The sequence below is a fragment of the Psittacula echo genome, assembly GCF_963264785.1.
Source record: "Psittacula echo genome assembly, chromosome: 5".
Taxonomy (NCBI): domain Eukaryota; kingdom Metazoa; phylum Chordata; class Aves; order Psittaciformes; family Psittacidae; genus Psittacula; species Psittacula echo.
In genome coordinates, this window is record NC_137739.1 from 40,127,331 (window position 1) to 40,257,696 (window position 130,366).

The 130,366-nt window shown below is 45.3% G+C and overlaps 2 protein-coding genes across 11 annotated transcripts; one reads left to right on the forward strand and one right to left on the reverse strand.

Moving 5' to 3' along the window:
- Positions 1-13,212: 13,212 nt before the first annotated feature.
- On the reverse strand, positions 13,213-99,990 carry SUSD6 (sushi domain containing 6). Of its 10 annotated transcripts, XM_080618963.1 has the most exons (10): positions 99,410-99,778; positions 99,256-99,327; positions 99,001-99,159; positions 92,619-92,704; positions 60,364-60,551; positions 55,130-55,159; positions 25,755-25,952; positions 22,590-22,728; positions 20,969-21,390; positions 13,213-19,188 (listed from the first exon to the last, which is right to left on the reverse strand). In XM_080618963.1, the coding sequence occupies exons 5-10, from the start codon at positions 60,482-60,484 to the stop codon at positions 19,163-19,165; spliced, it is 936 nt and encodes a 311-aa protein (XP_080475089.1). In that variant the 5' UTR covers positions 60,485-60,551; positions 92,619-92,704; positions 99,001-99,159; positions 99,256-99,327; positions 99,410-99,778; the 3' UTR covers positions 13,213-19,162. The 10 variants fall into 10 exon arrangements, with proteins under 10 accessions (XP_080475089.1, XP_080475090.1, XP_080475093.1 ...); XM_080618964.1 differs by lacking the exons at positions 99,256-99,327; positions 99,410-99,778 and adding an exon at positions 99,809-99,990; XM_080618967.1 differs by lacking the exon at positions 99,001-99,159.
- A 14,178-nt stretch (positions 99,991-114,168) lies between these two features.
- CCDC177 (coiled-coil domain containing 177) lies at positions 114,169-116,076 on the forward strand (the record flags this gene model as incomplete). The annotated part of the gene is made up of 1 exon (XM_080618428.1): positions 114,169-116,076. The coding sequence occupies one exon, from the start codon at positions 114,169-114,171 to the stop codon at positions 116,074-116,076; it is 1,908 nt and encodes a 635-aa protein (XP_080474554.1).
- Between the last annotated feature and the right edge of the window lie 14,290 nt (positions 116,077-130,366).

The window sequence follows — 130,366 nt, forward strand, 5'->3', positions numbered from 1 at the left end:
GCAAAAAGGGCATGAGGCAGCAGAAGACTAAATGAAAGCTGGCATAAATTCCCAGCAAGCCACCATTATTATTTCATACTGCTTGTGGAAAATAGTTGATAGGGATTAACTCTTCACTGTCTCTTCCAAATATAAAAATTAGATGTCATCAAATGAAACTAACAAAGTCCAAGTTCAAAACATGCAAAAGGAGGTGCTACTTCACCAACTGGTAGTAGACCTCTGGCATAACTTGCTGGAGAATGCTCTGGATACAGGAATTTTATATGGGGTTGCCATACGGACAGCTTTAAACCAGGAAGGAGGAGGGAATGGGAATAAAAAGGAGCAGCGAGAGAGAGGAATAAAGAGAAGCTGCAATTCAGAGACTCTATACCTTCCATTGCTGAAGACCCTCTGCAAAAAACACTGCCCATCAGATCCAGGGTAAGCTGCTTATGTAAGCCATATAGCCAAAGACTCAGCATTTTACCAGTTCTGCAGCAGTTCTATGAATGCAAACAAATGTAACTAGCATCTTCTTTTGCTGCTGGTGAATATATTTATTACTTTCACTGTGGTTCTCCATGCTAAGCTCCTCTACCTTTCTTTACATTCTCCTTTTCTGTACACTGATTTACCTGTGCATTTTCTGTCCTTTTCTCTAAGGATCTGTGAACTAACATATTTCTGTTACTGTTAGATTAAGTGTAGCTCTCCTAAAGGCAGCAGCAATGAGTGCTGATGAGCTAGTTTGCAGAAGTCTCAAGGAGATGGCAAAAACTAAATAGATAATTTAGTATTTGAGCACCAATTGCTTTACGCCAAAGCATTTGGAGAAAGAAAATTGAAATTTACCTAGAAATAATACAATAACAGACATTCAGAAATAACTTTGTCACACACATTCAGCCCTGCCTGAAAGAAAATGAAATAAAATAAGAACTGAAAAAGACTTTTTTTTCTTGTTGGGTTAATATTTGAATCATCAGAACAAGTTTGCAGCAGCTCAGTGTATTCAGTTATAGATGCTGAATATGAACTGGTGAGGAGATCTTACAATGCTGAAAGCAAGTTGTAGACTGATACAAAAGCATTTTACTGGGTCAAAGCTATTTATTAGCCTTCAGAGGCAGAATCATGTGGGCTTCCACAGCTGGACCTTTCCTGAAAGATCCCGAGCCCCTTTCTGTTTTAACTCAATGTTGCATGTACCCCCAAATGCAACTGCTGCACTCGTGGCTATGGTCTGCCGCTACATTTCCAAGCAGCTCAGATACCACATCTTTGTTTTGAGAATCCATCTTCTTTGTTTACATAGACCCAGGGACTAACATTGGCAGAGATTTTATTTTCAGCAGACAGCAGATTGCAGACACTGAGCATGTTGTGTCATCTTCACCTTTTGCTTAATTGAGACTCAGTGTTCATCTTAAAAAGAGCATGAAGAACATTGGAGGGGAAGAATAGGATGAAGTTCACGTATTCTCAAGCAGCCAGCATTTTAATCCTTAAGAAACTCCCTGTACTTCAGGGATTACTAAGGAACCATCCCTGAGGAATCTCTAGCACCATCCCCAATGCCTAACATCCTGGCAGTGCAGTGATTTTTCAGCTAGAAGGCTTAACTTCAAAGGTCAGAAAGTTATTCAAACAAAAGATTAAATCATCAATTTATAAGCACTTTCATTCAGTAAACTGGTAAGGTGCTCATGCCAACAAGGCAGGCAATCAAGAACAAGCTGTTTTAAATGAATCCAATACTCCTTATTGGAATAACTAAGCTAGTGGGCAAGGGGGGAAAATAGAGATGTGTTAAACCTGACTATAATAAAGGTTTTAGTCTATTTTTCATAAGCAAACAGGAAAATGCCAAGGTAAAATCCATTGTAAGCTGTAAGCACACTTTTTCAGAGTTTGCATTCAAAATAGCTCTTTGACAAACTTGGGGAAAGTTCCTCTGGGGAATCAGGGATCTCTTCTTAGTACAGGACCATTCAACGTCTGCATTAATAATTTGTTAAGCAGATTAGAGCATGCAGATGAATCAGCCTGGGAAGAGTTTTAAACACTCTGAAGACAAGAACAAAAAATGAAAATGAGTCTCAGAAACCAAAAGAATGATTCAACCGTATCCTGGGCTGCATCAAAAGGAGCATGACCAGCAGGTCGAAGGAGGTGATCCTGCCCCTCTACTCTGCTCTCGTGAGACCTCACTTGGAGTATTGTGTGCAGTTCTGGTGTCCTCAATATAAAAAGGACATGGAACTGTTGGAACAAGTCCAGAGGAGGGCCACGAGGATGATCAGGGGACTGGAGCACCTCCCCTATGAAGAGAGGCTGAGAAAGTTGGGGCTGTTCAGCCTGGAGAAGAGAAGGCTGCATGGAGACCTCCTAGCAGCCTTCCAGTATCTGAAGGGGGCCTACAAGGATGCTGGGGAGGGACTCTTCACTAGGGACTGTAGTGGTAGGACAAGGGGTAAAGGGTTCAAACTTAAACAGGGGAAGTTTAGATTGGATATAAGGAAGAAATTCTTTACTGAGAGGGTGGTGAGGCACTGGAATGGGTTGCCCAGGGAGGTTGTGAATGCTCCATCCTTGGCGGTGTTCAAGGCCAGGTTGGATGAGGCCTTGGGTGACATGGTTTAGTGTGAGGTGTCCCTGCCCATGGCAGGGGGGTTGGAACTAGATGATCTTAAGGTCCTTTCCAACCCTAACTATTCTATGATTCAACAAGATGCGATTCTGCAAGAATAAGGGAAGGCTATGTTTAGGAAGTATCCACCAGTACAAAATCAGAAATGCCTATTCAGGAAGTAGCAACATCTATAAAGGCTTGAGCTAAAGTGGATCACAGTCTGAAAATAACTCAAAATACATTGGCATTGCAGAAACAGGTTGTCGTGGTTTAAGCCCCGGCTGTAAATTAGAACCACGCAGTCTACTTCCCCCCCCACACTCCCCAGAGGGATGGGGAGGAGAATCGAAAGAATGTAACTCCCACGGGTTGAGATAAGAACAGTCCAGTAACTAAGGTATAACACAAATCACTACTGCTGCCACCAATAATAATAATGATAAGAGAAATAACAAGGGAAGAAAATATGATACCGCTCGCCGGAAAAGAGCTTGACCGAAAAGAGGACGTGCCCTTCCGGGGACTCTCAGTTCTACATCCTCGGCATGACGTGCTATGGTATGGAATACCTCTTTGGCTAGTTTGGGTCAGGTGTCCTGTCCCTGCTTCCTCCTGGCTTCTCCTCCTCCCTGGCAGAGCATGAGACTCACAAAGTCCTTGCTCAGGGTAAACATTCTGACCAGCAACTGAAAACATCAGCTTTATCAGTATTATTCCCAGGCCGAAAGTCAAAACACAGCACTGCACCAGTAGAAAAACTGACTGCTACTGCTAAACCAGGACACAGGTAAAACTTATTCTGGGATGTGACAACAGAGGGCGTGATATTTATGGGCCGAGTGATAATGTACTTAATTGACAGTAAAGTAAGATTTAAGAATTACCTCTGTTTCCTTACAACACAGTAATACTCCAACAGGCATATGGCTGCCACACAGCTCATGAAGAGCAGCATATATCACTCTGTGATATCTCCACGTAGAGGTCAAACCCTTGTGGAAGCCTGGAGTGTTATCAATGCTGTAAGTGTCTTGTCATGTTTATATCACCTACCTCTCACATGCTTTTCAAGTCTGGAGAGGATGGTATATGTCCCATCACCACTGGGTTTATTCTTATTTTTAGGCAACCGTTATACTAAGCAAAACCAACATTAAAACAATATACCACATAGTTGCACAACCCAGGGAAACTCATTAAGCTGTAATCACAAGAGACTGTTTAAACTATTTGGCATGTTACACTAGTGAAAACACAGTGTAGAAAGGACTAAGCTTATGTATGTATCGGACATCTATATGGCATCCAATCTGCTGATAAATACTGCTGGAAACCAAGCTGTATTGTCACCAACTGTTTAACCATCCAGGAACTATGCCTAGCTTGCACAGAATTTTCATGCCAGTACAGTTTCTTTGAAAAGGTATATTTAGCATTATAAGCCTTTGAAAGTGCTCATACCAATACAGAGGGCTTTCTTTCCATATTGTGTAAAGATACAGGATTACACAGTCTTCCTATATATATATATGCTTTGATGCTACAGCCAATTCAGTGTTAGACTTGGTTCAGGAGGTTTCTGCTCTCAGCTTCTCCCCCTTGATGTTATCTCTTCTTCAGTTTTACTGACTCAACTTTCAGGGCTACTGTAATACAACTGTTTCGGTTTTTGAATCAGAACTATCATCTTCCTTGAGAGGGTTCTGCTGTCAGAGATCCACATCTCACCATATCCACACCAAAGAATTTACCCCTGAAGTGCTCTTTCCCTGCTGGGCACCATGCCACCACATGACATCAGGCCCTTGAGCTTTAAACCGTCTTGTGATGGATGGCGACCTATGTGATGGGCATAACAGCACAGACCTACAATGATTATGGAGGACACTGGAATTCACCCTTCCCTTAGCCCATAAAGCTAGCCATGCAAGCCCTCAAAAAGACAATTCATTCTCTGAACATTTCCCTTGCTGCCACAAATGCTGGAAAGGTTGTTTAAATGAAAGATAAGATTCAGCAGATTTTGGCTCGTATTATCCTCAGACATGGGCTCTTTCTGCAAGAAGCACTGCACCAGCACAGAGCGGAGACTGGTGCTACAAAGCACTCTCATCTGGAGGCATTAAGAAGTGATTTACACCAGCAAATATAGAGGTTGAGGTGGGACAGTCCCCAGCCTGCAACACCTGGAAGGCTCAGGGGAAGATTTCCCATGTATCTCTTAGTAATGCAGCAAGCAGCTTCAACTGAATGGTACTACTCTGTACTGACTTGAAAGTCCTATGTTAGGGGATGAGGGTCAGCTCGTATCAAGTTTAACCTCAGAGCCCTGACATCAGTGAGCTGCTGTGCAAGCAAGGCTGCAAAGCACCAGTAACCCAAGGTCCAGCATTGTCTCCCCTTCTCAGCCACCTCAGTGGGCCTCCAGCTGGGGCCAGGGAAGCGCAATCAGCACATGGAGCTGGTCAGCATTATCAAACCTCTGCCTCCTTCAGCAGTTTTCTAACATGGTGGGTTAGATTTGTCAGTAAGTTTCTAGGTTCCCATGGAGCAGCTTGGTATCTGAGCCTGGTTCCTGAACAATCATCCATCTGGGTCTGGTGCTTTAGGTTATTTATCTGCCATCCTGCTTACCTGGTGCCAGAATTTAATTAAACTTTCAGCCTCAGGGAGTTCCTCTGGCTGAAAGTTCGGGCACGGGGACCATCATGAGGCAACGGCAGAGCTGCTGCTCAACTTGCCCACTCCAGAGAAGGCTCCATTTCCAGACCTTTCACCATCAGCACCTGCACTGCCAGCATTGTGTTTTGGGCCTTCTGCAGCATGGTTTCTCCTTGCAGAGCCAGAGAGGAGCAGAGCTTTCCTGCACCAGCTCAGAAAACAAACGCAGTCAGGCACCCTGAGGCTGTCAGGACATTGCAGAGAATTAGGTCAAGAGCACTGGTGTCTGGCTCCTGCCAGTGCATCATTATCTGTTTGCATTAGCTTTGCTCCTTCTCCAGTTCCTGCTCCAAAATGCCTGCTCACTTTTCACAGGAATTGGTATCATCTCCCATAAAGAAATGTCAGCAGCGCAGCTGCCTTCCCAAATTCTGCACTCAGATGAGTGACTCTGCTGCTTTGTCAGCATTGAGCTGAGTATGTCCCTTTAGTTGAAAATAAATTCTTTGTTCAGATAGTTTTTGGGCTTTGCTCATGAACAGAATAGCCAGAAAGGCTACTGGTTAAATCACATTTTAAATTATTTTAGAAAGATGAAATGCTTTAAGAAATATGCGCATTCTCTATTTGTTCTTTCCCTTCCCTGACCATTCAGAAGCACATATTGCACCTATCGCTCTAGGATTAGGCATTTGGCCATCACAGTGCCCCGACCATGTGTCTGCCAGCAACAAAATACATGATTATGCACATCTCTTCTATTTGGCACCATTTCTGTGGCACTGAAACAGCCAGGGCATCTCTCATGCAGTCCCTGAGCTGCACAGTGCATTAAATAAAGGCGCATCAGCTTTTCCAGGGTCTGATTCTTCTATACAGCCCTCCAATAACCCCCACCCCCGCTGCTAATTCACAGCACATACACTGGCAGAAGAGTTTTCTTTTGTTATTATTGCCAAATTCAAGCATTGGATGGCACATAGGATAAGCAACAGGCACAGGCCATTATTTTGGGCAGGCAGAAAGATGGAAGCCAAAGAGCCTGAGAGGCCAGCCCCTCACTCAGTACTTGCCTTGTCTCCTCGCCACCACCTCCTGCCTTTCCTAAAGCACAGGAAAGTCCATTCCCTACCAGCATACAGGCAGGTTGAGAGCCTGGGCTTCCACTGCTCCCTGTGGGAAATCACTTCTAACAAACAACATCATGAGCGACCTTTTTTTTCTGTTTAACCCATATTTGCCTTTCAAAATTCCTCCTGTCACACTGAGTTACAAGCCCTTGAAGTAGGCTAAAGACTTTTCCTCCCTGGGGACTGTTCCCTTTGGATGGTAACACTCAGCTGTCCCTGAAATACACATTTGTACCTTTTAATCTTTTCTTGTAAGTCCTTCCAGCCTCTGATCGTTTCATCACTCTTGCGTGACCTTTCCTTTGTCTTCCTGTGCTTTAGGCTTGACTGCAATACAGCTGATTAAAATGAGAAATATCATCATGCTTGCATATGTGGCTGCTCCCCCAGGGCACCTCCTCCCACCCCTCCTTCCCATCTGTTGCTGGCAAACCAGGAAGCAGGGCTGAATTTGTGTGACAAAGCTGGGCTGATCAACCTCTGCTGCTCTGGGCTGCGCTGCTGAGGGAGGAAGGAAAATGGACCCCCTGTCTGGTGATGAAAGCTCTCTTTGACCCCAGCTCCACCATCAGACTGAGACGGAGGTATGGGCATAAGGCACTGGCTCTGGCTGGCAGCTTCATGGTGGAGGAGAATAATCACCCAGGGAAAATACTGCTGGTCTCTCCACTTGGTGTGCAACATGCTGCTCACCCTTTGGTCACAGGAACTCGAAGCATCCCTGACAACTGCACCTGGCAACTTCATTTGGTCCTATTTGGGGTTTGGGTTCCAAAGCTAGAAAAAAAGAAGAAGAAAAAAAGAAAATGAACCCAGACTTTTTAAATTTCACTCCCTATTTAAAGAAAAGACAATTTTTAAGCTTTTCCAGTTTACCTAATTATTTTCACATTCAAGGAAAAACAGGGTGACTTTGTGGTTAAACTGTCAGGTGCCCCTGATTGCAAAGGTAAAAATAGCCATGGCTATGTAATAGCAAATGCTTCGTGACCTAGGCTTCATGCTCTAGTAGATAGGCAGGTAAACAGATGCAAGACAAAATCTGGTGACTGAAGCATCAGCCACAAGAAAATGTCACGCAAGCTTCTGAAAGAAGGAATAAAGACCCTTGCAAAATGGTTACGCTCATTTTTGTTATGCGTGCTTTTAACTTCAACAGCTAAATGACACACTGGCTTACAGCTGCTTTATTTAAAGTTTCATTGATCTTGCTCTCTTGGGAGCTTATAATGAATACCAGACCCATATCCCTAATATTTTCCATGGAGACAGGCAGAAAGGAAATACTTAGAACAAGGCAAGCTTTCTTTGCGAAGCAGGGGAGGGAATCCTCCTCAAGCATTAATATCTCCTTGCTCCCCAACCAGACTAAAAAGAAGACACATAAAAGTTTTAAATAACTTTTTTTTTTTCTTTTTTTTTTTTTATGGTTATGGAACCCTGCAAAATAAGAAAAATATTTTGGACTTAAAAAAAAAAAATAAAAAAAAAAAATTTTGTGGGTTTTGGATAATTCAGAGGAAGCTGCAACAACTGCCCAGAAGGGCATCATGTCTGGATGATTTGTTTCCTCGCATGTAAGAAAATGACTGCCCGTTGCTCTGGCAAAGCAAGCAGCGAGCTCTGCTAACTGCAGGGAGCAGATGATGACCCTGAGCAGCCACAGAGATTTGTTTTCCCATTAGGTGGCCATTAGGTCCCATACGCAAATTCCATACCCTAGCTCTGAAGGAATCAGCAGGGTTTTGTCTGACAAAGCAAGAAAAGCACCCACATTCCACCACCTAGGCTTCTGCCGAGGAGTTTCTGGCCCAAGCCAGGTTTAGGATGGCTTGTGACCCTCTGCAGATGGAAGTACTGGGTTAGAGTCCATGGAGAGGAGGATGTCATCCTCAGAGTGCCCAGGTGCTGATGGCACTACTGCCATGCCATGCACAGCCTCAGTGCAGGGCATGGTGCCTGAAAACAAAGCCAGCATCACCTCAGATTTTGTCCTCTTGAGAGGCTGTTGTGGCTAGATGTCCTGGAGTTGCATTTACCTGCCCCTTTCCAACTTGATCACTATAATGGATCGGTTCTCAACTCACAGGGACCAGGACCAGCCCAACAACTGATAAACCAACCAGAACAGCAACACACTTTGTTCCCTATTGCACCAGTAAGCAAGAAAACTTAAGTTCAGTGCCTTGGAGGTATTTCAGCACCATGTGTCCCTGCATGCAGATCCCTTCCTTGCTCCATTCAGTTGCATTTTTACTGCCTTGTTCTGAATCTCTAATTTTGCTGCCAAAATGCAGCAAAGAATAAAGCTAAACTTCTTGCATGACTGTTCCAGAGTCCCCACTGATCTGTCTGAGACAGGAGCAGCAGGGCCTCTGTTTGATTCCCCGGGGCATGGCCCTGACTGGTTTATTTCAAACTCATTAGCCACAAGGCAGAATAAGAAGAGAGTGATTATGTAGCAGGTGTTGCCCTTGGCACTACGCTTCCACGATGCTGAGAATCAGTATCTCTGAATTACCGTTTCACTCACTCCCTTTGGACACAGCCTGCGTTGGAATAAAGGGGCCATTCCTCTGGGTGGCGACAGGATCACCGTATGCCGAAGAAACAGGAGCTCACAGTTAAAGCAGAGGTCTGGAAGGAGACATGCTGAAGATGTCATTAAGAGTGTTTGTTTTGCAGCCTCTGGTATGACCTGGGGAAGGTTACTTCAATCTGTGCTTTGCTTTTTCCCCTCCCCATCAACACGGACAGCGTGGGCCTTCCCACACACCAACATGCCACAAAGATAAATGCCCAGTTATTCGTCAGGCTGTTGAAAAAGCACCAGAGAAGCATCAGAGAAATGCTGAATGGTTTCAGTAACAAATCAACCATTTTTAAGCTTCCCAGAGGAAACAGTTATTGGAGCCAGGTTACGCGTATAAGGGGAAACACAGACTGTAGAATGGTAATGACTTTGTCTGCAGAGCTGAACCCAGGATCATAAATCTCTTGGAAGCAGCCGTTACAGGGAAGTCTCTGCTGTCCTGCAGAGGTGGCTCATAGAGATAGAGGAAAGGAATTTCTGCAGAGCTACTGCCCTGCCCCAGCTGCTGGGAGCCCCATGCTGCCCTGCAGCACCCGGGGATGGGAGCACAAGGTGCAAAACCCAGTGCTGTTGCACTCTGAGTGACAGGCTTTTGCTCCTGGCTCCCAGGAGACTTGTCCGAGAGGGCTTTTTGCTACTTGAGTTTTCCTCCGCAGGAAAACGCTGCTACTCCCAAACCTGGCCCCAGGTCTCCTCAGCGTGAGGAGACCTTAAACTTGGGTTTGAAGAAGAACATTTTATATTTTCTAAACATGGGTAGCACATTAGCCCCTTCTTAAGGGATGGCCTGCTGATGGGCACAGCCAGTGCAGAAGCAAATCCAGCTGTGTGCCAGCTGCAGCTCTGCCCAGCCCAGCCCCAGCCTTGCAAGCAGCAACCCCAGCTGCTATTGACCTGTAATGAGAGATGTGCCCTGCCACCACCAGCTCTCCAACCTGTCCTTCTTCTACCCCAGCTGCCTCTGAACCACGGGGAGGTGGCAGGAACACACACACCTTGTCAGGCCACAGTGGTAAAGGGAGGGACACCTACCTGCTGCCAGAGCCCCCTTGCTGCTCTTGGCCATGCAGAGTATGCTGCAGCACATTATGGTTCCCTCCTCTTTCTCTGAGAGTATCAGCCCTGCAGTGCACTATTGCCCCTGCTGCAGGCTGCTCCAGGGCTGCTGGGTGCCATGGTCTGGTATGCTGTAGGGACAGGGAGAGCATGTCTGCCCTGTGAAGTGGGTCCCCTGACCTCATTTGTGGTCCACGGGCCTGGAAATCAAACCCTGCTTGCCAGGCAGGGATGCCAAACAGTGTGGTCTCAAATGCCACCCCATAAAACAGCTACAAGGAGATGCAGACGGCACTGTAGAAGCAGACATGGAGACAAGGGTGTTTGTGTCCTGAATGCCAGCATGTGGCACCACTCTGTGCCCTCTTGCCCCCAGATCTGGGCTTTCATCATGGATGTAGCACAAAAACCTTGAGCTGAGTCCCACGGACTCACCATGAGCTCAGCGCAGGCCAGATGACAGAGCTGCCAAAGGGCAGCCACCTTATGCCAAGGTCTCACTGAGGGTTAAGGTGTGGAGTTTGCTGCTAAACATGATCCTCCTGCAAAAGGGAACAGAATCAGCCCACTGTGTGTGCTTCTTCATCCCTCCCCTGCATGCCAGGATGCCGGCTTGGTGCTGGGAGAGACCATTGCAGCTTTGCCAAGTACTGCAGCCAATGAGTCCTGGGGGCTGGTGGCCTGTCCTGGCCAGACCCTGCTCTCTTCCCTAGTGGCAGCACACACAAGGGACCCGCTGCATGGCCCAGGCAAGTGAGGAGGGTTGTGCAAACACTTGGTTTGCAAAGCACAGGGTTTGTTGGCACATAGCCTGCCAGCATTCTTCTGCTTTTGGGGAGGGGAAACCTGCATTTGGTGACACCCTAATTAAAAACAGGCCAGAGGCAGGGCAGGATTCCAGCAGAGGCAAAGCTAAAGCAACATCAACAGATGATCTGATAATGCAAACCCACCATGAAGCTTTCCTCTGGTGGCGATGTGGCATGCAGCAGCCAGGGGTGGTGAGGAAATGCTCCAGATGTTCTGGGTCCTGTGAAAGAGTTGAAGCACGCGGTTGTAACAGGGCTGGGAAATCCAGTTGTACGGAACGTCCCATCTGGGAGTCAGGCAGCGCAGTGCTCTGGCTGACAGGATGCCTGGTGAGGGCAGGAGCCCATCTATCCCCTTTCTCAAAGCAGCTTTGTGGCGGGGTCAGATTGTCATTGTGGGGAGGCTGCTCTTCCGGTGTCCCTGCTGCCCCAGCCTTTCCGCCCTTCTGCTCAGGAGGGTTTCCCAGACCACCCACCTCAGGCTGGCTTCCCTCAGGTGTTCCTCACTGCAGGCACAAACCAGAGGTGACAAATTATTCCTGATGTGTCTAATAGATAAAAGCAGCAGAACAACAAGAAGGGCACATTCCCAGCTCCAGAACTGCTGCAGCAGGAAAGCAGTAAATTATTACTGTGAAAAGCGGTAATCAAAGTAATTCCTGGAGGTCACTGACTTCCCACGTGCCAACTGTCTGCACAGGCCACCGAGCTCCAGTTTCACAGTGACAAAACCATGGCAAGATCAGCTTACTAAGTGGGAATAAATCAGGGAATAAATGGAAATAGAAGGAAGATAGATATCACCCCTTCCCTTAACTTGTCCTTTCCTCCACAGATGACGAGAATCACATGTATAAGTATACAAAAATCTCATAACATCTCTAAGGACTTTGCTTTGACCAGGTTGGCCGAAAGGATCCCCACTCTCCTTCGCTTTTACAGTGCCAACAGATCTCCTTAAAAGAAAGGAGCGCTCAATAGCATGCTTGCCTCAGAGGGCAATGTTACCTTAGGTCTTCGAAGCAGAGCAAACACTAATAACAATAATAAAAAGGACCCATTATGGCACTAACAGAACAGCGGGTGTCTGCTCCTCGGCCGTTTCTGCTCCTGCAGCATCCCAATGCAGCACAACTCAGCTACCTAGAAGAGGGAAGTGCAGAGCCCACACCGAGCCAAACCTCTGCACCTCAGCCTACACTGTCTACCATCCATAGATTTGAAAGATCTCCCCAATGTCTCCTGTGCTGTCCTGCTGCCCACTTGTGATTAGTATTTCCGCAGTGAGAGCTATCTTCCCTCTAAAAATATCATCCTCTTCCTACATATACTGTACTCCTTATCTCATCTCCACGATAAATTACACATTATGTTCACCCCTCCTTCCTCCCCAAAGTCCTCTCATGCCATACCATACATCATCTTTTTAAACCTTTTTCCCCTCTCCTTTCCCATTGTTAACAACTTGGCTGGTCTCTCCTGACTCACTGTTCCCGAGGGCCCCACCATCGGATGGAGACACTGCAGCAGCCATCAGCTCTCGCTGCCGCAGTCATCAGTGTGGGTTCCAAGCCCAGCAAGCAGGGGACTGTAAGAGAACCACGCCGTAGTTGCTTCAAACACTCCCTGAAATGCATCTTCTCTCCTTACATCAAATCTGTGTTCTTGGAAATGACCCTTGTAAGGCTGACCAACCCTGTACCTGACCTGCAGTGCTGCACTTGGCTCTGGGGAGCCAGCACATGAGGGATGGGGAGCTGTGGGAATGAGTGCAGGTAAGGGCCACAAAGATGGTCGGAAGGCTGGAGCACCTCTCCTTGAAGACAGGCTGAGAGAGCTGGGGTTGTTCTGCCTGGAGAAGGCTCCAGGGAGACATTAGAGTAGCCTTCCAGTGCCTAAAGGGGGCCTACAGGAAAGCTGGAGAGAGAGTTTTTACAAGGGCATGTAATGATAGGATAGGGGAAAATGGCTTTAAACTGATTATGTGAAATACAAGGAAGAAGCTCCTTACAGTAAGGGTGGTGAGGCACTGGCACAGCTTGCCCAGAGAAGCTGTGGCTGCTCCATCCCTGGCAGTGTTGAAGGCCAGGTTGGAAGGGGCTTGGAGCAGCCTGGTCTAGTGGTGTCCCTGCCCATGGCAGGGGGATTGAAACTGGTGAGCTTTAAAGTCCCTTCGAATCCAAACCATTCTGTGATTCCACAAGCTGTGCGAACATACCCAGCTTAGCTTCATCCCCATCTTCACAAGGAAGGCACTGCACTACTGCAACTTACTCACTGATGGTCTGCCACATTTCCAGTCTACAAGGCCCAAGTGGTCAAAAGAAACACACAAGAGATTACAGCTTCACTTCAAAAGATTTTTTTAATTTAGAAATGCAGTTATATACATAGAACAATTAAATTAAACTTTGTACAAATATTAAAATACTATCTTCACACCCACTGCAATGTACAGGATATCAGAAAATATATATAAAATAAAGCAAAATAAAACCAATTGAGTGACATCCTGCACAGCATCAATTATGGTTTTGTTTTTAAATCCCACATATATATGGAGTACCATTCTGCAAATAATTCCATAGTGGTGCAATTCAGATAAAAAGAAAACACATACAGGAAAGAAGATGAATGCACAAAGGCAACTGATATCCCCTTCCATTTGCATCACTAACCACCAGCACCCTACCCACCTCATCTCAGACATCTGCTTCACGGCCAACCTCACTTGGTTTTTTTGGAAGGAAGCATATTGGAGATTCAGAAACACTTTCCAGCACAGCTCAGTCGCCTCCATCCTTGCTCACACGAGGACAGAGACAGCAGCAGAGCTCATGGGAAGCATACGCAGACATCAGCAGAACCTGCTCTGGTGGGTACATGTAGCTGCACACCCCTGGGAAGCAGTGCTGCACACAGGGCCCTGCGCAGAGGTGTGGGAAGCAGCTGCTCTGTCTTGGTGCGCAAGGGCAGGAGGAGGGGATGAAGGATTGGAAAAAGGCTTATTTCCTGTATAAAAATACAGCCTTAAAATGAAGCCTGCTCTAGGAAACCTCTGCGCTTCCAATGTGTATCAGAGAATAAAGGTTTTCTAAGCTCTTCTGCAAACAAAAGGTTTTCACAAAGAGCAAGTTTGATCTGCAGCTCCCTGGTAAGGACTGAAGGATGAGGACAGGGTGAGGCAGGACATGCGAAACAGATGGGGTTTATTGCATTTATATACAGAAACCAGAAAGTGACACTGATTTCATTAGTTATCTGGAAAGAGTAATAAGGCAGGTTTGTTTTTTTTTTTTTTTCCCTTAAACAACTGCTATCGGAACAGTAATGCCAGGTTTCACAAATGTGTTCTGAAAAGGTCAGTGAGGAAATCTCAGTGGGTCCAACCAGTTACAAATCGATTTTTTTATACAGCAAGCCTGCTGGTATCTGCTAAATCACCTAAATGAAGCATGAGCTTCCTTACAGCCCAGTCATGAATGCATTAGCTCATGAGCCTGCAGCATACCTCTGTGCAGTTACAGCTCTTTCTTACCCCCCTCCTTGGGTTCCCTTTTCTGCGCCACAAGTGACTTGGCCACCCCAGATGACTTCCAAGGGCTGAACCTGTTGCTCTCTCAGCCCTACTCTTTAGTACCAACCCAAGTCATCCACCATCTTAGGATGTTTACTCCCAGAACACGTGGAATGTATTTCTTCCTGACACACCTGACTTCTCCATGTGCTGAAAAGCCAAATAAAGGCTTCAGGTGCATTAAACAGTTCACCACACCGGAGCTGAAAGGCCAAGCAGAAACCTCAGGGGAGATGTCCCAGGGATCAACAATCAGCATGTTTGCTGAGTAAGCATCCTTCTACACAGCAAGTTCCCTAGTGGCTAAGAAAAGGGATAGCAATGCATTAAGCTCTTCTCCTTCCCAAACTCCTTAAGTTTTAACTTGGCAATAACTCCACAGGCTGACATGCTACAGCACATCTCTCCTCCTGGCTTCGTTTTTCACCTCTTATGCAGTACTGCTGGGGAGATGCAAGCTATTTAAAGCAAAACCACACAAACCCATCTCTTCCACCGGTGCTGCTGACTATCCCCCCGCAGGGCAGCCTCTCGCCCAATTCAAGTTGGCTCACCCTCTGAGCTGAGCTCCAGCACGCAGATCCTGACTGGAGACTATGTCAGCTTCACTTCCTGGTTCTCTCAGGCTGGTCCAGTTCTGCCACACTTGGGCTGTAAACACTGAAGTAGCTTCAATTGTCTTCATTTTTTTAAACTATGCAACTGAAAGGGAGCAAGGAGGTTTTTCTATTGCACTTTAATAGTCTCAATTTCTGAAATGCCCCTTTTTAACATATCGGACTCCAAAAATAACTGAAACCTTCAAAATAAGTGCTACTTTTTTTTTCCCAGTGTAACTGAAGTGTTTTGATGTTCTTGAATATCCAAGGATCCAGCATGTAGGAGCATGAGATGATTATGTCAGGAGTGTTAAATGGGAAGAAATACCTCCCTTTGAATTCTTCTGCCAAACACAGGTTGGGAGGGGGGGTTGAGGGAAGCGGCTGTGGCCCCATGAGAAAAAAAATACAAATTAAAAACCCCAATAATGTGCTGTGTTACACCCTGCAAGGCTGAGCCCTTGTGATCCGAACCAAGATCCACGCTGCACCTACCCACGGCAACAGCCACAGAGGCCCCTCGTTGCTCAGAGGTAATGCATGCTCCCAAGACAGAGCGGAGCTCACCACTGAAAGATCTTTAAGCCTCAGCCCTTGCTCACATGAGACAGGACCGTGCAATTTAGGTCTTTTGTTGTGTTTTCTGTTTGTCTGGGAGGGTTTTTTTGGGGGGTGGGGTTAATTTTTTTTTTGTTGTTCTTTTTTTTTTTTTTTAATCTCAGCCCCAAAGCCTTCCCAATCCTTCCCAACTACAGAATGAAGACAAACACAAATGCGTAGCAATTGCTTGATAATCAGGAAAGTTAGGCCTTGCCCCCACCTCCCTCAAAAAAACCTCCTCAAGCAGACATCTCTCAGGTTCCTCCCCAGCCATTCTACCTCACTTCATATCAAAATAAACACTAAAGCTGAGAATGTGGGCAAGAGGGATGTGATGCCTGCAAACCACTTTTCACGTTCTGGGTTGCATGGGTGCCTGGGGCCTGTTCCCACAAGCGTTGCTGCAGGGGACAGGCTCTTGGGCAGGAGCTGGAAGTGTGAGCTTGGGTTACCAGCCAGCACAGCAGAGACCAGCCTGGGAGCTGCTGGCTTACCCTCAGCAAGCCAACAGAAGCTGCGTGTTTATGGTGATCACAAGATCTATGCTTGCGTATCTCCCTCCACCTCTGCACTTCCCGCTCCTTAGTAAAGCCATTTCCCACAATTTCTATAAATGAAACAAAACTAAAGCACTCCCTCATCTGTGCAGCTTGCTTCCTTCTCTTCCCCACCCACATTGTGTTTTTCTCTCCCACACTGGCAGCTGCTCGCTTTACAATAGCAAAGAGAGGCAGGGCCACGCGGTATGTGCTTTCTACTGGTGGAACAGGCGCCTGTCCAGGGGGAGGTCAGGCCTTGGGATCAGCTTCCAGATTCATTGTGGGATTCTCCCACCAACCTGATGGAGATACTAAGTTACAGCACTGTCCCTTGCAGGAAAACAAGATGTACCCAGGTTCTACACCTTGACTGCTGAGTGTCAGTTTGAGTAGACAGGACCTTAAGTGCACAAAGAGCAACTCCTCCTGCTCCAACTTGGTTAGGTAGCAGGAAAGAAGTCAAAGTCTCGTACTCTTCCCTCCATACTCCCTTCCTTACCACTGCACTCACTCGATCCCTCTGTTTGTCCTGATAAATCAGTGAATGAGACAATTTGCCCAAGCTCAGACAATCTCCAAGGTAGAAGGTACAGATTAAATACAAGCTTTCCCATGCTTATCTTCTCAAGTTCCAATAGCAGACATGTAAACAACGTTTGCCCCCTACAATACCTGAAGCTGAGACACTGCAGCCCATTGTAAAGTGACATGGGATTTTCACCATCCAAACTGAACAAAAAAATACCCAAACCACCCAAACGGAATTTATCAAATCCCTGTGTTAATGCAAGGTAAAATGAGCAAGGAAGAAGTTTAAAATACTGTATTTTTAAATTAATAACATCCCTCTAAAACAAGGACAGGGAAAATATGATTTTTCCATTCGCAGGCACATGCTGTCCCAGGTGTCCTGGGATTTAACAGCTAATCAGGAACAGGAGCAGTGGGTACAATGGGTGGATACTGTGGCTGATCCCCATTTCCAGGAACTGGAGCTAAGCCACAGTAATTTTATATATAAAGGTGTTGCATCACTTTTACCAAGTACTGTGACGGTACGTTCCTGTAGCAACAAGGGTGAGGATGGTGAAGATCATATAAACCAAAAGCAAAGCAGTAAAGACAGCATCCTTATTTACCTGTACATTACCACATGATGTGTAAGGCCATGACATTTTGCTCCTTCAACTCAAAAATTTAGCAGCTTCTCACAGGGCAAACACTTCCCTGGTTGCTTCAAGACAGTTATGGCAAGGTACATGCATCTAAGAAGCCAACTCTTCTTGCTAAAACCAATCCCAACATCCGGACCTTCCTGGTGAAGAACCTTACAACCACCACAATGCCTTTGTGACTGGATCACCTACCCCAAATGAATGTGGCTTCCTGCAAAATGAGAGCGCTGTTAACAGCAACCAGGATGTTCTGACCTGCTGTAGATAATGGTGGGGGCAGAGGTATATGTATTTTTGGATTTTCTTTTCCCTGTCACTAGAAATTCAAATAATCTTCAAAACTTAGGTTCAAGAATAAGCTATGGTGTCCTCTGGCACTGCTGTCAATGTAGCCAGCCTTCCTTCGCAGCAACAGGCAACTGTGCTGTGTTGAGAAGCCTTTATAAATGCTGTTTACTCCCAGCCACAAGGAAGGAGCCCTTCTTTGTGGGCCTGCTGAAGCCCATTAGGATACAACAGCAGACTCTTGCTGTATGAAGCTAGGAAGACAAAGTAATCTCTGAGATGGCAGCTAACCAGGATTCAAGTACCAAGGTACCTAGTGTGGCTGGAAAGGTAACCTGGGATTGCACCAATGACTCTAGGCATTTACTACCTATGGCATTTTTAATCTTGACATTTTCAAATACCTGAACCACTTCCAGATTAGATCTCAAAGTAGAGATCTAACCTAAGTAACCTAGGCTTTAGTGCAGAACCACCTTAACTGAAAAAGCTTTGAGAAACACAGCTTATTCAGAAGAGCAGGGCCACAAATTTGGTACCAGTTCTGATGTCTCAAGTAAATGGGGCTAACTCATAGTTAACACAGGGCTGGTTAACTGAAAGTCCCTTCCTTCAAGCTTTCTGGACTCTGCTAACCACTGCCCATTCTCCAAGGCTCTTCTACAACCTAACACCAGCAGCTGTTCTGGCACCAGAACAAAGCTGAAAGGGTTGTTTTGGTGGTGGTACAGTCCCAGCTTCTAGAAACATGGCATGATCAAGTGGGCTGCACAGATAGAGAAGGAAGAAGGAGACACAAGTGATCTTCAGGAATGGACTCCTGTGGAGATGGTTTTGAAAAGGGGGCAGAGGGCATTCCCACACGTTGGACTTCTCAGCCTTCAGCGCTCTAGCAATTCTCAATGAACCGTTATTGCACAGCTAAGTTGTCACACAGCCCATCTCGTATGAGGCGCTTCTGGACATCACAAGCTGCCCCTTAACTGGGATCCCTCCCAAGCCCAGCTTCAGTCCCAGTGAGGCGTTCTGTCCTGCCCTACCACAAAGAGGATGCCGGAAGAAGAGCCTATATAACATGTATGTATATATAAACTGTCTGCACCCAGTGAGCAAGCGGCTTTAGCCACTGGTCTCTGGGCAGCGGAAGGGCTAGAGAGGCTGATAAGCTGCAACAAGCCGGTGTGAGGAGGAGAAAGGCACGAGAGAAGAGCAGCTCTTCAGAGACTGCTGTCAAACATCTGGCTGGGGAAGAGGAGAGGAGAGCTCAAATCCACTCTGTTCCTTGAGCCCCTGATGCTGATGGAACGGGGAAGCCAGCACTGCACCAACTCCACTGGTGCATCCAGGAGGCAACCTGGCAACATCCTTTGGATCTTCAGCTGAGGGCGTCTCTGGTGGGAGGTATCCAGGGCACAGCTTGCGAGGATGGGGAAGGCTGCACAGAGTGCTTCTGTCCTGAAGGCAGGGGGAAGGGAAGAGGAAGAAATCCAAGAGGAGAAGGCTCTACAAACACAGCAGGCCTCATGCTTCCTTCAATAAGGGAATATCTGAATGGTGAGGAGAGAAAAAAGAAAAAGTAGTCAAACTTCTGCAGTTCAATGACAACAGAAAAACTACTGTTAAAAGCAAGACAGGCTCATGATAATGCAGTCTTCCTATCATCATACCATAGCAGAAGGGACCTCTGGAGGACTGCCTCAACCTGCCCATGCCAGCTCCAGCCTTGAAAAATCTCAAAGGACAGCAAACTCCATCATGTCTCTGGGTGCCCATCTGGGTCCTGCACTATCCTCCTAGCACAAAATGTTTTCCTAAAGCCCAACTGAATCTGTCAAACTACAGCTTGTGGCCACTGTCCCATGTTACATCAACTGGCTGAGAAGTTTGGCTCCACAGTCTTTTCACCTCCCTGTAAAGTAACTGTTGGCTTGGCCCTTAGCTGATTCTTCACCAGAGCGAAGGAGCCCAGCTCCTTCAGTTACTCCTCACAAGCCCCTATCTATCTTGGCAGGCCTCCAACAAAGCCTGCACAGTTTCTCCACATCTCTCTTGAACTGGAGGTCCCACAGCAATATGCAGTATTCCCAGTAAAGCCTCACCAGTGTTGTTTAGAGGAAGGTAATAATTTCCCTTGGGAATGACAGTTTCTTTCTTTCCCATAACCTCAAAAATCTTTCCAGTTCCTCAAAATGTCCAAGGCATGTTTCTTACTGTGACAGCGATGGTTGGAAATACAAGAATCACACTTGCCGTTATCTAACTTGAAAAAAATGCAACCTCATCCAGTAGCTGCATCTTCTTCATCCTTGAGCAATAAGCACAAGCTTTACAGTCTCCTGCTGCAAGAGGCAATCCACTGCTCTACAACAAGCCTTAGACGCAATACATGTTTTCAGGCAGTGATAAAAATGACACAGTGCAGAGGCAACATCCTCTAATTCCTACACTATGGACTTGTTTTGTTAAGCTTCAGTCTGAGATTTCTGCTGTTTAAGCACTTGAGGTTTAATGCCTGGCTCAGGACACACTGCTATTTCCAACCTTTAACAGAAATCCCCTTTAACTGTTTTTACTGCAAGGGTTCTGTATGGCATTACTATGGCTGTAGGGCTTGACACTATGGAAAGGAGAAGCTCTGCCCTGAGCTACCTACAAGCCAGTTACACTTCTTGCCTAAGGCAAGCAGTCTCTGTAGAAGCAACCTTAAGCTGCAGCTTCACGTCAGCTCTGGCATTGTAAGGCCACTCCTTTAGGGCAGAACAGAAGTGGAGAATGCAAGATGCACTGGCTGTTTAACAGTCTTGCCCCTCTGCCCTTACAGCACGTTCAAACACATCCCTTTTGGATCTTCCCGCATGCCATGGCTGCAGCACTGTATGCACCATGACAGCAAGCTGTTTACTTAAACAGTATAAAAATGAAGAAGCCCAAACATCACAAAGGGTTTGTATTCCAAGCATAATCTCCTACTCCCACCAACTTGTTTTGCACAAACACAGCTATTTTACTGCATTTGCACTGTGATGTTGGCATTTCTCTGCAAATCCTTTGCTAAGGCAACAAGAGTGAATAGAAGAACCCCAACAGTCTTTCCAGGCTGCCTGGGCTTCCACTCTGAGTGCCACATGCTTCAGAAGAAGGTATCAAACACTCCTTGCATGTATAAGTTGTGAAACATCCCATGGAGACTGGGACATCTCTTTTCAAAAGCTCCTCCTTTGCCTGACATACATAGGGGCATTCCTTGCCATTTTCATTCTAGGTAGTCAACTGCAGGACCTACTCTTACAAGGGTCTCATTCAGTGCTCACTGCCCAAGTTACATACCATCTGTGTATTCCTCAGAGGAAGTGAGTGATAAAAGGCTCTGTATGTCACTGCTTTCTGAATCTTGGACCTCTTTGCGTACAGGTCTACTGCTAGCCATGCCAGCTACCCAGGAAGAGGTAGCAGCCTGATGCACAAGAACAGTTTCAGAGCGCTGAGAGCCACTGGCTTCACACAGTCCAGAATGTCCAGGGGCTTCATCTTCTCTTTCAAAGCTATTGCGAGCCCCTTGGTCCTGCTGTTGCATTTCTCTGGCTTCATTCTGACCAGCTCCCTCCGAGAGCACAATCTGCACTCGGGAGTCCGAGGGTGGAATGCAGTTCCCTGTGCTGCCATACACCGCTTCTTCATAGGATGGCAAGGCCACTTGGACACCATCCACCATGATGGAGACCTGATCTCCAGACACACCTTGGTCTCGCCTTAAAAAAAGAAACAAAAAGGGGGAGGAGGAGGAGAAGAAATCAAGTTGAGTATTTATATTTTAATATGTTACCATGAACTCCAGGAACCTCCCACAGCAGAACTCTAACGCTCACCACTGACTTATTTACGGGAGGATAGAAACATGAATGGTGGTTTAACAAAGTCAAGCAAGCATAGCCTTGCAGCCCTACTGTGAATTGCCATAAACATGAACAGGGGCTGTAATTCACAGTGGCTGATGCCAGAGCAAGAGCTGAAAAAGGTTACAATGCTTCCCACCTCACCTGCCTCCAGCTAAATCTGACAAAGATCATGATTCAGAGCCCTCTGCTGTCAGAGATAAAAAACAAGCTCTGACCGCTGCTGATTTCAGCTTGTTACACTGATATACTCTGCAACACCCAGCACTGCCTTTTCTGCCACATTTGCTGCTAGCGACACAACCTCTGGTGGGGCAGCTCTTAAACTGGCACAGTGTGAACAACCTCGGCTCACAAATAACGTAGGCCAGAGTCCTGAGACTGAATTTTTCTTTTCCAGTGGTTTGGACTTCCTCAGAAGAGGACAGGCTCCACCTCTCAACCTCCCCACTGCTGGACAGCCACGTCTGCTCTTCTTTAAGGAGCACTAGTAGCTGGTTCAGAACAGAGAGTCCACAGTGGTTTTGCTGACCTCAGCCGGCAGCAGTGTTAGGGCTGGGTGCCTCCTCCCACCCACAAACCCAGGGCAGGAAGTTTCTCCTCCCACAGTGGGGACAATGGCAGACTTGCATGCTAATCAGCAGTACTGTCTGCATTCATGTCCATAGGATCTCACAAAGAGACTGGGGGAGATGCATATATATATACCCAGACACATACTTCGGTAGCTATCCAAGGCTACAAGGAACAGGAGATAGACTACTAGCCAGGCTAGTAGGGATCATAATTTTTCACATTCAGAGCCAAGGAAAAAAAGCAAAGAAACCACTCATCAGATGCATGTTTGAATGGGGCCTGCAGCTGGGTATCACAGATCACCATTTCAGACTACTGCTGGGCCATGGGGCAGAGGTGCCACTGAGGTGAATGAAACAGGAGAGAGAAGTGAGAAGGTACGTTGCTCCAAAACGAGTATCTAAGCCAAGACCTTAACGGGTTTCTGTTACAAAGAAACAGGATGCCTCTGAGCCCCTCCAAACCCCAGCTACACTTACCTGCTATGATGGAACGACTTCAGCTTTGGCTGCAGCAAAACAAACAGCACAACCAAGAGCAGAATCAGGGCGACGGAGCTTGCTGTGGAGGCGACTATGGACAGCGTGGGTACTCCAATTGTTGGAGGAGAGTCCTTTTCTACAAAACCAAGAGGAACACAAGGTAAAATGATCCACTCCTTTAAATCACAGTCATAAAAAAGAAAAAACATCCACATTGCCTGGTCTCAGGAGTTACATTTGGGCACATATGTGAGGAAATCAAGTTTCCCATACAGTCAAGGCACACCAGCTCTCTCATACAGGACAGTTCAGAGCCCAAGCTGACATCTCTACAACAGCTGTACAGGGAATCTAAAATAGAACATGCACATACAAGGGTCCTTTGGAAAAAACACAAGGCAAACAGAAAAGCAGTGCAAGCAGGCCATGGGAACTGATAGATGGTGGTAAAAGTCACGTTACATATAGATCTGGCTGAGCAAAAGCTAAAAAATGCTCTATGTCACCAGCAAGGCCAATAATTGTCTAGTACAATAAGCAGGATATTTTAGGCCAAACAATAGAAAAAGTTCCACATAATGGGTTTTCTTGGCTAAAGGAACAGCCTCCCAAAGGAAGGGGTGGAAGTCACCTGGGTGGGTACGTTTAGGACACAGCAAGTATTCAGTTCCTCTCTCACACAAACATATGCCAGGAACAGATTGGGAAGACAGCTGTTGCTTCAGGATGCAGAGTTTTCAGTGTTAGATACATGTGCCCTGTTCACATTACTCCTAACTTTCCTTAGCTGAGCCCTGGGACTGTACGGGAACCAATCTGGCTTTTAAAGGGCCCTTGCAAGACAGGAATAAATTGGGTGTGGAGAGAGAAAGGCCTGCAGCTGGTATTGCTGAACACTGCATATCACGCCTAGAACGCAACACTAGTTCTTTCATCTCCCTAGAGCAAATAGCTGCCTGTATATGTGTTGCCTCTGTTGCTAATTTACATCTTTGGTAGAGATCTGAAAAACCTTACCTCTCCATTGGCAAATATTATTGTGTATTTCATGTTGGAGATATTCCCATGTATGCAATTCCTTTTTGCTACATTCAACACATTCTTCAGGAGCACAGGTCTCAAACTGCACGGGGATGCAGGACACACATGCGGGTAGGGATGAGGGAAAGAGCAGCATGCAAACAGAAGAAAAAGGCTGGAAGACCACTGGTTTTAAGCCTCCAGCCTGAAATCTATGCCCAAAAAAGGCATGTAAGCTGGAGGTCAAGCCTACTGGTTATTTTGAACTTGTGTTCCTGAAATATTTCAGAAGTAGCTTGATCTCTTTGCAGGTTAAAAATCCAAACCAAACCAACCACAACAAAACCACAAACAAAACCACACAAAGCAAAACAAACCAAACCAACCCAAAACCAAAAACCCCAGTATCTGGTACATTTTTCTCTATGGCAAATAGGTTTGAGTAAGGATCTCCATTTTCAGCATTACTAAGGGCTCTCCGAGTATGCTGACAGGAAAGAGGGTGGGCAAAAAAGAATGCTCCATTTTCAGCATCAGTACATGCTGCTGTAAAACTGCTCACTATCCAGGGTACACTCCAACACATTCACCATCTCACATTCCAACAGGATGCTAACTCGTACAATAAACTGTCAAAAGGCTACAGGGCTGACAGGCTCAGAGCTACACAAAACATCTGGTAACTGCTAGGAACTTCATTTACTCTACAAAGAGCAGGTGGGATCTTACCCATTACCAACCATGTCTTTCTCACTACTGTCTCCTAATCTCATCCTTCTTCTAGCCCTGTGAAAGAGACCAGCTAGTTAAACATCAGCTGACAGCTGTTCAAAGCCTGTGCTGTGAAAGCAATGGCTTTTTCCCTGGGTCAGACTTCTGAGGCTCCGTATGTTTGATAAGGGCACTGACCCTTCAGAATGCTAAAGAAATCTGAAGGATTTCTGCTCATCACAACACAATTCCTTCAGCTTTGATGTAGACCAAGTGCCACCAGGCAGGAATGCCACCCAGGGAACACTACCTGCAATAGCAGAGCTTTGCTCTCCAGCCTGGGTGTAGCAAGAGGAAAGGAAGCACTGTGGAAAGGAAGCTTATGCTGATTTGAAAAACCTCTTCAGGATCTGGTCGCTGCCAGGTAAACTCCCAGTTCCCTTCCTTATACATCATAAGAAGGAGCTATGGGAGTGGCTGTGATGGGAGACACTGAGAAGACAGTGTCTTTGAGACAGGGCAGGATGTTCCACAGATTGTAGGTATGCCGTGAGCTCCATAAAGAGCTTGAAAAAGGTACTTTCCTGGTTTCTTCTGATTAAACTAACACATTTTGCTTTATGGATTACTGGACTTCATTCTGGAGTGCACACTTTGCTGATTCAGGATGACTGATCAGTAACACTCCATCAACAAGCCAAACTTGAAGAGGGAAGGCAGTTCTCTCTTTATGCAGTATGCATGCTTTTAAAACCAGAAAAGCTGTAGACAAACTAAGAGCTGTATGATGAGCATTTTCCTGCAAACCTTTTTACATTCCTGCTTTGATGGAGGAACTCCTTTTCAGCTGGGAGACACCCACAAAACAAAGCTGTCCACTTCCATTTGGAGAGAAGCAGAAACCATGTCAGCAGTGTCCTTTCCTGCCAGTACAGTGAAAAGCAGCACCATCGAGCTCTTTACCAAACTAGGCCAACAGCTACTTAACCTATCTGCATGGAAAATTGGCTCTACATACTCACACATGCACTTGCACACATGTGGGCATACAGGTATGCCACAGAGGGAAATGTGCTGTCATCAGAAGCAAAAGCAGACAGCAGGGACAATGCTTCAGTTCGGGCCTCTGCCACTTCTGGGATGTCAAAATAAGAGGCTCCACCTAACTAACAAGTTGCCTCCTTTACACTCCTTTCCATGGGTTATTTCCTTGTGTTAGGAACTCTTGAGCCTGCATCTCATGGGCTCTTACAGAAGAGATGTTTTTAATTAAGAGCTGTTATTATGAGCCCCATTTATACAATTGCTGGAGTAATGAGAGGCAGCTGTATGGACTTCCTCAGCATCACACTGACACAGTGTTTAAGGGTAATCTGAAAAGCCAATACAAGGGCAATTCTAACTGTTCCACTGGAGTCAGGGAGCACTCACCTGGGCTGAGCCTGCAGCTGACTTCCATGGCCGGGTTCCACTCTCCATTCTTGCAGGTCAAGTATTTATAATCTCCTTTCAGAATGTAGCCTTCGACGCAAAGATACTCAATGACACTGCCTGATGTCAGAGTGTTGTTGCAGGGGCTAGGGTGGCACTTATAGCCTCCATTCTCAGGCTGTGGTGGCTGGGGACAATCTAGAGAAAAGAGAAAGCATCATGCAGGTATCTCAGAGAAAGACATCTGTTGCACAACAGATAAGGCACGTAGGCAGACTTCCACCTACGAATACCCACTAAATCAAGAAACTACCAAAACCAAGAGGAAGGACTATTACACAATGGCATAGAACACTGCTGAGTTTCACCTCTGACATCTTCTGTGATTGCTAAATACTGCTTGTTATCCCAGTAGTACAATCTAGTTGGCAGTCATCAAACTGGTGATATTGTTGAATAGTGACACAATAGAGATTCCACATGAAAGAGGTGCAGAAAATTTTTGGCAGGATCTTTTCCCCACAACTCAGGAGAAACTCAACCCACAACAATCAGGCTTTCCTATTAGCCTGACATGGAAAAAAGTGTGAGACCTCTTACTGAAACAAGTGAAGAAAGCAAACATTCCATTATACTATGGGTATAATATCAAGGTACAGACATTGCCATAAGGCACCCTGGAAGCCACACGGATTTCATCTATTTTACATAGATATACCACCAACAGTATGGGAAACAAAGCTCTGCTGCAGTAGGAATAAATATTCTAGTTGATTTTAAAAAGGAACTAGTTATACAACAAAGGCATTTCTAAAAGCCCCTCTGTTTACCTATGTGAAGTTTGGAATGCTGAAGGCACTTGACATTTCTCCTTGCATCTCCCCTATGCTGGCTAATGGTACAGACATAGCACATGCCAGAAATTTTCCTGTAGAATTTTTGATAGCCATTCGAATAAAAACAACAAACCACAACTGAGGAAACTGCACTAAACCCAGGATATTTGTATTGCGTAGAATTTCTTCTCCTCTGGCAGGTCACAGTGACCCTGCAGAACAGCCCCAACACTGTATCTGTTGGGGCTGAATGAGGGAGAAATCCAGGTTTTTCCCTTTAAATCCACATCAGCTTCCCAAACTTCACAAAAGAAAATACTGCAAAGACCTCTCTTGAAAGATCTTGCAGCACAGAAAACCAGCTAACCCACCCACCCTATCCCATCACAGCATGGTGATTCAGGCCTGCCTGTAAACCCTAGAGTACGTATTCCCACCTTCTGCCTCTAAGTGTCCCACTTACTGTGGGGCAAACAGTGAGAAACAGCTGGGCGAAGTTCAAGTAACCGGATTTTGGATAAGATCTGAGCTTCATTCCACTGTGGAAAATTTCGCTATACTGCTGCAGTGGAGGTGACCCTTGCACCTAATCACATGTGTGAATGCATCATAGGTACTGCCTTGTAAATGCCAGTAAATCCCGAGTTGAAGTGCTGACCAAAGCCAAAAACCCTCTGGTATGAGGTCTGCCAGCTTTATAACAGCAATTCAATTTACTTCTTGAGAGAAGAGGTTAACAGGGGTCTAAGCACCAGTGCTTCAAGACGACTTTGTTCTTGAGGAGATTTATTCTTCAATAAGCTTCAGAGAAGCCACTGTTCCATGCCTCCTGAGTATTAACTGTTGCCTCTTCTGTTTCTTTATTTTTCCTTTCTGCAGTAATTTCCCATTTTGTAACCAGTATTTTAACCCTTTGCCTTATGAAGCTAAAACTTGCTTTCACTTTAAGCCTGTCCAACACTTAGGGTCAGCTGGGATCAGTGGAAGAGACAGATTCTATGGCACATTTCACTTTCAGGCACATAGACAAATACCCTGCTTCATCTGCAGTCCAGGAGAAGTGTTTCTGGCTAAATAGCAAAGAGCCACTTGACCACCAGAAATCTTCTCAGCAATGTAATGTGTACCTGTCTAGGCAATGGTGGACAGCCTTGGGGAAAAGCTATTCCTGCCACAGCAGCGGACAAATCTCAGGTGTGGAGAAGACAACCTCCTTATACCTTTTTATGCCAAAGGAGATGCCTGGAATTGCTTGTGAGCCACACACAGCATCTTTCTAACTGACTGCAACAAACGGAGCTTGTTCCTGCTGTTCCCCCTTCTCCTGACCGTGACCATTGTGCCAGGAGCTCTTTCGGACCAGGCAGCAGCTCACTGTTTGGTTCCTCTTCTGTTGTAAAGTGCCACCTACACTAATGAGTTATAAATACCACATCAGTCACCTACAGAACCCTGGCTTGGCCTCTTCACTCAAGGGCTTGCAGCTATGCAGCTGCAGACTGGTTTTCTCCTCAGCTGCACTTGGCACACAAAAGGAGAGAAGCAGCTGATAAGTGTGTTCAGTCAGTTGTCCCTGATTCATCCTCTTCACAGGGAACAGACTGCAGAATTAGTCACTGCCCCGTTCCTCCCCCCCCCCCCCCCCCCCCCTTTTTAGCTCATTTGTCTTCACAGCATCCAAGAAGAGTCACAAGTATTTTAAAACATCACCTTCACTGTGATGGAAGAACACTGTTTATGTGCTGAGGGAAAGATCTGGATCAGGGAGCCAGAACACCAACACCCTCCACCCTCAATCTGACTGAACATCTCTGGGTGACCCCAGCTTCCTTGGAAGACCATGTGAACTGTCCTTTGCAAGGCACCCTAAGGGGAACAGAGCATCTCAGAGCCTGCAGCTTTGGAGAGGGCTATTAGACAGTGCTGATGGCTTTAAAGATCGTTGGAGGTGGCCCAGGCAAGGGCAATTAGGTAGGTAAGATGAACTGGTGGTGCCAGAAAACCTGAGGAAGTCAAATACCTCTGCTTGCTGCTGGACCAAGCTCCCCTTCCCTGGTATCTCTGACAGAGCTCAGCACCTCTGCAAATCAAATCCCATCTCACTGTAACACAGGCACCCAGGAAGCTCAGAACAGACAATGCAGCATTCCACAGCAGTGACCGGTTCCTAAGTTTTCAGCACCCTCAGCTTTCACATACTCCATAATGAGTTTCTTCAATTGCCTCCCTACATATGCTCTAAAATGGGGCTAACAGAAGAAAAGGTAGTCCGATTCTGCACTCCCATTTATCTCATAAAACACCAGCAAACCTTAAGCCCCAAGTTTGCAGCTTGGGGCATAAATTTTGCTGGTGTTTCATGAGATTGTAACAATCAACCCCCTTCCAAATAGCCTCAGCCCAGACTCACAATGGCATTGGGTTATATTTGAAATACAAAGAAACACGCAGGAATTTCATAAGCTCCCTCCCTGAAACACATGTTCTTGGAAGCATCCCAGAGCTTATGAGACATCTTAAAACAAATGTTCACATCAGGTAGGGAAGAGAAAGACAGCCAAGTTATGGAAGTTATCAGCTTCCTAGGGGGTTACCAACATCCTACACTTGCATTTTGAATCATTATGCTTTGAGGACGCACCAAAACAGTGGTTTTGAACACTGCAGCGCTGTGCACAACAGGAGAAAAACTCTACTCCTGAAGGCCCCATTTCTAAGGTACTGATGTTCATGACTGCTCCTGAGAGAGCTGGTTCTCTGCCAGCATATACTGCTGGAAAACAGGAAGGAGACAACAACTGATGAGAAGTCCAAACATTTTGAACTCTGTTCAGAGGTAAGGAAACTGTCATTTCCAGACTGACAGGCAGAAATAAAGTTATGCACTGGGGTTTCTGCAAGTGTCATTCTAAAATACTAGGTATTTAATATATAGACTGTTTTTATACACAAATGAGAAACTTTTAAGCCAGTATATACCTAGTTTCCCATCAAATCATCTGTAAGTATCATATCATTCTGTATCTATGTCACATAAGAAAACACTGTCCACTTGCTTTCTCTTCTACCAGATTCACAGACAGCTGTGAGAGGGGTTGGAACATGGCTTCTTTTAGAGACAGAAAGAGATGTCAGTTGGCCAAACTGATTAACCTAATCACCAAAGAATGAAATGGACGTTCCATGTGCTGGCTGAGCTGTGGTCCTGAACACTGACCTGATAAAGAGCTACAAAATGTTTTTGTCATAATGTAAAAATGACAGAAACCCAAGCCATGGTCACAGATAATACCACAGATGGAAGCATGTGGTATATTGTGTGCTGACATAAAAGCGAGGGGGTTATATACTCAGAACACAAACCACAGGAGCACAGCTGAACCTTGATCTCCAAGAGTGAAATTCCCAGACAAGCAGATGATTTCCAAAGCCCAAGCAGGATGTACCTGTTGTGACAAGGACCAAGTACAACACACTTCACTTACACATACAATGTAAGATTAAAACAGTCTGACTGGATAATGGCTACAGAAGTATAAAAACTTCCTAGTAGTGACCTATGCATGGGCACAACACCCTACAAGAAGTGACTGACACGCACCTCTCTACAGTCTTGTTTTGCTTGGTATTGTGTTTCTTTTTTCAACTAGTAAGACTTCCAGATCCTAACAGTGGCCTCACACCCCTTCTTCCTGCACCAAGCACCTGACCTGTGTTTCACTCACCTCTTTTGCTGGTTAGTCTGACCACACAGAAATGAAAACCAAATCCTCCTTAACTGAATGCATTCTTATAAGGCCAAAAAAACTCAAAAGGCAACAAAAAAAAAACCAAACCGAGAACAAGACAACAAGAAGAGACAAGATCATCATTGCTAGAGTGAGCAACTCTAGGTTTGTAACTGGGGAGCACAAACCATTGCATTGCTCACCTCTAGTGGGCAGACAGATTGGTACAATATTGCTTAACAAAGGGATGTTTTGCACTTATCGTCCAGAACCGTTTCTTCTACTTCTCCACAGCAAGGTACAAAGGTCACTACAGCTAGGATGAGAAGAGTTCTGACAAATCAGAGTTGCTGTTTATATGAGTCAGGCTCAAATCCCAGCAACTACAAGAGGAAGCTGGATCGAGCCTCAGGTAAATTCCTCACTGACTATACAAGTGCTCTAGCGTGTTTGACCATCCTCAGAGCAGTGTCAGAGGAATCCTGCTTGTCAGTGCTGAAGCATTCTGAAGGCAATCCTGGTAAACAATGTCTGCTCCACTGGATCCCCCAAACACGTGCCCTGTTTGGATATGTTAACATCCCCTGACTTTTTAGACAACTGCAACTTTTGTGGGATGTGAAGACTGGAAATGGAAGATACTAAGCTCAGTACTTCTCTTTTCTCATCTACAAGATGCAGTCCATGTAACTGATGTTATCGAGGCTCACAGAGGAAAAACATCCTACAAACAAAACCCATGCTCCTGATCTAACAAGGCAAACATTCCCCTGGCTAGTCTAGTTAAACCTGTCATAATTGTCTCATGCCAGCATGTCCTGCCTGGTAAGCCAACATCTTTGTGAACACAAAGCAACCGGTTAAATTGTCCTAGGACTAGAGGCCATACTATTTCCTTCATGGAAAATAGTAAGCAACTGAATGAAGTTTGCTAGCAAGAGCTCTGGCCACCCTTGCTAAGAGAAGAAGAGACATGGTTTTGTCTCTTTGAAGAGTTTCAATTCTTGCCACCAGGGCACTACCCAACCTCTCCACTAACCTGGTCATTTAATAAACCAATAAGGAAGCGATTTACCCCTCCCTTGGCCCAGTTCTTGGCTCCCTTCTATTTATTGAATATACTCCCAACCTCTGTCACCGGCAGGCAGAGAGGCATGAATGTGACCCAATCAGATAATGGTGCCACTACCGTCCCTAGCCACATCATCAGGGTAACCAGCCAAAGTTCCCAAGCTGACTTAGCAGCTTCTTGAGCAACAACAAAGACAACACATCAGGCTCCCAGTGCTGCAGACAGACCACAGTGCCTCAGCTTACACCTAAAAGAACACACTGTCCAAGTTTCTATGCAAGTAATGTCTCGGGGGGCAGTTTTAAACATACCTTTTTCTCCTAGAGAAATGGTCATCACAACCCCCATCACATTTGCTAGGGAAGGACAAATCCCTACCTAGCATATGATGAACTTAAAACCCCACTATATACCTACTGCAAGAAAAAAAAAACCAGAAAAGCAGCACTGAAACTAAAGGCATGCATACAACTGGCACACACACCATTTCCAACAGCAAGAACTTGTTTTATAGACCCTTCCCAACTAACAGACAGGAAATTCACTGTCCAAGTTAGCCACTTTTCTGCGGGGACATCCTGACTGCAGAACAAAAACAATGCCACAAGCTCCTGTTTGGGTCAGCATTTTTTCCACTTAAACCAGGGTCTTGAGTCACACACAACATTTCCTTTTGCCTGAGGCAGAACTGGCATTTGGCTCCAGGCATCTGCTGCAAAGCAGGAGATGACTGGGGGGGAGAAGACTAGGTAGCTTCACTTTCAGTGTGAAACCTAGACAGGCAATATCCTTGCTTCTCCTCTCTTCCCTCATGCACGCAAGCCAGCCTATATCCAGCAAAAGCCACTTTTGGAACCCCCTCTCCCAGCAGCAGTTTGGTTTTAGTAAGAAGCAAGTCTGTTACCATTTCATGCCCTTTTTAGACTAGATACGTCAACTAAACTCCATCTTTTACCAAAGTAAAAATCACCTCCCAGACAGCTGGTCTGCACACAGAAAGAACCAGATAGGTTCTGATCAACAGTACTGCCTCTTCCTCACCCACACCTTCCTTCATCCCTGTTGACGAAGCAATGACAAGAGGATGCACTCTAGTGATAGAATCACAGAGTGGTAAATGCAAAAGCAGTCACCTTCATCCACATGCTCCAACTAGTAAGAATGCCAGCTTCATTTCTGAGTGCTAAATACCTTCAGGTTTCCAACCAGTGATGTTTGCCTGGATGAACTCAACAGCTTTCAGCACAGCAGCTTCCCACTATGCACCCTCTGCTTCTGCATTGTTCTCCCCAGCCAAGCATTTGGATTAATTCCAGTGTCAGGCTAGGAAATGGCTCATCAAGTATTCCACAGATAAATGTCACTGTGTGTAACAGCAGGTCTGTGCTGAACACTAAGAGCCACATGCTTTAGACTGGGGTTTCTCTTGGCAGGCCGGCTCTGAAAAGCACAGTAATGGTCTGCTCTGGGAATTATATTTGAGATTCCACCCTCTCTCAGCACCCTTAGGGACATCTGGGGGACATTTTTTAGCTCACATAACTAAATTCCAACGTCTCCCACAGACATTATAAAGCCTCCTCCCTAGAAGGTAGGTAGATCTTTCCCAATGGAGGCGAAGCATGCTCTGCTTCCTTTCCAGATAGGTCGAGGTGTTAGTGGGGTTTTGCCTATTGCCTACAAGTGTGCTAACCCATGTGTTTTAACTACGCAAATAAGAGTAGCTGTAGATACAACATCTGAAAAGGGACCCATACTGAAGCTATCCTCTGCCAGCTGGAAGGAGTTGAGAATTCAGTGTGTTTCTAGCCAGAGACAGCATTCACACCATAGAAGACAGATTACCGGATGCCTAGGTTTTCCACTGGTCTGTAATTTCTGGGGTGGATATGGGGACTGGAACCAGGGAACAGATTTTGAACCTTCTCCTTTACAGCACTCTAGCTTTCTCTAGCCCATGAGCAGATGGGTGATTTCCCACAGGGACAACCCAAGACGGCAGCTGCTGCCGGGGCCCAGGCACAACAGCTGACGCTAAAGGACCTCTTTATATTTTACTTACAGGAGGCAGAAGTCAACAAAAGGCCTCCATTGTGAGCACACACACTTCTCACCGACCCTGCCCCTAAAATATTTTAAGCCTTCCTGAAAAACACACTGCAAAACATAACCCTCTTTTGGGTTCTGTGTATTAACCGGGGCCCAAAGTCCACCGAAAAATAAGCTCTCTGTCTTTACTGGCTCCAGATGCTGCCTACTCTGAAGTCACTGACAGAAGAAAAAACTGAGCAGGACTGGAGCCTTTATGAGGAAATTACAGTTCCCCTACCAAGGGCATACCCTGAAGAGGAGGCTTATTTTTCTTTATGCCATAATGTGGGTAAATGAGAAGAAACCAAAGCAGAGAGATTTGTATACGTAATCATATAGCAGTGCATTTATATAATTAGACACAAGCACACTGTGTACAGTAAAGTAACAGGCACCCCTCACACAGCCATCCCCTACTCACCAAAGCTGCTTCGTTTTTTTTTTCCTTAAGGGCAGGGTAAGAAAAAGCAAGAAAGAAAAGACTCTAATTGCAGCCTTCCACCAGTGCAGTCACCATCTGGTAACTCAAGAGACACATGGAGCCGAATTATCTTAATTAACATGTTACAACAGTATTTAAAAAAACTCTATGCTTATTAACACTCAGCTGTGATTAGCCAACCATGGAGGAAGCCTGCTAGTGCAACAGTAATTACGGGTCTTGTCTATCTTTCTATTAGAAATATGCTTTTTTCCCCCCCAGTGGCTTATCTCCTAAAAAGAAAACCATTAGCATCAAAGCCTGCTCTAAAATGCAAATTTTATTTACATTCTACAACAGTCAAAATGTTTAGGCTATATGAAGCTGCCAGGGGTGCTTCTAGAGCACTACAGACTGTCTCAATATCAAATGTCTTTCTCTCGATTTGCCCCTTGGAAAGCTTTGCTTCAGTTGGACAACTCCCTCTCTCACTGAAATTTTACAAAAAAACCCACAACATTTCATGCCTTTCAAGGTCCTTTCCGCCTCCAAAACAGGAGCACAGAATGCTGCGTGCTAGGCAGGGAAAACCAAGACACAGGGCTAACAAAAACCCATGTCAGTGACAGGAAGATTTCTGCAATGGAAAGCAGCAACCAAAACACAACTGCACTCCAGCAGCAGATTTGCCTCCCTAGAAAAGTGCTACTCACTATGACAACTGTGTTATTTTCCCTGCAATAGGCCTACCTGTAATGCGCTCCCCTCAGATACATTCCCAAATGATTCAGCCTGACAAACTCCAAGACTAACACTGCCAAATTTCTCAGACTTGGCTCTGCATTATGTTTGCACAGGGCTGGCTGCGGCGGGGCTCTCATCCGCACCGGGCATTCTGGACATCAGGATAACACCAGATCATAAGACAAAAACCTGGTGCTTTTAAACAAAGCCAGGATGGATGAATTAATTCCGGAAACATTTACGAGGAGGGGGAAACAAACCGGGAATAACTGCAGAAGTGTTTTTAAGATCTTCTGATAAAGCAATCTTATTGTTGCACACACGCACATACACACACAAATCAGTAAGAATCACTGCTGGTGATGTGTGTGGAAGCCCATGCAGCTTGCTCAGGTCCAGTAAGGACAAAAACCAGCTGACCAGTTTAATACAGAAACCTGCTCTCCCCGCGGGCACAGCACAGCTTTCCAAGTGGCACATGTTTCATTTGCTTTTGTTTCCAAAGGCTGCTTCTGGCCTCTCCGTGCCTTCTTCCAACCACGCCATAATTACTTCCACGTGCTTGGAAAAGGAAATTAAGCAAGTGTGTAACAACACTTTGTATAATCAGCAGGGTCCTGGATTCTGGTTTCGAAACCCAAACCCACAGTCATAAATGGCATCCAGACAGTTCTGTGGGTTCTCCCTCCCAGAAACAAATATTAAGAGGGTTCCCCTAAGGAAGTTGCATATGGGTTTTAGTTTGAAATTCTGATTAAGAAATGTAAAGAGTCCAAATCTCCCTTTATATTGCAACGAGGAGATTATTTAAAAAGGTAACAAGAACTTGTCAAAATAATTCAATATTCTTATCAAAAAAAAGAAAAAAAAAAAAAAAAAAGAGGCATCTGCACAGAAACTTACAGCACCCACTGTGTAGAGGCAGGTTAGTAAAAAAGTTATTAACGTGGTGTTTGAATTCAAATTTAACATCCACTGTCCTCAATTACCGCTGCTAATTTTAAACTTCAACTTCACTCTTCACACAGCTTTGACTGCTCATCTTGTCCCTACCCGCCTCTTTCCAGAAACCTACAAAACTAAAACCTAGTCTCAATTCAGAGGTAACCTGCACATTTACCCTGCTGTTTCCACCCTAGGTGGGTTTTCAATTTGGATATGGGTAATCCCCCAAGGCTGTCATTTAGGGTAAAAGCCTGACACACACTCTGGGTTCTGGTCTTAGGAAAACCATCTGGCTGTTCAACAAAACCAGTAAGACACAATAGGAAAAAGCATAAGTATCAGATGCTCATGCAGATTTTGGACATGAGGTTTTGATAGGACAGAGATGACCGATTTGTGCTGACTGGTCTGTAAGTCCCGACTGAAATAAATACAGTCCCTCTGCAGACACTAGGTGAGGACACAGGGGAAATACACCTTCAGGATATGGCAGAGCAAAACTCATCTCTACCAGCAAGTGACAAGAAGCCTGCAATTTAGAAGTGCCTCAGATTTACAGATAACTACAAAACATTTCCACTTCCTAAACTTCATCTTAGTACAGTAATCAGGGTCCTTTTCCGGTAAGGCCTTACAAGTTCTTCTTATGGCAGTTTCCCAAATTACATCTCTGTTGCAGGCTCCAGCACAGCCACTCAAGCTCTGGTAACGCTAGCAGCAGTAGGAGTCCATTGCTCTCCTTCTACTGTGAGGTGGAACTCTGACAGACACCACAAACCTACACAAACAACTGGCTCCCCCTTACCTAAGAGGCCAGCTTGTGCCTACCTTCTAACCCCATTTCTGCCATGGTTTATTCTGAGACTTGACACAAATTATTGCAGAGTCATGTATCTACTCAAGAGGCAGGGGGTAGGGATGGGACATGGGCATCTCCAAAGTAAGAATTTTAGAGTTTAGAAAGGAGCCCTATCTTCTTAGCTGTGCACGGTGACTGAAGTGACTAGTCAAGTCACTTTAAAGCTCTGCCCTGGTAGGCCTCCTTCATTTGCTAATGAGCCTCTTGCAGCTGATTAATTTTTCATCCTTTCAGCAGCAGCAGCTGTTGCCTCTGACTCAGCCTATCCAAAAAGTACTAATTTGGAAGTTTGGCCAAGGCTGATCTAGTAATGGCATGCACACAGGAGCTGGCTTTGTGCTAAACGTTGTTCCACTTTCATCTACGTGGAAATTGAGAGAGGAAGCTCATAGGCCTAGATTACTGAAGTTTCCCTCTGCAGTACGTCTACAGACAGCTTTGCTAAGGAAAGGTGGGTAAGGACAGCAATCCTGAAACCTTAATCTGCTACATCAACATGCACTGGAAAACACTTTTTCATTGTGTAATGACATTTTTCTTCTGACCTTTGGCTCTGTTTAGGGCCACTGAATATATCTAATATCTGGGCAGATTTGTTTATCCTTTAAGAATGACTCATCTCTGTCATGGGACTTGTTAGAACAAGCACTCAAATAATTTACCATTCGCTGGGCAGAACTGCAGAGTTATTAGTCCTGTCTTGCTGGAAAGCCTCTCAAGCACTCTTCATATTTTCACTCCAGATGTAGTTAGGTTAGCCATAAATATTAAGTCATCTTTTCTACTGGCTTTACAGGATCTCACCATCACAAACAACTTCTCTGCAAAGTCTGGCAGGAAAACAAAAATAGCCCCACTTGAACACTCCTCAAGTCATCCTATTCAAAGTGGGAGGCTCCTTACACCACAAAGTGACAGAAGTACTCCACATGGCAAGCCTAGCTTTTCCAGAGATCACAAAGTCTTAAGAGACTCCTAGTTATGCTGCAAGTTCAGCTATTCTCAGCTACATCGTCTTGAACTGATTAGTTGATACAGACTCAATCCAGACTCCAATAATTTAAAAGCTCCAAGATACACAGAATGAAGTTGAAGAACTAAGCTTCAAAGTGAAGTAAGAAGTTTCTTGTACTGAGAAGAGCTAGCTATGAGATACACTTTTCTAACACGCCTAACACTTCAACAGCGTTAGGTAATTTAAGATCTAGTGAGGCAGTAGTAGGAAAGGTGGTGTCTAAGGTGGACCCTGCATAACCTGCACTGAAACTTAACAGCTACACAGTATGTGGTCTTCTCTACCTACCGGCAATGCAACTGGGAGAGTTTTTTAGAAAGAGGGGAGGTAAGCCGGTGAAGCTATCAGTAAGCTTGCTTCGTGACTAGCAAGAGGCATCAAGTTCTGGTGGGATGTTGCTGCAACCTTGATTTACCAGTTACAGAAGACAACATCAGTTCTGGCAGAACAGGCTGAGTCCCACACATTCCCACCCACTCAGATTCTGCTGCAGATCAAATGGCACAGGGGAAGGAAATGGCAACTTAGTATAATCTTTACAAATACAGTGTACAAAAGAATTCAGATTTTTAGCCCCCTTCTTTGAGGAGATTGTCTTGCTATACAGATGTAATAGCTTCAAAGTATTTGTTTTATTCTTCCATTTTCCCACTACCTACCAACAGCTCTAAGCAACTCAATGGATGTGAAGTAGCAAATTGTCAAAAGCATACTTAGCAGCAAACATGAAATTTTCCTTTCTTTCTAGCTGCTCATCCCAAACACCCACAGGGAAAACAAAGCTGAACTGCAACAAACCAGGATTGGGAAAAACTGTTCAAAAACAAGCTCCCTCCACAGCTGGCAAGAAACTGTTCAGAAAAGATGTGTAGAAGGAGTTCTTGCCCTTTGAAATACTACTTGCCCTTTGATGATTTCACTATAGTCACTGGAATCAAAGCACAGGCAAGTCAAAATATCCAGCTGAAAAAGCATGTATTACAAAAAGGTTAGAGGTAGCAACTGCCCCGACAGCACCCATTTGTAGCCCTAGATACATGACAAAAACTTACGAGGAGATGAAATGCCATTCTTTGCATTCAACGTAAAAAGAGATGATAAAACATATAACCCATAACCTCACAGTGTAACTACTTCAAACCAAAACTCTTAGGAAAGAAACCATATCTCCTCTAGGACTGCGAATCTTCAGTCCTGCTTATCTGCACTTTGCCGCTTTTCAGCAACAAGAAATACAAGACTACATATTCTTTGCTTCTTATTTATATTCCTTGGTAACCTAGACACGCTCTTTGTTCTGTAATGATTAATACACCAAGTTAAGGCTTAAGAAAAAACAAAGAAAGCAAACGTTCTCATAATACTTTATTATGGAGCTGCTTTAGCTCCTTTCCTGGTGTTTCTGGAGCACAGCTGGCTTGACAGATGTTCAAGAGCCTTGGAGACACACAACTCCAGCTCTTACGTACTGTCACAGAGCCAAGCCAAAAAGTATCCCATCACCAACTTGGAGGTTATGGATCCTTACACCAGAGGATGAAATTTTGAAGTGGGAGACACTGTAGCTTACTGGCTGGAATTAAGGCCTAGGCACAAGGGACCCAGGCCTAAAGACATGCTCCACTGCTAAACAGCTAACCTGAGGTTTTGCTTCCCTGCCTCAGCTTCCATCTTTAGGGAGCTTCCCTGCCTACCTTTGGGCTCTCCACACCTGAAACTATATATTCACTATGATTAAATATGATGATTTAAGAGTTCTTGTCACCAGTGTAATTAATTTCAGTGACAAAGATTTACGGATTAATTTGTCTGCTTTAATATTTGTGTATCCTTTTTCTAGACAAAAAAAGCCAATTCAGATGCAGGATTTCACAGCTCTGTAGATCCTCTATGCAGCTATCTCCGGCCAGGAATTTACTTCAACCTTTATTGTCATAAACAGGACTAGACACAGCTAGGGACACACATGCAATATTGCCATCTTGCAGTGTTACTGTCTGATTTTAACTCAACAAGCCTCCTTTTGTGCCAGCTGGGGGGTTTTTATATTATTTATAACATTTCCTTAAGTTTCATTTATTGTTTTGAGGCACTTACTTGCTCAGCTACCTCAAGTGGCTTCCTTCAGCTACATCTTATCTACACCGTATCATCAGTCATGTCAGAGCAGTTCTTGCTAAACCAGCAAGTGTATTTCTGTCCTGGCTTCAGTAGTAGCAGTCATTTTTTCTCCTTGTTAGTAGCTGGTGCGGTGCTGTGTTTTTGACTTTTGGCCTGGGAACAGAGCTGATAACACCGCTGTTTTTAGTTGCTGGTCAGAATGTTTAGTCTGACCAAGGACTTTGTGAGTCTCATGTTCTGCCAGGGAGGAGGAGAAGCCGGGAGGAAGCAGAGACAGGACACCTGACCCAAACTAGCCAAAGAGGTATTCCATACCACAGCGCATTGTGCCCAGGATGTAACTGAGAGTTACCCAGAAGGGGCTGATTCACTGCTGGGTGAGGGAGAGGTATCGGTCGACGGGTCATGAGGTGTTGTATCCTCTTCCCTTGTTATTTCCTTTATCATTATTATTATTATTGGTGGTAGCAGCAGTGATTTGTGTTACACCTTGGTTACTGGACTGTTCTTATCTCAACCTGTGTGGGAGTTACATTCTTTTGATTCTCCTCCCCATCTCTCCGGGAGTGGGGGGAGGAAGCGGGGGAGTGAGTGAACGAACCGCGTGGCTGGGTTTAAACCACGACAATTTCTCAGGGCAACATACACTTAACAGGATAACAACAGTGTGAAAATGCTTCACTGAGTTTTGGTTGCATAAAGTACCCAGAATCACACCTTGATGATAGCATTTTACCTGGATCACTCTTGGCTTTGACAGGCCAAGCCTGAATAATAATAATATAGTTTCCTGCCAGCCAGAACTTGGGGTCCAGGATACCACCTTATTGAGAAGAGGAGACTGTTGCAGGCCAGGTTCTTCCTTTCAACTCTGCTGATTTGCAGATGCTGTTTCAAAACCCTGTTTTGATTCTTACGGTATTCAAAGAAACAACATGAAACCATTTTCATTGCTTGTTGTTCTATGCACTTTCCAGCCAGCATTTACAGCATCAAGTTGGAGATATTTCAAGTCACTCTTCAGCTTCTTATAGTTTTGCCTCCTCCTTCCTAAAGTCCTGCTGGTCCTCCTCACAGCTATCTTCCATCAAACATGCATGAGAAAACTCCTGCTCAGCTCCAGTATTCCTTCACATCCGACAACAATTTTCAACTACCTAGCTCCATAAAAGAGATGGTGTGGTTAGCTGGGGTTTTGTTGTTGTTTTTGTCCTTTGGTGGGTTTGTTCGCTTGGGTTTACCTGCAAGGACAGTTTTCACACATTTCAGTGATATTTAAGTAAAACCAGCAGTAGATAACAACAGTATCCACTACATCAGCACTTGCTCCTTTTTGTCTAAATTGTTGTCCAGCAAGACAACTTTTTAAATTTGATCTCAACTGCTGCAGAACCTTCTTGTCTTCACTGCGAGAGACAGAAGACCACATAAGAATGAAATGCTAACTTTACATTATAAAACATGGTTATAATAGCTCAGTTCTATGAAATTCTGACAAACAGGATGAGGTGGGAGGGCCAGATTATTCCAAAAGACAAGTAACTGTTTAAAGGACTGATCGATTTATGTATAGTTCACAATTCCCTAGAACATTAAAATCCTTTCCACTACTCTGGTCAACACAGAATACGTATCTGTAGACATTGATTTCACAGCCACCTTCTTCTGACTCAGGCTTTGGAAGGGAAACATTAAGCAAGAGCAACCAAGACAGCAGGAGAAGTTATAGACCATCAGCTAAAAACAACAATGTAATCTTTTCCCAAACCATGCAAGAACAAAGCAGTTTCAAGAAGTTCCTTACATGGAGAAAGAGCATTTCAGAAGCTCCTGAGGGAAGAATGCTGCAAAGGAAGCTGTAGCAGCATGCCTGAATGCCACATGAAGTGCTCCACTGAGCACAAACGGAGGAAAATTCATGAGTATTCCCAACTTCTGCAGAGCTGGAGCCAGAGCTCAGAGGAATGCTGAGAAGACCCTGGGGAGCCCTCACGCCAGCACAGCTGGACCCAGATCTGCCTCCCACATCATCACATGGATGCATGAGGTAGGAAGCAAGTATTCAAATCCCAGGCTCTTCCCCAGTATCAGTGCTCCCATCTAATACTGCCCTAACCCAGCAAAAAAACCCAAACAAAAAACAAACAAACAAAAAAAACCTAACCAAACAAAAATGCCCTTTAAAAAGCATCTGGGTTTTTTTTCCCCAGTAAGAGTGCTTACACTATCAAAAGCCTAAACCAGAGAAGGGCAGAGGTTATGCTATTCTTTTCCTCTATGTTCTCTCAGGAGAGGCCTCAGTGTTACTGCCGCTGCTGAGGTAAAGTTTCTGCAGCTAGATTTCCCTTCCTGTACAGATCCAACTGCTGAACCTGCCTTACACACACCTTTGTAGGCCTCACTACGCTTCTGCCAATCTAGCCTGGCTTCAAGTAGTCATCTACAGGGCCTGGACACTGATTCAGCAAGCAACGTGTCTGTGAAGAGGCAGATCACAAACAGGTCATCTGGCCCTTTCAAGAAAAAAGATTCCCCAACATGCAGGATACCCCATATTCTAAAAGCTGACCCCATGCATGTTCCCAAGTCACTTTTTCACAGAGCTGAAGAAACACCTCTTGCATGGGGCTCTCCAGACAGAGGGGTCAACCAGGAATGCTCAGTTAGTTCCGAGGCACTAGACATCCACATAAGGCTGGTAGGTATGGCACAAAGCCTTCAAGCACCCTGTGCCCTTCCAGAAAGGCAGTTGAAGGTCAAGCCAGATGCGCAGGCCACTGACTACAGCCCACTCTCAGTCACTGTGTCTACCTCTGAACACTTCCTATGCTAATTCAACATCCCACTGCTAGACGCTCACCCTTACCTCCATGTCCCCTATAGAATTCAGGGTCTCTCTATGCTCCATGAATTCCCTGAACTGCAAAGTCTCCCTCCTCATTTAAATAGATGATTCATAAGTTAATGCATTTTTATCTCTCTGCAGCAGATGTTCAGATTTCTCCCACTGCACCCTCTGGGTTGTAGTTCAAGTAGAGAGGCAATAAACCACCAAGTGTTATGGCTAGATGGCATTTATCAGTTAACACAAATGAAGACCCCAGACGCAGTGAAAATGAACAGTACACAGGTAGTGTCCCTTCACCAACCATTTCCAAGATGTAGTAATTCTATGCTAGGCTAAATCATGATGTCTCTTCAGCTACTCAGGGGAGTCCAGCCTACCAGAGGCCTTGGTAAAAATGCCCAACAGCACTTACTGGTTTCCCGGTAGTGGAGTGAAAGCTTCCCATTTATCTTCGAGATCCATTTACAGTATGGTTCAACCTCCTGCCCGTTCGTGAAGTTTCTCACACAAAGGAAATGGAAAACCCAAAGAAATCATGCTAAAAGTAGCAGAAATGCTGCCCCCCAGGGAGACACACTTGGGAACTCTCTCAGCTGTGTATGCAGATTCCTGAAATAACAGATATGGATGTCTTACTCCTGAGAACTAGTGGGGAAAAACAGCATGGAAGGAAGTTAGTTTGGTGCTGATAAATTAGTGTCCAAACCATAAAACAGAGCTCCAGAGGAAAACCAGGAGTCCATTTACTAAAGCTATCAGTTACTGTTCTGTAACCAGTCTCTTCTTCACACCAATATGGAGAATTTCATATAACAGCACACACATTTAATTAGGAAGAACAAGCATTACAGGGGTAACAACATAAACAGAAATCGGAGAGCTCCAAACCAAGACTTGATCACTTCAGTCAAGTTTGCAAGGAATACATGGTGTCTTGAACATATACTGTTTAGGAAGCCTACAGATCTACAGCAGGTATTACAAAGACATTCTGATACTAAACACAGAAACATTATATCCTTCACCCAGAGCTTTCCTGGCTTTGTTAGCATGTTTTCCCCTCTCCTTTATATGACTGGGGAAAATTGGATTTGAAGTCTTTTAGGGGAAGGGAATAACAGAAAAAACACTATCTTAGTGGTAAGGCAACAGACACTGCAGAGCTACGTTTAGCAGGCAGCAGGGAGCTACCAGGACAAGAGGCAGTAAAACAATTCCCCAAATCCTTCTTTGAAACTTTTGGTAGTTTTCCATTCTTCCAATCTTTTCCACCCCCATACAGTTTGCTCAGCATACAGCAGTTACTCCCTCTCACCAGATACATTCCATCAAGTGCAGACACCATCAGAACTTTCTTCCCATTGCCAACACAATTATAGTCAAAGACTGTCCAAAGGTGGTTGCTGCATTCAGTTTCACAGTGTTGATCATGTCAGCCTGCAGTGCCATCCTTTATTCTGCCCCTTATCCACCCCTGTCTTTTCTATTCCCTTTTTAGAAAAAACTACTTTACCCACACTAAGTATCTAGGATACTACTCATAAGAATAGCTACATTCAGTCAGCCTCAGTGGAAAGTAGCTCAAGTTTGGGAAAGAATGAAGTATCTACTTCCAGCTGAACTTCCTCATAGTAATTTGTATCTTTCATCAGGGTATTAATGAAATACTGAACAGCACAATCTAAACTAATCATTCCTCTGTGTTCCCTCCTCCCAGATCTCTTCTCACTGGTCAGAGCACTCAGCTGGAGTCTGACCACACATCCTCCAGCTAACACCACATTCCCTCTGTGCATGCAAGCAAGAGCCTTCTAAAATCTCGCAAGAGGATCTTATGCGAGGATCAAAGCACAAAAAGCGCTTTCCTGAAATCTCTGGATCTTGTCACCACGTACCCAGGGATTTCAAAGTTAGTCTTTCAAAAATTCATGTTCAAGACCTGCCAAGAAATAGATTTTTATTCTCCCAAAGGGTTACCCAGCAACAAACCTTAAAATAGGTTCTCAGTTCTTAAATTGATGCTACAATTTTGCAAAAGGCCATTCTGTGGCTAAACACCATTATACCGTGTCAACTCCCACCAGACATAAAGGTGACTTCCCAAGAAGCAGAAATGGAATTTAGTGTTTAGAAAACTAGGATGTTCATAAAAAAACAGAACAGTCCCACTGCTCGTTTCTGTTCTTTTTTTCTTCATATCCTGCCTGAGGACAAAGAGGGCAAAGGCCTCCCAAGCACTGGAAGAAGTCACCTGGACTATAAAAGTGGACTTCTTCCTCCCCATTTTCTTCCCAGTTGGTATAGCTTCATTAATAATGTGCGTGGAGGTGTCTGTCATATTAAATGCCATGATCTACTTTCATAGCCCTGCCCCCACAAGCATCAGAACCTAAAGCCATGAATGCAAATCACAGCAACATAGTTACTGCACATCAAAGCTGTCGCTATCACTCTTATTCTCAGGGTGGAAGAGACAATCAGGCAGTTGACAGTTACACTTTAGCTCACAGGGTAAACAGAAACCAAGTCACAATATCTCTTCTGCTGCTCTGGAAGGATGCTGAACCCACACTATCCTGCAACAACCACAGTGGCAGGCCTAGTGTCCCTTCTGCAGTACCATGGCAGGGAAGAGCAAGCTACACAACTGCACCTGTGTTTTCTTCTCAATAGCTGTACTTTCTGAAGTTATCCCTTCCCACTCCTCTTCAGCTCCACACTGGCAAGGAATATCACCCCAGTGTGTAGAATGTACTCCAACAAGAGCATTCCTCCATAGTAGAACCTGTTTGTATCATATAACTTCTTATTCAGCGGCACACACCTTTGACAATTATGGAAACTGCTTGCACTGGAAAGCAAAAACACATTTAAAGCTCCTTTTTTGCACAATTAAAGCAGGCTGAAAGTAAGAAGCTGTCATCATGTTGCAGGCAGAACTACCTGCATTATTATTACACGTTCTGAAGACTACTGCTTTGAAACTTCTAATCCCACCCTAACCCATTTACTTGCAACAGATTTCCAGCCTAGACTCTGCAAAAAATTCCCAGATAAGTAGTTTTTCTGTAATGCTCCACTCTGAGAGGAGGTCATGCAAATATAGGTACAAAATTAGGGATCTGGCACTCCTCAGAAAAACGGTTAAAACATTTAAAAACAAGGTTCACACCACCGGGAACATGGAAATCCTCTTGAGCAATCACAGCCTACTAGGCTGAAGTGAGCTGTCTGGAAGCGCAAAAATCCTGTAAAGACAGAGCTATGTTGTAGTCGAGATCTCCGGGGCTGCAGGACCCCACATAACAGGAAGGATGGTTTTGCAGGAGGTGCTTCAAGGACAAGAATAAACAGCTACTTCTGTCTTATACCATCTCTATTGGCTCCAGTCAGGGGACATGCTTGTTCCATATTTGAGCACCTGAGGAGACTGACCAAAACACAGCATGCAGCTTTCGAACACTTCGTTTGATGACTTGACAAAAAATATCTCCAAGAAAACCACAATAAACAAAAATGTCTCACCATTGCTGCATAAAATTGCTTTATTCAGCATACTAGTTTCTAATAAGCTACGCCCTGGGGAGTCCTCACATTAGGGCTCATACCAATGCTGAAGGTAACAGAAAAGCCTGTTGCTACTGGGCAAACTGGGAACACAGAAGCATCTTTTCAGGTAGAATTGCATCTGGAGAATTAAGCTTCCCTCCATCAGTATTCAGGGCCCAGACATCTCTGACAATGTGTCTGTCCTCATCACAGAACTGGACAAGCTGGAAATATGAAGCTCTTTTGTGCTGCTGGTAGACTTTTTATTACAGATAATTACTACTGTCTGGGGGTACATAGCCACCAAGAGGAAATGAAAAGGCATATGGCTCTATCCTGCCTTCCTGAAGCAACTCTGTTCATCGATTTCCAGATGTTATTCAGTTGCTCTGTCACTCAGAGTAGTCTTGGATTACTCAAGTCATCACTGGAATTTTGCAGCTCTCCTTCAGTACTGCATTGCGTGCAAATTTAAGCAGCAGGATACTAAATCCCTCTTTCAGATTGTTAAAACACACTGGGCAAAATTTTCAGCAGTGCTCGCATGACTTGAGACATTCTCTCCCAAACAGCTAGTACCAGTAGGACACAAGCACTTTGGAAAATTTCATTTGATGGTAAATATATCCGACACCAGAGCCATCCCACCAGGTATCTTCTCTAATTTAAAGAAGATGCAACACAATTTTTCTTTGCTATTTACTTGCTTAGCCACCGTATCACTTTATAAAGACCAGTTTAAGCTGACAAAAGAGCAAACAATTTAATGGAAACTAAACTATACCATCAAGAAGGGAGGAATTTCTGACACAAGCTTTTTTTATACAAAATTCCTTTTTTGGCATTCTGCCCTATCTCCTTTCTCTCACCTCATGCACTCTTGCTGCTTGTTACACAGAATCCCATTACTCTGCTCAGCCATTTCCTTGCCATATTTGTCTCTATTTCATGCTGACAGGAACAAAAGAACGAACAACTTTATTATAAGGATCTATTTGAAAGTCGGTATCTCACTTGCTTCCCTGCATTTAGAATTGTGTCTTCTTGCCCTGGTTTCTTCCCTCCCAGTACATCAGAGGCATATTAATTCAGTTCTCTTAACATCTACTGACACAAAGCACTTGCAATGGGGGATACAGCAGTTAAGTTCTTATGTCTTCAATTATTTTTACTGAATTGCCTCTCCTTCTTTTAAAATTTGCTGTCTTGTTAAAAGCACATTTGGAAAAGCCCACCAGTTTGCTACTAGCTATTTCCAAGTAATTAAATTCATTAAACCAAACAAGGAGCAAGGGAAATAAAACTACTTTCTCCTTCATGCTTTTTTCCCCTCTTCCTGCTCCATAATTATAAATGGTCTTATACCACTAAACATTATGACCGGCACTTATTAATTCTAATTTTTGCAGCCCTTATCTTTCTCTTGCAAGCCTTGAAACAGTAATTGCCATGAGACTGGAGAGAATGACAGAAGGTGTCCCCCCACCAAGTAAACCCAAATTTTGATCAGCCCCTCAGAATCAAGGCTGTTTGTTGTTTTGTGCATTCTTTAGTTCTCAGGTTTTCCATTCACAACGTTTAGATTTACAGTTTTCTCTCCAGCCTGCTTCCACCATAATTCTGAATATTTAATTCCTAACATCACTGCCAGAAAAGGTGCTTTGAAAAGAGGAAGCAGAAACTCACACATCCCAAAACCGGCCACACAAAGATGCACAGCAGCTTAGTTTAAATGCAAATTCAAAAGCCTGTGCAAATACAGTTGGTTGCACAGCGACTCAGTGACTAACTTCCCAAGGAGACAGCTGGCAGATTTGCATAGCTGTGTCTGCTGGTGCATCTGCAGAGCCTGAAAAAGGGCCAGGACAAGACAGTGACCACAGAGACTTGCGTCTCTGCTGCTTTGTGCTTCCTGTCCAGCACATCTGAGGCACAGGGCACCCAAAAGCTCCACCGTCCTTGCTGACATCTTATTGTGTAGACACAGACTCCACCCTCGTTGAAGCTTATGGACAGATGCGTGCTCTACCAACATACACAGCTCAGAACAGGCCTGGAAACTGGCAGAGTTAGAAATACGCTGAATAAACACACACGTCAGCAGCCACCACACTCCTGGAAGGCCTTCCATAGTTCCTCTTTTCACATGGAAAAGTCAAATATCTCCCTTCCTCAGCACACCAAGTACCCCACACTGTGTTTACAGAGAAAACTGTACTTCTGCTCCTCCCTGATGCCTTGAGAGACAGCTTATCTATGGCCCAGGCCTGCCACCTCTCAAAGAGCTATGCAGCTCTTCCAGCTGACCTCTGGCTGTTTGTTTCTGCACAGGAGCCAGGACTCACTTCGGGAGTCCCAGCTCAAGGCTGCTCCCAGCAGCACCCAGAGCAAGGGAAGGCCCTGACTCAAACCAGCATTGCTTTGCAAAACCACTTAATAAGCTATGCCCTACATGACCATGCAAGTCCTTATCGGCACACGCAAAGACTAAGGCGTATGAAGACTTCAACTTAAGCATCTAGTAACATCTCTTCAAAACACACCTCTCCCTTCTTATTCAGCACTTCAATACACACAGTATTAGCAATACTACTCAGGTCAAGGCTCCAGGCAGCCACCAACATTTTCTGCTACATGCCCTCCAACCACGCACACACAATCAAGCCAAGGAGCTCCTAATTTGGATACTATGGGTCAGCTACTAATTTTAGGACCCACACATGGTTGAAAAGGTTGCACAAAGTACTCTTGCCTATCTCTGGTACGCAAACAAGACAACGTCCTTTGTTCTCTTCCCCCAGGGACTAGATGACCAACCTGCCTGGCCTGACCCATCATTTCTACAGCTAATGGAACTGGAGAGGAGATAGCAGCTCTGGGGATTTTCCACTAGGGCCCTAGTTTAAATAGGGCCTTAATGCAAATTTCCAGCACAAGCAACATCATAAAGAGAAAGTGAACTCACTGAAAAATGAAGAGCAGGTGAACATTGATCTGAGGTGACAGTAATGCACTGGAGTTGCAAGCGTCAGGAGTTTAGTTTCACTAGAGGAATTTTTGTTTTTTAAGGCCACCTTATAAAAACACCATCATTTTCCCAAGGAACCATCGTAAAACCATATGCCTGAGCAGAGAAAGCGCTTTTTTGGTATCACAAGAGGTGTGACAGGCAGGCAATGAATAGGACTTGTGCTGCCCATTTCCTCTGGTTGAAATGCACGAGACAAACTACCTTAACTTCTTCCTATAAGCATGACTTCAGGATACTTCATCATACAGTTGCAACCCCAACACAGGCCGTTTAATTTAACTTTTCCATTAGGAAATTCTCAAGACAGTTTCTCCAAATCTGCAAGAAAGTGACAACTTCACATCTACCAGCCCACACTTAGGCCAACAAACAGCAGCAACAATCCACTATTAACATGGTGCAACCACCTTCACCAACCCTTCAGGATCTACATGCAAGAAAAACAAAAGGAGAGATAGCCAGAAAGCAGCTTTTCAAATAACAGCCAAAATATCCTCCCCTCAGAACCAGAGGGCTGTGGTAATCCCCTTTTTTAAATGCTAATGTCATTACAACCATAGCACCAGAAGACAAGCGGTGAGGCCTGGGCGACAGAGCCTCTGCTGTGCCCTTACACAGATGATTTAAGCTGGGTCTTTTGTAACTCTCCTCCCTAAAGCTCCCTGCCCGGCATCACGCCTGACAGGAGCTGCAGCTGCCATTCGACCCACCTGAGGAGCCAGGGTGGAAAGATCAAGCTGATGAATTGATGCGTGCGGGGCAGGGGCCCGGGGCACAGCAGACGTACACCATGGCCTTGTGCTCTCCAAACACACCGGAACAAAGACAGGCTCGGGGAAGACTTGAAAAAAGGCAAAGCAGAAGGTCCCCAACTGCGCTCTTGCTACTGCTGAACAACTGTACAGGAGTAAAAATTGCTACAGCTGGTCATTAAACTGGGCACAACAGATACTGGGACAGGGGAGCTCAAAGAAACTAATCAACATACATACATCTATCCTCACAACCCCCTGAACCAGCTTAGCCTTGGCGAAGAATCCCTCCCATGAAGAAAGCTACCCCATAGGGATGGACAGCCATCAACTTCCCTGCAAAAGCAACTCGAACTACTTGCTGCGGGGAGGTCAGAGATCGGATCAGGCACCACAGATTTCATCCTGCCACCACATGATATATAACAACTGACAGAGAGACCACCACCACAATGGGCGAGAAGTAAATAAGCTAAGTTTTACATTAGGTGAAATACAGCTTAACTGGAAAATCAAGCTTAAGACTGAAACAGCATTTGCCTTCCACTAACACTGCTGCATTTACAGTGATTCCCACCTTACTATGAGAGTGGATGAAGCTTTAACACCACAGAAATAATACATGAGAGCCCAAATACTTCTGCTGGAAAAGAAACAGGAACTTCTTGTCACCTTAGAAGTTCAGTCATCCCACTGCTGCTCAGGTGTTTGAACTTCTACCTATAGAGAAGTACTGCATTTAATGAAGAGGTCAACCTCTATTCCCACAGAAAGAAGAAAGGTGACAGACTGCTCCAGAAAGGGAGATGTGTTTGGTGTTGTCTGTGCAAGGTGCACACAGGCAGGCAGCTTTGAAATGCTGCCACCAAATCCAAATAATTTTTAAATTAAAGTTACAAAAGCTTCAGTTCTGCAGGCACCTTCCCTTGGTGCTAGTAACCAACCAATGTCAGGAGAAGAATGTTCTCCAAGAAACTAATTAAGAGTTCAACGAATGGAAGCAGACTTAGCAACAGATGCTTCCCTGCTGGGAGAGGATGCAGAACAGGCATTCATTTTCATCCTCTCAACTCTCTCCACAGCACCTGACACAGCCAAGCGTGAAATACTCCTGACCTGCCTCAAACAAGTGGGAGGTGGCCAGAGGTATGCAGTAGTCAAACCTTTGCTCACCTGACTGCAGTCAAGAGAATTAATCTCCTCACAACACCCCTAATTAGCAGCTTCTACCAGTCTCTCTTGGTTTTACTGACAGCAAGAATCAAGGATGCTAAGAGCAGCCCCACCTGCATACCAGCTGGCAGGCTGCAACATCCCCTTTCACTCATGCCATTCCCCCCACTACCCATCCAAACTCAACTCTTACATGGAATCAGCTTATGACTGGAAAGAGCTGGTTAAAGTGGGACCAAACATGACCAAAGCAACACTGATAGCTCAGCTCTCCCAGCACTGTACATCTCTCCAAACTACTGCAAAAGTGGAGTCTAGCTTACTAAATGCCATGGAGGAAACAGCCACCACCAAAGTGCAAACCATCAACTTAAAGCTGACATTCAAGTATTTGAGAAGTAAATACAAATAAAGAAATTCAAACCAGAAAGGCACGAACGTTAAAGTTACAGTAGCTCAAGGACATCATACTTCTACATTGCAGCAAGACTAACTTCTGCTTTGGGCTGCTGACCACAACATTTGCAACAAAACTAGCTTGTTGGGAAAGACAAATAAATGGTAGACTAAAAGTATACAACTGGAAAAACAAACTTGCCATTTTAATGAATTTCATTAAGAGTTGCAGTCAGAGGCAAACTCATTGCAACTTGCGGCTATCCTCAGGCTTTTCAGCTTACATATAAAACAATGAATAATTTTCCCAGTTGAGATAAAAGTCACAGTTGAACCTAACTACTCAAATCACAAAACCTTTATATTTTCTTAGTATCATACAACCTAAGTTAATTGTGCCTAAAAAAGTGTTTACAATGAAACCTGAAGGCTGATCCCCAGGAGGATTCAAAAGTTACTTTTTCTAAGGAAAGAAAACCACCAGCAGAAGGGAAGTGCTAGCTTTAGTATAATACAGATCATTACAGTTATGATTCTTTGCCTGTGCTAAAGAGAAGTAAAGATGTGCTTCAGCATAACATGTGGCTCAGCTCAACTCTGACAGTACTGGCTCTTCACAAGAAGCACGTCAGCAGGTCTAAACCTTGAACTACTGGAGACTGGTTACTCAGCAGGTACATCCCCAGGACTCTGAGTTTCAAAGTTAGCTGGTCTGAAGATAGGAGTGCAATGGGCCAGAGGAAACAACGTTTAAAAACCACTTCTCTTCCAGCAAGGATAAACCAACAGCTGTGAGTTTTATGTGACACACTAGAAGCATACTCCTAAAGGTCTCCACAGCATCAGGTAAGTCTCCTGGATATCAATTTCCAGGATGCTAGAAGTCCAGAAGAGAAGCATCACCAGAAGTTCCTAACCTACTCTGATATAACTTCATTCCATGCATAGGGTGACTCACAGGACCCAGCAGGAAAACATCACATGAGTAGGGACCAATAAATACCTTGGTGCTGACAAGGATCCAGGGTCTAGCAGCTTTAACAGGTTTATCTTGTTTACAAGGAAGGGTTCCTCTACAGTGGGTATAGCAGCCAAATAAATGCAGGATGACGGGGGAGAGCAAAGCAGCTTTTAACTCTTTAGTTTGAACACAAACTAAGAAAAGCAGAACTTTCTGAGAAAGTCACAGATATTTCTCTAAACATGGCAGCAACCTCCACTTGAAATTCCTCCCTATGCCTTGTTTCACATACGGTTGCTATATGGTCTTTTGCAGTTTCTCTCCCCACCAGATCCCCAGCCATGATGTGAAAGTACTTGTATTCAGACACAGCCAGTGCTCCAGTAACCAGCATCTTCACTTTCCTCTGCTTCTGCCTTGAGGAGATTCATGCCTTGAAGCTTCAGTCCCTGGAGGGCACACATACTTCCTAACCCTCAAATTCTTAAACTCTCTGTCAGTGTCTCTTTAGCCAGTACTGCTGCATATGGAAAAGCCTCGAAAGCCCGATATTGTGAAGGCATATCCTGCATCCTGATGTATTAAGAAAAAAAAAAAAAAAAAAAAAAACAAAAAACCAACCAAAACCAAAAATGAAAAACCAAACATACCCATATACACTTCTACTAGAGTTCTTCCTCCCAAGGCCATACTCTTCTCAACCATTCTAAATTGCTTGCATAGCAAAACCACTACCTTCTTTCAGGACTTACACTACACTTAGCCATCAAACAACTAATTGTTTTTTTAAACCACCAAGATCTTTTTCACAACTCCACCTGTGGAAGCCTTCACCTCCCTGTTTTGCTGCACTGCTCTGTTCCCTTCTTCTCCTTCCTAGGATCTTATTCCCCCCTGATCCTCATTCACCTGCAGTCTATTCTACCACCTTGCTAAAAATCTCCACTCACTTGTTTTCTATGCCTTAATAGTCTCCAGGTACCTCCATTTCCTTCAAAATGTTCTAGTTCTACCTAAACCAGAAGAACGTCACCTGTTGTCTCAGCAGCTGATATCTCTGCTGAAAAAGAAGCAAAAGAGAACGCAAAGTTGCCTGAACAACAAAATTGGTAGGATGACAAAACAGTTTTATTCTCTGATGGACAATTTTAGGGACACCTAAGGGTATGTCTGACACAAAACTCATTATACACTGTGTTGAGCTTTTTCTCAGGACATAGAAAATGTTCCTTCAAGCCAGAAAAGCAGCAGTAGCCTCTGGCTTACAAGTTATGGCTCTGCATGCATCAGGCCTACCATGCTTGTTCCCTACCTGTGAGCTGAAAATTCAAGAAGTTCACCCACCAGAAATGCTTATCTCTACAGTATTTTTCAAATTAGACATGCTTCTCCCTTTACTGACAAAGATATATCTCAAAAGCATGAGTCACGTTTCTTTCTGACCTCAAACAAGAAAAATTTTACGCATAGAATTAAGATGACTGGGTAGATCTAAAATGCTGAGCCTGTAGGATATAAAGATGCCCTTTTGGTACCCTACAGTTCAATTCTTTGGCTTCTGCTTCTCCTGAAATGCTTCCTTTAACACCAAGTAGATAAATGCACTTATCCTTGCATTCACAACATTGGCCCTATACAGAAGGAACACAGGAGGCACCTCCAGCAAGCACCAGCCAGGCCAAGGTACGCAGCAGTGTGAGAGCATGCCCACCACCTCTTGAGATCTGGCAGTCTTCTCAGCACAGGAACTCCAGAAGTTCTCCTCCCCCTTCTGTAATAAAAGGATCACTGTACTAGGTTGAGCCAAAAAGCTAATTTTATTCTTCAACAAGCCCAATCCACCTAGCACATCCTGTAACTCACCTAAGCAGCACCATACCTAAGGAGTTACTTCAAATCCCTTCCACTGCATCTGGAACCAAGCAATTCACTAGTCCTCCAACTCCAGTATAACACTTCATAAAAGCAGAGCCCCAAGGGAATTTCTGCTTGCAGAGGAAGATGAACACTCCCCAGAGGCTTCAGTTCATTAGAAAGAAAATGGATTTTAGATGCAGATCAGTGCACACAGATAAGCAGGTACAACCTCTTCAGACAATGCCATGCTCCTGTCACTGAGTTTCAATTACTCTCACAAAGGTACAAGCACTTTTGAGCTTGCTACAAGTGCCTTCAGCTCCCTACAATCACTCTTTGACTATCCGCAGCTTGTTACAAGCTGCATCTTTCTCATTCTAGCTCAAGCTGCAGCTTATTTTCCTCCTAGAACAGATACAGAAGCCAAATACGCTTCCCAATTCTTCCCACATTTACATATATCGACAACTGGAAAGACTTTAGACTTTTTCCAAGCACAAGAAATAAAAAACAGGAAGCAGGAGTATCTGATGGAATATATCCAGAGTCATGCTCTGTGATAAGATGTTCATCTTTCTTGATTAAAGGAAACAAAATGGGTTTTGCCTCAGTTTGCCCTCTCTGTCCTCTCAATCCTCTCTGGCAGCCTCTCAAAACTCTCACAAGCAGCATCTCTCTGTGTGCTTTAATGAAATACATATTCTATTTGTGTTTTCTTAAGTAATTTGAAGTTAAATGCTATAGAAGGCACAGGAATCCCTTCAAGCACAGTGAAACATACAAACTTGACCTTCCTCTCTCAAACTGAGGGCAGTCATCTTTCCCAAATACAATGGACAACAATGAAAACAGAGATAGACCTTAGCCTATCCAACACAACAGAAGTGTGATGGGAATCCTAGCTCATAGCCAGTTACATTAACCAGTACATCACACTCATTTCTCATATTACAGCAGTGAATAAAAGTCTACTCACATGCAGGTCCTTTGGATTTGCTGAGCCAACCTAGGACAGACAAAGGGAAAATTCAGGATTACTATTATGCTGCTGTGGTTTAATCCAGCAGGTAGGTAAACACCACACAGCTTTAATTCATACTTCAACCATTAGAACTGGTTAAAAATAAACAAGTGGTGTGGCTTCTTGAAATCCCTATTAATCTGTTCAAATCAGTTGCTTAAATATCACTGCCTGGATCAGTGTAGTAACAGTAAGAATATTACTATCTGAATACTGTAGTTTTGGGCCTGTCTGCAACCACTTCTCAGCCACCTTTGCAGCCTGGCCATTATTCCACAGTTCTTCACCATGCTCTTCTGTACCACTCTGCCCTTACTGAAGTCTCCAAAGGGACTGAGACGAGGAATTGCACCTGAAACTGCTTCCTCTTCTCTCCATAGAATCATAGAATAGTTAAGGCTGGAAGGGACCTTAAAATCACCTAGTTCCAACCCCCCTGCCATGGGCAGGGACACCTCACACTAAACCATGTCACCCAAGGCCTCATCCAACCTGGCCTTGAACACTGCCAGGGATGGAGCATTCACAACCTCCCTGGGCAACCCATTCCAGTGCCTCACCACCCTCTCAGTAAAGAATTTCTTCCTTAGATCCAATCTAAACTCCCTCTGTTTAAGTTTGAACCCGTTACCCCTTGTCCTATCACTACAGTCCCTAAATCAAGAGCCTCTACCCAGCATCCTTATAAGCCCCCTTCAGATACTGGAAGGCTGCTAGGAGGTCTCCATGCAGCCTTCTCTTCTCCAGGCTGAACAGCCCCAACTTTCTCAGCCTGTCTCCATGCGGGAGGTGCTCCAGTCCCCTGATCATCCTCGTGGCCCTCCTCTGGACTTGTTTCAACAGTTCCGTGTCCTTCTTATGTTGAGGACACCAGAACTGCACACAATACTCCAAGTGAGGTCTCACGAGAGCAGAGTAGAGGGGCAGGATCACCTCCTTCGACCTGCTGGTCACGCTCCTCTTGATGCAGCCTAGGATACAGCTGGCTTTCTGAGGTGCTTGTGCACGCTGCCCGCTCATGTTCATTTTCTCATCGACCAACACCCCCAAGTCCTTCTCCACAGGGCTGCTCTGAATTTCTTCTCTGCCCATGTAGCCCTTCCATGCAGAGCTACACACTCTTTTGAGTTGACCCTGTAATTTCTCCAAACCAACACTCAAATGAAGCTTGGAAGTTAGAATCAAGATCCAATCCTCTGTTCATGCATGACACCTCCCCACATTTCTGTCTGGCCATCCAATGTTATAATGTCCTTGTTTGCATGACCACTGAATTCATCCATAGCTGCACGAATGCCTTCCTTACAGCTGCATAATCAGAAACAAAGGAAACCTCTGCTTTGCACAGATTCCTAAAGAGTAGGAACAAGTCTGAACATGCTCAGTGACTGGAGTGTGCTCTAACAAGCTGTTCTGTGCAATGCAAACAAATACCAGCAGTATCAAAGAGCTGTGCAGAATAACCTTGGCACTGAAAAGACCTTAGAACAGCAAGTGGCAAATCGGCTGCATCTGCGTCAGAGACAACACACAGGAATGAAGTCATTTCAGTTTATTCAAGCTCAATTTATCACTTTAATGGCAATCCCAAAAATTAAAGAGCTAGCTTTATAGCATTTCACATGTGATCAGCCAACAAATCAGGCTGCAGCTAAACCTAAGCAGACTTAGATTCACTCAGCCTGCATTAATAATAATTTTCAAAGGTTAATATTTAAACTCCTTCCTTTATGGGTATCAATATTTGCTTAATTTGGGAGGTTCAATACTTCTATCAACACCCTTACTTGCATTTCCAAGAACCAGGTGACACTATTATCAATAATGAAAGGCCCAACCTATTTTTTGATAGGTTTCTGACAGAGCTGGTTATGAATCCAACACCATTTGGAACACAAATGATAGGAAGCCTTCAGAGTATTTTAGAGACTACATGTTAAAATTTAATGAACAACTTATTCTGATCCATTGTTACCCTTCCAAAAATAGGCTGCCAGATAGGAGGACTATTGTGAATGAGATATAAACACAACGCCTCCGAGAGCTTGGCAATAACCTTAAGGGCCAGAGACTGGAGGAAGACAGCAAGAAAGAAAGAATGGAGAAGCGTTATCTGTAGAAAAGTAAAATGGCTGTTATTGCTTCTCTCCAACATGTCAAAAATTCCCCACCTCTATCCACTAAGCATCCCGGCTCTTTCACGAGGGTACATCCCAAATGAACCCTCAAAAGAAAACAGAAGACACAGTGAAGAACTAAGCATCAGTATTTTAGGTCCCTGCTTTCCAAGCCTCTTTGCCTTCTTATTCCTTCATTACTTCCCCCAACTAATCCTGGAGAACTTCCCAGACAGGGGAAGGCAAAACAGCAATAAAGGCTCAAAATACATTTCTGAACAGCACTGAAGTTTCCATATATCCTCCTCTTCTGACACAGCTTCATTGCTTGCCCATCACCAAACGCTGCATTTGTTTTGTGTTAAAATATGTGCAGCGGTTATTTTTGGATTCATGGATATCTTCCTGTGAATAAGGAGCAGTTTCTCCAAATTCTACAGTGTTTAGTGACTAAGCAACTTACCATACTCATCTCATGGCATTCCAGGATATTTGGATAGATTGCCTGAGACAACACACTGAAGATTCTTCTTTAAAATCCATGCATAAATAAAAATCAATTTATTACCAGAGGACAGACCAGATGCTTGCTGACTGGAAATGAGTCTGCCCTCTGCACTAAACAAGTGGCAAAGAGAACACAGTCCTGCGCACAAAATGAATATATCTAAGCCTCCTGGAACTCAAGCAATACAATTTCTAAACAGCAAAATTACTGCAATACAAGATACATCATATGGCTTTAAACATATGAATCATAGGCTCTGCTTTCTCACTGAGAGCTGAGCCAGTCATTGTCTCCATGCTTGTCTGTCTTTTTATGAGAACATTCTTCAGTTTTTGTAGCAATCATGAGCGTGTCACATTGGCCCCTTATTCAAGATAAGCATTACCACCAAGAGATTTAATACAATCTGTTGGTTCATGTTAACGTTGCGTTGCTTTGCTCTGCCTGCTCTGAAAGATTTTGCTGTGTAAAGTAATGAAGTGAAGATGTTGGGGGACAAAGATGAGGGAAAGATGATTTTCCAAGTGCCTCACTAGTGTTCTTTGTTTCTCCATCTGGCTCTCTGCTCCACGGCTGACTTGCTCATTAGCATTACTCACGGCTGGCGTGCTGCTGCAGGTGCAGCTCTCCAGGCCCATGACACATCGCTGAGCACCCCCATCCCTCCCAGCAACTAGCAGCTGGCTTGATACCTCCCACTCTCACAAAACCTGTGCATGGAAGCTCTCCTCAGCAAGCCATTCCCTGGGATGTTTTCCCCCTTCATGACTTGCCCTCTGCTATGATCTTGAGCTCCTCTCGACATGCACTCACTTTCTCACTTCTCCTTCAGGAAATGGTTCATGCCCAGCCACTATAATGCTATTTAGCTCATGATCTGCCTTGATCAGTTTTCCACAGCTGGTTTCAGGTCCTGAAGCAAAAGTAACACAGAAAGGGAAACAATGCAGAAAAGAGTCTTGGGTCTTCTGACATGCTTCACTACTGCTTTTGTTAATTTGATCTGATGCCTCAAAAATGATAGTAAGAAGGCTTGCCAGTCTTGTGGCTGCCTTTCCCCATGCAGCAGCCCCATGCAGCACAAGGCATTTGCATACTGATTACAGACTCAACTGAAGGTGCTACAGAATGTCATCGGTGTTTCAGATAGGGATGGTGCACTCCAGCCCCAGGGCTGGAAGGCATATCTGATAGACTTGTATCTGAAATGAAGCAGTGACGTTATCACCAGTAACAGCAGGACTTGAAAAAACCAAGGATAGACCAGATCCAAAAAGATCTTGTCCCATTCTCACTACGTGTTCTTGACAGTTTGTCACTCTCGTGTGTACTCCCCACTTTTCATTACCGATGAAGCCAAAATCAGGCCAGAAAGACATACAAGTCTGGGATACTGATTTCAGCAGCCTCTCCCTTCCAACTCGAAGAGCCAGAAATACTAAAAGGAGATCAACTCCTCCTCCTGTTTTCAGCACCAGCAGACTTTTCCATATAGGATCACCTTGGCTTTGAGTGCATGTGGCAACTAGCATTTATTCTGCTCTACCACACAGGCCAATTCAAGCTTCACTGGTGCTGAGGAGTGTTGGTCACAGGACATTTTCAGGTGCCGTGATATGTCAAATAAATAAGACTTTTTAGAGTATGTCAAGAACTCAAGTTTCATTTTCAAAGGCAAGCTAAAGGTCTGCATTGCAACAGATGCTGAAGTCAAATATACATGCCTTTTCAGAACTAATCTCCTTCAAAGTTCTGTGCAAGGGAACACAAAGTTATTTCTTCCACCCCATGCCACTTATGATTAGGCATCTCTTTACAGACAAAAGCTACAGCAAGGCTGGTCTGAGAGAAAACACACTTCAGCGTATACTGGGTAAACAAGCACATACTTTACATCATGACCTACCTTGTGAGCATTCAGTATACTTTTTTCTTCCTTTCATTTCTAAAAGGCAGATCCCCTCATCTCTGCTGACATTTACATATCATCCCATCACACTGCTATTTACATTATTCACAACACTTGCCCACTAGATAAATATCAAAAAGTTAGAAAGGGGAGAGGGGAAAAACTGAAACTGCAAAGGAGGATCTAACAGAGGGGTGCAGTTAGCAGGTGCTGAGGCGTCAGAAGATAGCACACAAGGGAACACTGAACAGATTCATCAGCTCTGGAAAGAGCTGAAGACAGTGCTTTCAAAATTATTTCACATGAACAGTTGCTAGAGGGCATACAGGTAAGATTGTCTACATGAAAATCTCACTCAGCTAAAACGTGGTCCTTGCTCTTGAGATGGTCCAAGTGCTCCCAACTGCAGTGAAATGATAAAAGTGGAGGGGAAAAAAATCACAGAGTAAAGGACAACCACTTACTTACTAATATATAAAACTTTCAGTTCAAACACTGCCATCTGCTTAACAAGCAGCAATGGAATTTTTCCTGCAAGTACCAAAAGATGGGTACAAATGCATTAACCATCACCAGCTTCCCCATAAAAATATAAGGCCACCTCCATACTTATATATCTCCTCCTCCCTGCAGTGTATGCAAAGGTTTCACTTACCTGTGGCCTGTGCTTCCAAGATAAAGGTACCAAAGACAACTAGCAGAAGACATAACCCATGGCTAGTCAAGGCAAGAGACGATCCTGTGTTGCTCTTTGGTGCTACCATTCCATGGCACATCTTTTACCCACAAAAGTCTCTGTTTTGAAAATTCCTGAAAGATCTGGTTGATCAGGAGCACCTCAGTCTACAAAAAGAAAAACAAAAAACAGTAAGCGTTGAGCCAAACACCTACAACATCTGGGGAGGGGAAGAAAAAGGGAAATTCAGAAACAAACAAGAGCGACCTTTTGCATATTCTGTCATTAAGGAATCTACCAAGTATTCACAGTTCACAAGCTAACAGGAGCAGAAAAGGCAATCTTCTACATAGGAAATACTAAAAGGTGTTGCATTCTAGAGAAATCATTACTTTTCACTCACCCTCTAATATTTCAGGTGTGAAGCCTGCCTAGCTTACAATTAATTTTAGCTTTTCCTTTCAAGACAACCCCAGAGGATATAGCATCCGGAGAATTTGTTTCAAAATAACTTCAGGAGCGCCAGCCTTCCTACACCCCCACCACCTTTCAGAAGGTCTCCAAGACGCAGCAGGCTGTACTAAACAGCTAGGATAAATAAATCAAATGCTTCTTCAGCCACCTGGAGAGGCACAGCAATCCTGACAGCCAGCCAGCACGCAGGCAAACACATGCTCATGAGGAGGAATGTAAACCAGCTCCCAAACCTCAGGTATATAATGTTCTGACAGTACAGAGCATAGCAATTAAAACTGCAGGATGTGACACTGCTCATACCTGAGGACTGAGGGATTCAGTCACAGCCTATCAGGCACTGTCACAACAAAACTAGACTCATACACATACAAAGCACAGCTGGGAAATCAAGAAAGCACAAAGATAAACTCCAACCCTTAATGAAGGAAAAAGACTCAGCAGAACACGTCCCAAAAGCTAGTACGGTTTTAGTTTGCAAGACCTCCAATAGTAATTTTGAACCTGGATCAGTAACTGACATGTGTAACTCCAATGCCCACAAATGAAAGTTGGCACTAAAAACCTGTGTGCACTGGTTTTACAAAGAAGGAAGGAGAAAAGTGAGACAAAAAGAACTGGGCGAATGATTGGAGTAAAAAAACCAAAAAACAAATAACCAAAACAAACAGAAAAAAACCCACCAAACAACAAAAAAAACCAAAACCAACCCCCCCCCAAAAAAAAATTCAAACCAGACCCACCCCCCAAAACCACATGGAGACACATTTCAACACTTCTATTACGCTATTCCTTACACAAAGATCTAAAGCTCTCAGGGGACGAAAACAAAACAAAACCAACCAACAATGCAGAAATTAATGGGTTTTTTTACACATGACCAAGGGAATACTTTTAATTGAGGAAAATCCCATTCAGATACAGCTTCTTCAGTTAAACGTGTATCTATATTGTAGATTTGGTTTTTCGGTTGGGTTTTTTTTCAACCAACTTTCCCATAGAAATTCAGAACTGCTGGATATCGCCAAACAAATTTGAGCAGTGCAGAGGTGGGTATTATACCCTTTCCTACCTGTGAGAACAGACTGGAGACCTGCGCTAACACTCCTACTGCTAGGTAAAGCTGTATGACTTTCAGATCCTTACGTATTTCTGAGATGAACTCAACACACCAGCAATGACCAGAGAAACACACAACTCAAAACACCTACGACTCACATTTCCAATTACTCAGGAGAAAGAAAGAAGCTACATTATGGGAGGGAATATGTAATTTGTCATTAAACCTGGAAGTCATGCTAGTGACAAGAGGGTTTCCTTAGATCAGTGTCACTACTGTGCTCATACTCACTTCACAAAAGGGCTATCTTTAAAATTTGGATCTTTCAAGTCAATTAGTCTCTACCAAAGAAGAATTAGTTGTCTGCATACACCCCTGCCTTGAATTATCATTTCAAGATGACATTCAAACTGCCATGTGGCAAGTCTGGAGCTGATGCTACAATAAACTCTGTGTCCGCTTCCTTTTGTTTCTTGCTTCATTTGGAGGGGGAAAGGAAGAAGTGAAGCTACCCCACTACGCCTGTAGCACATCTTATAGATTTATCATACCTTTCACAGACAAGGAGCCAAGGCTCTGTACACCAAACTCCTACCATGCAGAAAGGGGTGAGAATGCTGCCACTCACCTGCTGGAATTCCTTCAGCAATAATTAGAATTAAAGAATCATAGAATAGTTAGGGTTGGAAAGGACCTTAACATCATCTAGTGCCAACCCCCCTGCCATGGGCAGGGACACTCCACACTAAACCATGGCACCCAAGGCCTCATCCAACCTGGCCTTGAACACCGCCAAGGATGGAGCATTCACAACTTCCCTGGGCAACCCATTCCAGTGCCTCACCACCCCCTCAGTAAAGAATTTCTTCCTTAGATCCAATCTAAACTTCTCCTGTTTAAGTTGTAACCCGTTACCCCTTGTCCTGTCACTACAGTCCCTGATAAATAGTCCCTCCCCGGCATCCTTGTAGGCCCCCTTCAGATACTGGAAAGCTGCTATGAGGTCTCCATGCAGCCTTCTCTTCTCCAGGCTGAACAGCCCCAAGTTTCTCAGCCTGTCTCCATACGGGAGGTGCTCCAGTCCCCTGATCATCCTCGTGGCCCTCCTCTGGACTTGTTCCAACAGTTCCATGTCCTTTTTATGATGAGGACACCAGAACTGCACACAATACTCCAAGTGAGGTCTCACAAGAGCAGAGTAGAGGGGCAGGATCACCTCCTTTGACCTGCTGGTCATGCTCCTCTTGATGCAGCCCAGGATACGGTTGGCTTTCTGGGCTGTGAGCGCACACTGACGCCGGCTCATGTTAATTTTTTCATTGACCAACACCCCCAAGTCCTTCTCTGCAGGGCTGCTCTGAATCTCTTCTCTGCCCAACCTGTAGCAGTGCCTGGGATTGCTCCGACCCAGGTGTAGGACCTTGCACTTGGCATGGTTAAACTTCATAAGGTTGGCATCAGCCCACCTCACAAGCCTGTCGAGGTCCCTCTGGATGGCATTCCTTCCCTCCAGTGTATCAACCGAACCACACAGCTTGGTGTCATCAGCAAACTTGCTGAGGGCGCACTCAATCCCACTGTCCCTGTCACCGACAGAGATGTTGAACAAGACCGGTCCCAACACCAATCCCTGAGGGACACCACTCGTTACCGGTCTCCAGCCGGACATCGAGCCATTGACCACAACTCTTTGGGTGAGGCCATCCAGCCAGTTCTTTAACCCTCGAGTGGTCCACCCATCAAATTGATGTCTCTCCAATTTAGAGACAAGGATGTTGTGTGGGACAGTGTCAAAGGCTTTGCACAAGTCCAGATAGATGACGTCAACTGCTCTGCCCCTGTCCATCAGTTTCGTAGCCCCATCACAGAAGGCCACCAAATTGGTCAGGCAGGATTTCCCCTTAGTGAAGCCATGCTGGCTGTCACCAACCACCTCCTTGTTTTTCATGTGCCTTAGCATGTCTTCCAGGAGAATCTGCTCCAAGATTTTGCCAGGCACAGAGGTGAGACTGACTGGTCTGTAATTCCCCGGGTCATCCATTTTCCCCTTCTTGAAAATGGGGGTTATATTTCCCTTTTTCCAGTCATCAGGAACTTCACCTGACTGCCATGATTTTTCGAATATGATGGCCAGAGGCTTAGCAACTTCATTCGCCAGCTCCTTCAGGACCCATGGATGGATTCCGTCAGGTCCCATGGACTTGTGCATGTTTAGGTTTTTAAGATGGTCTCGAACCAGATCCTCTCCTACAGTGGGCCTAGGGTCTTCATTCTCACAGTCCCTGTGTTCACCTTCCAAGACTTGGGTGGTGCGGTCAGGAACTTTGCCAGTGAAGACCGAGGCAAAGAAGTCATTAAGAACCTCAGCCTTCTCCAAATCCAGGGTAGCCAGTTCTCCCAATATCTTCCAGAGGGGGCCTACGTTGTCCCTAGTCTGTCTTTTACTCACTACGTACCTACAGAATCCCTTCCTATTATCCTTAACATCCCTAGCCAAGTTCAATTCTAGCTGGGCCTTAGCCTTCCTCACCTGGTCCCTAGCTTCCTGGCCATAATTAGACCATGGAAAAAAAAAAAAGTCCTTTGTAAAGAAAGCCAAGTCTGTATATCTGCCCCCTTCTCTCAAAATCAGATCTCCCACATGGATCTAAAGTTCATATTCAATGGAAAGAGGCCAGCATCTAACCTATACTCCAGGCCAACAGCTGGCTGCTTTCTTCTAAGAGCCTGCTGCTCACCACTGAATTACAGCTCTGACAAAACAGTACATCATCTTCAACAAATGGCCCTTCTGATTAGATCAAGACAGGTCTGTCTTCCCCATTTCAATTTAATTAAGCCTCATTAGTATAACAAACTTTGCAAGTCTTACCAAGGTATCTTTTAAAGGTGGCCTTCCCTGCCCTTGCTGAGTGACACAGCTGCAGGCAGGAAGGTATGGAAGAGGGCATGCAATCATCACAGAATTTGCTGAGCCGTCTGAGGCGTGATACCTTGCCCCAGAGACGTTTTCCTCTCCCAAAGGTTGCACCTAGAAACCAACAGTCCAGTTCTGGTCTCTGGACAAGAAGCTAGAGATACCTAAACCAATAACATCTTTGGAGGGGAGGGGATATCAATTATTGCTTGTCTTCAGTTCACTAATAGATTGCTCCAAAGCACAGCACTGTTTCTCTCCTGTCTTCTAAAGTCAGGCGCAGTTTCTCATCTCTTTCCAGCTACCAAGTCACTCAAGTCGCATGTTATTAGGTGTTTTTCAGAGACGCAGGGCTGCCTTATAAGGAATGCTGTAAATTGCTGTTGTTATGCCTACACTAGCATCTTACTAAGCTGAAAGAGTTCAGTGTGGGATGTGAAGGAGACACAAAGGTAGCAAAACCATTCAGGGAAAGATAGCATCGATAACCCCCTCAGAATTGTTAGGATACAATGGGCACAGGTATCACCTGCGAGGTGAGGATCCTCCCTCAGGCTTCAGCCAAGTTACAAAACTTGTTCCCAGCCTTGACTTTTCCGTAGCAAAATTAGAAGATAAAAGAGATTCTGGCTAGATAAGAAGATATTCTTTCTTCCCAGAGGGGAGTTGGTGGTTGGGAAGCTATTTAGACAGACATTCAGTTCTCTGAAAGCTGACTCTTGTTTTAGCACATTCCTTATACCTACAGCTCAGGGGGAAGCAGCTTTCATAACAACTCTTCAGGCCTCCACCTCCAAAAGTTAACTGGAGTGCATTGCAGAACACATACATTTGTCAGAGACATACTCTCAGGGAGATAGCTTAACAATTCACGGGTTCATGTTAATCAAAGTGACTCCCCCTCTTTAGACACAGCATTAAAGAATGAGCTGGTTTCTTTAATGGGTCCTAGAAACAAGGAGGCAGAAGCCACCAGTAGCACAAGCATACGGAGTGAGGACACTTCAGATCCATTTTCACATGCCACAGCCTAGTCTGAAGGGTTATGGGAGGATTAAATTTAAACAGAGATGTTTTCAAAGATAATATTTATTATAGCCAGTAGTTCCCACAAATATGGTAAGTAGGGGAGAAGATATTCTTCTCTGTTAACAGTACATCTGTCAACAGGAGTTAGGGTTTTTTTGTTTTCTTTTTAATGTGCCCTTTGAAAAAACACCTACAAATACTGATAAAAAAATAAACTGTCCTCTATGGCCACAAAGTCAACAGCCACACACCCTCTTAGGGAATGCTATGAACAAAGGAAAAAGGACTTATTGTTCCCAGGTTACAGCCATTCCCGACTCTCTTTCTTGAAGACTTCTCATCCAGGAGCATTCCCAGCAATACTTCAGCATGAGTTCCCCTCACTGCACACGGACAGCCCTGCTCGCGCCAGTAGTAGTTCACTTCTACATGAGCTTCCCAAAGCAGACATCAGCTTCCACTGAAACCATGCAGGCCAGACTCCCTACTCACTCTTAAACCACAATCAGCTGTCTCCAAAGATTATGCATTCGCACATGGCAGGACTTTTTCCTAAGCTCTTTGGGGAATCTCTGCCCGTTTATTTACTAGACCTTCAGAAGCTGCCAACTTACATCACTTGATCCAAGTTCCCTTTGAAAGCATGCATACATTTTCCAAGGATTATGATTCATTTTCTGATTTTCCCCTGCTTTGTGACAGCAGGACTCCTAGGTCCCCATGGAAAAGTCATTTTTGGAAGGTCATATGCTCAAGACATGAAAGAAAACCAGATTCAAGTAGTTCTGGTGCACCAAGGATATGAGATGTCAGGGGCAGACAGTCTGAGGCTCTCCAGTTGCTCAAGATGCTTAGCACGGTTATGTCATGTGTCACCCTTGCAGGAAACCAGGTCTTCAACCTAGATACTTCACAGTTTATTTAGGGAAGTGTTCAATATGTTTGGAATGCTTCTGGCTTGCTTCTAAACACCACACTTGACAGTTGCCAAAACGATATTCTGGCAATCCTCATGTATGTCAGAAGCCTTTGTTTTATCCATATAGTTCCCCCTTCACAGAATACTACTTATAAATTGTTTGCTCTCTCCTGAATGCACAGAGCCAAGATCTTGGCAGCGGGATGAGTGATGGGTGTGCACAGCATTCCTTCTGAAGGTGAAGCACAAGTATTGTTTTTGCCTCATGGTCACGCTGCAGGTGGGACCTAATGTGAGCAGTGTGGTTCAGAGGATTTAACCTTCACCCTTCATTGCTGGTTTTGCTTATCCTTGTTTTGTCTACTTTCAATGAGCAGTCAACCTTTAAAACAAGTCATCCTCTTGGCAGCTTGATAAGAAAAATTACAGAAAGATCAAGTCTAGGTGCCAGCAAAGGAAAGAAGCCCCGAATTCTACTTACTTTTACTAGCTAGACCAGTTGCATTGAAAGCTTTTAGAAACAGAATTCTATTTTTAACATGTTGGGATAACTTCACAGTTCAATTAAACTGCTCAGTTAAACTGGCCACAAAGTTAAAAGCAAACCAAAATACATTCAAAGTTATCTGCAAGCAGCTTAGAAAAATCTTATTCATCTGACTTTTCAGCACAGCCAACTCAACTGTCCAGGATAATTAGAAAAGGTGGAAAAGGAAGAGAGGAAAGTCAAACAACCCATGTAACACTCTGCCCTCTCCCCCAATAACCAGATGATTTAGAACATCTGTGTTTGGTAGCTTCACTTCATACTTTCATCTTTGAATTCTGAAGAGGTAGATTACCGCACAGGCACAGCATAAAGCAGAGGGCTGAACTGCACATAGCCCCTGCTACAGGGAGGAATCACTAGGGAAGACCAAGCTGCTAATTCCAGAAACTGGAATCAGCACTTATCTTCCTGCAAACCAAGACCCAATTGCAATCAGTGGGACCTGAGGTTTTGGGTTTCCTTTCTCATTCCTCAATTGCGCCATTGGGTTTGGCCTGTGAATTGAAAATTCAGCTGCTACTTTCACATAAATATCGCGGTTTAGCTTTCACCTCCTCTCTCCCATGAAGTTTTCTAACACCAATGCAATTGTTGTTGATGCAGAAATCCCATTTTCAAAAGGGAACATTAGAGTTTGCTCAGACAGAAGCTTGGTGGGCAGGCTAAATTCTGAAACACATTTTAACCTCTGATAAACAGTATGTGCTTAACTCTCTTCAGCCCTACTAAGACACACTTAAGCTTTAAGCCAGGAAACTGGATTTTTAACTACTGGATAACCAGTCCCTTACAACTGGGAAAGTCATACCAACATTCCTACCCCAAGTAAATAAACCTGCAAGATTCACCCATTTGCATAGCTTATTCTCCAACCTCATCTTCTCTATCCTTCCTATTAGTCTGAAATCCTGTTCACATCCAGATCATGCTTTCTCATCACTCCCTTGCTTGCCTCCTTATTATCCTACTTGATGTTCCTCAAGAAGTCATCCTGAGGTTAGCTGAGCATATTTCGCTGTGGGCTAAAAGCAAGGACTGCTTCCTTTCTCCATGTATTTCCCTTCCATGCTAGCAGTTGGGTGCAAGCCTTTGCATATGAGCTGCTTCCCTTCTGCAGCCCAAAGAGAAATGTACAGCAGGCTCAAAAGGTATTCACACGACTGCAATGCATGGCAGATTTCCGTGCTATTACAAAAATACTTACAGCAGTGGGATAATGTCTCCAGTGAATGAAGAGAAACCAATTATTACAAAAATAAGTGCTGGACCTGCTGGGTTTTAATTGGTTTGTTTTGGTTTTTTGAAGCATACTGGCATATATGCAATTTATGGGAAAAAGCAGAGACTGGGGGATAGTGGAGAATACATCTCACAGTCTTTCTCAGTTTGGTTGTTGGTTTATTTTGGGACAGGTTTTTGTTGGGTTTGGTGTTCTTTTTCCTTTCCAGGAAGTATTGTTTCAGCATTTTCCCCCTGCCGCACTGCATCAGAAAGGCTAGGTTTCATACTTTCAGCTTTAATCAGTGCAACAGCACATTTACAGAGGACCATATGCACAAAATGTTCCAGAACGCTTTCCAAAAATAATAAGTCCTAAAAAAAGAAAACTCACAGTAAACTGAAATGGCTTCAGGGAAGGAGAATAAAGAAAAGCTGTGCAAAGGCAAAACCTCTTGAAACCACATACAAGCTGGAAATGTTACTTTCAGTAGGAACAGGGTTCTTAAAGCAGCACTGGCTTGGTAAGGTCGCTTGTATACCCAGGATGCTTTTCTGATTTATGCAGCTGTGTTAAGCTGTATCAGGGAATTCACCACAAGGCCCATGTACAGTAACGGCTTATTTTATAATCTCCCACTACTAGAATGTGCTTCTCCCCATCCTTACCACTTGTGCTTTCATTTCAACTGATGTGGCTAAGAGCAGCAGTCTGCTATACACACAGCTGCAGTACCACCAGGCAGCACAAGTATTGAGGACACCCATATGGGAAATCTTTCTCCTGTCAAATCCCTCCCCTCTATAAACTTCAGTGAACCAGTATAACATCTAAATAAGGAACGATACTAGAAGACAGAGGCACTCTAACATTTATTCCTAAAGCACAGCTGTGAGACACCACTGAAGTTTAGAATGACAAAGTTTCCCAGATATGAAAACATCCACTCACCCCCTTCCAAGGGATGATGACAATTGCTGTGCAGTACTTGCTATGTGAATCACAGTTTATAGAGAAAGTTCTCCACAACAGACAGGTTGCAATATCGGAACCTTCCAGGCTAACAAATCCTTGACGCTTGGATGACTGTCAGCACAAAGGTCTTTTCAAAGATAAACACACGCAGACACACAAAAACTCTGAGAAACAGGACTGCCCCTTAAGTCCTCTGAAAACTTCCATTTTTCAACAGCCTAGCATCATTGACCAAACTGAGAAAGTAAAAAGCACAGTTTCTGTCTTTAAGACTGGTTCTGACTTTAAGACTGCTTTTGGGACTTTAACACAGCTGAAAATGACTTAAGGATGGGGGGGAAAAAGCAGACTCTCAGAAGGCCTCAGAACCATGGCTCTAGTTTTGTATCTGCTAGCTCACTATTTCCCTTTACTCTTCATTTTTAGCAGCAGCAAAGTCGTTAGAAGTTTCCTGTTGCTCTTCCTATTCAGGCTGCACTATGCTAATGCATCAGATGCACATGTATTGCTGCAAACCCCACTGTGGCCAAGATCGATCACAGTGGCATAGGCACATCTCACTCCACAGAGCCCAGCCATAGCGCTCTTGCCAGCGTACCACTGAAAAAGGACACGCCGGATTTTGCATCACCATTCAAACCCCTTGCAACTAAAGCTGTAGGATGACTAGCATAGGGCCAGCACACAGAGCCGCTCTCCTGTGAGGCCACAGCCAAGGGCAGCTTCAGAAGGTGGGCCGGGCAGGCTCCCCAGCTGGGCACCCTCACCAGCAGCAGGCACACCAACATTCACCTCAATACTCAACCTGAGGCTTTTGGACTCTAGGCAAGGAGTCAACAATTAATCTCAAAAGTCAATACTCAAAGGCTGAGAGAAGGAAATCAGAGTCCTAACAGCTTCCTTCCTTTTCAATCGCTCTCACAAATACCAGCTCCCAGAGAGCACACATCACTATGCACAAGACCCTCACAGCCTTTTCTCTCTCGCTGGCATCCCTCAACAGGCCGTACTTAATTTGATTTTCTAACAAGGGATCAGCTGTAATTATATTCCAATTTGAGCAGCACAAGCTAGAGAGGCACTCTGAGAAGGATTGCTGCTCATAACACGTCACAAGGGGTCATACACACACACACACCATGAGGATATGAAGTGCTCAAAGCAGAATCCTCAGGACAGGTCCCTTTCTAACAGAGTGGCAAACTGACTTCCTCAGACCTACAAGCATTTAAAGGATTTCCACCATCAAATCTGGATGGGAAAGAAGCACGGCAGAAACCAGAAAAGTAAGAGTCCACAGAATAAAACCTGTTATACATAAAATCTGTGCTGCATCTCAATACAATGTCAATTTGAAGCTTCAACTTCTTCCCCACTTGACCTAGTGACATTGAGACTTTATAAAGCTGTTAGTGAAAAAAGTACTTTAAACAAACCTATATGGACACTGCTGGAACCAGAACAGGTCAGAGGTGGGACCCTGGATGCTCTGACACCCACAGCCTCCTGCACCCATCCCACAGCACCCACCCTGCAAGTGTTGCAGGGGTTACCATTCCTCGGCTCCCCAAGGAATACTAGTAGTGGCCTAGCCACTACCAAACAGAAACCCAAAGAAAACATTACGCAAAGGGCCTTGAGGCCACCAAGATCCACTGCCTGGTACTAACTGTTCATTCAGCAGCTCTCAACACCATGTTTATATAGCAGCAATGATTCCTCAGCCTTTACTGCCCCGTAGTCTATGGTGCCCTTTTACATCAGTGCTGCCCCTCCTCAAAGCCGGCTGGGGTTGAGTCCCTCCACAGCCCAAGCACTTGCAGGCTTGCACTGAAGGAGTCATCCTTCAGCCAAGGTAGCTTGGCTGAAGGGTGACTCCCTGCTCCTGATGACTAGACACCTCCATACTGCTGCTCCCACACCCACTGACCAGCTAACCATCCCCTCCACAATGCTGATGCAACTTTCAGGAGCTTGTTGAGGGAAACTGGGTCCTTGCACCCGCACAGCTCTGAGGCCAGTTGAAGCAGCTAAGGAGAGGCAAGAAACTCCCACCTCAGCTTTGCTGCAGAAGTCTATAGTGTGTGGAAGCAGTCTTTGACTTAAGCAAACAGCCTGTACGGCATGGTGGGCCAAGTAATTGCACAGGCTTCTTGCTCCTAAAACTAGCTCCATTTTCAAACCACATTAAAGCGTGGCAGAAATAATTTACTACGCATAAAGATGCTCCAGATTTAAACCTTCCCCCTGAATCAGGGCTCCAAGTATCCTGGTTTCCATGCAGATTAAAAGCCAGAAAGCTGGGTGAGAATGCTCCCTGATAGCCAAAGGCAACACAGGCCTGCCTAGTTAGAGGAAGCCAAATGAAACTGAAGCTGAAAGAGGGGAAAAAGTTGTACAAAGAGGACAGCAAGCATCAGCAACTTGCTTTGGCAGTAAATATTACAGGGTTTTTTGCAATAGTGAGAAAGACTATCAAGTGCTGCTGCACACAGGCAAGAATCACACACATGCCAATGCTAGGTCAGGAGGAGATACACCCAGAAATCAGAGGATGCAGGCTATTTAACCTCCTGCCTCACACCTTGACTTTTTCACTAGACCACCCAGGACCAGAAAAGCACAGCTAGGCTTTGTCCAGTCTGTCTCAAAACTCCAAGGAAAACCCTCCCAAAGATCAGATTCCATCCTGATACTTACATGTGCAAAGACAAACCCTGCAGACAATGCCTTTTACCCACTGGGACTAGAAGCTAGAGAAGCATCCTGCCATGACCTGGGCTGTTGCCTCCCTAAAAGCAACACATACTGCCTGCTGTGCCTCAGCAAGGCACACTGCTCCCAGGTGCTGCCTTCCTTCTGACACTAGCCACAGTCCTCCATTCCCTGAATGGGTCAGCTATCAAGCAAGCATCCATGAAATGCAAGGAAGAAGAGAGTATAGCGTCTTCACTGGATTTTCAAATTTTGTTACTTCTTCAGCATGCTATATTCAAATGGCAACAGGCTGAACACATGAGAACACCTCACAAGGATACCTCCCATACTGCCCCAGACCCCTCTTCCCCACACAGGTGAGAAGTGGAAGATCCTTCCCCATTCCCCTGAAAAAAAGCATTTTAGAGCAGGCATATTTAACTCTTTTCTATCTGCAGGGTACGAAGCAACTCTGTCAAGCCACCAGCAGCTAAATGAATAGTACATCCACTCAGGAAATAGGCTGCCCTGCTTTGCTTGGGGTTTCAATACATCTCCATGCATTTCCAGGCATCTCCTGTGTGAGAATACTCAAGTCAAACTATTTGACAAGAAAAAAAAACAAACATTCTAGCACAGAATTCAGTGACCTCCACTCAGCCTCATGGGAAAAGCACAGCAACTCCAGCTTCAACTGCCTTTAAAGGAAGACCAATATACATCACCCCACCACCCCCTCCGACATTTCTCAGATAAATATGAAGGTCCTGCCACAGCCAGTAATCCTCAAACAATTTCCTGTCTCTGGAAACAAGCCTCCCTTAGAGTGAATTGATTAAATAAAGGTTATTAGAATTGGTATACAGGTCATCCTTTTCATGTTTTTACCTATAACATAGTGCTCCAAGCAGCAGCACAAAGATCAGGTACAAGAGTTTAAAGGCCAGAGAAATTATGCAAACCTACCAAACTGCAAGATGAAGATTTAAAAATACTTTCAACAGCAGAGGACTACAATGTTTCTATAATCTATTTTTAAGTGAGTTTCTCCAAGGGAATACAGCTAGTCCCTTTCTTACTTTACTCTTAAGATGAAATTTGTTTTCCCCTTTTTGTCAATCTGACATGCAATTTAGTCTTTTGAGAGTCAGCAGTTGTCCTCACCAAAGCTGTTATTTTACCTTTGCAGTCTAAGACTTTGCTGAAAAACAACAGGCTAAAGCCATTGGCTCCAACTTCAGTGTCACCAATTTCCTTTTCCTCTAAGGCCAATCATTTAAAATAAAAACCATACTGAGACAAGTGTTAGTTCCTACAAATGCTGCACGTGTGTGGAAACAGACAGCCTAACATCAGTATCTGAAACTTGATTAACAATTCCGTAATATCTCTTTGAACAGAAAACAGGAAGCAACAATAAAGTAACAGCACTAGAGCAGCAGCTTAAAAGAAACAGAGCAACCACTTAAACTAAGGCATGCTTTACAAATAAGAAAACCTGCATCTTGCAGAAAGGTCTCAACAGCAATGGTCTGGCAACTGTCTCATATGCACAGGTTAACTGAGCTTCTCATTCTTATCCATAAGAAAAGAATACATCGTGCACAGTTTCCAGAAAGGGCCCACACACAGGAACAGAAACTTTTTTAAAGCTAACTTCACTTCTCTGCATGCAGAGAAACAACCAGTGGGGGGATGGGGATGGGAGGAACAGGACACCAGAAAAGAAACAAACCCAACACAACAAAAAACACGGATGTCTTCTGTAGCTCCACCTATAAAGTTCAAGGAAAGATTTCATTGTTAATGTCCTGTACAGCAGCAGCACCCAGAGGACTGTGGTCTGTCATTTGCAATTGTCTCGGCTTCCATCACCCACTTACAAGCTTCCCTCAATGAAAAGGCTAGCCTTCATCCACTTGTACACACATTCTAGCTCACCTAAAACTGCTTTTCTGGAAGAGCTGAACATGACATTTAACAGATGTAAGCAACAGCTGGCTTTGGACAGCAAACTGTCTTCTTTGTCTCCCTTTGCTCTTCAAGATCTACTGTCCTCATGAAGCAGAGTCACTGTTTCAAATGCAAAGGGAAGCAGGGGGCGGACTGACAGAGACACAAAGAGAAGCCTGCATCGTGGAAAATAAATAGCTCCATTAAGGCTCCACAGGATGCTATAAGGCACATTTTGAGGAAACCACCCTCCTTACAGCATACTACAGAGCACAAGAGCTATCAGAAGCTCTTTCTCCAACAGCCACATCCCTTTTCCTGGCCTCGAGCAGCAGCCCAGCAGCCTCCCTCTTCAGCCTCCCCACCAACTCCAAATAACAATCCTCAAAGAGTATAGTGTTGGGAAGAACAGCAAAGGCTGCTTCACACCACCCTGGAAATGGAAAGAAATCCCAGTGTAACACTATTACTGGCCCTTTTGAAAGGGGTCTGCTGGTGAGGACAGAGTCCAACAATTTACTTTTGAGAGATCAAGGTGCAGTTTCATCCTCTCTGCCAAGCATGGCCATGCTTTATTTACACCTAAGGCATCAATAGTCTTCACGAGTTCCTTGCAAACAAACCAAATCTGAAGGAGCTAATTATATTTAGGCTACATTTGCTATGAAACAAGTGTAATAGGGCAGAGTTTCAGTTCATTGAGGAAGCATGCCCATTCAGATATCTTTATTTCTGACCAAAGTTGTTGGGTTTTGTCACAAGACCAATAGCAAGTTTCAATCTCTGAACTCTGCATCACATGATATAAGAAGTTCCTCTTCTTAAGAGGTGAAGGCCAGCTGCAGGGAGGCTGCTGTAGAACTGTTGGGTACACCCCAACGCCACCCTCATCAAGGGAACACTGAACTATTCCTTGCAAACACTGCTCTTCTCCTTGCAGGTCGAAGCACCTGCAGAGCAGGTGATGGCCTGCAGTGTCAGCAGTTGTGAGATGCCCAACCCCAAAGGTTTGGCTTTCTTTCTTTCCTAGGGAGATAAGCATGACCATTGGACTTCCTACATGCAAAAACTCTTGATCTGATGAGAATGAAGAAATTCAGCAAAAGGAAAGAACCAGCTTCATGAGGGCTATGTCATTTCAGAGCACGGTAATGCTCAACACACGCTGCACATTCTTGAGAGCAGGCCATAGAGCTCACCTACAAAGCAATCATCAACAGATCACAATGTTCACCCAGGCCTACACACAAAACGCAAAAGGTTTGAGACTGGCAAATTAAGACCTATGTTAGTAATGTGAAAGATACTGCAACAAAAGATGCACGACGTACAATGAGACTCTCAGACTTTGCAGAAGCCTAAAAAAAAGCTGAGGAGGAGACTGGACTGGAGGCATGACTTAGTATTATCAATACTGGGAGGATCCAGTCCATGGAATTAGCCAGTGTTAAGGGCTGGAATTATTCTTTAGATATTAATATTAACCTAAGGTCTGCAAACACCTTCATTTCAAGAGGCAAAAAGGAATCCTCTGCTGCTTTAGATAATAAATGCTTAAATCCCTACTTCCTAGATGGATTTTTTTTCCCTCCAGTACTGTAGGCCAGAAAAATAGCATGAAGGAAAAAGGGTATCAGGGTAATGAACCATCTTGAAGAATTTCAGAGAAGTTATTAACCTAATCAACACTTCTTTTTAAAACCACACCTGAACTTCAGGCTGCTTGGTATAGGTGACTTGCATAAGAAATCATTTACCAGTCAAACCAAACTCTAGAAGCCTTCTGGAAGGGTTTCGGCTTACCATCAGCTGGGTAATAAAATTATGTTGACTTGAGAAATGTCAGCCCTATCCCCAGCAATGTTTGGCTTATTCTCCTCACAAGTAGCCAGTAGGCTGTAGCCAAGTCTGTTATCCCACTAGAATCACTTTGGAGAAGACTAGCTTTTAAATAGCATAAACGTGGGCTGTAGTTACCACAAGTCTATCTGGTCTGTTTTCTTCTGTTTGAATGCTGAGATACATTTTCCAAAATAAATGACAGCCACATGCTTCCTTGCAGCAGGCTCTCCTTGCCTTACATGGAAAGCATTTCTTGTAAGACACACAGGAAGAAAAGGTTAGATCAGTTTTTAGTTGTGGGATCTTTAATGCTGTGCAATAAGAAGCCTACTGATCTCATGCTGCTTTTTCCTCCACTGCTCACACCTCCCTCATCCCCTCACCCAGTGAAAGCCTCTTGGCTGAAACATCATTTCTTATCCCCTTTTCTTCAGCACATGCTTTTTAACATCCTTTCTCATACCTAACAGCTAGCTGATGTGACTCACTACGGAAGGCAAGGCAAGGGAAGAGATGAAGACAGGAAGCCTGGGGCACAATCCCAAAGGATAAACTTTTGCTTCAGACAGGTATGTAATTAGGCAAAAAAAAAAAAAAAAAAAAAAGCCCTTCACAAGCACTTCTTCCCTCATTAGCATCTGCAGGGCAAGAGGGGGCAGAAATTGGAGACTAGAAATCTAGCACACTGTGCTAGATGCTGTACAAACACAGAAGAAAAGAGACTGCTGCTACAAAGATATCATGAGCTACAATCAGGTGGAGAGATACCACTTCTTTAATCTGATAAGAGAGTTCAGATTAATGAACTGGTTCCCTGTGATCTTACTCTAACAGCAGGTTCTTGCTATTTAACACCCAAAAGAAATCCAGAGCCATTTGTTCTACTGCAAACATGCAATAAAATCTGCACCACGCCTGTTCTTAATGCTTTCTTTGTTCATTACAGTGGATTCAGAATACTGAAAAGGAAATTAAAAGGTCACTCAGATACATGAGCTATTTCTGTTCCAGAAAATGCCAATAGTTTGGCTCAGAAGCAAGAGTCAAAGAAAATGACTGCTTGGAAATGGGCTTGCCTCAAATTCTTATCAGTAAATATTTAACTCCCTTTTTATTTTTTTATAGCTAGTCACTGACATGAGCTTGATACTTCATAGATTTATAAAACCAGATTCATGAAAGGAACAAAGACTAAGACTTTCCTTGCCAATGGCTCCCCTCTCCAGTTCTCATCTCTTTCTCTCCTCTCCAAATCTTAACACAGCCCTGCCTCTGCTTCCATTTCTCCCTCATCCCTTCTTAAGATTACCACCACACCTCCTTACCCTCTCTGCACACACTCCAGATCAAGCTTCAAACGCAAGGGCGAGCCTTCCCTCTCCCACGGTTGCTTGTGCTATTTCCTCAGCTGAACTCATTAACAATGTCTCCGGGACTTCCCAGGACTGCAGAAACCGCCCCTGGGCATACAGGAATGAGTTTGTAAGGTTTTGAAGGCAGTTACTTTGCGCATTTTGCAAAGGTCCAGTGCGGCTGCAGCATTAGCAGTCTAACAAGAGTTGCGCAGCCACACCACCCCCTCCACAAGGGCTGAGCTGTAGGAGCACATTCTGGAGTTCAGTGCAGAGGTGAGCTGCACACTGATAATGGAGGCTATGTTCCTTCATGCAAGAGAATATCACCACACCACAGATAACGTGCATCAAGCTTCCTAGAACATCGTAACTGGGAACACAGGGATCTGCTTCAGGGAAAAGGGAGCAAATGGCTCCTCTCCCATGCCTCCATGCCAGATGTACTTGCAGAAAGTGTGTGGTTTTTGTGGCCATGGTTTGGGTTTGCTTTTTTGGGGGGGTGGAATGGAGGGACCTTTGGGGGATATTTCTTTTCTTTTTTTTTTTAAACAGTTCCCCAGTTTAGCCATAGAATCATAGAAAAGTTAGGGTTGGAAATGCCTCCTTGAGTGACAGAACCTATGCACCCCTCCTTGGCTGAGATCAAGAGCTGCAGTAGGGCATACCTTCCAAAGCTTGATACTAAGCCAAAGCATGCCTGCAGCATGGACTACAGTAGCAGTAGGGAGGAGACTAAGAACAGTAGGACAGAGAACACTACATGACATCTCCAGTCATCTTGAACACTGACCTTGTCCATCACAGCTTATGCTTCTTTTTTTTGCCCACCCCCTCATTTTCTGTTGTTTAAAGGATGCACATTCTGGCAGTACCAGTAAGACTGTAGTAACTTTTGTAATACAAACAAGACCCTTAAGAAGAGATCCCTGCCTCTTCTTGAAGTCTTAGCATTTATCTGGCCTTTCCTTGCATTTTACCACCTCCAGTGCAGCTGTTCACTCTTCTGATTAAGTACAAAGATGAAATTGCTGCCTCCTTGCATCTTTGTAACTGGCCCCAGTGGTATTTTCAGGAAGACAGAGCCTGCTTCAAAACATGGCTATCAGCAGGCTTCACTCCTGTGGGTTTTGTCTTCTACTAAGGAAGGCATTAAAATTTTCGAGCAACTTATCATAACTGAATAACTCTACCATTAATCCCAATGTCCTCAAATGCACCCTTCCTCCTTCAGACAAGCAGTCCTCTAGGTTTTAGTCTCATCCACAAGCAGATGCTTGAACAGTGTGACCCAGAGACTGGCTCTGCCAAGGACCCACAGTAAGTTTGGAACTACCAGGAAACTACAGTATTTTGCAGTTAAAGCTGCCTGCAAGACCACCTTGTCTCACTGAACATAGCAGCCACAAGACCTCGTGTGCTAAGCAGCACTGTACAAACACACCATCACAGGTGACTTAGAGCACAAACAGAAAACAGGCAGCTCAAGAGCACCCACAAGTCCTTCAAAAATTACTGGTGGTTTGTGAGCACAAATGGGAAGTGCAGCTTGGTACAACAGCTTCAGTGCATGGCCTGAGGCAAACCCCTCAGGCTCCAAGACAAATACCTCCTCTACCTCTGCTTCTTTCTCTAGAAGGACAGAATCCCTTCTTTAGAGGCTCACATTTTCCTGAAAGGGGAATTGAGCCATGCCCTGCTATAAACCTTCCAGAGTAAAGCAAGAGATAATACATCAACAGATTGCTCACAAGACCTGTGCTACTGCCTCCTCACAGTATTGCATTAACCAGTGAGCACAAACACCCACACACACTTTGAACTGCTCCACAGTCCTATCGTATGTGCAGAAAGTTGGTACTTGCAGTCTCTCAAGAAGGAAGGACAAAGCTAATATTTGTTTTACCTTAATCAATCCCATCACCGTATACTCACTGAACTATGGGAAAATTTTTCTTGGTAAATCAAGGCAGCTTCCTTGATACTAACAACAAATCCTCCACTCCATTCCAGAAATCATAAATTCTACCACCACATTCTTCATTTGACACCCTCCTTAGTAAATACATCAATACTGACACCCACTTATCTTTACACAGAACACTAGCACACAGGGTCGCTGGACAGGGGAAAAAAAGAAACGTTGACCGGAACAAGATTCACAGGCACAGAAGAAGCAGCTGCCTTCATCTACACCCAGACAAGAAGCCCTCAGAAGGGCTTGGTTCATAACCTTGCCTGTTCCGGCTGCATGTGCAATAAAGAACACACAAGTCAGCATAGCAACGCAGGCTCGGCCAGCCTTTCATACTGCATTAGGGCCAGCAGACCTCCAATGGCAGAGCAATGTGCCCCTTCCCACATGATGATTCCTTAGGAATACATGAAATTATATTTATGAAGAACTGAGTCATTTTTAACAGCAAGGACTGAAGTTTATCTTAGTGTTGTGTCAAGTGCTTCATACCCCATGCAAAGACACAACAGGGAAAAACTGTGGGTGCAACTCTTCAATGCCTACATCCACTGTGGGATGTTATGGTATACCTGGCACCCAGGCATTGGCCTGCCTCAGTCCACCACTGCTAAACTGGAACAGCAACTCACAAATGCACAAAAGGTCAAACAATTACTCTGTCAGGGAGAATATAGAAAACAACCACTTATGTGCAAAAATATCCCTGTTTTCTCTCACTAAAACAACACCGCTCTGGGACACAAACTGATGCAGATTTGCAAAGCAATTGCATTCACTAGCAAAACCAAACCAAATTACCACAAAGAAGGTGGGGTGGAACATCCTGTTTTATGTTGAAGAACAAAGTGCAGAGAACATAACTAAGAGCAAAACAGATGGAGAAACTATTCAGCTGACCATACTGATCCAGAACACAGGATTCAATTACCACCTATGTACACACACACATCAGATCCACAACCCAAGCAACATTTCATGCAGACCCTGTGTTATTTGTAAATACACATTTAGAAATTCAGGGAAATAACCTGAAACACTGAAGCTGAAAAATATTACAGTCCATTGCAGACAGGATTGAAAACAAAGAGAATTTGTGTGACAAAGCAAAACACAGCTAGAGAGGAACATCTGCTACTTTTACCAGGAATACCATATGGTTGGTAGCTGAAGTAGGGAGAATGAGTTCATTCATATTTAAAAGCAAGAGTAATAGGTCACTCCTTCCAAGATTAGAGGGGAAAATGCCTGTTTCCCTTCCCCTGTTCCAGCCCCATTGCTCCCAGTCCAGATTTGGCTTTCTGAAGAACCAGCGCTGCCAGTATTCTGGCCCAGTCAGTCAAGCTCAAATGACAGGATGTCAAGCTTTCATGACAGGATGCCAGAATGAGGAGGATGAGAACATTCCCGTAGGAGTTTTGCTTAGCCCTAACAAGAGACCGGTTTATCCACAGTCCAGTCAGAGCTTCAATACTGGAAGACCAATTTTGTCGCCACCAGATTACCGTAGTGCTCTGGAGCTGTGAGGCATTTGGCAGCAGTAAGCATAGCTAGCACAGTAAATCTGAACTGTGATAGAGAAGCCATCCTCAATTCCTGAAAGCACTGCACAGAACTGCAACTAACAACACAGCTGGTTCAGATCAGAGCACCCAAGAACACGTCCTTCTTCAACAAATGTGACGCAGGCACATGGCAGCAATGCCTTACAGTATTTTGCAGAACATAGGCACAGCAGCTGAGAAAGCTTCTAATTCAGCAGTCCCACCCCACATACGGGTCTGCCACACAGCAGTTATAAGGCAAGAGGTACAATCTGAACACATCCATGTTATCTCTTAAAGAAACCCCAGATCAATAAGGTCTTTTTCTATTTGAGCACCTGGTGCTCAAATGGTGAGTATTGTTAAGTTGTGAAAGCCTTGTGCAGGGAGATAAGACCCCTGGTACTAGCAAACTCCCTTAACAGCTGTCAAAATGTAGCGCACAAGTTAATTCACTTATTGTAAGAGTCCCTCAGTCCAACAAGGGACTGCCATATTTGCTGGTCCTTCTCTTCCCAAATCTGAATCCACACTTGCTCTCTGAAATTCAGGCATTCACTTTATCAATTGAGTTTTCGTTGCAAGAGACTGATAGCAAAAAGGATTAGAAGGATTTTACAGCAACGCTGAGCAGCCTAAGCCACAAAGAGAACAGTATATAAAAAGCCTACTCTGACAATCCAGTGCCAGAAATAAATGAAATGGAAAATGACAGGCCAGATTAACTAGTGCCAGCATTGTTTCCCAGATCCATCCAGGTTACAACATGTCCCTGTCTATCCCCTTCATCCTTTTAAAACACTCCGGTCCAAGCCCAGGTATGTTATTGCCCCCAATCCACACATCTTGCTTTGCATTCACTTTCTACCCATGGAAGTGAATTCAGGCAAGAAACCCAGAGATGAGCACTCCTACACACAGAGCAATCCAGAAGTGTCTCCAGCAAAGCCAAGCTTACAGGGAGACAAAAAGGCAGAGTCTCCCCGGTACCTGGTGTATAGTTCTCATGTGGAGCTCAAGTCCCCTGCTAAGACAGCAAGGCTTTTTCAGCCTACTCATAAGCAATAAGAAGAAAAGGAGTGCATCACTGAAGAGACACAGACAACTGTCTCATAGGCAGAAAGCACTAAAGGGAAAAAGAAATGCAGTACCTGAATTTTAGCTATTGCCAGGCTAAGTATTTACTGAAAGAGGAGCCTAGCAGTTTCATCTTAGGACCAGGAACTTAATGTTTATGCTTATAAAAGGCAGTTTCTGATGCTAAGTTTGTAGAATGGTCTTTTTCTCTCATGTTTTGCCCTCCTTACTTATTTCAGTTACTAATGATCCTACTATAAATGATACATTTCACACCAGACAGCAGCAGAAACAGTGCACTCATGTGGTGTAGCAATCTTGTATGGAAGCTGAAAGCTGGATGCAGGCTCCTGTATTTAAAGCCTCCTGCAACTCAGGCTTCTGCACACAGCTCATGTTCTTATTTAAAATTTTCCATGCCACCAGAAGTTACTCCCAATCAATTTCTAGCAAGATCTATAGTCTACATTTCTTCCAAGTGAAAAGGAAGACCTACTGCCAGCAAAAGCATCACATAATTAAATGAATTTTCAGACACAGAGGGCAATCAATAGTCTTGGCAATCAGAAAGGTTGTAGCATAGCTTTAACCAAGCCAAAGGCTACTGGGAGAGATTAAATATGAACTTCCCTATAAACATTTCTAGGCTCCTTTTTTTGTCTAATATCATTAATTCTGCTTGTGCCTAACAGTGATCAAACCACCTTCTTACTGTTTTCACAAAAGGCAGATTTTTGTGTAGACAAACAAAATCCATTTGTTTTTCAAGTGTGGAACTTGGGACTGCCTATCCATTTTAGGACGACCTGAATACAGAGCTGGAGATGGGTCCCCTTTGCTCCGTAAGGCACAAAGCAGTGGGAGCCTGAAAAGAAACCAGCAGTTGTGTGGATGATCCCCAAAGCACACAGGACTGCAGGAAGTGGCAGTGGCCAAAATGACTCTGCATGCGGCACCTGTCCTCTGCCAAGGGTAAAGAGGCCGAAGGCAAAAGGCTGGTATTTCACAGGGCTGACAAAAAGAAAATATAAGTATTTTACATTGTCTTTTCCCAAGTCTGCCTTCTCAGCTCTGTAGTCCCAACATTAAACTTCATTAGCAAGGAGAGCTATGATTACTTACAAGCAGTTAAGCTTTACCTCAAAAATCTTGCTTCGAATTTCATATTTGTCATCTATCCAGTAATTAAAGGATTTTTTTTTTTTTCCTTCTGTAAATAAAAAGGAGCTTCAGGTATTAAGAGATAGCCCCAAGCTTCTCTGCCATGGTCTGAACTTTAGACTCACGATAGCTCAGTTGCTCATTACCTCACACAACACAGAGAAGAAAAACAGGCATAGCAAAGCCTTCAAACCTGGAAGGACCAGATTTATCCTGTGAGATATCAAAATGACCACACCTACATCAATGAGCACACTATGATCTGAATGGAGAAAGTAACATTTCACCCTCCAATCTTACATGCACAGATGTGGAGAAATTTTTCAGACAAAGGCAGGATTTCCCAGTTCAGCGAGCCCCTTTAAGTAATCACTGCTCATCAGACACTCACAAACCCCAGTGCAACAGCATTTTTTTTTTTGTTTTGTTTTCTAAACATCAAGTATTTTCCCACACGACATCCTTATCTCTAAACTGGAGAGACATCAATTTGATGGATGGACCACCCGATGGATAAAGAACTGGCTGGATGGCCACACGCAGAGTTGCAGTCAATGGTTCAATGTCCAACTGGAGACCCGTAACGAGTGGTGTCCCTCACGGGTCAGTGTTGGGACCGGTCTTGTTCAACATCTTTGTCGGTGACAGGGACAGTGGGATCGAGTGTGCCCTCAGCAAGTTTGCTGATGACACCAAGCTGTGTGGTTCGGTTGATACGCTGGAGGGAGGGGATGCCATCCAGAGGGACCTTGACACGCTTGAGAGGTGTGCAGTTCTGGTGTCCTCAACATAAAAAGGACATGGAACTGTTGGAACAAGTCCAGAGGAGGGCCACGAGGATGATCAGGGGGCTGGAGCACCTCCCGTATGAAGATAGGCTGAGAAAGTTGGGGCTGTTCAGCCTGGAGAAGAGAAGGCTGCGTGGAGACCTCATAGCAGCCTTCCAGTACCTGAAGGGGGCCTACAAGGATGCTGGGGATGGACTCTTCACTAGGGACTGTAGTGATAGGTCAAGGGGTAACGGGTTAAAACTTAAACAGGGCAAGCTTAGATTGGATATAAGGAGGAAGTTCTTTACTGTTAGGGTGGAGAGGCACTGCAATGGGTTGCCCAGGGAAGTTGTGAATGCTCCATCCCTGGTGGTGTTCAAGGCCAGGCTGGATGAGGCCTTGGGTGACATGGTTTAGTGTGGGGTGTCCCTGCCCATGGCAGGGGCGTTGGCACTAGATGATCTTAAGGGTCCTTTCCAACCCTAACTATTCTATGATTCTATTTCAGCTCTCCTGTCCAATGAAGTTCTTCCATTTGATGATGCAAAAGGAGGTAAGGTTCAGCTCAAGTGCTACTACTTAAGAGATGCTCAAATTCATCCTCCTCCAGAACAATGACAAATACCTCAAACTTAGTTATTTGGTATCTCAAGACAAAAAACAAAACCAGAAAAAACAAACAAACAAAAAACCCCCCAAACAAAAGAAAAAAACCACACAAAAAACCCAAATGAAAACAAACAAACAAACAAAACCCCACACACAACACCCACAGGACAAAGTATCTAGAGTTGTTCAAGAGATCTTCCTCTGAGGCATACCTATCACTCCATGCCTGCATTCTAGATAAACTGTTTTATTCGATGCTTACTACACCAAAATGTGCTCCTCCACAGCCTGCAACACCATAAGGAGCAAGGCACTCCAGAAGCCACCACTGGCTCAGCAGCAGCAGAGACCCGTCTCTGCTTCTTTCTACCTTAAGATGTTCCACCCATGAACAGCATTTCTGCATTAAGACTGTTTTTCCTTCCAGGCCAGGTAGCAGCCCTGTATTCCCAAGTTTGGCAATTACCTAAGACTGAATGACTAAACGAATAAAGACTCCTGTGTCCAGATGCAGGAATGCCAATGCCTGCACCCCACCCCGTGCAGTACATAAACTCTGGTCCTCCACACACACGCAGGTCACCACCTCCCCATGTGCCAGGCATGCCTGGCACAACCCTGCACCACCAGCTGAAAGCTTGGCAACCTTACAGCCACACATTGAGAAAACCACAACATAATGAAGTCACACACCAGAGTACCAAGGCATGGGGCAGCCACACATTACACCCTATTACACTGGAAATGGTCATTAAATGTGGAAGTAAACCCACATACCGTTTTTAGTCAATGAGTTTTTGCTTCTATACTTTAGCTCTTCTTGTTCCATAAGACATCAAAGAAGCTCATAATGTGTTACAGAGGGTTACCTGTAAAACACAGCCAAGTGCAAGTCTCACCCCAGCAATGTCTTCTTCACAGAAATACCAAGCAAAAATAATGGGGTTGAAGCTTTTAGTATCAAGGTAAACTTGGCTGAATTTACTTAAAACTTTTTTTGCCAAATACAGCCTAAAGGCAAAAACCTATGGCCAAATAATAACACTCATATCCCCAGGGTGTACAATCAACAGCACGAGAGACTGCAGTAGTGTTTGAAAACAATGTTTATGTGGATGGAAATGTTTTATCTGTTCTCAGACATGTATGTCCTGAATACATGCTTTCATCAGAGGATGAAGGAGTGGGAAGAAAGCGAGAGAAGTTGGCACATCCAGACAGGCAAAGATGTTTCTACTTGATACAAGACAAGAACTCAAAGCAAGAAATCTTCCTTCTCTGTGTGTTAAACACAACAGCTTCTCTTGAGGGGACACCTACAACCTCTTACCATTTCTTCTTGGATTTATATTTTACAGAGATGGAAATAATAGTAAAGAGCCTCACAGCCCAGACCACAGCAGGCAGCTGAATATCGCATAAACGTGGATTTCACAGAAGTCTTCCTAAGCCTCTTCAGAGTCTTCTGTTGTTCTCTGGCCAGTAGCAGAGATTTCACTCACTGGGAACCAAGCTCAGCATTTCTCTTGAGGGAAGATCTCATGAGGGACACTCACGTACCACATATAGCCTAAACCATCATGAAAGACATCCAGACTCACCACTTGTATCCAGACCTACACAACCTGAATATCTGCTCCAAGCAGGAAGTTGGGTCTATAGTAGCTCCAGAGATCCAACCTTTATAATTCTGTCTTTTTACAACCAAAACTATTCTTTCTCAGCAGGAAACTAAGTGACACTGTCTCTTCCAAGAAGCAGTTCCTGGACACGAGGAGACCAGTAGACTGTTGCAAAGTTTGCCTTTCTAAGTGTACTCAGATCATCATCTTTCTAAGAGCAGCTTCACGTAAAAGAAACAGGCTAGTTCAGTTTTAATGAGTTACATTTTTACGCATGTTTTATTTCCCTACCTTCCTTCATTGCATGTTACTGGCCTTTAACTGTGATTTGTTAATCACAGTTAGAGAGCATTGGCTAGGACACTGTAGGTTACATTTTGATTACAGACAGACATACAGTGATGGAACTGATCTACCCTCAAAAACTGCAAGCATATTGGCATGCAAAAATTCACATGCAAAACAAGCTCATCTAGCTTGCTGGTCCATTTCCTGCAGATGCTAGAAGCTTTGATAGGCATGAAGCAGGTAGAGAAGCCCAGGCAACAACTACACCCCATTCATGGCACTATGCAAAGCTTGCATTAACACTGCCTATGCTAATCACCTCTTAACCTCACTTGTTTTGTTTCTGAGAAGCTAATAGAGCCTCAGCCACTGGAACTGTCAGTCTCTTCTCACTGGCAGGGTAACTTAAACACCTTTCTCAGCTTCCCATTCCTCGGTAGCAGGCACAGTGTCACACTCACAAAGGAATTCCACATACCCTGTTTGCAATATTCTGATTTTAATTCCCTTCCCCAAAAACAGGCAAGGATCTCTGCAGCAGTTTTTCAAACATCAGGTACCGAGGTTGTTGCAGCAATCACCCTCACAGTGCAAGTCTGAAATAACGCTGAATTCATGGGCTCATCCCACTATAATGAGTTATGCCAGCTTCAAAGAGCCTGCTTAAAATACCTTACCTGCCCCTCCTTAACCTCCTGTATCTCCAAAAATTTGCTTCAACTTGAAAAACAGGCTGCCTTCTACACTTACAACAAATTCTACCATCACCAGTACAGTATTTTTGGCTTCACTGACAAAAAGTAGACAGAAAAACTCAAAGACAAGAAAGGCAAAGATAATCATGAGTCCTAGAAGGAAAGAAAAAAAAAAAAGAGCCTTGGTAGAATATACTCATTTTACATCTAATATTGATCTTCACAGCCTGGAAGATAAAAAAAATTAAATGCTCTGCACTCTTTACTATATCAGTCCTATAAAATCCACCACTTGTGGGAATGAATCAAATTGAGCATCCAGCATGAGGTGCTGAAAGGGAAGAAAACATTGCTTTGAACTTCTTTGAGCAACTGGTTAGTGCCCACTATATCTTTATAGAACTTAGGATATGCACATGCCCTTGTTAAGACTTGCCTAAGCTGAATAATCTCTCTCAACAGTTCCTGTTGAGTTCCTCTCTCAACAAGTACTACTTTAAGTATGAAGAGGGTGCAAAATTCCCCTGAGTCCTGGGAATCCGTTAAACAGTTGGCATGAAAAAGGAAAAAAAAAAAAAATAAAAAAAATCAATGTATGCTTGAAACAGCCGGAGTCAGTTCTGCAGCAATTAAATGCACAGTACAGGAGGACTACAAAATTCCAGCTTGCTTTAGCAAATACGGTTGCATGTCACCAAGTACTTCAGGGGAAAAAAATAAAAACCTTATCACGTATCTCAAATTCAGCAAGGCTTATCTGGAACTATGCTTGGAGAGGTTGCATCATGTGCATCATTCTGAAAGCAGCAGCATTTCTGACTCAAGTCCTCTTCAGTCAGCTCCAACCAACGCACTAGTATACTCACCGCTGGAGACAGTGGGAAAGACCAGTCACAGGTACACAGATCAACCAAGGCAACAGAGATCAACTTGCAAGGAGCAACCAGAACTATTTTCACAGCCATGCTTCCAGAGTTCAGAAGCACGTTAGTGCCAACTGTTAACATTCAGCGGCTCAAATACATCAATTCCTTCCAACTTTAGTGTTCAGGCCCTTTCAAAAGCCTTGCAAGTACAATACACATCTCCTTTCCCACCTCCTTGTGCTGCCTCACACTTTATGCAGCACAGCCTGGTTTTAGTTAATAAACAAATAAACACCACCTAAATTCTTCTGAAGAATCTAGGTGTTTCTTGTGAATCACTTAAAACATAGAACAGAGGCACTGACAGATTTCAACCTATTCCATAACAGGTCTATCTTCACGCAACTGACATACCTCTCAAACAGGAGATGTGCTGTAGCCAGGTTTTTACTTCACTGAGTATTTCATACTGATGAGTTCACCGCAGGCTCTTACTGTCATAAAACTGCCCCTCTACCAAGACAGAGGCAGGTCCTTTCCCCAAAAGTAAGCTACATATCAATAGCTCTGATGCCTATTACAAATAGCTGTCCTTTCTTGGGATTCTTGTAACAGATTTGCTGAACTGCTGGAGAAAACTGCTTTCTCTTAGAAACTGCAGAGCCCTTCCTGTTGGAAAGGTAAAGAGAAGAGAGTAATTCAGCAAGTGAGATAGTAGACCAGCTACACTGCCGATTTCCTGCAAGAGCCACAGTAAGGACATCAGCAACATCCATTCCCCCATGCACACTTTCTTTTTCACTTAAGAACCCATCCTCATACAGAAGTACTTCAATCTACACATCCCATGTGAGGACACTGCCTCACTGCAGCTCCTGTTTAAGGAGCATAAGGTCAGAGCCTGACTCTCTACTACAGTCAGAGGGGAAATCGCACCCAGAGGTAGTGCTGCATTCCAACATGCCACTCCAAAGTTAGGCAAGATACCTGATCACCAGATAGCTTGACCCAAGCACTCCCCAAGATGCTAAGCTCTACCTGGTAAACACTTTTAAGGCAACAGAGCTGGAGAGGAATCAGCCAGGGAGCACAGGGTTATGCAAGGTAATCTTCCCATTCTCATAAGCAGCAAATTGTTTGTCAAATCAAAAGTTGAGCCTTTTTGTAATGTGTTCATTGATGACTAAAATACGCTAATTAAAAAAAAAAAAAAAAAAGCTTTATATGGGACAAATACAGATGAAAAATCACAATCAATACGTGTCAGTTCCACAAAATGTTGGAGGAAACCGAGGAGGAGGTGGGAAGAAGCAACTGTCATAGGTCAAAAGGAGCAAAATACTGTCTCCAAGATGTGGTAGCTGCTGAATACCAGTCTTCCTTTCTCTGAACTGGAGATTAAACCAGAGAATCACAAGGGTTTAGCTGTCCCTCAAGTTACCTTAAAATAAACACCAAAAACCCCACTAAAAATCCAGCACGCTCTTATCTAGAATCCAAACTCTCAGTTCATACATAAAGAAACAGGCAAAAGTTCCCTCTGGCTTCCTATCGGTACAGAAGAAAGAAAAGATTTGGGGAGAAAAAAAAGTATCGATTTTGAATATTCTGTACTGTTTCCTTAATTTTTAATACCAAGAAATTCCCATATGCCCCTGGAGTTTCACACTACATTACCAGTTGAAAAGAAGAGACTAACCTCAGGAAAAAAAAAAAAAAAAAGTCAAAATGTATACAAAGAAGAAACCCTGATATGTATGAAGGGACGCAGGTGAGCACTGACTGACCCCAGAATGGACACCACTCTTCAAAGCACTGGGATTTTAGGCCTTCCATGTTACAAGTGGTTCAAGCAGACAAGGGGGAACAGACAAGAAAGCACAGGTTAGACAGCTTTCAAGGCCTTATGGAAAGCTTTGCATAGGAGCTGTTCAGAAATGCTTCTGCCATCTTCCTCTGTTCCCACTTCACAGGATAAAAATAATGGGGGAGCAGAATCCTGTGTTATGTACTGCAGCTTGGCTATGGTCTCCCTCTCACTCACACCATTTCAGGGTAACTGTTTCCTAAGCCATAAGCAGGATGTTCGAAAGTGACAGAGTATGAATAACCAAGTACAGGGCACTCATTTGCAGGAAGTGCCCTGCATATACCAATTGAGAGTAAAGAAAAGATAAAATCAACAACACACATGCCTTCCAGTTTTTATGTTCAGGTCATAAAAGCAATCACCACCCTGAAAATGAGCATTTCCTGGGATTTAACAACTGTTGGGTTAATAGTGCTAGGCAAAAGCGGTTATGCCTAGCCCATAATTTTACCCACATAAAATGTGTCACAATGCATCTGTTAGTAATGTCTCTTCAGGATACTGTCAACAGAATCGACCTTAAAAAACAGCTGCTGTTTGGAAGCACTGATAAACCCATTCACACAGCTACTGCTCCCATGCAGGTCTGCATCAAGGAGCTGCTGGACTACCTTTGTGCTGTGTTCTGCAGTCACTAACAAAAAAGCTTTTGAAATTAGTCTCTTCAGATGGGCATCTTCTGCTGGATCCTTTCTCCCTCTGCCCCAATACCTTTTTGCAGATGTTTTCAAGCTCACCTGATCAAGACATGATGTCTACATAGCCAAAAATTGTGTAGTATGCAAAAAGGTCAGATTTTTATATCATTACCCTAGGCCTTTTTCAATTCCACATAAGGAAAAAGCATTCTCCATCAAAATGAAACACTACAAGAGCATTGCTCTAATATGCAGATGCTAGCTGCATGGATGCATTCAGACAATCTCTGTCTTCTAGGGAAGATCTATAACTTGTCTAAATCCCTTCTATCCTTCTATTGTGTACTGACACTAAACAGGGTCTCCAACCACCCTGCCCAGAGAACAGTCCCTAGTGAAAGACTGTAAACTCGCTTACAAATTCACCAGAAGGCCAGCTCAGCCAGACTCAGGACAGATTATCCATGGAGGATTGCCACAACCTATCCTTGGAGAGCCCACTATCACAAACCAAATGCCTATACTAGAAGACCTGATTTTACAAGAACAAGGATGAGTTTCTCATCAGCTGTGTACTGCCAACGAAAGGCTAAAGAGGCTAACTCAGTACATTTCTCCTCTTCCTTTTTTGATCTGCAAGACATTATTAACAGCTTTTTCTGACGCAATCATTTCACATCAGACATAACCTGTATCTTCACCACCACCCCTTCCCCACAGCCACAATATAAGTTTACAGTTTTAATGGGCTTTCTCTGTGTGTGTATTATATTACATGCAAAGTCATATTTCCCTATGTACCTAGGCTTCAAGTGCCTCTCTCTACTGCTATGCAGTTCACCTTTAGACTGGGAGCAGATCATTGGCATAAACCAAAACAATATATAGGTTGCATACACATTCATTCTAGAGAGCTTCCAGAGCTCTTTGGACTAGTGATCAGAAGTTAGTCTCTTTAAGAATATTTAAAAGCATTTGAGAAGCCGTATTTGTCTGCTCTAGCTAAGGAAGGAGAAAAGAAAAGACAGAAGGAAAAATTTCTCTTAAGTTTCAGCTACATGCTGACTTGCATTCTTTCAAACGCATGTCCCAACATGTAACAAAAGATACCAATATATTCAAGTCCAATGTGTCTTGCATCAACAAAAAGTATTTTATTTAATACAAAAAACCACAGACACATTCACTGAAATAGTTAAGATACCTATTTAACTGAAGTGTACAAGTATCACTCAGAAGCACCCAAAAAAAATCTCGAAAGATTTAAATGGGCACTCCTAATGAGACCCTCTCAAAACTCAAACCTGTATGCTCTAAGCAGCAGTTGCACGAAACAAGGACAACAGGCCAGCACAGCAAGAAGAGTGGTAGCAAAGGAGCTTAATGCTTTATGGCTGCTAGAGGGATCTGAGGGGAAGAGGGCATAGTCAGAAGAATTATCCCTATCCTGATTAGCATCAGAACAAAAGCTCACATTAGTTCGTCAGCACTAGGACTCCCCTAGAGCACTGGATAATAATCTTGTTGAAAGCATTAGAGGTATTTTTCCTCCCCGCCCCCAATCTACATCCCTTCCTTAATGGGGGATAAAAGGACCACGACCAAAAAACAGGTTTAGCTCTCTGGAAGATGTATCCAGGTAGTTTCTTACCACTAAAGCAAAATATACAAGCAAGATAGGTTTTCAAAGGTAACATTTGGGAGCAGGTAGGGGGTTGGGAGAGGGAGGAATCAAAACAAAACCATTTTCTGTTCAAGAGTAAAGTTCAGACAGTGCAGATGGCTTACCCTGCACGCTGAACTCCAGAAGGCAAGAGCGCAACAGTATCTACAGCAAATTCAGGGAGTTGTAAGGGAGCAAAGAATACCAGGTAAAAACCAGCTTGTGGTATTTGAACACCACAGAAAAACAGGTTAAGAGAGGTGCCAGGAAAAATGCTAAGGCATGGCTACAAAAGAGACGCTAACAACATTTTTGAACCAGTTTTCAAAACAGGAAGCAACGTTAACAGTAAGTGGCTGTCTCGCTGCAGAAAGAGAACATGGAACTTCAGTCTACAGAAAAGTCACGGCATTTGAATGAAATGTGGGTTTAAAGCAAAGCATCAGGAAAGTATTAGCTTTCATCTTACCTGGTTTGAGACAAGCTGGCATACAATGGTTGTCAAGTTAGTATGATTAAAGTGATGATTCAGTGATGACAGGCTGATTCGCACTCCTAGGAAAACACAAAAAAAATTACGTATTAGTTGTGAATACACAGGGGATAAGAATGGCACTCTGTCTCATGAAAGAGCTGCAAGGCTGAAAGGTAGAAGCAGCTCCATAATGTTTTTAGGACACAGCTATGCTTCAGATACAGACATTACCCACAAAATTCAGATGTGGGTTTGAGATAGACTGCACAAGTTCCTACAAAACAAAGAATATTCAAAGCTACTCAAGTATAAGAACAGGTCACAGTTTCAAACACAGCAGAGTGTTATTGAAAACACTGAAGACTCAACTTTGTAAATTCTTCTTTTCAATGGGATAGAAACTTCTGAGATGCAACCCGAAATAATGCAGTTCTAATCTGTGCAAGTCCAGCCATCAGATACACACATGCACTTCTACAAATAAAGATCTAGTGATCACAAAAAACAAATACTGCATACTTCCAAGCACAAGAGAATAGAAATTTACTTCCATAGTGCCAAAAGAACCATGAGTATGTTTTATTGTACCTTATCCCCACACAACCATTTTATTCAGCATTAGTATTAAAAATTCCAAGACTTAATAAGAAAATAATGTTCTTAACAAAGTAATCTTCCCCACTTTGGAAAGCACAGCAACAGAGAACTGGGCAAACTGGTCATTCAAAAGTGAAAGTAAAAGCTGTGCAGATGAAAGGAATTTTTGTCTACTCTGCTTAAAGATCTCCTTTGTTGTTATACATTTCATTGTCACATTTAAATGTCAGCTCTCAGCCTCAGAATTGTGCAAGCCCTGCAAGACAGCGCACCAGAAACAGACTTGAGATGGAGGTTCTCACAGCTAAACAAATTAGAAGTAAACCTAGTAACTCCTCTTTGTGTCTCTCATTCAACTTAAATAATCATAAGCTAAACAAAAGAGAGAACCCCTGATCCTACAACCCTGCTCCCCATACCCATGAGGTGGGTTTTAATGGGTCTCTGAGAGCAGGCTTGTGTTGTTTTAGACTCTGCTCACAAAGCCAGGGCAAAGCCTGCAATGAGTCTTCAGCATATTTTTGTTGCACACCACAGAACCAGTTTGCAGCATTTCAGGATTACACAGCTCTTTACATTAATGTTTTCGTTTTATAAAGACATACTACTAGATTTTCTTAGGGGGAAAACAGGAGCCTCCCTCTCCTGAAGCAAGCAGCATGCCCTTTTTGGACTTTCAAAAGGAGTGAGGGGCCCTCAGAGAGGAGCTGGGTTTAAAGCATTCAGGATGAACCCACATGTGGCCACTGGGTCGCAGTGGCAGACGGAGAAGTGAAGCTTTCATACCCTCTGAGCAATGCTCTGCAATTTTGACACTTCTCTTGAAAAGCAGAGATGTCATCACCCTTCCAGGCTGGTGTTTTGGCACAGAACTGATCCTCCTCAGGCTGTGTACCAACACCGAAGGATAACGTACACAGGCTATTCTGGAGGCAGTTGCTGCCTTAACTTTCAAATATAATGAATGCCCACAGAGCAGACAATCATGCATTACTGGTAAGTCTTCTTCACTGCACATCAACTTCCTTCTGCCTTTTGGCTCATTAGAGAGCAACACATACCCAGTATGCATCTTCAGCTTCCCCTTGCCCCTAATTTAAAGGGGTTTCAATTAACATTAGAGCACCTTACTAGGTCTAACAAATAAAATGCCTTGTGAGAGTGACTAGCACAATAGGGCTCCAATAAACAAAGCAGATCTGGCACATCCCACAATGTAATTGTATTCGTGTTGACTGCTTCAATCCTACTTCCTGAAGACTTTCCAGAAGTTATTTACCAAGAAGAAAAAAAAAACAAAAACAAAAACCAAAACCCCAAAAAAACAAACAAAAAAACCCAAACATGTTAAATAGGTCAGAGACAGTCAAGCATTTCACTCATCTATGTATTTAAAACTACACATACAAACTAAAGCTCTTTTCAAAGCAAGGTGCCTTTAACGACTCCTGTTGAAAAATCAAGTTGCAAGTTAAGCTATTGAAAGATCTGTATTTTTATGCAGCAGCAGAACATCTCTCTCAAGCTCACTTACAGAAATTGGGGGGTGTATTTTTATTTGGTTTGGGGTTTTTTTCCAAATTTGCTTTTCTTTTTTAAGAATGATGTATCAAGAGGATTTCCCTCTTAAAACTTGTGCTCCCTTAAGAGTCCTGCAGAAAGAGATCTAATACTCCAGCACAACTTTTGATCTATCTTTGTATTCAAACAAGATGCAAACTTGGTTTTGATCAGACATTCTTTTAATTCCCACTCATTTTACTACAAAACCCTATTAAACCAATGCAAGGAAAAGCAAGGAACAGCAGCAAACCACAGCAACATTTAATTACATGCCAGGAGGAAAATGAGTTGAGGGAAAATGTGAACAGCTTTAAGGTTTTCAAAATGGTTCTGGAGCTAAGGAAGCTACAAACAGACATGCAGATTATTAATGCAGTTCTGAGCATGAGGTTGAAATGGTGTGTATTTCAGCCTAGTAAAGTTAAAGGATCTACAAGGAAGTGATTCCTATGGCAAATGAGTTTACGCTGCTGGAACGGAAGCCATTCTAGTCTACAGTAAAATACAATGCAGGGTTTCATTCTCAACATAAAAGTGCCTCCAGAAGCCAGTTTGCTCCTATCCTGCTCTATCAGCTACAAAAGCTGGACTTTACCTTGCCCACAAGGTTACTGCTGCAGAAGTGACGACCAACTCATTCCACTTAACACTCACCTATACCAGGAAGCACATTTACTACTGGGTGGGCTAGTTGCCAGGATAGCAGTTCCTTTCAGGGAATCACCAGAGTGACATAACACATCAATCCTCTGCACAGTGGAGAAGATTCTTAGTGTACACTCCACTTTCACAGACTCCCCACCATTCAATGCACAAGTGAAGAAAGAGAAAGCTGGGGCAAAAAGACAGCTGAAGCAGTAGGAAAGAGATTGGGGTTTCGTACCTCTGACTTCTTGTCCAGCAGCTCTTTGCCAGTGTGAGCTTCTTCAGTAAAGTGTCTCAAATTATCATAGTTTAAAATAAATTAATAAGCAAGCAAACAACAGGCCAGGCTTCCTCTAGTCTCTTATAGCATCACTAGGCTCCATCTGAAAATACCCTGTTTACAGACTGCATCACAAAGTAAGCAATGCAAGAACACAAAGCTTCCTGTGAGAGAGCACTAACTGCCACTACCCAATAACAAAACTAAAGCACGTGAATGGTGAGTGAAAATATTTCTTGCTACATACGAAAGTTTGCTTCCTGAAATTTATAGAAGCATTTCCACTTCCTGCTAGCAAAGTCAAGGAAAATAGTGTCTGCGTAACTATGGAAGAGCAAAACCAGGTGAATTACACAGAAGGACTTGCAAAGACATCAGTGTCATCTACCTGTCCCTAACTACTACCCTCTCTGCTAGGAGTCAAATTGTTACATCTGAAGTAATTCAATTTGTACCCAGAATAGCTTCTTTACAGAGATTAAATACGTATGATGGCATTTCTAAAAACATCACACTTGTCATGACAGCTAGATAAATGTAATTACAGACTACTGTACTTCTGGCAAGAGGAAACAATACCACATTATGAGCAAGCATCTTTGCTACATATGGGTTAAGTTTTCCCTTTTTGTGTTTTAGGAAACACCTTCATGCTTCTATTCACACACTCCTAAAGCAGAATTCAATCCCTGCTGCATCCCCCACACCCCAGCCGTGCCAGTGAAAGATCGCCTCTCACCCAGCTAAGCCTGATCAGCTGGGATCAGCTGGTTATAGCAGCCAATAAGTGGCTCAGAGGGCAGGGAAGCTGCAGGGAGTCCTCGTACCAAGCAGAGCACACAACAGGTGCAGAAAGGGAAATGCAGGACCAAGGCTTCAAAGCTACTGACCTTTCAAGCAGGTATCAGCAGGCAATGAGCTTCTCTGGGAGGATCTCAAGTCAGCAGGAAGAGATGCAACTTTTAAAGGAAGAGTAGAAAACAGCAGTAGCCTGACAGACTCTGGGTGCAGCATCAAACCTTCCTGAACTGACAGCTGCCAGCAGCTGACATCTGTTTTCTTATGAACACAAAATAAGTAAAAGACGTATTTGGGCGGTACTGCAGTAGATGGCTGTGGTGAGAGCAAGTAGCGCTGATAAAAAGCAGAAGTGATGCAACAGGAACAGCCGCAAACACAGAAATGCAAGTCTCCAGCTAAAAGGTTGCACAGCTGAGGAGCTGAGGTTAAGACCTCTGAGACTGCTCTTACTGAGAGCTGAAACAATTCTCCAGGCAGGAATAAAATAGCTGAAAACCACGATCACAGGACAGAACTAATCCCATCAAAAAATCACTACACCACAGGCAGGACACACATTTAGTGACTTCAGTAACCACTGCTTGCTGACTCCCCAGGCAGCTCAAGAGCTCAAGCAGCCATTTCAGTGCACCTCCACATGTTGCACTAAATATAAACTCTGCTGACAACTGCCTGGAAACTGTTTCAGCAGAGACAGTGCACTGAACAACTCAAGGACATCAGGTCCTCCTCACAGACCACATGCGGTCAATTTGCATGATAAGCAGAGAGAAGGTGACAGAACCAAAGTGTCTGCTACAGTAATATTGTGGCTGGGAAATTACAGCCTCCAGGTCAGTACTTTCCCAGACACAGACCTCTCTGAAGCATCTGTGTATAAAAAAAGGAAACTTTCAAGTAGGAACATGAGGGCATCTGCATTTTGACAACAAGCTGTCTAAGAGCAGGTTATAGCTCCATTGTCATGTGCTACTCTGCTCTACAATGAGATGCAACACCATAAAGTGATAACAGTTATCTTTGATTTTAAAAGCTTGATTAGGTTACAGGTCTTTCAGGCATACTTCCTTCATCCCAGTGGCCCCTTTAAGAAACATACCTTCCTACTTTCAGACTGTACTCTCTTCTCTAATGGCCCATAAAACAGTTATTTATGTAACAGGACAAGCCAATTTAAGTGAGCAGATGAAACTCCAAACAAGGGGGAAAAAAAAAATAAAAAAAAGTTACTTTCTTCTGCAAGTTTTGCTTACAGAATCACTACCAGAAACAACATGCAAGTTATAAAAAGACAGAAGTGACAGCTGTAAAACTGCCTTTGCCACAACTGACCACCAGATTACAACACTGGAAAGAATTATTCTCTTTGCATAGAAGTATGCGCCCCAGAAATAGCGTGGCACAAAAAGAACAAAAGGAGGCAGACTTACAATGAGATTTATGACAGACACCTGAAGAGAAGGCAGTGAATGAAATAAACGACAAACTGCAGACACAAAAGCACTGATCCTTAGAGCACTGGCATTTAATATGCAAATTCTCCCTCTGCTCAGGCATTTTGCCTCCCTTTGATGTATATGGACAAGTTCTAACCGGAGATGCAGGCTGGGGAGAGTCCCCTTTTCCCATTATCTCAAGTACTTTTGTCTACGCAACAGTTAAGTACTCTGAAAAGAACTATCTCACTTCTGCTTCTGTTGGGGGAGGGGGGGGGAACCCGCATAAAAAAGAAGTATAAAAATTGTTATTACAGGAAAGAGACAATGTCTTCCCAGCTCTGACGCAGGATGCAGGCAAGCTGGTGCCTGATACCTATAGGGCAGCCTAGGAGAAGAGAAAGACAAGCTGAACAACAAACAGAGGACAGTAAAGATACTCTGGATCAGATCCAGATGTCACGAGCTTAGTCCTACTGCATGAAAAATTAAAGAGATTAAAACCTCCTATTAAGAACTCTTCTTCCCATTATTCTGACAACGACTCTCCTGAACAAGCTGCACTGCTCCAGAAACCTCAGGAATTACGGTGACAATAGACTCCTGCCAAGAGAAGCACCATTACATAATAGCATTTATGGGAACATGCACAAAAAGCCACTAGGAAGCGCAACCTGACAAGTGCAAAATCCTCTGTGCCCATCAGCTCAGCTTAGCTCCGGACCATTCCAAAGACAGCTTCAGGATATTTTTAGTTTATATGTTTACTTCCTCTCGCCTCCTTCCACCCAACAAAACCTGTTGCTGTAACTACACTGAGATCCAAGTCCACTTCCAACGACATAATCCCCTTGAGAATAAACCCACTTGAAACTACTGTATTTGCATTAATCTGCTTAAAAGAATGCTACAAAGATAAAAAAAAACCACAACAAACCAAACCAACCAAACGTGTCACTGCTTGCATTAAGTACATTCCGAAATAAGAACTATTTATTACGGTATTCTTTCATCTTTTACTTCTTTTCTTTTACTCATTTTTAGGGGTACTTACAACAGTTACTGCTTTTCAGTTCTCAAAAGCCCGGCGCGGCTAGTTTTGAGTTCCAGGTCCTCCGAAGGATTAGGATAGATTCGTTACACACATACGAGTTCAGCCTAGGCACTGCACATGTGTGAAGACAGCTGCCAGGGAAGGTCTGACCTCCATGCGCTGTCAGGGCACCATAAATAAGAAAGCAAAGATGAAGCCCTCACGAACACAAAGTTTCTCACGTCAGACCATCTGCAGCAGTGCCTTCACCCGTACCTTGCTCCCGGACACTTCGCGTCTCTCCCCGAACCCGTAAGCCGTCCTAAAGGTAGCACAGAGGAGGGAACACTTCCCGGCTGTTACTCCCGGGCGTTTTAAACCCCAGCGGTTCTCCCCACACCAAGAGGGGATCCCACGCCTAACTACACACCTTAAAGCCCGCAGCCCTCGGAGGAAGCCGAGCGCTGCCGCTACCCCTGGCCACGCGCCGCCGTGACGCGGAGGAGACGCCGCTACCGCCGGTGACGTTATGCAACAGCCCCGGCGGGACAGCCCCGCCGCGGCCCCGAGGGAAGCGGGTGCCGTCCCCCGGCCACGCGGGCAGGGGCCGGCCGCCGGGCGGGTCTCTCCCTCTCCCGGCGGGGGTCGCTCCGCCCCGCGCCCGGGGAAGCGCCGCAGACACCTTCCGCCTCACTCGGCGCCCGAGACGCGCTCCTCCGCTCCCACCCCCGCCGGAGCCAGAACGCTACCGCTGCCCGCGCCCCGGCCGGCCTCTCAGCGGCGCAGCTCGCACTGCGAGCCGCACCACCCTCCCCCCGCGGCAGCTCACCCGGCGGCTCGGCGGCGGTTCGCGGGGCGAGGCACGGCGCCGGGTGCAGGGGCGGCGGGGCGGCGCTGCCACAGCGGTGGGGCTGAAGGTCGGCGGCCGCGCGCCCCGGCCGCCCCAGCGTCTCAGCCGCCCAACACCCCGGCCGCCGCCGCCGCCACCCGCCAGGCCCCGCCCCGCGCACCGCCGGCCGGGCACCCGGGGCGGGGCGGGCCTTAAAGGGACCGCGCGGCGGCCTCTCGCGGCGCGGCCGGTGGGGGGCGCCGCAGGGCGCTGCCGTTCCGCCTGCTGCGAGCGGCTGGCGCTGTGCGTGAGACGAGATCATAGAATCGCAGAATGGTTTGCGTTGGAAAGGACCAAAAGATCATCCAGGTCCAGACCCCCTGCCATGGGCAGGGACACCCCACACTAAACCATGCCACCCAAGGCCTCATCCAACCTGGCCTTGAACACCACAAAGGATGGAGCACTCATAACTTCCCTGGGCAACCCATTCCAGTGCCTCACCACCCTCACAGTAAAGAATTTCTTCCTTATATCCAATCTAAACTTGCCCTGTTTAAGTTTTAACCCATTACCCCTTGTCCTGTCACTACACTCCTTAATGAAGAGTCCATCCCCAGCATCCTTGTAGGCCCCCTTCAGATACTGGAAGGCTGCTAGGAGGTCTCCACACAACTTTCTCTTTCCCAGGCTGAACAGCCCCAACTTTCTCAGCCTGTCTTCATACAGGAGGTGCTCCAGTCCCCTGATCATCCTCGTGGCCCTTCTCTGGACTTGTTCCAACAGTTCCATGTCCTTTTTATGTGGAGGACACCAGAACAACGCCCCACCGGGGGAGTGGTGGGATCCCCGCCGCAAACTGCAACCACACGTATCAGAGGAACCCTGCGTCAAATCCCCTTCCGTGGAGCTGGCCAGACACGTGGCACTTGGGAACAATGGATGTGAATGGGGCTACAGCCCTCTCTGACCTTCCACTGCTCATCTCCAGGAGTAGGAGCAGTTGCATAGCAGCAGGCAAGAACGCAGCTGCAAAACCCAATGGTTGGAAGAAGGCCAAAGTTACTCCCATCTTCAAAAAGGGCAAGAAGGACCCAGGAAGCTACTAGCCAGGGAGCCCCTTGGCAGGAGGGTTGGTCTAGATGATCTGCAGAGGTCCCTTCCAACCATAATGATTCTGTGATTCTGCATTTTCAAGCCTCTGTTCCCAGGCCCAGGGGTTTATCTTACCATGAGGTGCCCATTTCCTTGGCCATGGCTGTGAATTGCAGAAGAACCTGGGCAGTGGAGAGGCTTGGCTTTTGGTGTGTTGCTGTGAGTACACCACAGCACACGAAGCCATGCAGAGCCCCCTCAGCAGCTGCTGTTTGAGCAAACGGCCATCTGCCGGCCTGCTCCTCGCCCCGTCCTGTCTCCACGCTGTCAGTCCCTTTGGCTCACCTCCAGATGTACCAGACTGGTGGCAGGGCTGGGGAAACACTGACCACCCCGGCTCTGTCCTGCTGTGCAGCACCAGCAGAGACAGGTCCTTCGATGAAAGGTCCATGGCTGGAGGAGAAATCGCTCTCAGGGCTTTGATGCACAGGGGCATAGTGCGAAGCTCTACACCTTCTGACACCCCCTCTCTCTGCATCTGCATCTGTTTACAGCCCCTCCCAAGACAACACTTCTGTATCCACAGTGCACACATGAAACCAAGAAGCATCTCATTCTTTGCTTTCCTTTCTCTTCCTTGAATTAACACCTTCTATAGATCTGCTACATTATTCATATTTCACTATGAAGAGTGAGCTGTTCTCCTTAGTTGGGGGAGGCGAACGTAGCTCTACTGGAAAGGTGGAGGGAAGTTTACTTTTCCTATTTTTTCTGCAAAAGCACACTGTTCGTTCCTAGTAAAAGCCCATAATAGGCTATAGAAATGGCTTTCCACCACTTGATCGGATGTAGGAGATGAATATGGTACATGACAAAACATTTCCTATAAACACTCCTCTTGCAAAGCACTTCAAAAACAAAAAGCAGGAAAAACGTACATGGTCACCCGGAAAACATGCCTGAAGGCAGAAAGGAAGAGAGTGGGAGTTAGAGCTGCACACAGACCTACCAATTCACACAGCTGCTCTCTTTGTGAAACCTCGGACACGAGCCAATATTTTCACTCAGTCCTTTGCGTTTCACTCTGGTTTGACCCATTGGTGCAGCTCTCCTGGACCTGGAGAGAAGTTCAGAAACCCACGTACCTCTGAAAGGAGGCTGCCACGCTGCTCCCTCTGCTCATGGCATTAACGCACACAGAAAAGTGCAACTCCTGGCAAATCCTCACCAAACTGGTCTCTCACAGGGCCTGGTTCACATTTTTGGGTTCAACTATTTAAAGTTTTTAAATATTTAGAGGTACTTTTTAATTTCTATGCTATACCTCATTTCCCTAATTCTTATTCATATATACTTCTCTTTATAACTGTATTAGGACCCTTTGAGGCCTCAGATACACTAATATATCTGGCTTGCTTTTTTGTTTATTGTGGAATCACAAAAATCAAAATTTACAGATTATATGTCCAAAGTATTGTACAGACATAAAGTAATGCTTTTCATATTGGATTTGCCATACTGCACCAGACCACTGATTTGTCTAATCCAATATTCTGTTTCCAGCATTAGCCAACAGACGATGTTTCAGAGGAAGTAAATGCAAACAACTGCCCCCCAGCACAGGCACTTCCCTCTTTACAGTCCAGAACCTGTGACCTACTGGTTCCATTCTTTTCAGGCTCCAGGTTCTGGACAGGGATGTGAAATATTTTCCCTTTATTACATGTCAATAAAGGAAGATCAGGAGGTGCCAGCACCAGAGTGCCTCTCCCTCAGGCAAAAAGTTTATGGTCTCAACGCAGGTATTTTGGCACAATTTTCCTGATAGTCAAAGGCTTTCAGGTTGCTTGAACAGATATGAAAAGAAATAATGAACTGAAACATTTAATTTTGGGTAGCATAAATTTTAAAGCATGAATACTGCCAAACTCCATTGGAAGGTCAAAGCATGCTTATTTTGTACAGCCCCATCTGGTTAAACAATTAATTTCTTATTGTTTATGGAAGTTGCTTTTATTCCACAGGAGGAGTATTACTATCACACGAGTCTTAGCTCACTGATACACTCCTTCCTGGCAGAGATGCCAACAGGCATTGTGTCAGTCTGCAGCTTGTGGCAGGGGGCGGGGGAAGACAGCAGCTCATACATGGGGTAGTGGGGTGCCTCACTTCACATTTCACCCCAGCTCCCTTGGCAAACCCACAGCAGTAGGGTGGTAGGGGAGGCTGGGCTGGAGAAGATCTGTTTTACAGTAATACAAAGCATCTCTCCTAGCGCAGCAAACACAGGCTGTTCTGCATGCCTTGATAGATCCCCACAGGGACAGTTGCTGTCATCCAGATCCAGACCTGCCACTGGATTATTCAGATAAAAGCAACATCTTTTTAATCCCAGCCATGAAACTCTTATCTTCTCCTTCAAACTGCCGAAAGCCCTTCAAATCCTTCTGAAAACAAACGGTACCTTTCACCCTCACACACATACCTGCACATCTCTTCCATCCCATGATGGACTCCACGGGTTATCGATGTTTGCACAGGTGCCACATATCTAATATGATGCTCATTTCAAGTTAATTTCACTTTTGAGAGAGAAGCCACAGATAAAATGTAATTCCTGATGGTAGTGCTCAGCTAGAAAAGGTCTCATGACAGTCGAAGCACTATCAGAGGAGAAAAAAATAGCTTAAGAGATCATGTTACCTCAGGCTGTGACACAATCCATCCTTGCCCATAAGCCCTGGTAATGTTACCATCCGGTGCAATGTCCTCCTCCCCAGCATTATATGCTCCTGCAGATGAGGAGGGAATGCTGTACCTGCTCCATGCCATTTGCTCCCTCCTTTGCAGAGCTGCCCAGCTGGCAAGCTGAAAGACTGAGACGGCTTCACTCCAGCAACAAGCTGCTACAGAGACCCTTCAGCACTCAGCTCGGTCACCAAAGACGTTTTGGATTCAGAGGGCTCCCTCTCAATCCTTTTCTTCATAGTGAGGCAGCTCTGAAACTCTTACTACTAAGATGCAAGAGTGCTACTCACCTTGAGTTGCTTCCATCAACCCCCCATGTCCAGATTCCAGTGGAAAAGCAGATAGCTGGCATCACACCAGAGGTGCCTTTTGTTCCTTGGAGCTGGCAGCATGCAAGGCATGATTCTGGCAAACAGCACCTCCCACTTGGGCATACATGACAGCTACGCACACTCTTGCTCCTTTGCCTTCTTGCTGATAACACCTATGTGACCTATTCATTGGCAACTTGTTTGAAGCGGGATTTGTGCAGCAGCAGATCAGTTTGCTCCTGAAATCTCCACAGCCCATTAGTGTCCTGTACAGTCTACCTCTCCTGTTTTGCTCTGTTTTCTCCCACTTCCTTCTGCACACATCTCCTATTCTGCCAGCCTTGGTTACACTTCCAGGATCATACACTGGAATGCACACACATTTTTCATGTTTAGCAGGGCACTACTCATTTATTAACATTCGGAGTAGATGTAAACAGAGAAGCTCATCTCCGAAACACTACTGAAGCAACATGGGAAAGATAGAAATCTTGGCACACCATCCATCCTCCTACCTTGCTGGGGCACTTCAGAAGCAAAGGGGATGATGCTGAACCCCTTGTCTCTAAATCTCGTTAGTCCTCTGCACCGTTCACAACCTGCTGATGAAGGTCAGGTGAAGCTAAATCAGACCGTGAGCATCATCCCTCCCATGGCATTTCTCTTCTTGAAGTACTGCCAGTGTTCACTGTGCTAAGATAATTTTCCTTTCTGTGACTTCAAATGCAGTGTGCAGTTGTGGAGCAACCATTGGGGCTGCAACACCGTCATGGGAGCCAAAAAGCCCAGCTCGTAGCCTGGAGCTTACAGGGATTAGGGACTGGAAGCTGTACAACACCTGCTCTGTACATTTAGACCTGTACCAAGGAAGCTCAGGGAAAAAAAAATCATCTCCTGGAAACTACCCAGAGCTTTTCTCTCTGAGGGAAACAAATGGGGCCTTAATTAATTTTCTTTCAAATACAGCAAATTGACTTCTGCTCCAGTTGTGCTAGATTCAAGCCACACAGCACAATGGTATTAATTCCACTTCACTTAAGGGCTAAATGTTCAGAGCAAGGAAAAGGGAGTTTCCTGTAGGTCTTGCTCAGGTTGAAGTCAACAACCAAACCACCCTGGCTTTCACAGTAGCGGTTTCTTCAGAGCCTGCATTTCTGAGGTTGGTTCTGACATGCCCCTGGGTTAGCACAGCAAAATATAGAATATATGGAAGGCACTGGCTGAGCAAGTTGCCTGGTTCCTTGTGGAACCTGCCTCAAACTTCATTTTACAGTCTCAAAGATGGAAGCCCTTTCAGTGTCCTGTTCCTGAGGCTGGCACACGGGTCTGCTGATCATCCTAACTAGCCCTGCTGTCTCAAACATAATTAACACCAGAGTCCTGCCTGCAGGATTTCCTGACACTGGAATAACACACAGCATTCTGGGCAGGGTCTCCTTGGTACCTTGCAAACTGGTGTTACACTCCCTCATCTCTACTTGAGACTCTTTGCCCAATAAACCAGAAGATCACATTGGCCTTCTTAGCTTTTGCTTCCTAGGGGTAGCTTAGAGCCACCCTGAAATCAGCCTCTACCCTTGCTCAAGAGAACTGCACCCAAATCCCAGCTGAACGACTCGCCTGGGCACAGCACCACTGTGCAGATGCCATCCTGCCCAGGTATCTCACCTATGTGCTGTTCTACAGTGCCATGGACCTGTATCAGCTTGTTCAGCACCATCTCATGAATCTCATCCTATGCTGTGCTAAAAAGCAGGGGAGTTGGAGGAAAAAAAAGTGCAGCAAAACCCAAATCACTGAGTCCAGCGAGAGCTAGTGTGAGCAGAGAAACTGCAGAATCTGACCTATATACACACACATATGAAACACCAGTTCTACAAAACTGTTACGGGAAAATATCCATCCTGCCCCCTTTAGTACCTGTTCAACAATACAGTAGCTGTATCATTGCCTATGTGCTACAATAAAGAGGTACAGGGGACCCCCTCTTGCCTGTCTGTGGGATTGTTTCAAAGAGGCTGAAGGACAAAATCACCTTCACTGTAAAATTCTGCCGTTAATTTAAATTACCTTCCAACCATCTTGAGATTCTGCTGCTGCCAAATTTATCTAATATATGTAATATACAGCTTCATTATCACATTGGCTATGCCATGCTTAGGAAAGGTGCTATTATTCCTCTTCACAGACAGAAGAGGGAGGCCCAGATCCCAATGATACCCACTCAAAGCATTTATTTAGGTAAAAAAGTGACAAAGCAAAGAACTGAACCTATTCCTGTCCAACACCCACTGTCCTCAACCCTTCTTTCTTTCCAACAAGAACTTCATGTTCCAGGATCTCCCGTGAAAAGCAGCCGATTTACTCTCAGCTTCTCCTTTCACTGTCAATTTTGAAAACTGAATTCAGAAAGTCAGTCATTTCTTGACTTATTCTTCAAAATTAAAGGTTGTAAAAGTCTTTCTATTACACAGTAGTTTTTTGCTACAGGACATTTGTTAACTTCTTGGATTCCCACCTGTTATTTCCACACGATTTTGCATTGTTTGGCTGCATACAGTGACTCTGTACACCTCAAGGAAGCTGTAAACTTTCATTTTCTTTCCTTTCTATAAAACTCCAGCCCTTTTCAAGTTGCAAAGCTGCACATTAAAACTCCTGTCTGCTTTCATATTTCCTGAGGCAACATCTGTCTTAAAAACTGATTGCAAATATGATCAGAGTTAGGAAGATTTCCTTCCAGCCATCTTCCAGCTGGCTTTATTCCCAGATAACAGCCCAACAGAAAAGAAAAATCTATTTGGCACCATCACCAGTTGTACTCTCCCACTCTTCAGGTAGAACAGTTTCCCCTCCCAGGGAGGTTTTGATGACATGGGATTCAGATGGCAGGATTTGAAATGCACTGGAACTGGTACAGCCTCAGGGGTTCAGGACAAACATCTAAGGAATTAGGAATCCCAGCCATAGAAGAATAGTAGAGTTTATCCCCTCCAATGTCTAAACATACAGATACAGGTGTAATTTTGAGGAATTTAAATGTAATCCTATCATTATGAGCAGTAGGCTTCAGCTGCAGACACTCATCTGTAATTAAGCAGAATTATTCACAAGGGGGTTTGGCTGTTGTCAAGACAGACTCTGTAGCTCAGGTTATTGTTAAACAGTGTTATAACAGCAGGGCCAACTCAGCCCTGGGCGACCACCTCACTCCACTTCACTAGGCCTAATGTGGGTGCAGGATGTGACTCTGCCCATGTGTGATCTTCTGCTTCCATGAGTGTGATATTTGTCTTTCAGTTCTCCTGCATTTGGGAGGAAGGCATCATGATCTTCTCCTCAGGCGGTAAAGTACATCAATGTAGGCTGAGTGCAAAGCCCACATAAACCTCTTTTATACTTCATAAGCATGGCTGTATGGATAACAAAGCAAGGGAGGGTCCAGCTCCTGATTCCTGACCCCTCTCTTGTGCTCCCTGCTGTGCTTCATTCCCTTGATGAGAGCAGAAGCAATTAGCAAATCTTTCCCTTCTATCTACAAGCTCCTTGGCACCGCACCATCAGGCAAGATTAAGTACAATCTAGGAATGGAAAAGTAGCTCATATTTAGTCTGGAACATTTAATACTATACCCTGGAAAACTGTGTTTTGGTGAGGCTTCTGACAGGGGAAGAAGGAGTGATGTGAGATTTTTGCAGTTCTCCTAAAAATACCTAACTAATAAAATCCATGCCATGTTCAAGGTAGAAATAATACAGGAAGAGAAAGAACCTCTTACTATTCAGCTAATAAACACCTCAGATTAGTAAAGCTAAAATAATTTAAGATATCCAGTCAATCTAACAGTTTATTCTGTTTGATTACACTTTGCATTTTACTTCCCCTGAAGAGCATCACCAACAATGTCATATTCCCCACTGTTCTTCAATAGCTTCACATTGTGCTTTCCAGGCTGTGCTAGAATAAATAGCACAGCTTGGAAACTGAAGCGGTATGCAAGGCTGATCATTTGCTCAAAACCAACAGTTTTCAAGTAAATGAATGGAACGTAATTGCATTTCAGCTTCAGCTTGAAAATGTAACCAGCATTAGCATGTACCTTCCTGTTGAGTTTACGCTCAATGGCACTTGCTTATTAGAGATGATTCTGGGTCACTGCACTATTTGTATACGAATAACAACTCCTGGAGATGAGTTCGTAGTCCTGCACAGATCACTCCAACAGTGTACTCTGACCCCTCATATAACAAAGATGTCCTCATACTAATTTCCCAGTGATTCATGTATTTGTTTGCCTTATCATAAGTTTGCTCTGTGACCCTGGGGCCAAATCTGTCCTTGAAGATTCAGCATGTGCAAGGGCTCTGTAACACCGTCCTGATCCATGAGGTCTCCGGAAGAAGCCAAGCCTGACTAGGAGAACTGAATACATCAGGCTCAGCAGCTGTATGTCAAATTTGGGTTGAGTCAAAATATGCCAGTATTCAAATTTCTCCAGAAATAACCACTGACAACAGAGTATCACAGGATTATAGAATGCTTTGGGTTGGAAGGGACCTTAAAGATCATCTCGTTCCAGCCCTCCTCCCGTGGACAGGGACAACTTCCACTAGACTAGGTTGCCCAAAGCCCCATCCAGCCTAAAATCTGCTCTCACATCTATACTTGTTGCCATGGAAATATGCAGTGACAAGGTTTTTTCCCTCATTTTAAAAATTTTCATTGCCACCTACCATACGTTTTTCAGACTGCCCTGGTAACTGCATAGGTTTACCCAAATAAAAGACCACTGTGGATGTGCCCAACTTGCACAGAGCCAAGTAGAGAGCTGTTCACCATAACCCCAAGAAAGCATCCATGCAGCAACATTGCTGCCTGTCCTTAATACAGAGAGTGCCAACTGCCTGGAGATTCTTTCAGCTAGACACCAACAAAACCTTTCAGTTACTGAGGACCAAGTGGTTTTGATGAGAGAGCAAACAGCACACACCAGTGTTACCCATCAAGATGAATACCAATAACAATTCAGTATCAGCACAATTCAAATGCTGCCCTTAGACTCTGGCTTTAAATTAGTGAAGGATGATGTATTTGTAGTGCAAGTGTGTCCCCAGTGGCTGCCAAACATTTTGCTTCTGGCAGCAGCCCTCTGCATTGCCCTTACCATATGTTGCCATTTCCATCTACCTCCTCATGCCCATCTCCTCTGCTTCCCTGCTCTGCACATCTGCTCCAGCCAGAAGCTCCGTTTCCCAAGAGACTCATGGAAAGCAGCTGAGGCCCAGCCACAGAAGACAACGTTAAGCAGAGCCTCTAGGCTGTGAGTGGTGGGAAGGGTGCCTTGGCTGGGGGCAATTACTGCACTGGAACAGCCTGGGAGGGGGCTACAGAACAATGCCTAAAGCCCAGGAGGAGGGAGGCTTTCCCTGCATCTCCCCAGAGGCAGACTGTGGCGGCAGATTGAGGAAGGTAAAAGCCCATCCTGCCACCCATGTAGGAAGGTAAAGGCAGGCCATGCCAGGGCTATGGGCAGAACAGAAGCAGGGAGTAACAAAAGCCAAAGGCAAAGCATAGGAAATGGAAAAAAGGAGCCAACACTGAAATCTCCTGGAGGAGAACTTTGGCTTATTTCAGGTTGTTACACCAACTTTGTGCATGATAGGTTTCAGCCTTTGGCTACCAGGCAAGCCCAGTGTGGAAAGTGTCATGGGACTTTATGTTCAACATCAGCTAAGAGCAGACTGCAGAATCACTTAGGTGTGTGGGCTGCAGGACTGTAAACAAAGAATAACGGCATCTGGCAAGGGGCTGTTCAGAAGGAAGGGACCAAGAGTATCATGGGGTGAGTGTCATGGGATCAGCAAGACCTCAGACTGAGTGCCTCATTAAAGTTTTAAACCGGTGCTTAAACCATCCAGCTGACAGAAAACTGCACTGAAGAGGCTCTGGTATGTCCTGGGAGAGGTGCAGGAGCTGCCTCTAGGCAGAGAACGGACACGCTCAAGAAGGTGTTGGGTGCCTGTGCTCTGCCAGCAGCTAGGAAGAGAAGGGCACCATGCCTGGGAGATGCCAGCAGCCTGTAACCTAAAAGCAGTGTTACTCTCTTCTCTCCAAGCCTGTCACCTTTCCCGATTCCCAGGCCTCAGGAAGGTGCAGGAACATTCTGGTGCAAAACCAGGAGGGCTCTGAACAAAAAAGAGCAGGCTGAGAGCTGGAGAAGCTACACAGTAGCTAGGTCAGGATCCTCCCAACAACCGTGTAAACGCAGCCTGAGAAGAAGAGAGTAGAAACTGCAAACTAGCTGGAGGCAGGATTGAACCTGCAAAACAAAAGCTATTTAGCAAGGAGGAAATAATTCACCAGCTAATATTCCCCCTGGCAGAGAGGGGAACAGTTCCGAAAAGTCAAACTGTGTTGAATAAACCTTAGGAGAGCTAGCAATTTAGAAGGGACATTAGGAGATGTTAGGAAGATGGAAGGCAATACACCAGCACCAGGACTGTGCACACAGCTACCCCGTGGCAGGCAGCACTGAGGCAAGTGCTGGTCAAAATCCCACTCTGCTCAGTTCAGGGCAGCAGCTACTGGGAGAGCCTGATACACTGAGAGGTCAGAAGAAAGGTGATAGCTCATTGTGCAACTACAGGGGATTGATCTGTGATGACAGTATGTTTTCCTTGGCTCTGAGGGGATATGGAAAGAGTTTACAAATACTTGTAAGGTGTAAACCCAAGCAGGGCATAATACTTACTAGGGAAGATAAAACAAAAAGAGGAAAAAACAAAGCTGAAAGTAACTAGCAACATCTTACCAATGAGTAAAATCAGAGGCTGTGAAACAGCTCTTACAAGGAAAGCAGAGAAAAATGCAGGCACAGGCAGTTTTAAAGTTGCATGGGAAGAAAGTAATTAATACAGCTGCAATGAATAGCATACAGAAGAATTTATTGAAGTGATACAAATACTTCCACCTCCACAATCTGTGGTCCCAACTTGCCACTGCCCCGCATCTATCTCTTGCTATGATTAACAGCAATGCAAAGAAGGAAAATGTGTATTAAAGCAGGAAACTAATCTTATAGTACTGCTCTGCCCAAGTGCATAGATTTCTAGAGATTTCCAGCCAACACAGAATTAGGTTTTATAATTGTGTGGGGGAAAACATCTCACTAGCAGTGATCCCCTTCACCTCCTCTGGAGATCTCCTCCTGCCCCACCCCAAATCTCCTTTAGTCTTGATGAGGTAGGGATATGACTCCATGTTTGGATAGTATGTATAAAAGTCATATCCAGCTGTTTCTGAAATCTCCCAGTAAATACCCTTCCAATTGCATTCAGGAGACCATTTATAAGGCTCCTGATGATCCACAAGGAAACCTGAAAGATCAAGGCCCAAATGCAAGCCCCACTGGAGGCTGAAACAGTAATGTGCTAAAGGCCCCGAGAAGCCCATACCTTACCTGGCATATATATTTACCAGCTTAGTATTTCCTGTGAGGAGGAAACAGGGCCGTAGTTTGACAGCTACGGTGCTGCAGCTAGTGTTAATGGTTAGCTCCATCAGCCAGTGAGCTGGGCTCTTCAGACAGGAGAGAGCTGTTCCCACCCTGAGGATTTTTCACATAAGTAATTGCCAAGCTTTATAACCATACCCTGCAGACTACAATGCTGATGAATGAATGAGATCAAATTCATAAATATCATAGAATCATAGAATAGTTAGGGTTGGAAAAGACCTTAAGATCATCTAGTTCCAACGCCCCTGCCATGGGCAGGGACACCCCACACTAAACCATGTCACCCAAGGCCTCATCCAACCTGGCCTTGAACACCACCAGGGATGGAGCATTCACAACTTCCCTGGGCAACCCATTCCAGTGCCTCTCCACCCTAACAGTAAAGAACTTCTTTATATCCAATCTAAACTTGCCCTGTTCAAGTTTTAACCCGTTACCCCTTGACCTACCACTACAGTCCCTAGTGAAGAGTCCCTCCCCAGCATCCTTGTAGGCCACCCTTCAGACACTGGAAGGCTGCTATGAGGTCTCCACACAACTTTCTCTTCCCCAGGCTGAACAGCCCCAACTTTCTCAGCCTCTCTTCATAGGGGAGGTGCTCCAGTCCCCTGATCATCCTAGTGGCCCTCCTCTAGACTTGCTCCAACAGTTCCATGTCCTTTTTATGTTGAGGACACCAGAACTGCACACAATACTCCAAGTGAGGTCTCACGAGAGCAGAGTAGAGGGGCAGGATCACCTCCTTCGACCTGCTGGTCACGCTCCTCTTGATGCAGCCCAGGATACAGTTGGCTTTCTGGGCTGCAAGCCACACTGAAGCCAGCTCATGTTCAGTTTCTCATCAACCAGCATGGTTTATTGGTGGAGCTTGCCCACTTGCTGTGGATGCATTACTGTGTGTATTCATCAGCATGGGGGTGAGCAGGATTCAAAATCTTGCCTGTACAATATGAAACCACAACTAACCTGCAGCTTTCCAGCTTTCTTCCAAGGACTCCCTAGGCCTTTCTTGAGTCCTCCTTCTGTTGCTTTGTATCCTTGTCCTGGGCCATCCTGTAAGTCCTTTAGTGAGTGCCAAATCCTTCCTTATTACAGCAAAGCAGATTAAGCTGCTCCTGTAGAGGTTAAACAAGAAATTGCTGAAAAGCACTGAAGTCATAGCACAGTAGCTAATGGTGCATTTGCTACCACTGTCCTTTGCCTGACAAAATCAGAGTTGCTCCACTATGTGGCACAGATGCTCTGCAACTCCACAACCAGATAAAATCCCCTTTTTGCTGAATGGTGTTTTAAGAGCAGTGCATTCCTCAACCCCATTGAGGCTGTTGAGCCCAGGATCCCTGTAGAAATAGGGGAATATCAAAGTAACTGCAATCAGCATGTTTAAAGTTCCCCCTTTTGTCAGTCCTGACATAACCCAGCAGCAAGCAATAGCTTGCATTAGCACTAAAGGGAATAGTGTTTCAAGGCTGGAAATGGCTTTGAACTGAAATTTGAGAACTGTGCCTTGGCACGAATTCCCTAGGTAGCCCAAGGCAGGCACCTTCATCTCCCTGTGGCTCAGCTCGCCATCTGTAAAACTGGGTTAGCATCCCCTCCTCCTTCTTACACCCCTTTTATCCTTGTTTGTATTGACTGTAAATACAGGTGGGCTTGTTTGTGTGCAGGCACAGCACAAAACAGAGGGCACAACTCTGGAAGTGCCGCTCCCAGGGGGATGGTCTGCACGGAGGGGCAGGTGCACGGAGGGATGGAGAGATGCAGGGATGCGCACACAGGGATGCAGGACGCCTGCACGGAAGCACACACGCCCGGCGGCGTTGCCCACCGCCGGATCCAGCCCCGGCGCCGCTCCCGCCGCAGCGGACAGGGGGCGGACAGGGGGCGGGACGCCCGCCCTGCATCATCGCTGCCCCCAGCCCTGCGCGGCCCCGCCGCGGGACCGCGGGGCGGGTTCCCCCCGCGCCGCCTGCGCCCGCCCCCCGCGCGGGGCGCCTCAGCCTGAGGGCGGCCGCCGTGCCCGCCGCCCCGGAGGTGGGGGCTCCGCGCGGGGCCCGGGCTGCCATGGAGGAGCCGCCGCCACCCGCCTGATCCCCGAGGCTGCCAGCACCGAGACAAAGCGCGTGGCTGCCCGCCGCGCCCGCCCGGTGAGTGAGCGAGCGAGTGCCGCGGGGGGCCGGGGGTGTCCGTCCTGCGCCATGGGTACCGGCCCCGGTGGGGAGGTCCCGGTCCCGCACCCAGCCCTGCCTGACACCCCCGTGCACCCCCATCCCCGTTCACGCCCAGGCAGCCGTGTCCGCCGCACTGCTTAGCCAGTGCACCGCAAGCATCCTCACCGGAGTCCCCAGCCGCCGGCCCAGACACACGCCGTGCACCCCCATTCATCGCCAAACAAGCCTGCGTCCACTGCCCAAACATGCCGCAGGGACTCTGAACTCCCCCCACGTCACCCCAAACACCCCTATCGCTCCAAACCGCCCCACGCACTCCCACCGACCACCCAAACACACCTCCCCGCCCCAGGTATCCCCCTCCACCCAACACCCCACGCAACCGGACCCCCTCCCTGCACAAACATCCCCACGGCTGCCCTCCCCCTGCCCGCCCGGCTCCGGCGCCTTTCCGGGGAGACAAAGGGGTCCGTGCGCCCCGCTCACCGCCCGCCGCTCTCTCCCCTTGCAGGCCGAGCCATGGTGGAGCCGCCGGCTGAGCCGCCCCCGCCGCCCTGCCCGGCGCCCGGTGGGGCAGCGGCAGCAGAGCCGGCCCGGCCCGGGGAGCAGTCCCCGTTGCTGCACCTGGACCTGTACAACTTCGACTGCGCGGCAGCGGAGGGCAGCCGGTACGTGCTGACCAGCCCGCGGTCGCTGGAGGCCTGCGCCCGCTGCGCCGTGCGGCCGGTGGAGCTGCTGCCGCGGGCGCTGGGGGACCTGCTGCGGGAGGCCCCCGGGCGCTCCATGCGGGTGGCCGCCGGCCTCTACGAGGCCTACGAGCGGGAGCGCCGCCGCAAGCTGCAGCAGTGCCGCGAAGAGCGGGAGAGGATTATCCGGGAGGAGAAGAGGCGAATCCTCGCACCCCTCGGCAGCCTGCCGCCTTCGCCCGCCGCCCGCGGCGCTGCCCGGTCTGCTGGTGCCTCTGCCACCGCTGCCGGGCCTCGGCCCCATGGAGGGGGCAAGGCCGGGGCGTCCGGAGGTGCCAAGGCCAAGAGCCACTCTCTGGACTCGCTGCAGAAGCGCCGTGAGGGCAGCTGGGGCAAGACGTCGTCCGAGTCGGGGGCCTCGTCCTCCTACAGCGGGGAGAGCCTGCGGGAGCGCGGCGGCAAGGTGGGCGGCCGGGGTCGGGGGGCAGCAGCCGCCGCCACCAGCTCCCTGCTGGGGCGCAGCTTCAGCCTGGGCGACCTCAGCCACTCACCGCAGACCGCCCAGAAGGTGGAGAGGATCGTCAGGGAAGTGAAGAGGAAGAAGGGCCTTTCGGAGGTGCCCGAGAGGGACAAGAAGATCGCGGCGCTGATGATCGCCAAGCACCAGGAGGCCAGCCTGCTGCGGGAGCAGCGGCAGGCGGCACACCTGCAGTGGGACAGCCAGCGGCGCCAGGCGGAGCAGCGAAAGGAGCAGGAGGAGAAGGAGAAGCAGAAGGCCCTCCTGCAGGGCCAGCGGTTGTGGGAGAGCCAGGTGCAGAAGCGTCGGGGGAGGCTGAGCCAGGAGCAGGAGGAGGCAACTCTGCTGAAGCAGAGGCAGCGCGTGGTGCACGAGGAGAGGTGGCGCGAGCAAGCAGAGAAGCAGGAGCGGCTGCGAAGGGAAAGGCTGCAGAGAGCCATCCAGGAGGACAAGCAAAAGAAGCTCCATCAAGAGCACAACCTGAAGGTGAAGGAGGAGGGCAAGAAGGAGCACCAGGAGAGAGAGGAGCAGCTCCTGCAAGAGAAGCTGTCCACAGCCGTGCAGAAGAGGCTGAAGAAGGAGGTACAGCTGCAGAAGGAGAAGAAACTGCTGAACCAAGCAGAGAAGCTGAAACACGAGGCCTTGCTCAAGGAGCTGGCCAAGCAAAAGGCAGAAGAGAGGGAAATGCTGAAGGCTTCCCTGGAGATGAGTTTGACGAAGGCTCAGGAGAACTATGAGCAACTAGTGGAGAAGAGGAACCAGGAGCTGAGGGAGAAGGCCAGGAGGGAGGACATGCAGATCCAGAGAGCCAAACTGGCAGCAGAGAAGAGGGAAAGACAGCAGAAGGAGCACTTGGAGGCCCTTGCTAGAGAGACAGAAAGAAAGCTCCAGCATGCTGCCCAGGTGGCTGAAGAGGCTGTCCAAGAAAAAGCCCGCAGGGTGGTCTTGAGCCGTCTGGAGAAGGAGAAAGTGCAGAAGATGAACAAGCAGAAGGTGGAACAGTACGAGGACTTACGGCGCAGGGAGACCCTCCTCTCTATAGAGAGGAAGCTGGAGAGGAGTGAGCAGATCTTCAAGGAGAAGAAGACTGTCTTAGAAAATGCCAGGTCTGTCGCTCGGGCATCCTTCCATGTCCGAGAAAAGGTGCGTGAGGAGACAAACATGCGCACCTTTGACAAGATGGCCTTGGAAGCAGAACTGCATGCCCACCTGAATAAGAAATGAAAGATCTCGTCAGGGATGAGTGGGGAAACATCACCAGTTGTCCATCGTAATACATCGAGAAGCTCCTCCGCATTAACATTTAAAAAATAGCACAACCAACAACCACCCTAAATTCTTATTTTGGGGGGCAGGGTACCGCACAAAAACGTGGCAGCTATTTCACATACTGTTTAAAATATGCTGATAAAAACCAGTCTTCTTCACATGTTGTTCATAGCACAGTGGTCCATGTGTGCCCTTGTGGCTGCAAGGACATAGGAAAGAGATGCCCAATGGCCCGAATCCAGCCTGCACAAAACTTCCTTTACTTCCTGGCAGCACTACAGTTGGGCTGAAATGTGCAGTGACTCCAGCATAGCCAACATTCCATCTTGTTTGTAGCCTTAGGGGCTGCAGAGAATGCCAGCATGGATGTGAGGGCTCTTGCTCCCTGCATCATTGTGCTGTGGCTGAAGTTCACTGCCTGGTTCATTTAGCAGAGGGGAAATGGGAATAGCTGGTAAACAGCAGAAAGAAGGCAAAATGTGGTGGGCAAATGAGCAGACACAGTCTTTAACTGGAACAGCATTTTTTTTCCCCAAAGGTCTGCTGCAATCTACCTGAAGGCTTTGTCCAAACCTTCCTCGGAGGGGGCATTTCCAGTGTAAAGTGAGAATGTTTCACACCACGGGAGCCATGTCTTGACCCCTGACTGTAGTTACAGCTGGAGTCCATCTCCTGCTGCTGACCGAGTTTGACACCTTGGGGTTAAAGCTGAACTGATCAAAACATACCTACATGGTGGTAATTGGATCGGCAAACTACTGTTCCTGTACTGTGCAGTGTGCAGCTCAAGTTTTGAATGTGCAATCTAAGAAAAAATATTTTTTTTTCCAAAAGACATCAATATGTGTATGGATATTTTTTTTATTTCTGTAGTTTAAAGTCTGTGAGAGCCAACAGAGTTCATAAGTTGTTTAAAATTGCAGCATGGGAAATGAAGTCAGCAAGTTCAGTGGAGGCATGAGAGATATCTTGGGTCTGCTTCTGCTTTTGTTTAATGGAGAACGAGTTCTGCTGCTGGATTTCTGTGGGAACAGAAATTAAACCCTTTTGGATGGGGCTTATTTGGTGGTTTTGATATTGAGTCACAGGCCAGGGAGAACTAAAAATCAAAGCAAGCAACGTGTTACCTCACAGGTCAGAAGTAGACCACAGCTTATTTAGAGCAGAAGAGTAGCTGATGAGAAAACACATTTTAAGCTATTGCTGTATTACAGTCATGAGATTATAATCAGGACTTTGCTTCTTAGCCATTTGCGTACATGCCACAGAATGACCACTAGACCTTGTAATACCTGCGCTTTAACAGTAACAAAACGACAATTAGCTGGAAACTTCAATGACTGACAACACATCTTAGATTCAGCTAGCATCAAATTCACAGGTTTCAATGCCTAAATGCTTGGAGTCTAGCTCCAGGTTTCATGTTGGATCCCATAGATCTAACAGGACAACCCAAATTCTGGATCAAATGACACTGAACATTCAAATCTACAGCCAAACACTGACATGTGGATGCACCTCTAACCCCATTTGAGAACCACTGTACTACCTACCATTGCTCATTGACTGGGACTACTGCTTGAAGCTGACCTGCTAGAAATCACTCTGTTTACAGGCTTTCTGAAGTTTAGATATTGAAACATTAGGGAGAAGGATTTCTAATACCATTTAAATGTTCTAAAAAGAATTACAGGACCAGGTCCTGGGATTCATTGTCAGGCAAAACTCCCATAATATACTAATCTTTTGCTTAGAGACAACATGACCAAGCACACAGTATCACAAGAGTCTGTCACACAGTTGGTTATCATGGAATAAGACAAGTCATTTCAGAGGCTTCAGGACAGTGCAGCCTGGTTTCCTTGGGCAAAGTGCCCTGTGATTTTCGCTTCTGCGAAATCAAGGCTACAGGACGAATTCATCTTGTATCAGACATCAGGGAACTCACACATGGCAGGGAAGCATTGACTAAAAAGCTGAGCTCCAGATGAATCCTTCACACATTTTGAGTGTTCACAGACCAAGGTCGTTGGAACTGGATGATCTTTAAGGTCCCTTCCAATCTAAACCATTCTGTGATTCTATGTGGATTGTCTAGTGTTTAACAGCATCTAGGCTAAAGCTAGAGTCTTGCATTTTGAGACAATGGCATCTTGCCATTGAGAGTGCCCGCAATCTCTTCTACATGCAGGCTCTTACACAAAATTCATCACTAAATCATGATCTCTGTCAAGGTTGAATTTGGCAGACACATTCAAAAACTACTAGGAGGAGCAACTGCACCATCACTGGTTAGTATTTCACAAGGTATTTTTTAACCAAGTTTACCATAAATACTTTCACCACATGGATAAAAGAGATGTGTGTTAGATTTCTTCATTACCTACTGTGTTTCTTTCATGATGCTTTCATGATGCTAGGGCTCCAGGCTCATTCTGTGCTAAAATTTCTTCTGATGCCAGGGGAATTCTGTTCACTAAACAAATGCTGAATAGGCAGTGCACACGGGTTCTGAGAGGAGACTTATTTTGGTGTGCCTGTCTTTACTAAGCCAAGCTTGGACAGGGAGATGTGGGAAGCACAGAATTTGCAATACAGAGTCTATCAACCACTAGTTTTCCAGACATTCTGCTAAGAACAGCTCCGGAGCCACCTCTGCTAGCTGTCATCAGGGACATCTTCAGGGAAGTGTCATTTTCTGCTCCATTCCTGACCTCAGAGAGAGCCAGGCTGACCACATCTGATGTGGGGACAGCTCATTGCCCCCAGCTGTTACACCAGAACTTGCAGAGATTTGCTTTCAGCTGTGGATATTTTTCCATGGGTAGTGAAAACAAAAATGTAATAGTTAGTAATGCCATTTTGAAAGGGGGGCTTGCTGTACCTTTTTCTGGTTTTTCTTCAAGCAGATGCTGGGAGGAACAAGGATGAGACACAAAACTAGTTAAATACAGGTGATGACTGTGGCTCTCTTTGCACACAGTTCTGTTTTGCAGACCTGAGACTGTGCTATTCTTTAGTAGAGCAGCCACCAAGATCCAGGAGGGCTGAGGTGCTCTGGGATGGACCTGCCAGGCTCCCTTCAAAGTATGCAAGTTTAAACTCATTTAATGCTTTGCCGAGTCAAGGTTCTAGGGAATTAAGTTGCTTAGAATCCGACTTAGCTGTCATAGGCAAAGAAGAGGAAAACTGGCTTATTCTAGTTCCTCTAGAAATGAGACCTGTGACACTTACTTTGCAGCACAGAGCAGGCATGCTCTACTGTGAGCCTGTGGAGCCCTAATTCAACTCCTTGTGGGAGAGTACAGCCCACAAGCCCTTAGCTAGCAAGTAGCACCCACCGTAAAGAGCCAGTGCTGAGGTACGGTAAAATCATCCTGCTTTTAGGCAGGAGCCGGCTCTGCCCTTCTCTTTGGTGAGAAGAGATTCAGAGCAGCCCTGTGGAGAAGGACTTGGGGGTGTTGGTCGATGAGAAAATTAGCATGAGCCGGCTTCAGTGTGCGCTCGCAGCCCAGAAAGCCAACTGTATCCTGGGCTGCATCAAGAGGAGCGTGACCAGCAGGTCGAAGGAGGTGATCCTGCCCCTCTACTCTGCTCTTGTGAAACCTCACTTGGAGTATTGTGTGCAGTTCTGGTGTCCTCAGCATAAAAAGGACATGGAACTGTTGGAACAAGTCCAGAGGAGGGCCACGAGGATGATCAGGGGACTGGAGCACCTCGCATATGAAGATAGGCTGAGAAAGTTGGGGCTGTTCAGCCTGGAGAAGAGAAGGCTGCATGGAGACCCCATAGCAGCCTTCCAGTATCTGAAGGGGGCTACAAGGATGCTGGGGATGGACTCTTCATCAGGGACTGTAGTGACAGGACAAGGGGTAACGGGTTAAAACCTAAACAGGAGAAGTTTAGATTGGATATAAGGAAGAAATTCTTTACTGTGAGGGTGGTGAGGCACTGGAATGGGTTGCCCAGGGAGGTTGTGAATGCTCCATCCTTGACGGTGTTCAAGGCCAGGTTGGATGAGGCCTTGGGTGGCATGGTTTAGTGTGAGGTGTCCCTGCCCATGGCAGGGGGGTTGGAACTGGATGATCTTAAGGTCCTTTCCAACCCTAACTATTCTGTGATTCTATATATCAGGTTCTGAAGAGAAAACACTGGGAAGATACAAAACCACAAAACTCCTCTGTACAAGATACCTAGAAACGCATTCTCCATTTATGCAGAGCAAGCAGCACTCTGGGGAATGACAGTGTTCAGAGCCTTCATAATGGGATATGCCCCATATCCAACATTGCCTCTTAATGCTAGGGCATAAAAAAATCAGTTATAGGTCTGACTTCTTTGTCCTTAGCCTATTCGTTCAGCATGGCTCTTTGTTGTGAAGCACAACCTCATTATTATAAGATTCTAGTCTGAAAGGACAGAAGTAATTCTCTGGCAACTTCACACTTGTCTCTTACATCCATGCTTTTCAGCAAGAAATCCCACACATTACAAAAGCACTCTGGCAGTGAGGAATACCCTGTATTACAAAACCAAACTGCCAGTGCAATTTTGTTCGTATGTGCTTTACAAAGCATCCTGCATCTAATCTCAGGATCTGGCTGTGAGGTAAACTAATTATCGCCCCCAGCTTAATACAGGAAAAATGAAGCAGAAAGAACTGATGTGACTTGACCCAGGCCATGCTGACCTCTGTGTATGTAGCTGGAACTTGCTCTCTGGTCCTCCCTGTTCCTAAGCAGCCTTCTAATTAACTGTTCTTGGTTGCAAGTGAAGGATATCACTGTACCCCTGCTGTGACAGCTCCTCTGGCTCTTGCTCTGAAGCTGGTGCTTTACTGAGGATGAAGGTTTTAGGCTGCCAGCCTCCACTTCTGGGCATTGCCCCCAAACTTTGAAGCACTTTCAGATGAGGGGCCTGAAGATGAGTATCACAGATAAGGCTGTGCTGAGAGTCTGGGACAGAGGCAAGGTGGGAGGAAGGTGCATTAGCAGAGACGGGCAAGAGCTACAGATGGAAATGTTAAATGAAAGAGAAGGCATTCACTGAGAATCCTTATACCATCCTGGCTAGCTAGAATTGCTTATATCTCTATGTATGACAGCATACAATAACACTTTCTTCCAGCACATTAAAGTTAGAGGATCCAGTTCATCTCATTAGTTTTCTCCCTAGAGCCAGCAGAATTACTCCAGGAACTAATACAGCCTGGATATATTAAACTTTTTATTATTTATGTAAATCACAGTGGGATAGGTTATGTTTCCAAGAGCTTGGTGGAAATTTCCTCCTTGCACTGTACCCACGCAACAGGATGACAGGGTCACATATCAGTTGGTATTTTTAGGCTGGGCAACAAGTTTGTCAGTACCCTGTGCTGCATGCTGTGTTTCTGGGTGTCTGCAGAACAATGTCTGCTTAAACAACAGCTCAGCACAGCTGAGGGGAAGAGCAGCTGGCACAGAGATACCTTGTCAGACAGCAAACTAAACAGCGGGGAGTAAGAGATTTGGCTCTGTGTCTGCACGGTGCTACCAGGAATGCTTTGTTTTGTAAGAGGATGGTATAATTCTTCTCCTTTTTAATCACCTCCAAAGTAAGCTGTGCTATTTTTAACAATTATTTAATGATTTATAAGAGATGGGATAATAATGGAGGAAGGAAGCTCAAAACACAGATGTCTAGGTAAAGCAGAAAGCCGTTTTCCTTTCCCTCCTGAATAAAGCTCTGAGCATCATGCCAGCAGTTAAGAGTTTTGCTAAATGCCAAGTTGCATGCATTTTGTTAGACCCTAGGAGGGCGGCCGTTCTGTTTACAGGGTTTGCTACCTGTACACCTCTTTCCGGTACATGCTGAATGAGACAGACATCACATTTACCACAGCTATTTCTTCAGACTTCAAGGAAAAGGTGAGATCCATGAACAGAAAGGCATTATTTTCACTGTAGAGGGACCACTACACAGCTGTCCTGTGTGGACTCAGCCCACATCTGACCTGAAGCCTGACAGAGGAGTGACACTTTGCTTTCATTAAGGGATTTCTGCAGCCCTCATGCAGACACTGTCCAGGAGCCTCTGCACCATTTTCTGCTCCCACCAGATTCAAGCTGCTCTTGTTTCCTAGCCAGTTTGGTCCTGAGGCTCTTGCTTTCATTGTCTGCAGCTAGGTACCTGAGGGGCTGACCGCAGGGTGTAGCCAAGTCTCTACTTGCCTGTAGAGGCTTCAAGCCAACTAATTTGCTCTGCTCTTCCTTAAACTGAGGCATGCCTGTGCACGAGCAACTACAGGAACTGTCTGAATCTAGGCTTTGAGCAGTGTAGATTGAAAACCTACAGGAGAACTAGGATGTCGGGGCATAGCAAAGGGATGCTACTATTTGATTTTCAAATAGCAGCATTGCTGATGATTTGCTTCTCATGAGTTGCTTTCCCAGACAGTGTACCATGAATGGGGCAAGTACTAGCAGCCCCAGAAGAAGCAATTAACTGTTTGCCCTCCATGATTAGACCAGCACTTGGCATGGGAAGCGGTGCCCCTTCTTGCATGAGAGGGAAGCTTTCCTTTCTGCAATCATCACCACCTGTGCTTTGGGCACAGGCTGGCATCCCATCTAAAATACGTCCACCCTATCACCATTGCCATGACTGCCAGTGAAGAGTGAACATAACCAAGCCAAGGTTAAACAGACTAATTCAGTCATCGTTAGCAGTTTAACTCCAGCAGTGCAGAGCTTAGGATGGACTAACTGGTCCGGTATTCTCCACGTTCTCTTTGTGGGCTTTTCAACCCATTCACAGCTCTGCTGGTAAATTCCTTATTAGCTTATTTAGTCCTGCATGACCTGTCGTCACTAAGGAATTTTGGACATACCTTAACAGCTCTGAGTCATGACACTGCTTTTTCTGCTAGCAGTTTCAGCTACTGAAGGCACAGGAGGAAGTACAGCCAGGGAGGATTGTTTCAGTAAACCAGAGCTGACCTGTCTGCTCTCAGAAAACGCTAGGCAGATAGGTAAACCAAGGGGTTCTTCAGGGCTTTATGCAACACTAGAGCACCTGACATCTTAGGTTTGCTGTAGATAGTTTCTGTATCACTTTGCATGGTAGCTGTCGCTCCAACTCACATCTCTTGGGAGCTGTGAGTACTAATATTTTCCGGGCAGAAGGCACTCTGTCTTGTTACAGAAGTATTCTGTGATTCCTACAACATTTCAAAGAACCTGCACGTACCTCCTTGCACAGTCAGGTATTTCAATGCATTTTACTTATGGTTCCATCAAAACATTGTAGAAGTAGAGATTCCTGAAGGCAGTGATGTTCACTCCCAGAGCTATTGTCCTCTCTAAGTGTCTCTGATCAGACTACACTGTGCTACTCTAGATTTCTTGCAGCTCCTGCAGTCTCTGGGAACCTGCAGATCCCTCCCCTGCAAAGACACTGTACTATAGTGCAGATGCCACATGATTCAGTCACAGCCTGCGAGTCCCCAGATGCACAGAAAATTTACTGTAAGCTACCAGGGGAATTTCTGCAAAGTCTCCTGAAATCTGCAGGGGCCCTTTCCATCCATCCCGATGCCAGTGCTGTATAAGCATACATGCTGTCTGGTACCTGCTGACCTAGCAAGACGGTCTGAATCCTGTCTATGACAACACACCCTAATGTCCTCAGGTACAGAGAGGCATCCTGCAAGCAGGCAAGGCTGTCCAGGGACTCAGTGTATCAGATGTATCATTTTAGCATAAGTCTTTTCTATGGGGAAGTTGGAGGCACAAATGCAAAAGGGCAAAATGTCTCCCAAGAGGAAAGAATTGCTGAACATGAGAGAAAAGAAATGGCAAAACGGGAGATTTAAATAACCTTCATATCATAGGAGGCATAGTTTCTAGGTCTCATGCAACAGATGTGCATGGCCAAACAGCTCCTTTCACACATTTTGGATACCCTCAGGGAATGAGGAATGGTGGGAGCACTCCAGCCTGGTTGCTTCCTCGAACCTAGGCTTTTGTGGGTGCTGCTCCAAGGGGCTGGGAAGCAGCATCTCATGTCTTTAGCAGGGAGCCTGAGCTAACCTACTACTCTTTGGGCTCTAGCGTAGTGGACAGGGGTGCCCAGGGTGGTCTTGTGATTCAGAGGGTGATGAGGACCGCTTCCATTAGTGTTTCAGTATGAGCTGGTAGTAAAAAGATTTTACTGTCTAGGATCAGGAGGACGAGCTGCAGAAGAGGTATCTAGCTCAAGAGCACAGGTTAAAGCAGCACATTTCTGCTGAAGTTTGTTTTAACTCTGCTTTTTTTTTTCTCTTAAAGACCAAATTTAATATCAAACTGCCAAGGGTTGGTAGAGACCCACAACATGCCCATAGCCCAGTTCTCATTAGGGAACTGGAGAGCTGTCTGGCAGTGTCACACAAAGGTCAGATCCATGCATGGCTTTATTTGTAAGCAACGATTTCGGTCACCAGACTGTGGGGCTGGGTTTTTGCCTGGTAACATCAATAGCCCAAAGGCAAACACATGGTGACAACTAGCACATTCCTGTGTCCAAGCAGAGATGACACCACAGCCAATGGAAACCTGGGGCTCGGGCTGTTTCCAAGGAGGGCAGGGACCTTCTGAAAGGCAAAAGCTAGATTAAAAGGGGAATTATAGTCCTCAACTATGCAGTGACAGCATGGGAAGAAAGGATTTCTCAAAAAATAAAAGGGTCTGCTTTCAAGCCAAGTGAGTGTCTCATCGCTGGAAGGCTGGATGTGGGCTCATGTCCCCATCTTCTCCATCACTGGAAGGGGCAGGAATCAAACTCTCAGCAGAAGAGGTTAGACAGAAGGCTGATTGGGAGAATGAAACCTCTTAGGTTAGACCTTGTCAGTCAAAGCTTTCACTCTGATTTCTTTTCAGACTGGACCCTAAATATCACCAGTGGGACTGGGCTTCAACCCTCAATGACTTGTACAGCCCTGAAACCTGGTCATGCATCCATACCCTGATGCACTGGCTGCACTTGTTTGGACATTAAGGCAGGCTTGTGGGTCTTTCCAGCATGCCAGCCAGATGCTTCATAGCCGTATCCAGCCACAGCTTCGAAGCAGCAGAACAGGTTGTATCTATCTCATCCTTCCCCAGCTCAAGTCAGCAGGATTAGTTGGTTATTCAGGAGTCCCTTCCCCCATTGACAGAGTGAAGGGAAAATAATTATAAACCTTCTTTTTTACATGTGCCAGCCAGCAGACAGGATCAACATGCAAAGGGACTCCCTGATTTCTGACATGCCTAAGCCACAATCAGACGATTGTGAGGTTTTGCACCATATGGCTCTATCACTTGATAAAATAGTGCCCTAGATATGCTGGTTGTTTTCCAGTCTGCCATCAAATTAACTTAGGAGGATGGGCATATACAGCCACCATTTCTGAGGTCTCCAGACCTATCACAAGCCAATGTACTTTTGCAGCCACTCCTGCCCCTCTCCCCAGGACGAGCTACCAAAGGGGTTGAACATGCCGTGTTATATACTGCAGTGGCTTAATCACTCAGCAAAGCGCTTATCCCCTGACCGCAAGGTCAGGGAATTATCTTCCTACACAGATAGTACAGCCAGGGCTTGGAACAAAATGAGGAGCTGAACTGTCATTGCAAGCCCATAAGCCACAGTTTTATTGCTGTTTCTGGGAGAGTAACACCACTAAGATGCTATGGAAGTGCAGTGTGACTTTTCCCACCTGCCCTCAGAGGCCTCTTGGTGGAAGATAAACACAGGAAAAATGGTATTAAGCTTGTACACACACACATTTCCCCTCCCATAAATACCCCCTATGCCAAACCTGTCCCTCTGAGAGCAGAAGGTTTTGGTGGTTGGATATATTTGGCACTGTGTACTAAAGAGAGAACATTATGCAGGAAGAGCTTTTAATAGACTGTGAAGAACTAACCAAGCACTAAGTCTGGGTCAGAAGAAAAATGACCTCAGGGGAAACACATATATCTAGAAATATGGTTCCAGAGGGCACAGGTCCTATGCATTAGTTTCAGCATAAGGCAGGAAGGCTTGTTCCCATGACAGCTAGACCACTGGGGCAGAGCCGCAGGGCCTGCCAGCCCCACAGCTCACCACATACAGTGGCAGCCCCACTGAGCTGTGAGAGGGCAGCTGAAGGCATCAGTGAAAAAACTCTTTAATTGAGATTTAAATATAAGGAATCGAGATCTGCTGCCCATAAAAAAATGAGAAGAACTTCTGACACAGAAAGCTGTGGAACCAGGTTCTTAATAGGGACTAACACCAGGCATCAGCTCATGCAGCTTTGCTGTGAGCACCTTGGGACCTCCTGTGCACATCCAGGCAGGATGAGCCACAGTCCTTTGCCTGGTGGCTGCCCAAGATCAGCACTGCTTCATTGATGGGGAAGGTGCAAGCTGAGAAGATGAGGCTTCCTACCTAGAGATGGGTGATACAAATAGCTCCCAGCTCCTCAGGTGACTCATTGGAGGTCACATACATGTCAGTAACTGCAGAGGAAGAACACTCATGTCTCAACTTCAGCCAAGAGGCCAGGTCCTCAAGACTCTGTTGAAATTATTTGCATGCTAAATCTTCCTTGTTGCACCTTTCAAAAGCAGCTAAGCAATCAAAAGACATTTTCCCACCTCCCTCAGTACATCTCACCTTTTGCAGTCCAGCTGCTCACTAAAGACCATAGTTATTATTGCTTGTCTATGAAATACCCACACCCTGCTGAGTATGTGTGCCTCACCTGTGAACAGCAAGGGACACCCTGCAGCCAGAGACACTGCTCTCATTCCTGCAGCACTAGTGTGGGATGTGAGATAAGCAGTTCCCACTTTAAGACACAAGATCAGGCCCGAGCCGGCTTGGCACATTCCACTGTTCTTCACCTATAAATCAGAACAAAAATGTTTTTATTGCTTTCAGCTCTGCAACATGAAGGGTCAGATAAACACTGAGATCTCTGTGTCTCTATTAAGCTCAGTGGATAGAGGTCACAACTGTGGGGAGGTGGGAGAGACAGAGCAACTCCCGACACTTCATTTTCTTAGGAAAGCAAAGTAGATGGGCAGATTAGTACTTGAAGCTTTTTGAAGAGCACATGTCCCCCAGAGAGGGGTCTGTGAGGTCATGTGTGTGCTGTCCATCCTCCTGGATAAACACACCCACCTCCAACAGCTCCAGCCCAACAGCAAAGGCACTGCCAAGACATAGAGATGTTTAAACAAGCTATGGGCAGGACTGGCAGGTGGGATAAATAACCTGCCTGCCCTGTAGGCGGCCTGGGTGAGCTAGCCACAACAATACACCTTTCCCAAAAAAATGGTCTCTGTATGTTCAGATACAAACAGCCCTTGGAAAATAAATGTAATGAAACACAACCCCTCCAGCAGTGAGTGTGAAGTGTTCAGGAAAGCCACTGCTTTTCTTTTTCCCTATTAGAGGTGCCAGCTCCATGAAAAGTGTTGTGGCCTGAAGATCCATCCTGCTGCATGAGATGGGCTCACTTACACCAGCACCTTGGTTCCCCTTTGCTCCAGTGCTGCCAGCTGGATTTGCAGGTTTCCCTTGGGGATCCCTCTGCTTTCCAGCTCTCTGTGCACAGCCAAACCACGGAGCCTGCCAGGCCGTGCACTCCCCAGCCAGCTACTGCTCCTAAACACCTCCTGCAGAATTCATGCTGGGGTCTGTTTAGGTGTGTGTTGGTCCATGCAGCATTAATGCAGGTGGAGAGGTCCCCAGTAAGTGCCAGAGATGATGTGCTGCAGGTCCCATTCCCAAGCCTTTCTTTCTCGCCATAGATTAGAACAACAGTAAAATTCACCCAGTGATAAACAGGTGAAATGTACTTGTCTGTGGCACACAGAAGAAGAGATTAGAGGCTGTGGTGGTCTTTCTTAATGTTAATCTTTTCATTAAATCTCTAAAGATTAAGGAGAGAAGAGATTCCATCAAATAAAATCTGATTTGCCTTTGGTGCAGCTGTCCATGCGAAGATGAGTACCCACATCCCTCTGCTGTATAATTCACATTTCTCCACACACAGCCTTCAGAAAGTGAGCTGAAGTGACTCAGTAAGTGATCTTACTACTGTAATTAGCATCTATAACATGTCAGGCTGTGGTATCGAGACTGTGGGGATCGCAAACTCTGACCCATTTCTCCTCAGAAAGGAGACGGGATTCATTTCATGTTACCTTGGGAACTCACACCCTACCACATCAAACAACACCTGGACAGGCAAAGAAAAGGCAGAATATAGACCTGTTTGTCTTTTTGTCTCCTGACCTCGTACAACGTGTCCTCCTTCCTCCATAATTGATGCCTCCCGCTGCAGAAGCAGCCACAGCTTCTGCTTCTCTGGCTATCCCATTACAGCAGTAGTAAGTGCAAGCCAGTTATTCTGCAAAACAATTCAAATGCATTCACTGCCTCAAACCAGGAAAGCTTCCTTCATTACACAACCTCTTCCTGCTGCACTGCAGCTACAGGAACTCAGCAGCTCCCTCCCTTCGTCTTTCCCACAAGCCCACCATCTGGGACACACACACACCATCTCCTCCAAGGAAATAGTTACTGTTCTCTTTTTCACAACATTCAGAAATACTAAGAACATCCCAATGCATGTAAGAGGGATGTGTTTCCAGGGCTCTTAGAATATAGTTGCATTTTGGTTAATCATGCAGACAGGAAAACACTGAGGAAATTTCTGTCACGCCAGCTGTCTGACCTGGCTTATTTACATGATGCTAGCGCTGGGAAACGTACTAGTTTCATAGCTCTCGTGATTTCAGACCATTTATCCAGAGCACAAAGGCAGCAGCAAGGACGAGGGCACATCAGGCTAACTACACGCTAACTTCAAAACCTGCCTTAGCCCCGAGCCTCATGGCCCAGCCCCTGCTCTCAGCTGCATGTCTTGAGCGGGTTGCTGAAAGACTGGGAAAACTGAGGCCATGGTTGGCAAGGCTGCTGCAGGGTGGAGGAGCTGGAATGTCTCTAGGGGCAGGATTAACAGGGTGCTGTCCTTGCCAGGGCTGTTTGCCCACGTGCAGCTATCTTTGTGGATGCCAAAGGCAGCTACAGTAGAGGCATAGCCTCCAGGGTGACCTTCAGTTACAGACAGCAGCATGTTTCACCTGCAGGTAAACCTTTCCCATCTGTACTCCACCTGCAAGGAAAAAAGATCAGAAATTACTTTCAGGCAAAACAAGAAAAAAAAAAAAAACAACAAAACAAAACAACACTTTATTAGGAAATATTTCTTTTGATAGATGACATATATTTGAGGTATGTATTTAACACATGTTCTTTTTATGTATGTGTGTGTCTGCATATATGCATGCATGTGTGCGTATGTATGTATATGTGTGTGAATACATGGCGGAGGAGAGGCAAGTTGGATTCAGTGCTCATTAGCAGCTTGCAAGGGACAGGACGCCAGTCACCTTCCTAAAGTACAGGCCCACTGCGCCTCCCAGCAAAGGCTCAGACCAGATTGGTGCAGGCACTGGTTCCTCAGCCTGCCCCTTGCCCCTGGGCAACACACTCGGACAGGACCTGGCATACAGACCCTGAAAGGGTCCACACTGCAGGGTGTGAGGCAAGGGGGGACCAGTCAGCTTCCTGCCCACCTCAGCACCTACAGCCCAAGCCACATGTGAGGTGGGCTGTGAAGCTGGGAAGGAAGGTGCCTGGTTAACAGCCTGGGGTGTTCACTGCCATCACTGCGCATTTTCTGCATGAAACACTCCAATCAGAAAGACTTTGTGAGCAGAATGAATAATGTTTTCTAGACAGGAAGCCAGCATTATGCAAAAGGCATGAGCAGCTAAGATCGTCTGCAGGCAATCTCTCACCTCCTTTGCACTCTTCAAGGGGAGCATCTACCCAGCTCCACCATGGCAGCATGGGCTTCCTCTCTCCCTGGGACAGCACCATCCTCCCTGGGTGCTGAGGAGCCTGCAGGGGTGATGCTGAGTTCCACTTTGCAGAGATAGCCACAATTAGCCAAGGGAGAATGAACAGAAAGCAGAGGGAACAGGATGGAGGGAAATGCAGGGAGAAGCCAGCTTGCCTTTCACAATCCTGCCCAGAGCTGGGGGGGGAGCTGGATGTGCAGGGGTGCGAGACCTGGACAGGCTGGAGAGTTGGGCAGGGAGAAACTTGATGAAATATAACAAGGGAAAGTGTAGAGTCCTGCATCTGGGCAGGAACAACCCCAGGTTCCAGTATAGGT

Excerpts from the sequence above, each read along its gene's own strand:
- SUSD6 (XM_080618966.1), bottom strand. The coding sequence starts at position 60,484 with ATGTGCCATGGAATGGTAGCACCAAAGAGCAACACAGGATCGTCTCTT. Across the intron at positions 55,160-60,363 it reads CTTGGAAGCACAGGCCACAG|GTTGGCTCAGCAAATCCAAA; the intron begins GTAAGTGAAACC and ends TGTCTGTCCTAG. Across the intron at positions 22,729-25,754 it reads CAGCTGCAGGCTCAGCCCAG|AAAAGGACTCTCCTCCAACA; the intron begins GTGAGTGCTCCC and ends TTGGTTTTGTAG.